Here is a 138,183-nt window from a genome sequence, read left to right on the forward strand (position 1 = left end):
CTTTGCACACAGAGATTTCTTCAGATTCTCTGAATCTTTTGATGATATTATGTGCTGTAGATGATGGGATATTCAATTTCTTTCTTGTTGTGCATTAAGGATCATTTTTCTGAAATTGTTCCACAATTTTTAGATAGTTTTTTGCAGAAAATTTGAACCTCCACCCATCTTTTACTTCTTAGAGACTTTGCTTTTCCAAAATTCTCCTTTTATATTCAGTCATGATATTGACCTATTGCCAATTAACCTAATTAGTTGCAAAATGCTCCTCCAGCTGTTTTTCATTAGTGCTACTTACTTCTCCAACCTTTTGCTGCTCCGTCCCTAATATGTCAGTGTAAGCATCTGATTTGTTGTTTATGTTTTATTGTGGATTGAATATGGGTTGATGACATTTTCAAATCATTTGCACTCTGGTTTTACTTACATTTTACATACTGCCCCAACTTTTTTGCATGTGGAGTTATAGTTGCGGTAACAGGAACTGTAGTGTTACTATGGGCATCGATATGTTTAAATCTCCACAATGATCATGACAGTGAGCTTGTGTTTAACCACAGACGGTGTACTTTAACCACCCTGATGTCACCCTTTGGTTTGCTGACTACTTCTTTTCAGCTCTCTGGTGTGGTATTTAGTTGCTGATGGTGGTTTATGCTGGCCAAAATGTTTTTTTTTTTGGTCAGAGAGGGGCACTGTGAGGTGAGGGTGGATTGCCAAACTGAACACTGAAGCAGCCTTTTTACATGGTTAACTCATTAGTTAGTGAAAGAACAAGTTACCAGGAATGATGACGTGTAGGGACTCATGACTGGAGGATTTTTAGCCAAAGAATCAACAGCCACAGGGTAATAGAATTTACCAGAATCCCAACTTTCTGTGGAGAAAAGTAAACAAAGACCAAAACTCCGGGTTGCTACAAATAAGAGGGCTGCACTGGGAGAGGGATACCACAGGAACCGACTGAGATCACAGGGGAAGGCATGGTTTTAACATTTCAGGGGACTGGAGCGAGGGGGACATGGTCCCAAAAACCTTATTTCATTAAAATCGAATGTGAACAAACTTTTCATTCACGAATGTGAGAGTTTATGCAACAACTATGGAAAATAACTTCATCACTACAAAGGACACATACTTGGCCCATCCTCAGGAGACGATACACCTGGCTGTTCTCCCTGATCAAAGTCAGCTCTCTTTAAAGATGAAGCACTGCATCCTGGACAGATTGAACAAGAAAATTCAGGAGATGTGTCACTTTGGTTTAGGGAAATTTACTGAGACATGAGGGTTTAAATGTTGCTGTTATTAGTCAATTATAGTCACCAGTGCTGCATATATATATATATATATATATATATATAATCCATTTCTTTCTTTCTGGATTTTTGTACTGTCTTAAACCATGTTTGGATACCGGTCTGCTTTTATTTTGAAAGAAAATAAGGAAACAGGTAAATTGAAGATAATCTTGAAGAGAACAGAATTCTCCAGCGCCACTTGCAGGTTAGAGAACAACTTTATTAGACTGACTTGTTTTGGCATGTGGCCTCCATCAGGGTGACCCTGAATCCTGAACTCCTCCACTTCAGGTAGGATCTCATTCCCAACCTGGAAAGGGCATTCCACCCTTTTCCGACTGAGGACCATGGCCTCAGATTTGGAGGGATAAAAAAACAGCCTTTCTAAAATTTCCCACGGTACAGATTCTTCATGAACAAGACATACCACTTCTAAATAAAGCAAATAGATAATGGGAACTGCTGTGCCCACAAAACTCACGAAAAAGCAGCTTAAATGATAAGTATCAGGACAAAATACATTTTCTGTGCACATAGTCTAAGGCTACGTTCACACTGCACTTAACAGTGACCTGAATCTGATTTTTTTGCACACGTGACTTGTATGTGACTGGACAGTGTAAAACCTGCAAGTCACACTGAATCTGACCTTTTGGAATCAGATTCAGGTCACTTTCTTGTGTAGTTCTAAATCAGATATGTATCTGATCTCTTGGAAGTTGAATGTGGTGTGAACAGGCAAACAAATAAATCAGATCTGAGAAAAGACCAGAATTGAGCATTAAGGCTGTAGCCTAAGTATGAATTTCAGCCTTAATTGGGGGGGGGTTACAACCTTAAGTCCATAATACTGACCACATGGAGGGGACAGATTGTGTATTTAGTTTTGTGCGTCTGTGTGTGAAAGGACAGCGCCTTTATCAAGCCTTCCTACGTCCACCAGGAAGATGTGATAGTCTGCTGCAGCAGCAGTTTAACAGAAGGCCAGATAACAGACAGTCTGTTAACCATCAGGCTGGCAGATGAGTGGCAGAGGCAGGAAAAGCTCATTCCTTCCCATCTCAGTGACGCACTGCAATCAGGAGTGTATCTGCAGGTCACACAAAGAAGCTCAGGAATGAAGGACGGTTGTGTGGAGTGAGGGTTCAGGTGACGACTGGAACAGTTAGTGAGTCTGTTCAGGAGCCAGTGTAAGTCACTGTGAGCACTGTGGGAAATGATCCCACCAGCTTCTTCATGACAGCTCTGGCTGTGGCGGTTTCTGCAAGGGAAGCCAAGGCTGTGCCAATTTTTTTAGAATCATGTTGTCATTTAAATAATACATCATGTTTGTAGTTGGTATCTCACATGTGGCCCTTGAGCAGCCAGTTGCTCACCCCTCAGACCTGCTCACAGATTTGGCTGTGCCCCTGACAAACCCAGTGAATGGGTCCTCCCCAGGTGTGATTTATTAATGAAATCAATGTGTGTGTGTGTTGGATCAGTAGCATTGGTGCTAATGTCCTGGCTAACAGTTACTTAACTTGGGAGCTGAAAAGTGTCAAACTTTTGTAGGGTTCTAAAATTCAAATTATTAAATTGTGCCACTTTTTACCCCTTTTAACCGCTTTCCCCCACCCATTCTTGCCACTATTATTTGCCACTTTTGATCAATTTTATACCATTTTCCCACTTTTTCCACCCATTATTGCAGATGTAAACATATTTCTGCCTCTTTTAACCCATTTTTGCCACTTTCTAATCCAATTTCACCACCTTTTCCACCAATATCTGCCACTTTTAAACCCTTTCCACCACTTTTCTGCCTAATATTGCCTCTGTTGATTTTTGCAACTATTAACCCCTTTTCAACAGTCTTTGCTCATTTTTGCCAACTTTAACCACATTTCACTTTTTATCATGCCCATTTTTACCACTTCAAACCCTTGTTCACCATGTTTGTCCTGCTGTTTTTATTCCCACTTTCAACCCATTTTGCTCCTTTTGTCTATTTCTTTGCTATTTTCTTTTCTTTACCCATGCTTGCCACTTCAAAGCCATTTCCACTTCAATCAAAATTCCATTTCACCACCTTTTCCACCTATTTTTTGCTACTTTTAACACGTTTTAATTCAGTTTTAAGAAAATGGGTTTTCAGTTTTAAGAAGGCTACTTACTACGGCATAAATAAATAAGACACTTTTTTGCTTTGATAAGTGTAGTCATGACAAACTGTGACTAGTCTGAACTTTGTCTGGGCAATTGTAGCCCAGGTAGTCAGGGCAGTCATTTAAAAAAACAAAAAACAAAAACAAAAACAACAAACAAACAAAAAATCCCAAACAAACAAACAAACAAACAAACAAACAAACAAATGTACTTTCTTTTAAACAATAAAAAATGCTTTCAAATTCTTTTTACAAAAAAGCTACCATATATATTTTCTTATGAAAAAGAACCGTTTTTAATGCTAAAAGTCATCATAGAATTATCATGAATATTTGTATTTTTTAATAAAAACAGTTTTTAAAAGAAGATGAAAGCATTGTAACATTTTTAGGATATATACCTTAACTCCTGCAGTCACCTGCAGCGCCCCCTACTGGCATGACTTTAGAAAACAAACTCCTGTGCTTATGAATAGTATGAGCAGATGCTGAAAGGGGGACTTGAAAAAGAGACTTTAAATAACATAAATCTATTAATGAAAGCTAAAGATGAACACAGACAGTGCTGTGGTTTCATGAAGAGAAGAACGGGTGGAATTCGTCGCCTTCGAGGAGCAGTTTTCCTTTAATGAGCAGCCTGCATGTTGATGTCCTGGTGAGTTAGCTACTTGCTAAAATAGCATTTCAGCACTGCTAATTTGTTAGCATTTCAATGACTGTAGCTTAGATGTTTGATAAGACATGTTTAGCAGTTGGTGGCTGTAATTACACATCTCAATTTCCAAAAAAGTTGGGGCACTGTTTAAAATGTAGATAGAAACAGAAAGCAATGATTTGCAAATATCAATCAACCCATATGTTATTCACAGTTTAAAAAAACATATCAGATGTTGAAACTGAGACATTTTACCATCACATGAAAAAATTAGCTTATTTTGAATTTGAAGGCAGCAAAATATCTAAAATATAGGGACAGGGCAAAAAGTCTGGAATAGTATGTGGTATTAATAACAACAGCTGGAGGAGCTTTATACTATAAATATAAGTGTGTTAACTGACAATAGGTCAGTAACATGACTTGATATAAAATGAGCATTTTAGAGAGGCAGAGTCTCTTTAAGAAGTACAGGTGGGCAGAGATTCACCAGTATGCAAAAAATGTGTCTTAAAATTGTGGAACAATTTCAGAAAAATGTTCCTCAGCATAAAATTGGGAGGATTTTGAATATCCCACCATCTACAGTGCATTATTTCATCAGCAGGTTCAGACTATCTGCAGAAAGGGACAAGGCTGAAGGTCAATATTGAATTTTTATGACCTTCAAGCCCTCAGGGGCCACTGCATTGTTTCCTAATGGAAATCTCTGCATGGGTTCAGGAACACTTCCAGAAATCATTGCTCGTCAACACAGTTGGCTGTGCTGTCCACAGATGTAAGTTAAAGCTGGATCAGGCGAGGAGGAAGCCATATGCACATAAAGCACTTTGGTCAGCTCATGCTGTTTTTAAATGTGCTATATAAATAAATTTGACTTGACTTGATATGTGAACACGAGCCAGAAATGCGGTGGCCTTCTCTGGACCAAAGCTCATTTGAAATGGACTGAGGCAAAATGGAAAACTGTTCTGTGGTCAGACCTCTTAAAGTATGGGGTTGCATTAGTGCCTGTGGCGTAGGCAGCTCACACATCTGAAAGGCACTATCAATGCTGAAAAGTAAGGATGTTTTAGAGCAACATATGCTCACATCCAGACGCCTCTTTTAGGTAAGGCCTTGTATATTTCAGCAAGACAGTGCCAAACCACATACTGTGTGGCTTCTCAGTAGAAGAGTCTGGGTGCTGAACTGGTCTACCTGCAGTTTAGACCTTTCGCCAATAGAAAATATTGGGTGCATGATAAAGGAAATCAATCTAGAAGAGAAGGCCCAGGACTGCTGAGCAGCTAAAATCCTACATCAGACAAGAATGGGACAGCATTCATCCCCAAAAACTTCAGGAACTGGTCTCCTTACTTCCCAGATGTTTACAGACTGTTGTTAAAAGAGGAGATATCACACAATGGTAAACAAGGCTCTGTCCATACTTATTTTTTTTACATGTGTTGCTGTCATCAAATTTCAAATGAGCTAATATTTATGATGGTAAAATGTCTCAGTTTCAACATCTGATATGTTTTTGTCCTATTATGGATAAAATATGGTTTTATAAGCTTTGCAAATCATTGCATTCTGGGTTTTCTTTAAATATAATGTACATAGCGCCCCAACTTTTTTGTAATGTGGTTTGCATTTACTGTTGTTTCTCAGTTGGATCTCTCAAAAGTTTTCCCCATGCCACTGTAAGTTTGTAGCTTGGTAGGTGGATTTACCATGTCTAATATGTACAAAAAATCTTTACCTTTCAGTCTGCCTTGTTGCACTCTGTTATCAGGAGAAAGCCTTTATAAAACTGGATTACTGATCTCGTCAGTTTTGAGGAGGTGCTCGTTAATATGAACAGTCTGGCTGATGCCTTGTGAAAAGATAAACCGTTTCAGTGATTAGAAGTAAAAGTACACAGAGCACTTCAGCAAGCACAACAGGGTGGTATTTGTTTGTTGAGTGGACTTGAATAATTATTTTGTACTCTAGTTTCCTCTTAAGCTACTCAAATATTTCTGAAGATTCGGCTCAGTATGTTTTGTCCTTGATCATTAAGGCCTCACACCTCATTGCATTTCAATTTCAGTTAGACAGCTGTAGTCTGATAGATATATCCTGTTATATTCAACAAGATCACTCAGTGTATATGTCAAAAGAAATGGTCAATGGAGCTTGGACAGCAGCCTGCAGAACTCCACCATTTACAAGGCAAATAAACAAATGAAGAGTATCTACCCTAGAGCACCCACCCAAACAAAATAGCACTTCCACAAGGAAGAGGCTAAAGGACAGTGTTTACAAAATCCTCATTAAGGAAGTTGTGAGATAAAACACGCTCATGTGCATCACACAACGTTGAAGGCACGCACACAAACACACACACAAGCAAAGAGACCATAAGCATTGAGCAATGCAGAGCCCACCATATCATAGATAAGGGCTGGACAGCAGAGAGCAGAGCACAGAGGGAGACTGACCAACCAAAGGACACAACAGAGATGACTCGGGTGGACAAAGCCAAGCCTCGGCCACCCTGTGAGCGGAACTGCAGTGCAATCGCAGAGGACATCAAAAGGTGTGCATGAGAATAAAAGCTGTGAGATTTGGAGATCATCAGGAATAAACACTCCAGGAGAAGGCTCACATCAGTCCCTGCAAGGGTCAACAACCCTGTTGTCTTCATACAGGGAGCCAGAACTTTTACCACTGCAGATAAACTTATGACTGTTTTTGTTGACTCTTAGATTCAAGGATCCCAAAAACTTTGTCCCTCCACTGGTCCATCTAATTCACAAACAACCCCAAGGGGCATAAAATAGAAAACTGTAGATTGTTTTTTTCTCATGGCGAGGGTTTGGGTCTCTCAACTGGGAACCATCTGCAGCTCCAAGACTTTGCTCCTTCTGTTTTCCACACTGCTGCTGCAGGGGCCTCTCTGTGGACAAAGTAGCCCGATTACCAACACCCATCAGAGGCATCGTCCCGCTCCGGGGCTGGGTGACGGGCATGGAGGGGTCGTGGATCCATCGATGCTGGAGCAAGACAGCAACATGAACATGCAGAGCCTGCTGGAGAGCTTGAAGGAACAGTTCCTTCGGACTTTCAACCTGTCTGGTGTTGGTCCTCCTCCCTTACCAGCTGGAAGCAACCGAGAGGAGCCCCCGGAGTACATGATGGAGCTCTATAACCGTTTTGCTAATGACCACACTGCAATGCCCGCTGCCAACATAGTCCGCAGCTTTAAAAATGAAGGTAAGCCATCTTCCATGAGAGACAATTACTTTTGTTTACATTGCTGCATTTTACTTAAAAAAAAAAAAAGGTTTTCATGACCTTTGGTTTAATTTGTACTTTCCTCATCAGCCTTTGGGCTGCAAGGCAAATCTACTTTTAAGGCTATATTCATATCAAAATTACTCAAAACTCAAACCATAGCAAGTGGATTTATCGATTTCAAGTCAAAAATACTTAATGACTCAAATTTTAATCCAAATTCACCGTCCTTGTCCAAATAAAGTTCTAATTTCAAGAATTATCAAGCAAAAAACAAATTATAAATTGTTTTTGATAAGCAACTACTACTGTGCACATAAAAAGTATTCAGCCCCTTGGATGTTTTTACATATTATTGATTTCATTAATCAACCATGGTCAATATAATTTTGCTTTTTTGACCAAAAAAAACCCCTCTTTTATGAAAAAATGAAAACAAACTTATGCAGAGTAATGTTTTGTATAACAATATATAATGTAAAATAAGTGACTGCATAAATATTCACCCCTTCCAGTCAGTATTTAGTAGATGCACCTTTGGCTGCAATCACAGCACTGAGTCCGTGTGAATAGGTCTGAGTCAGGCTTGCACATCTGGACACTGAAATTTTACTCCATTTCTCTTTGCAAAACCACTCAATCTCTCTCTGGTTGCACAGGGGTTGGGCATGAACAGCCCTTTTCAAGTCCGACCACAAATTCTCTGTTGGTTTGGGGTCTAGGCTTTGACTCAGCCACTCAATAACATATCTTGTTGTCTTTAATCCATTTCTGTGTGGCTTTCGCTTTATACTTTGGGTCATTGTCACGCTAGAAAAATGGATTGTCTCCCACATGCCTTTTGGCAAACTTTTGTCCAGATTTGATTTGCGTTTTCTTCAATAGTGGCTTATCCTTGAAAGCTTTGCCTGGTGAAGAATGCTGGCAACAGTTGTTGTAAGCAAAGTCTCTCTCATTTCAGCTGCTGAAGCTTGTAACTCTTTCAGAGTAATCATAGGTGTCTTGGTTGCCTCTCTCACAAGACTACTTTTTGCATGGTCACTCAGTTTGCAAAGATTTACAGATGTGCCATGGTCCTTCCATTTCTTGATGATGGATTCAGCTGAACTCTGGGGGATGTTCAGTGCCTTTGATTTTTTTTTGTATCCATCCTCTGACTTAAACTATTCAATAGCCTTTTCTCTGGTTGGAGTGTTCTTTTGTCTTCATGGTGTAATGGTAGCCAGGGGTATTGATCAACCAGTGACTGGACCTTCCAGACACCTGTGTCTGGAAGGTCCAGTCACTGGTTACACATTCACTGCGCTCATGTGATGCCCATTTCACTAAATGTGAGACTACTAGCACCAAATAGCTGGACCTCTGTTGAATTAGATCAATCACTTTAAAGGTGTTGAATATTTATACAATCATCACAGCACTAAAAAAAACAGACCTCATTTAATTGGAATCATTGCTGGAAGTGAATGCTATGTGTTTTTTGTCTTGTGATTGTTCTTCTTGTAATGCGTTCTCATACTTGTGTGTACAGAATCTGTGAAAATGAATTTCCCAGAAAGGACAGTGAACTAACTAACCAACTTATTTCACATAGCATAATTTTGTTTGATTGACATTAATTTGCAGAGATCTATTTTTACTTTGAAATTAGAGATGTTTTTGGTATTTTTTTCTTAAAAAGCCAAATTATATTGATCATAACTATTTTATGAAATTAATAAAAGGGTAAAACATCGAAGGGGGTGAGTACTTTTATAGGCACCGTAAATAAGTTTGTGTACCTCAACTGAAGAAACTCTGCTTATAAAAAATGTTGCTTGTTTCATACATTAAAGGCCCTATTTTTGACTTGAAATTAGACAAATCCAAGTAATATTTAAGTTGGTAGAGCAGGCACTCCTTGTACAATGGTCATGGGCTTCAGCTATTTTGTGTACTCTCTCTCTCCCTCTCTTTTCTCTCCATAACTGCTCTCTCTAAAAAATGACTAAAGGGTCCCCCAAAATCTTAAAGAAAAAAAAGCAGATTAATATACGGCTTGATATAGATTCAGATAAAGGTTTCCTAAGGTTAAAAAGCAGGACTGAAACCTTAAAAATCCATTTTAAGACTAAAACATCTAAAGTAGGTCAACTCTGACCATGCATTTCTCTTTCCTAGACTCATCTCCCAGTGTTGTGGGTGCTGAAGGAGCCAGACGTCACCCACTCCTCTTCAATGTGTCAGTGCCCCATCATGAACGAATCACAGCAGCCGAGCTTCGCCTCTACACCCTTGTCCAGACAGACCGCCACCTCTACGAAGGGGTCGACCGTAAGGTCACTATTTACGAGCTGGAATCCCATGACGGAGATGAAAATGACACTGATGAGAACCCTGTACGGGGCGATGCATTTGCAGGTGGAGAGCGGATCGAATTGGTAGAGTTGGCCTCACGGCAGGTCTATGGCACGGATAATGGCTGGGAGGCTTTTGACCTCACGGCTGCTGTTCAGCGCTGGCGTAAGTCTGACCAAGGAACCACGCACAGGTTGGAAGTGCACATTGCTAGCATGGCCACAGAAAATAATGAAGGTGTGACGAACGACAACAAAGAGAAGAATCCACCTGAAGGAGACATGAAGATTGACACCAGCCCTGATGAAAAGCACAAACCTCTTCTGATTGTTTTCTCTGATGACCAAAGCAGTGATCACCGTGATGACAAGCGTGAGCTGAATGAGATGATAGACCATGAAACCTCAAACATGGTTCTAGAGAATGACTTGGGGATGGGCCTGAATGAGCTGTGGGGGGAGCTTGGTGGGGACAAGGACAACACGGATGAAGACTCTGAGCCTGATGAAGAAGACCTCATCCAAATGCGCTCCAATCTTATCTATGACACAGCATCCCGCATTCGTCGGAATGCAAAAGGAAACCACTGCAAGAAACAATCCTTGTACGTGGAGTTCAAAGATATCGGATGGGACAGTTGGATTCTGGCACCCACCGGTTATGATGCGTTCGAGTGCAGTGGCGTTTGCTCCTTCCCACTGACTAAGCACGTCACACCCACCAAGCACGCCATTGTCCAGACTCTGATCAATATCAACAGTCCTCAGAAGGCAGCAAGAGCTTGTTGTGTTCCCACCAAACTGGACCCCATTTCCTTGCTGTACCTGGATGACACAGGTGTGGTTACCTACAAGTACAAGTTTGAAGGCATGGTGGTGGCCGAGTGTGGCTGCAGATAGTCCACGATTTAAGAATGTTTCACTCTTTGTGAAGTCTTACATTTGGAGGAAAGACTTACAAAAACCTGGACTAGGAGTTTAGCCCAAACTGTTTTCAACAGAGGAATAATGATTGGATCCATGCGAGGGTTCCTGAGCAAGACTGGAAGTCCCCATGAACTACACATGGAACCATGTGCTAGATGATGAGTGGACAAAGAAATGCTTTAACAGCAGAACAGGAACAAGTACTTCATGTTACATGGATATCATCATTCAGACAGTGAAGAGACAATGTTTTAGTAAAACAGCAATGTGACTAATGACGCCAGGGTATGTCCTCATGCCTTCAAGGATAATAAGACACAAGAGTTCCCCAGGGACCTTACCAAGCACATCGTACAGCGTGTGCAGCCTGGTGGGAACCAGTGGGCCAGTCGCCCCCCCTCCCTCTACTTCCCCCTGACATCTGTCTTCCTCTCCACTTATCTCTGGCCTCCCCACTTGATGCAAACATTAATCAGCACTTCATGTGTCCTGGCGCAGTGACATGACCTCTCTGAGGCAACCTGACAAGACATGAACTCTCCTGCAGCCTCCTGATACGTAGGCGCTGTTTAGGGCTCCTGGTGGCAGGGTTATCAATCTAAACTCTGTTTCCCACTTCGCATGCCTCTTTTCCACTCCCCCGAGCAACAGTGATAGCAAGGTGTGGGGGGTTGAGAAGCATGTGCATGCCAGCACTCAGGCTGAGCGAACTGGATGCCCTCCCAGGGTCTTTGGGGTGGTGGAATGGAGGAGCTGGGGCAACCCTTTACAATAAGTAAACTAAAATACATAATACGGTCCAGTTACTAGGTAAAGAATGATTAGCTAACTGCTATTTGGGAAATGAATGAGCAACTGTCCGTTAAACTACACTTTAACTGGTGAAGTTGCCAGGTAAAAATGAGTAAAAACACTGCTAGGTAATCAGGAAACAAATGAGGAATCAACTTTACCATTAGTTAACATGTAGATATGAGTAAGTCCTTTAATTGGTTAACTATAAATAAGTAATAGATGATGAGAGTTGGATAAGTTATTAGTAGGGCTTGTCAAAAATTAGAATTTTTAAATGCAATTAATCACAGCATTTCTATGGTTAATTGCAATTAACTGCACCCTTTTTTAAGTGCATTTGAAAATTTAACTGTTTTGCATTTCATTGCATTTTGGATGTCAAATAATAATTTTTTAAATTTGCAATTAATCTCAGAATTTTTTAGGTTAATCACGATTAGTTGCAGCCTTATATCGCATTTTTAAAATTTCACTCTTCTGCATTTTATTTTGCATTTTGGTCCACAAAGCTCATCTTTTATTTGCAATTTATCCCAGAATTTCTGTGGTTAATCACGACTAATTGCACCCTTTTTTAAATCACATTTCAAAATTCCAACATTTTGCACTTTATTTTACATTTTGGCTGTCAAGTGCTAACTCTCTAATTTTGCAAATCATTTCAGAATTTATGAGGCAAAACAAGATTAATCCACAATTTTTATTTAGCAAATAGTAAGAATCTAGCTAAAGATAAGTAATAGATGATGACAGTTTGATAAGATACTCAAAATTTTGTCTTGTTACTAGTAGGGCTGTAAAATTTTTTTAATTTCGATTAATCTCAGCATTTCTGTGGTCAATTGTGACTAACCGCACCCTTTTTAGTGTATTTTAAAATTCAATTATTTTCCATTTGATTTTTAATTCCGCTTTAAAACATTAAAACTTTTTCATTGAAGATTAATGACATTAATTGCGATTAACTACTACCCCTTTTTTGTGTACTAATTATTTTTAATCACAATTAATCTGATGCTTTAGTCCCTCTCAGCACACTACAGTTAAGTCTCATCATTGTCTACCTGCAGCTACAGCGATGTAGCTACATTCCCTCCTTGGAAGCTGGATGTCAGGATGTTGAGTAGAGTGTGTTCCATTTGCTATGAGCAAAACTGGGCGTACCGGGGGTTGGTCTGACTTTCCAAGTTGGAATTACCAGTTAAGGGCGCATCTTTGATAACATCAACTTGGAATTCCCAGATTAAAAAGAATGCGCCAGTAAAATAAGTCCACCACTGCTCTGTCATGTTTAATTTTACTTTAAAAAAAATTCAGACACCTCAGTAAACAATTCAAAAGTCATCTGAACCTTCTCTAACTTTTTACTGTCCCTGTATTTCCTTAACAATCCATAACAAGTTCCTTTTTCTGTGATTAAGTTCATGTCGTAAAATTCAGTCTGTTTATTAAAGCAGGTATTTATACAAACAGGAAATCAATTACCCTTAGTTTAAAAGAGTAGAAAAATGCAAAATGACTCAAGAACAATTATTAATGCAAAAGAGTAGAATCTTAAAATGCAATTAAACATTGTGATTAATCACAGTTAACTTCAGATTAATCACGATTAAAAATCTTAATCTCTTGACAGCCTTAGTTTTAATCTTTGGTAACACAGAAATACTCTAACGTGTTAGTTTCATTACTAGGTAACAGAAACACAACAAGTTTTCTCATTATGTAACACAGTAATTTAATGAGTCAGTTTCAGAAGTAACCAACACTGATCGTGATTACTGCAATCAATCTTGACAGCTCTAGTTATTAGAGGACGAATGTGGTCTTAACTGCTAGTTAACCATTAATAACATACTGTAATGGGTGGATAGATGCTTGATAGTTACTCACTGCTGAAACATTATGTAATGATTACTTATTTATTAGTTACTTAATGTGTGTCCGCTGTTGTGGCACTACATACTTTACCTAATTATGACCGTTAAAGTGTTCATTCATTTCCCAGTAACTTTGCCAGTTTTTTGTACTTTATTGTGAAATGTTACCCAACTTGGACAGAAAAATTGGCACAGGAGTTTTCCCACATCCTCATTAAACCGACCTTTCAGTACTCAGTAAAACCCCACAATATGCTAGTAATACATCACCACCTCCTCAGTTGAGTCATCAGCTGTTGAGTTTATTGGGGTATAAAATGACTTTTAGTTATTATCTGAAGGTCAAATCAAAGAAAGGTAAAAAGGACATCTTGTTACTTTCCTTTTGTTGATATGTAGGGGAATACAGAAAACATTTCCTTTGGTTAAAGCCTGTTGATACCTCTGCTGCTTATTTCAAATAAAAGACTATTTATTGTTCTAATTTATTCTTTTTTACAACAGATAACTATGTTTGTAAATTTGTAAGTTACTCAGTGTAAAGCAGTTTTGAGCAAATGTATGTTGTTGGGAAGCGACAAAAAAACTTCTGAATAATCACTCAGTGAATCTTAAATGGAAAATCCTCTTGATTGTAAACCAGTAAGCCATCATTTGTTTTGCAAGTTATCACAGTATGTTATTTGAAGTCTCATTTGGATTTTGTGTCAAATGATTGTAAAACTTCTGACTGTACACCATGTATCGTTCTCGAGTTATCACTCAGAGCATCGTGGTCCGTCAACTTTGTGTTCAATCATTGGAGGAAGAAGCTGCCTGACCATTGATAAAATTCATTGTTGACTTTTAGATAATTTAGTGGGACAGTATCAGCTGACAGGTCAAAGTTCATGCATTTTAAACAAACAAAGAACCATGGGAAACGGTGTGGAAGGCCCACTAATGAACAAAAAGGATAGTCATTCTGATAGACAGCAGAAGCAGACATCTGTGATGGAAAAGCTGTCTGTGAAGAGAAAATGAGAACAAAACCAAACACAGATTTGGAGCCCAGTATCTCTCTCTGTTCTCACAAATTTACTACAAATGTTGTGAATAATGAAAATATTGTGTTGCTCTTGTTCTTCTCCTGTACCAACGCACACCACAGATGTAAATAAAGATTTTTTGTTGGATCTCGGTTGTAAAGACTCACTTATTTTGATCATCCAGAGAAGATTGATGCTTAACATAATTAGAAAAACATCTTGCAAAAATTAGATGTGAAAACTTAAACACTCTAGTTTTAGTACTCTTAATTAGTACTCATGCCTGTTGTGGGGATGGAGTCTTGTCAGAGCTGTGGTATTGCAAGGCATTTAATGGAAATTTATTGGGTTTATTTATTACAATAATGCATTTGGTATAAAGCTGTTTTAACGGAGCAAGGTCACTGATAGCTTCACAAACTATTATTAAAACAGCAATGATAAAATTATAAGATGAACAAACTACAATATTACATCCAAATTAAATGTGGTCAAAGGTCAATTTGAAAAGCTGTCTTAAGAAGCTTTTAGAAGCATGAGTACAAACTGCATTGCAGTTTTGCTGAGGAAGAGAATCACAAAGCTTCAGGGCCCAAAGCCCGATCACCTTTAGTTCTCAATACGACACAAGGGACCGCATGTAGACCCCTGGGTAGAAAACCTGAGAGGTCTGCTGGGACTGTAGGTGCCTGGTCATGCAGGGCTTTAAAAAAAGAAAACAAGGATTAAAAAATTAATTCATATTTGGAGCGCAGATGGCCTATTGGTTGGGTTGCACCCCATACACGGACGGCCTGGCCTGCAGCTCTTTCACTGCATGTCATTCCCCATGCTCTAGTCCCTGTTTCTGTTTCTATTGTTGTCCTTTATCTACAATAAAGGCAAAAATCAACATGAAAGCACACTGAACTACAAGCCCAGATAGGTTGCAGTGATGTTTGTCCTTCTAGAACTTTGTCCCATCTCCACGCAGAATCTCTGGAGCTCAGTCAGAGTGGCCATCAGGTTCTTGGTAACCTCTCGTACTAAGGCCCTTCTCCCCAGATTGCATAGTTTGGTCCAACGCCCAGCTCTTGGAAGAGTCCTGGTTGTGCTAAACTTCTTCCATTTGAGAAATGTAAAGACCACTGTACTCTTGGGAACCCTTAGTGGAGGATACTTTTTCGTAGCCTTCCCCAGATCTGTGCCTTGCAACAATCCTGTCTCTGAGTTGTGCAGCTCCTTTGACTTCATGGCTTGGTTTTTGCTCTGATATGCATTGTCAGCTGTGAGGCCTTCTATAGCAGTGTTTTCTAACCATATTTCCTTGGAGCACCCCTTACATGAACCTAAGAAAAGCATACCCCCCAGGACCAAAGACACACTGCTGCTAAAAATCAACATAGACTTTTATTTTATTTTTATGTTTTTTTAAAGAGGCTTACTCATGCTTTTCTTATCAAAAGACATTTTTATAAACTACTAAATAACTGCTTTATCATGGTTTTAGCCAATATTTGCAAATCTAATTTTGGTGGCCTCAGAGCAGACAAAGCCTTGTGCCACAGCTAAGATCTTTGGTGCCCCCCTGGGGGGTCCTGGACTCCAGGTTGGGAACCAATGTTCTATGGAGGTGTTTGCCTTTCCAAATCATGTCCAGTCAATTTACCTGGCCACAGTCTGACTCCAAGGTGTAAATGTACCTTGCTTTATTGAAATTCACTTTGTCCTTTCAAAACGTTCTTGAGAAGATTGCCAGCGTCCAGCCCGAGACTATCTTTATAACAACACAGTAGAGTTTTCACACATGCACAGAATTTTCCTAACATTTGTGGGTATTGTGTATGATACACAGGCATGCATTAGAATCTCTTACCCTGCTTGAGAGACTACAGAGCTCAACTTAGCATTCATTTAATGAAAGGCCATACAGGTAGAGAACCAACATGTCGATCAAAAAGCATTCCTGATCAAAAATTACTCCAAGTATTTTTTGGATCTGATATCACAGTGGGTGAAAGGGATATTTATTTGTTTAGAAGCAATGAGGACAAGCTTTGTTTAGTCAGGATTTAACTGAAGAGAGTTGTCACTCATCCAGTCCCTAATGGGGGACTGATGAGCAAAATTATAAGTCCGCACATGTGTCCTTTATTCTCAGTGCAGTTGTTGCTTAACTAGCCTAGCTCATCACACTGAGAGGACCTGTGAAACGTCAGGCAGGCCAGCTGTCATGATTGAAAGGGATCAGCATTTTTCAAAGAGTTTCAGGAAATGTTACAAGAAACACCAGGCCATGAATATGCTGCATTTTGCACAGACTACAAGTGCCATTAGTACTCGTCCATGGTGGAAATGGCAGCCAAACTAGCCATAATAAACTAGCAAACAAAAACGGTGGGTACAGCCTGAAATAAGTGCAAGCTACAGTGACATCCAACTTAGTACAAAAACAAAAATCAATACAATCCTGGAATTAGGTGATACATTACATGTTCAAATAAAGTTTTGATTAATCTTGGGAGGCATGTTTCATCTGCTGTTTGACTTTCAGTTGTGTTAAAGGTGTGCTCATGACAAATCTAAGGGTACCATGAGCTTAAATGAGAAAATTAGAGTGTCATTACTTAAAGATTTAAACATTTGGTCACCCTCACAGAGACTTCTCATAAGCATTTAAACAGTCGCAGCATGTTGTAACTGTCTAAAAAGTTCTGGAGGCCCCTGATAGTGATGCTGTCTGTTTAAACTTCCTCAAAAAGCCTCTTTGGCAGCAGCCCACTAATGACAAGTGTAGTGAGATGTTTCAGAAAACAAACTAGAGCTGGCTGACCTCTCATGTAAGATGAGAGCAGAGGTCATCTATAAATGGCTACAGACCAGAGGTCAAGAATCTCAGCCTGTTACAGTGACAACAGCGCCTCAGCTCTGTAGCACTCACTAATTGAATATTTACAGAACGGTGGAGGAAGTCTGAATCTGGCCTTTGTCAGTGAACGGCAGACTTTCAGGGAATAAGATGAAATGGGAAGTGTTCATTAGCTCTGATAAGGACTAGCAGCTTTCACATGGCTCCCTTTGTTGAAAGAATTCATGTTATTATGAAGGAGCTTGCAGCCCACCTAACTGCAAGTAAACAGTCCCAGCATGTCCTGAGATATCAAAGTTGACATCCTGAGGTGCACCCGTGCCTGATTTCTTGACGTCAGCTGCAGAGGAGCTGAATGTGTGTCACGCTGTGAACGTGTGTTTTGGTGTGTCATCCAAAGCGTGTCTCGCCCTGAGGCTGACGTGGGTCCATAATAGCGCCTGATTGTTTCCGTTTTGGGTCACGTGTTTATCAGTCAATCTCTTTGAAAACAACCACCCAGTACTCATCTCTCACTCTGTTTTTCCAATTTCCCATGAAAAACACAATTTTTCCAAACTGTTATTTTATTACTGTGAATAAAAGTGCCTAAAAACATTCATTCACCTTTAAAGTGCCTCTATATTTGACTCTGGTGTTGCGAAATTTCAAAAAGCCCATTTAAAGAGCCAATAATGAAAGACAGATGTTTGGAGAAGTTCACAAGCTCATGCAAGCCAAGTAATATAACATTCAGACTAGTTTCTCAGCAAATTAGCTCAATCAAAGTCCAGACAAAGAACTGCTAAACCATCAAATATCCTACGGTAAAATAACTTATTTATGTTATGGCTATTCTTGTTAAATTCAGGCTCAAAACAGCACTTATGCTTGCCTGCATAAACCTGATATTCCTATAGAATTACTGCATATGGCACCCTATGATGAATCATTAAGTGTTAGGAAACTAATATCTGTGTGATGAAGTGTAGGAAGTTTGAGCAACCTCAAGCCCTTAATTTTGCAACATTCATGTGAAAAGAGCATGAGTGCCAGCCGAAGTACCAACAGATCCTGTGTCACAAACCACCCTGTGAAAGATAATGAGTTCAAATACAGTGTTGTATGGGTGCACAGGATTAGAATTGTATTGCTGATGATGCAATGCAAAAGGTAGGAACTGAAAACAACAGAAAGCTTTCTCATCCCTGCAGACATGTGGTTTTGATTATTCAGTCAGGTCCTTGTGGACCTTGCATGTGGAAAACGTAGACAGCTGAGGCCCACGGCAAACACATCACTAACCACAGCAGCTCAGCACAGTTTGTCAAAGAAAGACCATTTGGGAAGAAATGGTGACTCAGTTCAAAGTTTTATAATCACACGGATGTGGCCAAATATGGCCAAATATAAAACTAGCAGGTAGACTATTTCCTCATTATAATAACAGTTCTTGGCTATATATTTCATACCGTCAGAAAGACTGTTGATTTCTTTTTTTAAATGGTGCCACATTTGTAAGCAACATGCATTAGTGGGAAAGTAGCAGAGCTGAGTATGTGGGTTGTGCTCATGCAAAATTTGCCAGATCTTCTCTGCTAATGCCAAACAGCTGATTCTGCTGTTGTGACTGACTCTTGTTTTGATCTTCTGGTACCCTCATGTGCTGACTATCAGGGCCCTGATGATTGCATTTGACTGATATGGATCGGGCAACTTCAAGCTGGTGTTTTGCAAAACCAGGTTGTGGTATTATTTGGAGTGGGCCCTAATACCTTCTCCAAACTGAAGGCCAGATTCCATATAACAGTGGATATCAGAGACAGGCGGTGAGGTGGGCATCCCAAGAAGACGACACCCCAAGAAGAGCATTTCCTCACCCTGTCAGCACTTAGGAACTGTAGGATGTCCTCTACAGATTTGCAGTCAAGGTCTGCAGGATGTTGTGGCCGATGACTCTCTGCCCAGACAATGTGGAACAGACTGCATACAGTCAATCTCTGGTCTCAAAGGGCTGCCAGGAGGCCTGCCATGGTAGCCTTTCACCATCAGGCCTGTTTGCACTGGTGTCAGCAACATGAGCACTGGAACCTTAACATGTGGGGGAACGTTATCTTCAACGATGAGTCCAGATCCTGCCTTCAGCAGTTGGATTGTAGGGTCAAAGTGTGGAGAAGACATAAGAATTCGCCTGCTATACTAGCAGTGCTTAGATGTGCCCAAAATGTAGTATGCAGTATGCACACAAATGCAAAAGTTGCAGTATGCCAAAAATACCTGGATGACGTACTGATTCGGGAAAATTTCACAGTATGCATCGGACCAGTCTGCTTTGCCTACTGTTACCTACAATGCAAAGCGCCAGGTCAGAGTTCGTAATGGCGGAGAGTGGCAAAACTTTCACCAGAGCGGCTGATGGTTACAAATGGAAGTGCCATTACTTTTTATCTTTACCTTTTTAATATGTACTATAGTACAATAAGTTGAAATAAGTTGTAATTAAAGCTGCAAGCAGCGGTAATGGGCCCTCGCAACCCGTTGCATGTCGAGGTGTTACGCGAAAGTGGATACGTAGCAACCGTTGCATGCCAGCAACAAGGTGCACTGCACCCATGGGTTATGTGACCTTTGCAACACTCACTCTGTCACAGAAACAGAGGGTGATACCTGTCATTAATTACCAGAGCTTGCCATTATTTTGACAGTAAAACTAATGGGAGGGAGGCATGCCTCCTAAAAATTTTGAATGCAGCTCCAAATTATGTACAAATCACTGTATTGTCATTTTCACAGCTCCTCTTTCTGCTCTGCTTGGCTCAGCCACTGTTTCTCTATCTCTCTCTCTCCTGCATGCTTGCAGCCTCACTCCCTCTCCCTTGTGTGCACGCTCACTCCACAGGAGAAAAATGACAGAGTGGCTAAAAGCATTAACTGAATGTTCCAATAATTGGTGATGAAGATTGACCAGAGGAGCAAATAGAGAGCTCAAGATGTATAGAAGTTTGTTTCATCATTTTCGTCAGTGTTTTAATATCTATTTATATCTCCTCTCAAGCATGAAAATGGCCTTCAGCAGCAAAGATTATTACTCATGGAGATGTGCAACTCTAGTATGAAAATGGTCTTCAGCAGCAAAGATCAACACTCATGGAGATGTGCAACTCAAGATGTGAAAACCATAGATATCTATAGTAATGGCTAGATGTCTTCCGGTGGAGTTTCTGACGTCATCACCAGCGGCCATCTTAACACAGGCGTGCTCTCTGGCGGAATCTGTAGTACCTGAGGGAAGGTGAGTGATCTGCACAAATGTAAATACTCTTATCTCGCTGAAATCTTGACAGATTTACAAACGGTTTGGTTTCTTACAAACGTTATTAATGTGGCTACAATTCTGGATATTTGAACATGTTAAAATTGCAGCTTTTCTCTTCAAAAAATGACTTAATCATGCACCATAGTTGTGTAAGGCTGAGACCACCAGATTTAACTTGTTAAAAAAGTTTGTTAAAGACATATTACATTATAATTCCTACAGGAAATTGCTGAGTGAAGATGCCAGACTTTCGTGCAGCCTACGGATGCTCTAATCGCTGTGGTGTTGAAACCAGAGCACGTGGGATCACCTTTCACCTGTAAGATTTTACAATACTATGACTATATTTAGGATAACCGTTAGTTACTTAGTGGAAGTATGTACAATACAGGTCCTGTTACAACGGACCAGCGGGGCAGACATAATAGTATTGCAAAATTGTTGTTGACACAAGGCATTTTAGAATATGTTTGTTTACACAATCACTGAATGTTTCTTTTGGACACCTTTTTGTAACAATTTTAATGTGGTTATTCTTAAAGTACATACAAACATACATACAATTTCTCCAAAAATATGATATATATATATCATGCAATAAATATTATTTATTATTATTGATTTCACTATGTTTTTTGGGTCATTTCTTATCTCTGTCCTCCATGTGTATACCTCCACAGTAGTCTAGCTCTCTCTAAAGGGAGGGGGGGGGGGGGGGTTTCGACATGCAGCATTTCTTGATGTATATTTGTAAAGGGAAATCTTGTACCTATTTTTTATTGCAAATAAATGTCTCATTTATAAAATATTACTAATATAATACAACATTTTGAATTATTACTTGTTTAAACTAAACATGTAATAGTTCAAATTATTTCATCATATTAGTAATATTCCTATTATAAAAGTATACATATATCTCATGTTGCCATTCTGTATGCTGAGTTCTAGTAGCTCATTTATTGATTTGACATAAATACCTTGTGTGTGTGTGTATATTCATTGCACCTATCTGAAGTCCAATAGGGAAATAAGTAGGTGATCCCAAACTTTTGACCGGAAGTGCAACATAATTATCCATAAGTGCAGTGTTACAACTACACCTCTGACGTTTATAACAAACCAAACCGTTTGAAAATCGGTAGAAAATTGAGCAAGTTATGGATATTTTAAAAGTAAATGCATCACTACTACACAATGTTATGGGTGAGCGAGCTGACTGTGGCAAGATGGCCGCCAGTGCGGACATGCGACTCCATTGGCCGGCAGCGCGGACGAGACATCTAGCCATTACTATATATATCTATGGTGAAAACGGTCTTCAGCAGCAAAGATCATCACTCATGGAGATGTGCAACTCAAGATGTGAAAATGGTCCTCAGCAGCAAAGATCATCACTTATGGAAATGTGCAACTCAAGATGTGAAAACGGTCCTCAGCAGCAAAGATTATCACTCATGGAGATGTGCAACTCAAAATGTGAAAATGGTCCTCAGCAGCAAAGGTCATCACTTATGGAGATGTGCAACTCAAGATGTGAAAACGGTCCTCAGCAGCAAAGATTATCACTCATGGAGATGTGCAACTCAAAATGTGAAAATGGTCCTCAGCAGCAAAGATAATCACTCATGGAGAAGTGCAACTCAAGATGTGAAAACGGTGTCCAGCAGCAAAGATTGTTGATCGTAGAGATGGTCTACTCCCAATGTGAAGTCTCAGAGAAAGTGCAGCCAGACTGAGTCTGTGTGTTAGCTCAGTTGGACAGGCAACTCCCCTGGAATCATGAGGTTGTTGGTTCAAATCTTTTATGTATTTTTGAAGCTGCTGGTGTAAATTGCTGACTCAGGAGTAAAGAGGACTGCCATAGAGTTGGAAGGTTGTGGGTTTGATTCTTGGTGCATTTTTAAATCCAGTCACCAAAAGCAGAGATCAGATCCCCTGAGAAACATGAACAGGTGTGTGTCTCAGTGGATTAGTGGAAAAGCCAACTGACTGTGAATCAGGAGTTCACAGGTTCAAATCTTACCATGGGTTCATCTATTTTAAAAGTCTGATTCCACATATAGACTTCAGGAGACCTGGACAGGAGTTGGCCTTTCAAATCTAACCAATGTCTTTAAGTTTTCAAGATTTGAGTCCAAATAAAGAGGGAAAAGCCCCTCTGAGGCTCTGCTGCATGTCTGGCTCCGTAGCCTAAAGAGATAGTGGACTGCCTCAGAGTCTGGAGGTTCCAGGTTCGACTCCCATCTTGGTCTCAGTGAATTTTAAAGCCACATCCTGAACAAAGAGGATAAATGCGCCAGGAGAAGAGATGGTAGTGTGAAAGGTATGGCGGCGGTGGCACAGAGGACTGGACTAGACCAGTTCTGCAGGGGATGCTGGGGTTCAAACCCCACTGTGGCCGGTACCTGGATCAAGGCATGCCTGATGGAGAAGGGGGGACGCGGCACGGCGCCCCCCTGGGGAGCCGTCAGAGATGTAAGTAGGGGGTTATGCAACAAAAACGCAGACACAGCTGGAGTTTTACAGGATGGAGTCTTTATTTTCATGCATGGATGATCACCGAGCCCCTCATGGGGACTTCATCTCCTCTGCTGTAGAAACAGGAAATACTTACCACGCTCTCCTCCAGGGTCAGGGTACCAAAGTATCATTTATTTTGAAAAGGCATTTGATCATATGGAAATCAAAAAAACAGCCAACTTCACTCGTTTTTCGATTTGTGTCCAGAATCGAAAAAACGAGTGAAGTTGTCCGTTTTCTTGATTTCCGTACGTTCAAATGCCTTTTCAAAATAAATGATACTTTGGTACCCTGACCCTCCAGGTCCTCTCTGGTCTGCTCCCTCTGCTCATTCAGCAGCCTGCAAACAAAAAACACATTAACTCTCATTCAACATAAATAAACGTACGGATGAGTCCTTTACTCACATGAGTTTCTGCAGCTTGGCGTCCTTTTACTGCTCTTCAGTCTTCAGTTTGTCGTAGTCTGACATCAGCCTCTCCTGCTCCAGCAGCAGACCCTGCTTCAGACTGAGAGGAGACGCTCGCTAAGCTCTGATTGGGTGCTTTTTAACGGCAGAGTAACTGTCTGGAGAAATGTCAACAAACCACATCAACATATATATTAATTTTGTTCATCAGGTTTCTGGAAATTTCTCCAAACAGTTATTTTGCTTCAAAAATGGTACAAGGCAGAACATTTCTGAAATGATAGAACTTTACATCAGTGGATCCTAACCTTTTTTCTTTGGGGTCCCTCTACTCTAAACACTCTAAAGCCCCCCAGGACAATCTCTGAGAAATTAAACATCATTTTTAATTGTTTTATTGACAAAATCCCAGCATAACAGGCCTACATAAACGAGTTCTTCATAAATATCTGCGTATAAAGATATCCAGAAGCCCCCACCCTCTGGAACACTCTTCCTGCAGACATCTGTAGCGCTCCATCTCTGGACATTTTCAAAAAACGTCTCAAGCACCACCTGTTCACCACAGCATACAGTCTTCACTAAACCAGCCCTTACATTCATCCTTCCCCTCACATAGTTTGTCCTTGTCTATGTGTTCTTGTAAAGCATCCTTGGGTTTCTTGAAAGGCGCTATATAAATTCAAGATATTATTATTGTTATTGAACTATCCATTATTAAAAAGGCATTCAGAGCCACGATAAGAATACAAAAATGAGAAGGTTCAGTCAATTTTTAAGTAAAATCTCAAAAATTTCTAATATAACAAGTCATAAATTTACCAGAAAAAGAAAACTGGAAATTTATGTCAACTAAAAGGTAGATTTTTTTGTCATTATAAAATCCAAAAGAGCCGTGGAAACAGAAAATGACAAGAGAAGAAGCTGTTTTCCTTCTATAAGTCCTACAGTTCATCGCCTAATCAGGAGATTTTTCTTAGTAGGATTGATCAGTGAGGAAATGATGCAAGAATGATCACATTATCATTATTCCCCAGACTCTGAAGTGACATTTCTGTTCACTGTTTTCAGTTTGGATCCTTGTGAATTCACTAGTTTAGAATGTTACAAACTTGAAATTTTAAAGTGCATGATGTAATAATTTAGGACTTTTGACCTAGAAAATTCTGAGTTCAGGTTCTTGAAAAAATACAACTTTATAATCTCAAAAATGTATTTTTAAATATCACCTTTTTCCAAGAAAGGTACAGATCCTCTTTATTTTGTTGGACCTTTTAGAGGGCTCTAATACTTCCCCTTACATTACATTTTCAATCATGACTCTATAAAAAAAAGTTCATTATAGGCGCCCCCCCTAGGGGTGCCCGGACCCCAGGTAGGGAACCTTCACATGACAACAATGTTACAGGTGTGTGTACACTTTTAGAGCCAGTGTAAAGCCAGACTACAGTCGTATGCAGCTAAAAGTTCCTTGCTCAGTAAAGAGGAGTGGTACGAGATTTTACATCCTTCCTCATGACGATCACACACAGTAGACAGTTGTAATGACTGTCACTACTTTGGTTTGAAAAAACAATAAAAAACAAACTTTATTATTATTTGAGCCAGCATAAAGTGGTTCAGTGAGAACCAATCACATCTGTGAAAATATCCTAGATCTACAAAACATCAAACATGAATAGGTTTGTTGATTTTTCTACTGCTTCATTTGTCTCTGTGGACTTGAAGCCAAAATTTTAGGCCTGGTTTAGACAGTTTTAGACTAAATTCCTGAAACCGTTATTAGTCTAAATGAGTAAAACTCGTGTGGCTGCATTGGGATGGTTTGTGGCTCTTTTATGCCTTCATTACAAATATTTTTCCCCAGAAAACCTTAAAAAACTTTCACCTCAGGAATGATCCATGTCCAGTCACATTAATCACTTTGTTCCCACTCGTATACAGGAGGCTTCAACTGTCAACCTTTATTTTTTTTCTACGTTTTTTTTTTTCATTCTAATTCTTCTCCCTTTTTTCCTTTTTTTGACACTTTAAATCCATTTTTGCTGCTTTTAGCCCATTTGTGCCACTTCTTCTTGCCAGTTTTGTAGCTTTTGGCACTATCATCCTGCTTTTTGCTATTTGCGATTCTTTCCCCTTCTTGGCAATTTTTTGGCCATTTTTCTCTCAATTTAAGCTGCTTTTTGACATTAAATGACCCTTTTATCTTTTTGTCACTCTTTGCAGCATTTTTGCCCATTTAGTCACTTTTCACCAATAGTTTACCACATTTTTGCCACTTTTTAAATATTTAACTCAATTTTCACCATTTTTACCACATTGTTGTCGCTTTTTACAATTTCAGTCACTTTTCACATAAATTTTTAGCCCATTTTGCCACTTTTTGCCCCTTTCAGTCACATTTCACCATTATTTTGCCGCTTTCTGACCATTTTTGTCATCTGTAACTCCTTTTTTATGTCGCTCCTCACCCATTTCTTGCCACTTAAATCCAATTTTGCACCTTTTCACAAAATTTTTTTGCTGCTTTTTGACCTTTTGATTCACTTCTCACTGTTTTTTTTTTCTTTTTTACATTTTTGCTGCTTTCTGACCGTTTCAGTCACTTTTCATTAATTTTTACTACATTTTATGGCTATCTGACCATTTTTATCATCTGTAACTCCTTTTTTTAATGTCACTTCTCACCCATTTTTGCCACTTTACACCTGTTTTTTTGCCATCTCATTCAAATTTTGCACCTTTCCACCTTTTTTTTGCTGCTTTTGGTAATTTTAATCACTATTCATTCATTTTTACCATATTTCTGCATCTTTTTGCCCATTTTAGTTACCATCCACTATTTTTTAACCAAATTTTTTCAGCTTTTTGCCATTTTATTCACTTTTCACTATTTTTTACCACATTTTTGCAGGTTTTTGACCATTTTAGTCACTTTTCATTCATTTTTACCACATTTTTGCTACTTTTTGCCCATTTCAGTCACTTGTTACTACTTTTTCACCACATTTTTGCCACTTCTGACTATTTTTTATCATCCATAACTCCTTTTTTATATCACTTTCCCCCCATTTTTGCTACTTGTCTCCTAGTTTTTGCCGTTTAATGCCTATTTTTCACCATTTCACCAATTCCGTTTCTGCTTTTTGGCCATTTTAGTCACTTTTCACTATTTTTAGAACATTTTTTGCTGCTTTCTGACCATTTTTGTTATCTGTAACTCCTTTTTTGACACTTTTCACCAAGTTTTTGCCATTTTATTCCAACTTTGAACCTTTATACCATTTTTTTCTGCTTTTTGACCATTTATGCCTCTTTTAATCCATTTTTTCCATTGTTCACCACTTTAAATGTGGCTATTGCAAAGGTATTTTTCAACAATTTGGCTCTTTGGTTGCGCAGTTTCCAGTAAAACTTGTCTAAATAATTAGTATACTTATTTCACTGCAGACTTTGAATAAAATATCTCATGCCATATGTTTCTTCTTATGTCTGTGCTCTCTAACATCTTTAAAAATGTAGTTGGATTTAAAACAGTCAGACTTACTCTGTGAGCTTATCCAGCATCCTCTGCTCATGTTTGATCTGGTCTCTCAGTCAGCTCAGCTGTTTGTAGTGTGCCTCTCCGTGGTTCTCCAGCTGCTCCTCCAGAGTTTTCTGTGCCACACAGACACAAAAACATCCAGCTATTTCACATTTCTGTAACAGAGATTCTCAGTGATGTGTTTCCTCCTCACCTTTATGTCCCCGTCCCCATCATGTCTGCTGATGTCATCCTTCTCCTTCTCCTCTCCTGACATCTTGTGTGTTTTCTCTGATAAAAAACAAAGAGGAAAATTCCATCAAGTTAACCTGTTTTTACTTGGGCTGAGATGTTTTAATGGTTAATATAAATGTGTGAACCATGAGCCTGCAGCTTAGCGAGCTCCGCAGTCAGAGCGTCCTGGCTCTCCTCCAGCTGTCTCTTCTTCTGCTCCATGTTCAGTATGTAGTCCGTCAGAGACTTGATCTTGGCCTGGTGCTGCACAGACCACACAAAAATGTGCTGTTTGTTTGTGCTGCTCACTTCCTGCCAACGTTTATATGTTCCCATTTTTGAAATATCTATTTATTTTGTGGTTGACTGTCACTAGGAAGCAACCAGACTTCATCTGTCCACACAAACATTTGTGTGTCAGCCATGTTTGTCTGTTGACACCACCAGGAGGAAGGAAAGGTGTGCATGCGTGTGTTTCATTGTCAGTCACACTGCCATCTACTGGCCTGGCATGCATACTAGAGCAGTTTCAGGCACATTAGTGGATCTGATTGACATTCAAACACCAAACCTTAAAAAAAAAAAAAAAAAAAAAAAAAGAAGAAGAAGAAAAGGGATTCTGTTCTCAGAGGATAGTTTTTGTGTAAAAATGGCTGTAGTAATAATCGTGCTAAATGTGCTGCTTTTTGACCACAGAAATAAAAATGGCAGACTTCCTGTTTGTTTTATGGCATGGGTCCGAAGGCTTTTTTGCAGAACTTAAAATGGTGTATAAGCTCAAGAATTTTAAAAATCCTCAGATAATCCTGCTGCAGGGGCTGAATTTTCAAATTACTGTAGGGGGCGTTACTGAGCCAAAAAGCCATGCCCAACAACAATCATCCTATCAATCATCTTGTTTTGCTACTGGGTGTTTTTTCTGCCAAGTTTCATGGCTTTACAAGTTTTGTAAGCACTAGATAATTCTACTTCCTGTTACATGACGAATGAAAAATTGTCACATCATTTTAGGTAAGTACTCTTGACCTTCAAGTTTGAGTAATATCAACCTTGAGGGATGTGCCTGGGCTAATTTTGCAGGATTTGGCCAATCTTGTAATAAATGGAATTTTTTTTAGTGAGCACCAGCCACTTTTATCACATGATAACTGTCTTAGGTCTTAGGTCCCGGATAACTTTGGACCTGAGACATCTCTTCTTGCTCTACACCAAAGATCAAGTAGTTTGGATGAACGCCCCTAGACAAGTTTGTTTAAATACGAACCCTAAAATATGCCTCGTTTTACCAAAAAATTCAAAATGGACAACTTCCTGTTTGACTTCCGATATGGGTCCAAGAGGATTTTTTTTGCGCCCTGACATGACACATCTGCCCACACATGCTCAAAATCCTAGGTTAAACCAGCTGGGGGGGCTGAATTTTTTAAAATGTTCTAGGGGCGCCATTGAGCCAATAGGCCACGCCCACCTACATAATGAATATCAATCATCTCAGCATGCTGAATAGATTTTTTTTGGCAAGTTTCATTGCTCTAGATGTCTTACAACCATTTGAAAAACCTACTTCCTGTTTCATGGCAAACAAAAAAGTCGCCATGGCCATGCCCTTTAACGTAGACGTTTGACCATTGTATATGTGTAAGGCCAACTCCTTGGGAACTGCCTGAGTGAATTTCAGAATGATTTGTCCAACCATGTAGGTACTGCAATGTGACATTCAGGAGTAGTGACTTTCTGTTGCCAGAGGGTGGCGCTGCACAATTTTTCAAAATTTCAAGTATGGATGTGTTCTCACCTGGACTGCTATCAAGCACATGAACTCTGGCTCAGATATGGCCTTATATACTAGAGTTATGGCTGTTTAAACATTTTTGGTGAGACAAAATGGCAACTCTTGACTTTATCGCCCCGCCGAGGCCATGCCCTCTGACGAAAAGTCAATTTTCTTTTTCACAAAGCTAAATCCACTTCTTCAGTCCATCCTGACACAAATTAGAAGTGAATATCTTGGATAGTTTTAAACTGTAGCTTGCACCATAAACCTTGACATTTTCTGTCACCACTAGGTGGCCCTTTGATCTGTAGGAAATATGACCATATGAACGGATGCAGGCCATGACGTCAATATTTCTGAGCAATATGAGTCCAATCAGACAATGCACAGCTGAGTTATAAACTACTTCCTGTTTACCAGAGACATATGCAAATTTGAGGGCTCACCATGGCCACACCTTTCAACTAATGAGAAAACCCCGAATAACATTTCATCATCCATGTCTCATGTAGCTCTGTGCCGAAGTACAAGTTGATCGGATGAAATCCTTCAGCGGAGTTAATCCAGATATGACCCCTGGAAAAGGCCAAAAACAGCCCCTTTTTTTGCATATTTATTCAAAATGGCGGATTTCCTGTCGGAGATAGAGTGTAAGTCCAAGAGGCTTTTTTGTAGATCTCCCCAAGCCGAACTTACACATAAAATTTAATGAATCTATGACAAAGTCAAAGGAGAGGGCTTTAACTTTGAAAATTGTTAGGGGGCGCTATTTTTGCTATTCTGAATTTTCATGTTGGAGACCCCAGAAATATCAAAATTTTCATGAGACCGGATGTATGTGCAAAGTTTCCCCCAAATTCAGAAATGTTAAGGGTCTCAAAAGTCCATGCAATGACAGCAAATGCGTAAATAAAATAATCCAAGCAATTGCAATTAGGTCCTCGCACCACTCGGTGCTTGGGCCCTAATAAGGTCACTGTTGTTTTTGTTTTGCCATTACGGCTCATAACGGCCAGAAAGGTGCTGTCAAGTGTGTCCTTTCACTGCACTACACATGCTAAGCTAAAAACAATGGCTATAAAAATCCTGAAAAATCAAATAGAGACACTTCCCAGATTTTTTCTGTACGTAAATGGATGGAAACACTGTAGGGTCATTTGCAATTGACGTATGTGATATGACGTACTTCTGTACTTCTGATACCAGAAACCAGCTTAACCAGGCCAAGCATACTACACAATAACATCCGACTGGCAGTCATACTGCATACTACTGTTGAACGCAGTATGCAGTGCGCAATACATACCGCACACTGCGTTTGGCAGGAGTATGCAGTAGGCCAATTCGAAAACGGCCATTGAGAATGCTATGCTGATTGCTGCACCAATAGAGTAACATCTTTAGGTGGAGGCAGTGTGATGGTGTGGGGCGGCATCTCCCTCACTGGAAAAGCAAGGCTTGTCATCACTGGAGACAATCTCAATGCAGAGAGATATTGAGATGAGATTCTGCAACCAGTGGCAGTCCCATATCTCCACAGTCTGGGACCGAACTCTTTCCCCCAAGATGACAACGCTCGCCCCACAGAGCGAGGTTTATCAAAGACTACCTACAGAATTTGGGAGTGGAGAGGATGGAATGGCTTGCCAGCAGTCCTGACCTCAACCCCATTGAACACCTGTGGGATCAGCTTGGGCGTGCTGTTTGTGCCACAGTGACCGACACAACCACTGAGGCTCCTGTTTGTTAAATGAATAATGCACTTAAATCATCTGATCCATCAAACAACACCAAACAAGAATCAATGGCAGAATAAGCTGTTTGGCATTGGCAGAGATGCTTTGGCATATTTTCATGGGTGCAGCCCACATACTCAGCTCTGCTGCTCATCCCATAAATGCATGTTCCTTACAAATGTGGCAACATTAAAGAAAGACATATAAAGGCTTTCCAGATTTATTACCAAGAGTCATTGTTACAACACATAAATAATTTACCAAATACTAATTTCCTTACTTTTTGTGCTAGGTTTAACAAGTCTTTACAAAATGCTCAAGAAAGTACTGTTCAATATTCAAAAGAACTTTAGCTTAAGGAAGAATTTAAGTTTAAATATTTACTCTTCATTACATTCATCTTTGTTTAAAATATTTGACTATATATATTTGACTAATATTTTTGCACTTAGCTTTGGAACTAAGAAAAAAACATTATAATCAAATCATTTGGGATATATATTTACCTGCTCTCCTGCCAAGATGTGTGATGGATAAGTCTGTCATGTTTGAAGTCAGCATCCACTTTAGTTTAGAGTAGCACAGGACTTCCTAAACATTGTCATGCCTGGTGCCCCAGAAAGCATTCGCCTCTAGAGGCCACCCTTCCTCTTTAAATATTGAATTCTGGGCTTTTGGCCTTTATTTTTGATAGGAGATCTGAAGAAGGCAAGACATATGGGGAGAGAGAGTGGGGGAAGACATGCACCAGATCAGTGATTCCCAAGCTGTGGGCCGCGGCCCGCCAGGTATTGCAAGTGGGCCGCCATCATTTCTATCAAAATAAAAATATACGGAACAATGTTTTAAATGTTAAAACCCAATTATGTTTAAAAGCATATTAAAAAATCCTAGTTTTATTGTTTTCAAATAAGGGGAGCAATGATTTGCCTTTTAACTTGTCAATGAAAGTCCATAGTGTAAAAATCCATAATTGACTCCATAGACCTCAACTAAAATGACTTTGAGAGAATCTGGGTTGGTGTGGCCTGCTGTTTTGTAGTGTTGTGCCATAGGGTAGTTGGGGATTTGTACCCTTATGAGCCTTATAGGAGCTCTGTGCTGTGTGATGTTTGTATGTTTTTATATGTTGTGGTGACCTTTTGTCATGTGATTGTGTCACATGATACCTTTTTTGTACTTAAACACATGTTTTTTATCTGCTCATTATGTCCTGATGAAGTGAAGAGTTTTTAGTGTTTTTAAGGAGCATATCCTGTCATATGAAGACTTAACTCATCTAGCCTCAGTTTCCTGTTCTTAGCCGGCAGGAGTGACACCCTGTGTGGTCCTCTGGTGCTGCACCCCATCTGCTTCAAGGTTTGACGTGTTGTGCTCTCTTTTTCAAACCACAGATTTCCTTTGGCCATTTGTCAGCTCAAACCAGTCTGGTCATTCTCCTCTGACCTCTGCCATCAACAACACATTTTGTCCCAGTGAACTCTGCTGACTGAACTTTGTCTTTTTCAGATGATTCTCTGTAAAGCATTGAGATGATCATGCATGAGAGTCCCAGCAGAGCAGTAGTTTCTGAACTACCCAGATCAGCCTGTCAGGCACCGACAACCATGAAATATTCATTGTCCATTAAATCTCCTTTATCCCCCATTTGGACTTCAGCAGAGTGTCTTGATTATGTTTATTTATATTTGTTGCTGCCATGTGATTGCACAAATTACAGCCAGGGGGGAATCAATCAATAGTGAATGATTTTGTATTGCACAGTTTCTAAAATTAAGAAATATGCATCGTCTGCTATGGAGGTGGACTTAACCATTCGGTAAAATCATGGTGTGACTGCCTTCTCAATCATGTAGTAGTCGTAAAGTCAGTACAGATCCTGGTAATTCTGGTACCAGATGAAGGTAAGCGTCCAACAAACAAAACTAGCAACTTCATTTAGTTATCTTATTTCCTATGTGAAATGTGCCTTTGGTTTTCTTTTTGTCATGTCTGACAGAGGTGGTTTATTTAAGAGAGATAAAAAGGGGTTTAATAGTGTAAAAAAAATGGGTTTAAAGTGGCAAAAATGGGTGAAAAGTGACACAAAAAAAAAAACAAAAATGGGAAAAACGGCAGAAAAATGCTTGAAAAAATACAAATAAGGGGCAAAAATGGGTAATATTGGTGAAAAAGGCTTTAAAAGGGTGGAGAAACGGGGAAATGGATTTAAAAGTGTCAAAGGGGTTAAAAGTGGCAAAAATGGGTGAAAAGTGGTAAAAAAGATGGGTAATAAAGATACAAAAAGGAGCACAATGGGTGGGAGAAATGTTGAAAATGGGTTAAAAAGCAGCAAAAATGGGAAAAAGTGATAAAAATGGTTAATAAAAATACAAAAAAGGGGAAAAAGTGGGTGTAAAAGGGTGAAAAAGATTAAAGATAGGAAAAATAGGTAATAAAGATACAAAAAAGAGGCTAAATAGGTGGTAGACTTTGTGAAAAGAGGTTAAACAGCAGCAAAAATGGAAAATAAAGATACAAAAATGGGTAATTAAAAAAAGGGGAAAAAATGGGTGGAAAATGGTGAAAAGGGGTTAAAAAGTGACAGAAATTGGTAAAAATACAAAAAGGGCCAAAAGTTGGTGTAAAAGGGTGAAGAGGGTTAGAGAGAGGCAAAAAATGGAGAAAGCGGGAAAATAGTTTTGGAAACACAGAAAAAAGGGGCAAAAATAGGTGAATGGTAAAATGATTAAAAATGGCAAAAACTGGTGAAGAAAATGGTGCAACAGGTTATAGTAGGTAGGGAAATGGTGAAAAGGGGGTTAAAAAGTGACAATTTGGATTAAAGTGACAAATATGGGTTAAAAAAATCCAAAAAGGGGCACCATGGATGGAAATTGTTCAAAGGGGTTGAAATTCAACAAAACTGGTAAAAAATTACAAAAAAGGGGTAAGCATGGGTTGAAATGGTGTAAAAGGTTGAAGAGAGACAAAAATAGGTTAAAAGTAACAAAAATGGGAAAAATCGGTTTGGAAAATACAATAAAGGGCAAAAACTGGTAAAAAAAAAAAAAGAGTGCAATGTGGTTAAGCATGAGGAGAAATGGTGAAAGGGGGTTAAAAAGTGGCAATATAGGTTAAAAGTGACAAAAGTTGGTTATAAAATACAACAAAGGCACAATGGGTGGGAAAAAAATGGAAAATGGTTCTGGGTCTCTCAGGGGCCCAGCCAACTCTGTATGAATGTGTCACTGTCAGGACTCAAAGTAGCTTAAGATTGTTTCTTTTTTGCATTTTAAATGGTCGGCACAGTCATAAACAACACAAAACTTTAGTATCTGATACCACTCTTCTATGAAAACTCACTTCCTGCTCCTCATCTGGAGATCTCTGCTGTGACCTGACCTCATCTGCAAAGAGCCTGTAAGCAGTTGAACAGGTACACCTAATATTCTGTAGGTGTATGTTGTAACGGCAAATATAAAAAAAGACACAAAACTTCATAATATATTTCAGTGTTTTATTTACATTTACAATCTTGTCATGGCTTCATTGTAAACAATCTTTTACAATTTTTCTTAATAATCGACAGTAAAAGTATTCCTCTCTTATCTTCCGTAACTATTACATCCAGTTTGTAGCATTAGTCTGACTTCCTGCAGTGAAGTTTATGTACACAGACGGACTAGATTTTAATGCCCAGGGGGTTTTCTGTTTGTAGATCTGACGAGTCATGTTCAGTCTACTTATAAAATTTCCCAGTTGAAGAGGAGGTAGGTTGCTTGTTTTCTGTGATGAAGTAACTTTCTGACATATTAATCTGACTAACAGTGACTGACTGAAAACAACCAGAGGAATGTGAGTTTTGACTTAAAGGACTGGCTCAAAGAAAACAACAGATTGTAGTGTGCAGTGATAAAAACCTCACAAAATGCATGTCTTAAAATGCCATGTCACTAATGATGTTATTAGGTGATTATTATTACTATTCTCCCTCTCTTTGTTCCAAGTTTCTCTAACTGCCATATCACATCAGATCTGAAGCAAAGGGAGTATGGTCTGTTTCTTCAGAAGTGAAGAAAGTTGCTTGTTCAGTCTTTGGCGCTAAACTAAGTGGAGCTGTGACAGGAAAAAGTATTTTTCCAAAACCTTGATGTATTTCTTTAATGTGCTTGTTAGGAAGCCTGGCAGGAGCAAATAAGCTGTCTGCATATAGAAATATTCACATACAGTAAAACTTAAAATAAAAATCCATAACGATTTAATGTCCAGTCTCTTTTACAAGCCTGGTGTAACAACATGTTTCTACAAAAATGCAGGTCTCCATATGGAGTTGGAGTAGAATCAGTATGTGGACCACAATGAGGAAGAAAAAGAGAAGTTCAAATTTCAGCGAGTGACAGGAAGGACAGGGACAACAATACTGCTCTACAGAGGAAATTAAATGTTAAAGATATGATATGAAACATTCTGGTCCATCTCTTGTGAAATTTGGTTATATCCCTCAAACCATTTGAAACATTTTGATGAGTTTCCACAGTTCCTGATCCAGGACAGTGCCTATTAGTCATTATCAGTACTCTTTCTGGTGTGAATGACTCAGTCTTTCCATCTTCAATGTGCTCTAGTTTTGATTTAAAATAGTTTAAAGCCTGTCTCGTGTTCTGAATAAAAGATAATTTCGTACACCAACGTACATTACACCCTGGGCTATTGATTGCAGTTTGACTGTATTGGTGACCTTAAGCATTGTACACACTACAAGATAGTGTAGTTTTGGCCTGATATCTTCCCTTTGACCAAAGTCAGCAAAGAGCTGATTATCTGATGGTTCTAAAGTTTATCTTGCCAAATTTTTCTGTGGTGTAATCAGAAGTAAAGAAGGAATTTACCCTCCCTGGCATGCATGTAAGATGATTGGAGCTGCTCTGATTTAAAATCAGAAATATTATGAATATTTACAGTCAGAAATCCTGTTGTGTGAAGGAACATTAAGGACAGCCATGTACTCACTAGAGATAACTATGTGGAATGGAGCCATAACTAATCAGGAAGTGAGCTGACCGAAGGAGGAAGCACGACAAACACAGCCATGGTGACAGTAATGAAGGACCAGCTTGTTAATGTGTGGCAGCAGCATGAGTGTTCATACATGTCCTGTAAACATGTTGTATAAACATGTCCTGGGCTGGGTGGGTTAGAGGGTTGGGCAGAGTGGGTTTGGGTCATATTTCCATTAATCTTCTTTTAATCTGTTTGTAAAGCACTTTGTGCTGCAATGTCTGACTGATTAATTGATAAAACACATGACAATTGAACTGACAAGGAGAGAAGTTGCTACAGTGATGGATGTAGCAGGAGGCTAACAGCTAGCCACACTCAGCTGTTTTACTCTGAAGATTTTGAGTTTTGACAGTGGAGAATCTGGTTGTTGGTTAATAAGAGCCTGTGTCATAGCCAGCTTTTTTGGCGCTGGCAGCGCCTTCAACCACATTTTCAGAGTGCTTCTCACCTGTGTTTATTGTTGTTACATGACAACAACTGAATCCCAATTTCCTTTGTGGAATCTGTGACGTTTAAAGATAGCTCTCTGTGCTAAATGTTGCCGTATTTCAAGGAAATATCACACAGAGGACATGCAGACAATGCAAAGGAATCCTGTCCTGACACAGGTAGCAGCTGCAGACCTGAAAACTACCCTGGAAAAAAAGATGAAGAAAGACAAGAGAGTGAGATTGTTTTCTCTTCTGCTATTGTCAGAAGTCACACCTCTTCTTGATTTTGATTGGCAAGTGAGGGAGAGGTGAAATTGACAAAAGACACTGTTGTAGTTTAAATGTCTAATTTCACTTTAATCTCCAATTTCCACATACAGGGAACGCGCTGTGAAACACTGGTGATTTGTACTGCGGAGCACAGTGCTCCCTCTCTTGTCTATCGGAGCATTTCCACAGCCATCACTCCAGACCGGCAGTGGCGCGTGCCTGGACTGACACTTCGCTCCGCTTCGTTCGAGATACACTGCAGGTCTATTTTCAGCGCCAGCCGCTGCCAAACTGCATCAACACCCATCGATCAGAAAGCTCCAGAAGAGGAAGTCACATGCATAGAATATCTGGTTCTTTCAAAATACAACACAATGCATGGACTCCCAATCGTAAATCATCACTATATCAACATTACGTCTCATCCTGCAGCTAGAGCAAAGGGTCACAGAGAGGTCAGTGGGTCACAGAGCTACAATGGCGCCATTGATGAGGAAAAGTTAACTTTTGGGTTAAGAATTTTACATAAAACCACAGATCCTTTAAGCAAACATTAACCTTTTAACTTCTAAATGTACTCACCCAATGGCGAAAGCAATAATATCATGGACTTATACTGGAAAGGATGATAAATTAACCCCAAATGGTAAAATAGTCTGTTGTTGACATACTGTTCCTGCTTCCAGTGAGCGAGGTCGTTGCCTTTGGTCGGACCGAACCCGCGGCGTTTTGGTGCATGGCGCAGTCATCCTATGTTGAAACTGTGGGTAAGAAGTTGCAGAAAGCTCTGTGGACAAGTCAGAAGTAAACACATCTGGTGTGGGTCTGTAGTTTACACTGTTGCTCTGACTTTAAAAGACATGCTGAGTACTGACTGTTCTGCTTTCTTGTAAACTAATATTATAACTTGACAGAAGCTCTTTATTTTCTTTCAAAATAAAGCAGTTTTTTTTCCCCAAAAAGGAAGTATTTTAGCTTCAGACAGCACAAACCTGAATTTGGTTGCTTACATGGAGACACAGCTAAACTTAAGTAGTAAAAATGATGCGGCATTAAGGGAGGACCATTGGACTTAGGTGAGTCATTTTGTACATGCACTCCCAAAATTTCAAAAGTGTATATAACAGTATGTATCAGTGCGAAACACTTCTGTTTTTAACAGAATAAACACATCTTAGTTATCTCTCACCTTAACTGATGGTTTCAGACCACACTGGTACTTTTTCAAATAATAAATCTTAAGTAAAAATCATAAAAAACATCTCTTTGACTTCATCTGATTCCCAAATGAAAAAAAAACTGATCAGAGTTGCTTCACATAAAATTAAAACTGTGATTAATAGCAATTAACTTTCACAAATCAGTGACTGATCAAGATTTAACCATTTAACCATCTGATGGTCCTAAAAAGCATTTAGTTGTCACAAATCTGAAACTGTCCCGTTACTGTAGACCTCAGAGCGTTGCAGTAGTTGGTTTGCTCTAGATAGTATAACCACATCTGCCCATGTTTGAAAACAACCTAAATGAGTATAATGGCATAATGATATCTTTTCTGAAACAATTCAAACATAGCTGCACACAGTTCTATCACTCTGGACTCTAGTTCAGTGCTGATGACCTGTATGTGCCAAAGAGGTGGTCCCAGTGGGTGAAGTAGGGGGCGTAGTTCCCACTATGAAGAGTATGGTGTGATTGGTGGTAGGGGGCTCCTCCCAGACAGGGCAGCAGTCTGTGCAGAGACCATGGCAGGTCGTAGCCGCAGTGGTCCTCCACCGCCAGCCAGCTGTTGATGAGATGGAAGAAGGCTTCGCTCAGAGGGTGGCAGCCCAGCACCCAGGCGCTGCTCAGGGCCAGCAGCAGCAGAGACAGAAGCTCAGCAGAGCTGGTGTCCTGCGCTGCCAGGGCGAAAGGTATACGGTGCTGGTGGTGCAGCTGGTGGATGTTTCTGTACAGCCAAGGAACTCTGATGAGAAACAGACAACAATCTGTATCCGTTTATACTGTTCACGTCATGGAAAACCACCTTACATTTCTCTTAATGACCAGAGTGGGTCTAATGCAGTCTTAAAAGTTAAAACCAAAGTTAATTCTAACTCCTACTACCAATAGTACTGCAGTTCTACTGCTGTTATGAACAAAGGACAACTACAGTAATAAAGTTTGATAATACTGGAAGATAAATGCCAGGATTGGTGATGTCAGAAGTTTTTCTTTTCCCTCATGCGCTCCTGAAACCTTTCCTGGACAGATCTCCTGATCTCCCTGAGTTATTTATTCACTCACAACTTCAACATATTTAGTGAAGCTACATGTATGGGCCGGGAGATACAGAGCACAAATCCCAATTCAACATTTTTTAACTGATAAACAGTATTCAATATATCTTTAGATCTTTTTCTGCAGAGAAGAGCAAATGGTTGCCAAGATAGCAGGATCATAAAACTGTCTGATTCTATTAAAAATCAAACAACAATGGTGTTTGATACCAAAGAAACCAAAATGTAAGTATATCCAAGTTAAATCCAATGTTGGGCAGTGTTTCTATTTCAGTTATCAAAAATTGCAGACCATCCCTGAATAAATCCTCATTTTGAATTTAAAGATGGCGTTCCTTGGTACGGATATTCCTGCTCTTACTGAATCCATTACTCATGATATAAAATGGACTTGGTAAATGGATCTGAGCTTGTCTCACGTTTTTCTAGTCATCTGACTACTCAATGCACTTCATGATATACTTGCCAATATTGTGTCTGGATTACGGGATGGAGATGAGGGGAAAGGGCTGCGGAGGGAGGGATGGGGTAGGGTGGAGTGATGTATTTTTTCTTTTTTTTGAGTGTAAAGCACTTTGTGCTACATTGTTTTGTATGAAAAGTGCTATACAAATAAAGATTGAATTATCTAAATTGCACACATTTTTTGAACAAAGATTGTCAAAATGTTGTAAACTCTTCTATACCATCTGTTTCAAAATTATAGACTCTCGGATATTAAAATGATAGATGGTATCAAACGGTACAGAAACTTAATGATCTCCAGTCATATTTTTAACCAACAGAGAAAGAGGGTGCAGTGTCTAAATTGTACAAATCTGTTGGCAGCACCTTGAAAAGTGGGCAGAACTGGCTTGGAAAAAATGCTTCTGGATGTTATGCAATAGTGGTTGTTTAGGACAGAGGTTCTTAACAGGTCAGGTATCAGTACACATCTCTGCCTTGTTAAGAGAAATTGAAGCTTGGACCCTATAATGAAACAAAACATGAGAAGAAAGCTTCTGGTAGCAAAAGCTATAGACTTTTGCTACCAGAAGCACTGGTTTGGGAGTTATATTTTTGTTGCCATTGTATCAAACAAGATAGCAAATAATTTGTTTTCTAATCATTTTAAACGTAACAACAGAATAATAATTCTAATACAAATGTTTTAAATAATCAGAATAAAAACAATTACGTCTCAGTGGAAAGAGCAACAAGCAAGCAGGAATACAATAGCCGTGTCCCAAATTGTTTATTTCAGCAGTCCTCGGTCTTCTGTTGAACTGGAAGTAGTTTCTGACCCACCATCCTTAAAGGGATACTTTAACATTTTGGCAAATTTCATAATAATCCCTATAGTCTTAGTGATAGGTTCATCACCTTTAGTTGTCCATGCAAGCTATTTTTCGATTGGCGCTGCTGAGTTCGGAGCTTCGGTGCCAACTCCATGGAGACAGATGGTATTTTTGGCTTTCCCTTATCAAACTCATCAAATACACAATCCAACATCTCCAAAACACTCTTGTGGAAAAGTTGTGAGTTGCACATTCACCACGCTATGAAATAATTATGGAATGATACAAGACAGAGATGTTTAAAGTTAAATGCAAAGCCAGAACTACACTCCAGACATGGCAGCTGCACTGTGTCACTCCGCACAGTGGTTTACTTGGAAAGTAGTTCCGAGTATTTGCTTCATGTGTTGTAATGTTACATATATATGTTTTTATTTCATAGCGTGGTGAATGTGCAGGTCACAACTTGTCCACGAGAGCATTTTGGAGTTGTTGGATTTTGTATTTGATGAGTTTGATGAGGGAAAGCCAAAAATACCATCTGTCTCCATTGAGCTGGCACAGCCGCTCTGAACTCAGCAGCGCCGATCTAAAAATAGCTTGCACGGACGACTAAAGGTAACAAACCTTTTACAAAGACTATAGGAATTATGGCAATGGGCACATTTGCCAAAATGTTGAAGTATCCCTTTAAGAACCTTAGCTGATCTGAAGACCAAGGACTGAAAACTGAGATTTGAAGACAGATGAGCAGAGAAACATGAGAGCAGGCTTCCCAGAACTCTTTTTACTGAAAGACACGCCCCTTTATTTGATATCACTCTCTGATTGGACGCTGCTACACAGTGGATGTCTATGAAACTTCACAACACCATCAGAGCCAAATAAAAGAGAAGAAAGAGAGCTTATGAACAACAAACTAACACAACTAACTCTAAAAAAAATATAAACATCAGAATTTTTAAAAGAGCCAATAACTGATGGAGTGGGATTTAAAAAGAAATGAAATAAATATAAAAGAATGAATTACTAAGGAGTTTAAAATTTGATTTATTTTCTGATTCACCATCAAACATAAAACGTGTTTGAGCTCATAAAAACTGTAATCAGAAATAAGTATTTCAATTTGTAGTCAGTTATTTTCTGCTTATTAAAGCCTGTCTTTCATTAAGAAACAAGTTTTAAATCCATCTTGGGGTCAATAAAGTTTATTTTAGCGTGGTTGTTAATGAGCATCAGGTTTGATCGTTAGCCTTGGCATTGAATAATTAGGCTAATAAATAACTTTATGATAAAACATTTGCTGGCAGAGAGAGTCTGCGTGTTTTTAATGAACTGCAGGTTTCTCTTTATGTTCACATGTTTGTGATCCCACACTGAGACCAAACACTGTAAATGTGGATATTTGATGAGAATAAATACAGTACAAATGTAGGCAGACACAATCAGCTGTTTATGCCTCCTGACAGCTGATTGATGATCAGCCTGCACCGCCATCATAAACTGACGCTGCAGAGAGAAGGGCGTCTCATCGGTCTTTAGTCTTCAGACCTACGCTCAGATTCCTTTAGCCTCTTCATGAGTCTCTGGTGGGACGGACTAAGACTCAAGAAAAAGACTCAAGCCATAAAACAGATGAGGTGAGATGCAGCCTCTGAATTACTTTTATTACTTCACAGGAAAGGAAGTAAAGTCATACACTGGTGTCCTCATATCGATATCATCACCTCTGCTCACTTGCTTCCAAAGAATTTTCCTCAGTATCTCCTGCTTTGTTCAGATATAAGCTCACGCTGACTTCACATGGAAAGTTTGAAAGAATGTATGGAAGGTTGGGGGAAACAGCCACCTGTCTGCATTCACACATGCAGCGCACCAACACATTTTGGAAATGTTTTGTGCATGTGTGAAAACACCAACAGTGGTTTTGAAGCTATAATCTCTGGCTGGATACTGACAGTCTTTTCAAAATAAACATTTCAACGTGCTAGCACCAATGCTACTGATCCAACACACATGCATTGATATCGTCAATAAATCCCTACTGGGAGGGCCCGTTCTGTGGGCAGGCCTGGTTACCGTACTTGTCATAAAGTTGTAGTAATAACATGTAGTTGAACAAATAGTGCAGTGTGCCTGGCCTCATCATTTGAGAACCACTGAGTTATATTACACTTCATTTTTACCAAGTTTGTTCCACAAAATGCCACTAGGCTCAATCTTACACACTGCACCTTTAAACCAGAATTGGGGCCACAACGCCACATGGATGAAGGAGTGAGTTCTGCATTAAGGGTGTGAGCTTAAGTGATTAAAATGCAACTGATGGCAGAAAATAATCATGGTCCTTCACAATTAAAAAGGATAAACATAAACAAGATGCAGCAACAGTCTTCTGCATCTCCCAGTAGCAGTTCCCACTTCATGACACAGTGATGATATAACATCCCCCATTTCCAAGGCGATGATAACAAGTCACATCTACCACCATGTCTCTGTTACGACAGCCATCATGACAAGACACATCCTGTTACAATTACAAAAATGAGAAACTTCTGACTTTACTAACTCTCACCAGTATAAGAGGCAATAATACTCTACAGGCTACAGAGTACCTCTTGCATAAGAGCAGTCATTTTTTTTATTAATATTGACATCTCATTGCAAAACTTCTACATATTTTAGCTGTTAAACAAAGCATCAAATTACTGCACATCACATGTTCCTGTTTTAGAGGTCTATGCAACGAGGGAATCATAAATTAAACCTATTGTTGTGTTTTAATTGTTTTCCGTTCTATTGATGTAGGAGAGAAATAAGGATTGGTTTGGTTAGGACACTGGTAGGATATTTCACTGGATTCACTCAGGTGTGTCGGCCAGAACACCACTTAAAGCCAGAATATTCCAGAGTAGACAATAATGAGCGTTGAGATTAGATTATGGATGTTTACTTCCTTTCCATCACAGTAACATATACAATCTGCCAGCGATCATGCAGTACAACTTTGCTGTGGGTTTTCTGTGGCTTAGCTGTGGTTTAGCTGTTGTTTAGCTGTGGTTTCTATAAGGACAGAGCATAACACAGAACTATATGTAAGTATGCATCATCTTACGGCAACAGAAATAATATAGAGTAAATAAGGAAGCTATCTCAAGCTTTAAACATAAAGTCACATCATGTTAGCTGAGGAAACTATTAATAAACATGCCTGTGCTGCAATGTTGACTAATTAGCAGGGAGCTAACATCTAAACACAAACTTTACTACACTTTACAGAACTATGTTAGCGAACATAGAATGAACACAACATAGCTCTCATTATCACATTTATCACAGCACATCAGTACTCACTCCTCTCATTCACGCACAGCGAACCTCTGATAGAGTCAATCCACAGCACACTGACCGCATGGCACTCTGCACTACACTGCTTATTTTCCTGATATTATTTGCTGGTAGCCAGCAGGGGGAGCTCTTTCCTCAATAACCCTGCTATACCGAGGAAACTTAACAGCTATCTAACGATGAATGGAACAGCAGAACTAATAACTTTAAAGTAACTTTGGGGCCTTTTCTACAGCCGCCCCAAATGTATATAATACATTTGCTCATCACTAAAGGTCACAAAGTTCTATTGTTTGGCTGCAGGTGGAGGTGTAGCATTGTCCTCATCCTTTCCAGAAGGAAGCGCAGGTAGAACCACCAGTCTGGACACTGGCCGGGTGTAGATCCTCTCCTTCACTCTCACATCAGCTGACCTAATGTGTCCATCAGGGCTGGAATGAGTCTTCACCACCTTTCCAATTGGCCAGAGAGCCCTAGGGAGATGTGGGTCAGTGATCATTACCACACAGTCCTGTGTAATGTCAACTTGTGAAGCCTGCCACTTCTGCCGAACTTGTAGACTTGGGACATATAGCCGAATGAAACGGGCCCAGAAGTGGTCTGCCAAAACTTGGGAGTGTTTCCAACGGCGGCGACTCAAGAACTCACTCTCAGGGTAAACAACTTGAGGCAGTGAACCATCAGGCCGCCCCATCAGAAGAACATTTGGTGTCACTGGGTCAGGGTCACTAGCATCTGAAGACACATAACCTAAGGGCTTACTGTTGAGGATTCCTTCTACTTCAGTGAGCACGGTGGAAAGTACTTCTTCGGGAACAGGTTGAGCACCTACTGTGGCATAGAGTGCACTCTTTACAGAGCGTATCTCCCTCTCCCATACCCCGCCGAAGTGGGGAGCAGCGGGGGGGTTAAAATGGAAGGAGATCTTCTGTGGAGCAAGGAGCTGCTGTAAGTCAGGTGCCAACCTCTGGAAGGTCTCATTAAGCTCTCTCTCTCCCCCCTTGAAATTTGTCCCTTGATCAGAGAACAGCTCCGCTGGCGTCCCTCGTCGGGCGATGAATCTGCGGAGAGCCATCAGGAAGGCATCCGTATCAATAGCTGATAGGAGGTCCAGGTGCACTGCCCTGGTGGTAAGACACTTAAATAAGATCCCCCATCTCTTCTCCAAGCGTCTTCCCACTTTGACCTCAAACGGTCCGAAGCAGTCCATCCCCGTCGAATGAAAGGCAGGTTTAAACAAGCGCAGACGGGCCTCGGGCAAGTCAGCCATCTTTGGTACCTTGGGTTTAGCTTTCCAACGTTTACAGTCAGCACAGCTCATCTGGTAACGCCTGACAGCTTCCCGTCCTCTCAGGATCCAATAGGAGCGACGAAGCTCCGCGAACACACGCTCTGGGCCTGGGTGCTGAAGGCGGTTGTCGAAGTCCTGGATCAGGAGCCTAGTCACTGGATGGCCTGAGTCCAAGATAATGGGATGCAGAGCTGTCAGTTCTAGATCTCCAGCTCGTCGGAGTCGTCCGCCTACACGGATAAGACCTCCAGCCTCGTCCAGCTCTGGAGACAGGGTGAGGAGTCGGCTGCTCCTGGAGACTGGCTTACCTGCCTTTAGGAGGTTGTACTCTGGCTGAAAGGTATCCATCTGAGCTCTTTGAAGGATCAACCTCTCAGCTTGGCGATAGTCGTCTGCAGTAAGTTGATCATTAGGACCATTAGCCGCCCCATGCAACTCCTGTGCAGTTGCTCCTAGGAGCTTCCTCCATGAGTCATACTGGTTCAGATCTGAAGAAGGAGGATTCGATATGGTAGCAGTGACTCCACAGAAGATTGACTTTCGCAGCTCCGAGGCATCTTCTGCTTGATCAACAGCAGAGATTTGTGGCCATTGATCTGGACTGAGTAGGAGAAAGGGGGGTCCGTGACTCCATCGGTTTGGCTCTGCAAGCTCCTTCAAAGTCTTTCCACGTGTCACATCATCAGCAGGGTTCCTTGTGGAATCGACATATCTCCAGGTGTGCTTATCGGTCAACTCTTGTATCTCTGCCACGCGGGTGCCAACGAAGACCTTAAACCGACAGGACTCCGATTGCAGCCAGGTCAGCACCGTTGTGGAGTCAGACCACAGGACTATCTGGTCAATGTTGATGGTGAGCTCTTTCTCCAGCACCTGCGAGAGCTGTGCACCAGTAAGTGCAGCACATAACTCTAACCGAGGCATGGACTGAAGTCGCTTGGGGGAGACTCTGGAGCGAGCCAACAGGAATGATAGATGCACCTCACCGTGTCTGTCCATGGTCCGCAAATATGCCACGGAGCCATATGCCTCTTCAGAGGCATCACAGAAGATGTGCACCTCTCTGTGAAGACCAGAAACATCCACCTCCTTTGAAAGGAATGGGCGAGGCAGGGTGATTCGAGGGAGGACTTGTAGTTCTTCCTCCCAAGCCTTCCACTGCTGCAGGAGTTCTTGAGGAAGAAGTGGATCATCCCATCCTCTGTGTTTGTCCCACAGGTGCCTGACAAGTACCTTAGCTCGAGTGGTGTATGGTAGGATGAACCCCAAGGGGTCATATTGACTCGCCAGCACTTTATATATGTTGCATCGTGGGCTCACCATACTCAACATGGCGATGCTTGTAGCCAAGGATGTCATCATGAAAAAGCCAGCTTAACCCTAGAGTGGATTCTGGGGCATCGGTCTTGTCATGGGCCATCCACAGCTCAACACTGGCAGAGCGAGCTTCGTCAGGTAGGTGGCTTATAACATCTGGCTCATTGCTGGCCCACTGACGCAGCTCAAAGCCTGCAGAGGCAAGAAGGGCTCTGAGCCTGTCGACCAGATGCCTCGCTTCAGCAATGGTGGGGACACTCTGGAGACAATTATCCACATAGAAACATTTCTCTACCGAAATCCTCACATCTTCACCTGGCTGGGTGTTATTTGTGACATGGCGCTGCAGGGCAAATGTAGCAGCAGGGGCTACACGTTGTTCCAAACGGCAGCACCTGCCACTCATACACTGCAGGGGGCTCTCCTCTATCGGCATCTCGCCAAACAAACCTGAGCAAGGAGCGATCTTCTGGGAGGAGTCGAACTTGGTGAAACATACCTCTGATGTCTCCACTGACTGCGACAGCATGCTCTCTGAAGCGCAGCAAAACTCCAAGAAGCGTGGCTCCCAATGTTGGTCCAGGAAGCAGGTAATCGCTCAAGTTGTGCCCTTGATACTGATAGGAACAATTAAATACCAGTCTGTTCTTGCCGTTATGACTCACCAGATGATGTGGGATATACCACGCTTCACGACCTTCTTCAGCAGGTGCTTCAGGGCCACACTTGATCACAGAGCCAGCCTTGATCAGTTTCTCCATCTCCACTTTGTAGGCTACAGATTTGGTAGGGTCCTTGGCCAGACGCCTTTCCACACTGCGTAAAGTGGGCATTACTGCTTCTGGAGTAGCTTGAAGCACTGGCATGGTCTTACGGCGGAGCAGAGGGGTGGCGTAACGCTGTATGCCGTCGACTTCCACTCTGACGGTCTTAGCCTCGAGGATAGTGAGGGCCTCTGTGTCCTGCTTTGAACGAGTAACTAGCTTCTCGCTTCTAAATGGAACTGTATCGACCAACCACAGCTTCTCAACATGCTTCATGAGCTCACTTACTTGGGGTGCTACTGTAGTCAGTAGACACTGTGGTGGATGGGAGAGGTGGCAGACTACACTTGCTGGTCCCTGTAGTGTCCAGCCCAGTCTGGTGTGAATGGCTGCAGGTCCTCCTGGAGGACCCAACCTGACTGGTTCAATAGGGGTGACCAAGTGGGGTGGTCACTCCCAATGAGCAGCATGGGCCTGATGTTGGTGAAGGTGCGTATAGGAGACCGACCAGATGCTTATAATTCTTCCTAAGTTGCTCCATGGGGTAGGTATGGCTCGCTAGCCCAATACGTGCAGTGGTGAATGCACCTGTGATGCAGAACTTGGTCTTTGGCTTGAAGGGTGAGGAGATTGAGAATGACACCGACGCTCCACGAAGGGTCTGTACATCCTGTCTGATGGTTCGCAGGGGTAGATCCTCTTGGATGCCTTGCACACCTAACTGCTCTGCAGCGCCTGGCAACAACATTGTTCTTTCTGAACCATCGTCCAATATGGCGTAGGTGTTGATGGTTCTGTTACCGTGGTGAATGCGGATTTTAACCACCTTTAGAAGGACCCGACTGCCTTCTGTGGGCCTATCAAGGTACAGTACCTCTGTCGTGGCTCCTGCTCCACGGCTCCCCAGTGTTGGTGTTGATGATGACTCCTTAGGTGGCCTCACATTGACATCATGCAGCACCTGGAGGTGTTTCCCTTGACAGAGGTTACATGGCCTTTTCAGGTTACACTGGGCTGCCTGGTGACCCCTTGCACAACGCCAGCACCTCTTGTTAGCCTTTATCCATTCTGTCAGCTGATCCTTTGTGAGCATGGATACTGCAGTACACTGACTGAGGTGGTGTTCCTCATTGTTACAATATGCACAATATGGCTTGCTCTTATTTCCTCTGTAGTGGGAACGTGGCTCGAGAACCTCAGGTTTCTTGTCTGCATCCTTTGAGCCATGAAGGACTGTGGTTTGGCGCTTTGATTGTCGTCCCTCAGGTCGGAAACCCTGTTTCTCTCTGGCCCTCTTACAGCTAACTGCCCCTCTGAGTCCTGGCACCATGACTCATATTTTAGCCACTCTGAAAGGTCAGTTAAGGTGTGGGTTCGCACACCCTGAGACAACAGGCAGCGGCGGAATTCTGCTCTCTGCTCTGGTGGGAGCTTACTCAATAGACGGGCGACATGTGAGCCACATTGTAGCTCTACTTCTCCATCAGAGCCTAGCGTCCTAAGGACTCCCACAAGGGACTGTATCTGAAGTGCAAACCTTTCAAATGCAGCAACATCTCCTCTTCTGACATCCGGTGCATCCATCACAGCTGCAATCCGCTTAAGTGCTATCTGATGCGGTTGGCCAAATTTGTCACTGAGGGCAGCCATGGTGTCTGAGAAGGGTGTTGGTGAATTAAGGTATGCATCTGCTATCAATCTGGCCTCTTCTAATTGTAGGTGATCAACCAACACTTGGTATTTAAACAGCTCGGATGCTTCCTGAGGTAAGAGGTTCTCTAAAGAGATCTTGAGCCGTGCAAACTCACTTGGGTCCCGGCTGGAGAAGTTGCGGATGGTGGGGCGTGGACCATGGTAACTTAGCTCTGAGGTGATAGGGTGAGTGCTCTGAAGAAACCTCTGAGCTGGAGGCTGTGTCCATGCCATACCAGGTTGCTGCTGGGGGGCTACTGATTGATAGCCAGGCTCATTCTTGTGGCCACCATAAGCTGCAGTACGCTTTGGCTCAGTAGGAGGGAAGCTGTGTGATGGTGGCCGAGGCTGGACAGGCCTAAACCAGGCAGGTGAGGGGCGGCCAGTCTCAGCCTGTGGCTTTGCAGAAGGGAGGGCATCATGTGTGAAGTGTTGAACTCTTGGCTGGCTGACTCGTGGTTTAACAGTTGAAGGTAGCCCTATCTCTTCCCTTGGATGTGGAAACTCATCCCTTCTCTGATTAGGATGGTGTAATATTGGTGGGTCCCCAGGCTGCCATTCCTCCTCTACTGGGTCTGGCCATGGAGGTGGGGCAGGCCAGTCATCCATTTCCTCACTATCAGGTTCACTTTCAACTAGGGGTGAGGGCTGCGTCACTCCTTGCTCTAATTTGGGGATATTCGGTGAATATGGACTCTGTAGGTTCCGGACAGCATCCACAAGTTGCCTCATATCTTCTCTCAGGGCTCTAAGCTCAACCATGCCCGATGACATGCGCTGCTGAGTCTGTTGTAGGAGCTGCCTCTCATAACGAATGTCCTCCAGCTCTGATCTGTTATCCTCATGTGGAGGTCGGTGGTGCAATGCTGCAGGCTGGGTGGTGGAATGGTCCTTTAACTGCTGCCTTAACTCCCTCTCTGATGGCCACTGGTGGGCTAGCTGATTTCCACAACTGTGCTCCTGGCTCATAGTACTGTAGTCAAGGAGCATCTCTTGGGGGTCAGCATCCCATCTCAGCAGGGGACTATGCGTGGGAGATGGTAGTGAGGTGAGGGAGGTCATCCTGGCCTTACCCTCCTGGTCAGCAGCACTCCTATGTCTCTGGATGATGTGGTCTTGATAATCCACCTCATAATCTGCATAACGTGCAGGGGGACGAATGTTTCGTCTGGGACGTGCACCAAGGGTCTCATACTCTGAAAATGGTTCCATCTCTGACGTAAACCCAGTGTATCCGGCTCGAAGGACCATTTAATGTAGGAGAGAAATAAGGATTGGTTTGGTTAGGACACTGGTAGGATATTTCACTGGATTCACTCAGGTGTGTCGGCCAGAACACCACTTAAAGCCAGAATATTCCAGAGTAGACAATAATGAGCGTTGAGATTAGATTATGGATGTTTACTTCCTTTCCATCACAGTAACATATACAATCTGCCAGCGATCATGCAGTACAACTTTGCTGTGGGTTTTCTGTGGCTTAGCTGTGGTTTAGCTGTTGTTTAGCTGTGGTTTCTATAAGGACAGAGCATAACACAGAACTATATGTAAGTATGCATCATCTTACGGCAACAGAAATAATATAGAGTAAATAAGGAAGCTATCTCAAGCTTTAAACATAAAGTCACATCATGTTAGCTGAGGAAACTATTAATAAACATGCCTGTGCTGCAATGTTGACTAATTAGCAGGGAGCTAACATCTAAACACAAACTTTACTACACTTTACAGAACTATGTTAGCGAACATAGAATGAACACAACATAGCTCTCATTATCACATTTATCACAGCACATCAGTACTCACTCCTCTCATTCACGCACAGCGAACCTCTGATAGAGTCAATCCACAGCACACTGACCGCATGGCACTCTGCACTACACTGCTTATTTTCCTGATATTATTTGCTGGTAGCCAGCAGGGGGAGCTCTTTCCTCAATAACCCTGCTATACCGAGGAAACTTAACAGCTATCTAACGATGAATGGAACAGCAGAACTAATAACTTTAAAGTAACTTTGGGGCCTTTTCTACAATTGACATGAATTAAAACTTTTCTCAGCCAGGTGGAAAACATTAGACCACACAGCTCATCACATCAGCTCATCTGTTCCTCATGAGCTGCACGTTTGTGGTAAACAACAATGGTATGAGAAAATAGTCCAGACCACAGGCTGATGAAACATCTAATTATTTTCCCAATGATTTGTTACAAGTTATGATTTATCAAAGTGTTCATGAGCCTGAGTTAATTATTAACAACTTTAACCGTCAGTGTAAAATTTGTTAATAATGTCAAATAATCAGCATGAAAATGTGCCATACTACTCTTCCCCAACACTAAAATACACTTTATGGACACTTTAACTGACCTGTTAATTATTGAATTCAGGTGTTTCAATCAGACCCATTTCCACAGGTGTGTAAAGAGGAGCACCTAGTCATGCAGTCTCTATTTGCAAACATTTGTGATAAAAAAATGCTCAGTGACTTCAAGCGCCGTACTGTGATGGATGTCACCTTTCCAATAAGACAGTTTAATGAAATGTTATCCCCCCTTCTGGAAATCCCACAGTCAACTGTAAGTGATATTGTAAGAAAGTGGAAGCGTTTAGGAACAACAGAAGGTCAGCCACAAAGCAGAAGAGTTGCAACATTCCACTGTTATTAATGTAAGCATGAAAACTGGGGGTTGAGAACTTCATGGAGTGGGTTTCCAGCAGAGCAGCTCACAACACCAAGTGCAATGCCAAGCATCAGATAGAATGTCGTGAAGAACACGGACACTGGAGTGATGAATCAGCTTTCTCTATTTGGCAGTCAGATGGGCAAGTCTGGGTTTGGCGGATGCCAGGAGAATGTTACCTGTCCAGCTGCATTGTGCCAACTTTGAAGTTTGAAGGAGGAGATTTAGGGGCTGTTCATCACGGTTTGGGCTAGGCCCTTTATCTCCAGTGAAGGCCAATCCTAATGCTTCAGCATACCGAGACATTTTAGACAATGCTGTTTCCAACTTTGTGGCAACAGTTTTAAAGGTCGAGTATGTAACATTCAATGAGAACCGTGTAGAACCAACTTTACTCCCCCTCCCTTCCTGTTCTTCTCCGTGTTTGGGCTCCGTAGCTCCGCCCCTCTTCTCACATACCTCCTCACAAACGTGCACGTCCGCTGAATCGAATACTGACAGTGGCAAAGCTCTCGTGGAGTGATTTTGCTCCACTTTTCCACTGAAATCAATGGCCGAATCACAGGTTAGAAAACACTTCATCTCAGCATGAACAAATTCTACATAGGACTGTACTCTGCTGGTAACTCCGCCATCAACTTCTCACTGAGCTGAGGCGGAAATGCACCTACTACAGCGCCCAATAGGAACACTCCCTCCGTCCTGAGCCGTGATTGGTTGCGAGTACTAGCCTCCTCACTGGCTGGAGCATCGTCCCTTGCTGGTTTTCCTCAAGTGAGAGTGCAGTGTGAGGAGGCGTTGCAGAAGTGTGTTATTCTTTAAGATGGCTTCAATAACAAGACCCTGATGGGTTGGGTCGTTTTTGTGGGCATACGACACTAAAAATAGTTTGCTTACTGCAGCTTTTAGGAAGGCCCTTTTTCTATTACAGCATGACTGTGCCAGAGTGCACAAAGCAAGGACTATAAAGACATGGTTTGATGAGTTCAGTGTGGAGGAACTTGACTGGCCCTCACAGATCCCTGACTTCAACCACATCAAGCACCTTTGGGATTCACTGGAACAGAGATGACATGACCTCAAAAATGCTCTACAGAATGAATGGGAACAAATTCCCACATGAACACTCCAAAATCTTGTGGAAAGCCTTCCAAAAGGGGGGTCAACTCCATAATAAAGTACATGTATTTGAATACAATGCCATTACAGTCCCTGTTGGTGTAATGGTCAGGTGGCCAAATACTTTTGTCCATATAGTATCTCAAATAATACCTCAAAAAATTCAGCTAATGGAGCAGATGTATGTATCCTGCTGGATGGTGTAAAATATTTAATTGTAATGCTCAAAATCTGAAAGATAAGTAACCATCATAGAAAGTTTGTACATTTGGTGAAGTATTGAACATTATTTTGCACTTTAAAGCTCCAGTACCAGAATAAATGCACTGGTGTTCTTTCAACAACTAAACTTAAAATGAACTTGAGTGATAGGGAAAATTAAATTAATATTTCATGAAATGATATGAAGCGCCATCAGCTCACATTTCATCTAAGCACATGCACTCTTCATTATGTTTCTATTTCTGAGTAGAGTAAGTGGTCTTTCAAACTTCTTTCAGGGTAATATGAGTCCATGGGTTATAAATAATAGAAGAGATCTCAACTTAGAACATCATAAGTACATCACCCATGGCTAAGTCAAGGTGAATCAAATCAGTGGTGTGAATGGCTCAAATAACATGGGGGTAAATGGGGTGAGATGAGCCTCCTTGTTTCCAGGCAACTCTGCTCATTTCTTGTCATGTGACCACACATTTAGGCTGCATCCTCCATTTCTATCATGGTACAAAAATCTCTTTTTTTGGTCATCAAACCATTCACTTTTTTTGGTTGTCAGAATACATTTTCAGCTATGGCTGTTTCATTCAAGCAAAGGTATCTAGGTCTAAAGTTGTGTTTGATGTGAAGAATGTGCTGAAGAAGCTTCCTAAACCTCAAAAGTTAGAGAAATTGTAACAAAGGGGTAGCTGAACTGCTGAGTAGTTGTTTTCACTGAACATTGGTCTAAAAGGTCAAACTGTTTTCTTGCTCTCACAAGTTCAAAACTTTGAAACAGTTTAACAAAAGTAATATTATACTACTTGAGATGGTTTGAAGATTTTTAAGACACCAAAAATGACCCTCTCTGTTACCATCTAATGCATTATTCAGAGAGTAAAATGGACCCGTGCTGCATAGATTTAATAGGTTTTCAAGAGATGAAATGACTAGAATTGAGCCTGCAACTCTTGCTGATGAGTGCTGTTCCTCTAAATGTACAAACCACTTCCTGCTGAAGTACTCAGGCTTGGTTGTGTTCACGTCTTTTACACAACATGCCGACGTACACATGAATCATGCCTGAGACCTCCTCTTCAAGCAGACTTAGGAATGGAACCAAACTGGCATCCAGTGTAGGCTACTCAGTTCCGGCCTGGGTCCCTAATGTTAACCTGACACACTGCTTCATTTATCCTTTATATGGATATATTTCACATTCATCTGGGAAACTTCCCATACAAAGTGTTTGGGATGAGCAGAACTTCTCCTAAAATTCCCAGTGGGTGACTGGACAAACATTCTGTCTGTCAAATTCATCGTGGGCCAATCAGAGTAACAAGACAAAATGAGGTTGTACACACGCACAGCTCTTCTGCCATGGTGTATGAACAGTGAAACAGGATGTGGATAAAACTGGTCAACTGGGAAGAGCAAAATTGTCTTCTCTGAAAAGCAGCTCTTGGCTCTATGCTCTGGTTTTAATAAGGAAATGTGGAAAAATCTGATAAAAATGCTGCTTTTCCAGCTAATCACTTCACTAGCAATGTTTATACAGACCACTTGTAATCAGAATAAATGCCTGATCTGAATAAAAATGCTTAAAACAAACACTTCATTTGGAATAAAATCCTCTGATTTGGCTCATTCGGAAAAGAAATTTCATTCTGAGCAAAAGGGGTGGTTTATACCGATAGTTGTTCGGACCAGCGTCCAAAAAAAACACTCAATCTGATCATCTCTCCCTGTTTGGGGGTGATTTTTGTCTCACTGTGCATGTCTGTCCCACAGATGGAGCAGAAAGAAAGATGGGGGGAACAAAACAAAACTGGTCTGTTGCCATAATGACATTTTTTTTCTTTAAACTTTAAAAGAGGTCAGACATGTTGATCAAATAGTATAAGGTACAGGCAAGAACAATCCAGGAGTTAAAGCCAGTTTATTTAAAACAAGGTAAAGAAGAATTTCTTCTTCTACAGCAAATTTCTGGTGGATTTGACTGGTGGGACGATGTTGAGCATGTCAGAACAGTTGTATTCAGATCAAATATGATACATGAACATGCATATCTCAATCAGATCATATCTTTTAGCGTCCATGTGAACAGAGAAAATTAAATCTCCAATTAGAATAGATTCAATCAGATTGTAAAAAAATGCTAATGGAACCGCGGCTAGTGGTAGCAGCCATTGTATACACCGTCTTACAGTACAATTTAACACCACCCGAAACAATCACAAACCCATGCAGAAGAGCTTTCATCATGAAAATATTTTGGTGTGGCTCTTTAGTTTTGATAAAGAAATGCAGTCCAATTGTGATAAAACTGCTGCTATAACATGACTTCATCTCAGCTTATTGCTATAGCAGTGTCAGTCATTAGTAACAGCTTCCAGTACAGTTTAACTGTGCCTATAGCTACTGCCTCATTTACTCAAATGACAGTGCATATCAAAGCTTTGCAAGATGGATTTGTCTGATGACAGACATGGAATGTGGCAAATCCATCTGATTTGCAGGGTTACTCTAATGTTTAGCCGTCCCAAAATAGTGCTGTACAATTACTCTAATTGCAATCTCAATTGCGACTGCGACACTAGATTGTGCATTGTTATGTAATCACATAAAAGGATGCAATTAATTTTGTATCAAGTATTATTTGAAAGGTTTGCAAAAATGCCTGCAGAAAGGCCTTACAATAATGCCAATGCATTGGCACTTTTTAAATATTGTTAGTTTCCAACAGAGCAAAACATTTTTGGAAAATCTGAAGTTATTTTCAAAGCATTACTGTAAAAACTTCAGGTTTTGTGTTTTTTAGCACTACTGTTAAAATTATTGTTCACATATTAAGAGAAAAAAGATGATTAATTAAATCTCAACCTTTACATGGTAGGTTTTACATAGTATCAGGTAGCTTTAAAATACACAACATTTTTTAGATGAAGGTAAATATATTTTTCTCAAATGAGATTTTTAAATTGATTTAGTGTTTTTCCCCAATTTAGCTTTAAATGGTACTTTAAAACCTGAAAACCAGGATGGTCCATTTACCCCCAGGTTTATTGTACCCTGGCTTGGATCAAACTACCCCAGCAGTAACACTATGTTTATCTGAGATCATGTTTTATAGATGTATTCTCATGTTTTTTAGCCTTGACATCAGATTCAAGACTGGTTATATTTATTGGACCTCTGTCTCATTTTACCTTGAATGGAGAGCCACATGAGTAATACAGGATCATCTTACTCCACTTTCCCTTTCATACATTTGACATGTGATAGGTGCACGCTGCTCACCTGTGCATGGAGAGATGCCAGAAGAAGAAAAGCGTGTCAAACAGCAGAAAACATGCAAGGACCTCCACAAAGAGCTGCCAGCAGGATGGAGCCAGCTCCGGCACGGTGGGGCTCCTGAGGGTCTGAAACACAGCTGTGGCAGGGAGGATGACAGTCAGGTATCTGTACAGGACCCTCCAAAAACAGTCCACCCACTGACGGAGAGATGGAGGAGGACCCGAGCCTGCAGCGATCCTCCACGAGCAGACCAGCTCACTGATGCTGCCCAGCATGTCCAAAGCAAGGAAAGGTGTGCAGAGGATTACATGGATGAAGAAGGCGCAGGATGCAGGCATGTAGAAGTAGAGGTAAGGAGAGAGCAGGATCCCTTCCTGGGCTGCTCTCACATACTCCCATGTCTCCTGCAGAAAAGGCTCCCATGCCTCTCCGTGACCTGTGGAGGGTTCATTCATCCCCGCTGTCGCTTCTTCTTAGCAACCTCTTACATCACCAGTTCCTCAAAAACAACCACACAGATGCAGCAGTTTCCCCCTTTTATGCTTTAATCCGTATTAGAAAACTCCAGAGAGATTTATGTGGGAGGAAACCTTCCAGAAACTGAAAGAAAAGACAGCTTTGGCATTTCCTCGGTTGCTGCCTCACGTCTTCCAGGAGTCGAGTCAGACTGCTGAAGAATGTTTCCCTCAGTCCTAGGGGAGGAGGAGGGGCAGTCATCCACAGAAGGTTACAACACTTTCTGAAGTGTCTATGTCTCCTGTTTCATCTGTGTTGAAGGGTTTTGTTACTGCATAGGTGAAGCAGTCTGGCTCTGTGACGCTCTTTGACTACAAACATGATGTTGTGGAAACACAGGGGATTCCTGAAGAAAGCTGACACATTAGGAGACCATTTCCTCTTTTTATCTATTACTCACCTCTGATTAGATCATATGTCTCAGTGCATGTGCCTACTTAGATTTAGATCAGATTTCCCTCAGTTATTTCAGAGAAAAGAAGGCAAGACAGAACAGGACCAGAACCAATGAGGAATGGCTTCAGGAGAAAACCAACATGTAAATGCTTGGGCATCTTGTTGCTTTTTCCGATCAACATATCGATAAAATGAAAGAAGCACTGCAAATATATGCTGCTTCTCATTTAAGTACTGGTGCAGAAAAGTCAATCAAAACTATGATCTACAGTCACTGAAGGCTGAAGAACCAAACAGACGGAGTGTGCACCAAGCCCCCCACTCACACTGAGTTTAATGGCTCGACATATTTGAATAAATTGTGCTTGCGTGTGGGCTGGAATGTCATGGAAGGCAGATCCAGCAAAATTAATCCCCTCTCCCTTACAGAAGGATCAGTGATGGTGTGAAAACTCTGAAAACAGGACTTCATAATGGTTTAAAACCAGACGTGGCTAACTGGCTGCCCAGAGGCCACCAAAGACTTCATGAATTTTAAACAAAAAACAAGAAAAGCCAACAAAGTGGAATTCCAAGGAAGAACTGGGTTGTGATAACATGACCTGACTCACCAGATACCTAACTACTTATTGGAAGTGTTTGGGAAGGGAAACAAAAACTTCAGAGGGTTAGTTTCAAACAATATTCTGTCATTCTTTACGGGCCAATCAGAGTGACAAAGCAAAGTCGCAAAAGGCATGCACAGCTCCAGAGTGAACTCGCCAAAGTAGCCGCTATGGTTCCTAACTATTAAGGAAGCCAGCTGGTTGAACATAAGCATGCTAAAGCCAGTCAGGAAAGGAGTGGAAACATCTTTTCCACAAATCAAAGTTATTTTTCACTCTTCCTTTCGATGAAGAAATGTGTCCCATTTCTGATAAAACTGCCACTGCAGCTGCATCCCAGCTAAATGCTCCAACAGCAGCCATTGTATATACCTGCTTACTGTACAACTAAACTGCACCCGTCCCTATAATTTATGCAGAAGGAGGACGTGAGAAGAGCAAAAACATCTCTTTGGTGTTCAGAGTTTGCTTTTGTAGTGTCTGATAGTCTGATAAAACTGCCAAGCAATTTACTGGCAGCAGCCATTACTACCAGCTTGCTGTACACTGTAAAACTTAACAATTTGAAAAAGACAACATAAACATTTTAAAGTTGTGGAAATACATTTTTGAGTAATCAGTACTTGTACATTAGGTTGGGTTAAACTTGACTTCTATAATTCAAACTGCACTGTGGAAACTTTCCTGCACTTAAAAACTCAGTTTATATACACTTTTTGCCATCCAAGGGCTAGTAACCCTCACTGCAATGTGCAGTACAGGGCAATCCCCACCCAATGACAGAGGGCACTACCCACTCAGTGCTTTATGACCCTTTAAATGCTATTTGACCCCTCCTATCAAATCTTGCCCAATCAAGCTCTTGTTCAACTTAATTGTGTCATGTCTGCTTTGCTAAAGGAGGTAGCAACAGTAAGAATTCCAAATCTCATCATACATTGATTAAATAAGTGACTGCATGTATATTAATCTATCATTAGGGTTAGGGTCATGGGTTAGGTGGATCAACAAAATGGGCCTAAAGTAACATTATAGGGCAAGATTTATTTGGATAGGTCAAATCGCTTTGGGTGGGCAATGACCAGTGTTGGGTATTGCCCACATTGAGCTTCACATTGGTAACTGCCCCTATTGCACACTGCAGAGAGGAGCTTCTCCCCAAGGTTAGCCAACTTAGGTGATTACAATTGACCCTAAGTGAAAGATGCACATTGAATCAGGAAATGCTCTTCCATGATGTTCAGTAGACCATCCACAGTGTATTATAGTTGCCCTCAGACTTCTCTCTCTAAGTCAGTGACTTCACTTGAGATGCAAAGTGTCTGATGCCAAAGGCATTCTGGGAAAACTCTGCCGATAAAAGTATGGTTGTCAAATAATTTGAGTTTATTTACATAAAACACTCAGAATGACTGGGTGCTGTTTACTTAGAACTAAATCTGTGTTCAATCAACGTAGACAGATGTAGCTATTTTGGATTTTTAAGTTAACAACACATTTTTTAACAAGCTTCAACTGATTGGTCTTACATTTTACAACTTTACCCCACATGTAGCTACAGCCTTGTCCTCCTCAAATGATGCTGATTGGTCAGGTCTTTTTCACACCTGGCACAGATGTTTCAGATTGGAGCTTTTCAAGATGGATCTGCCTGATGACAGACATGGAATCTGGCCAATCCAAGGTTCGCAAGGTTAGTGAAAACAAAACCACGGGATAAAGTCTAAAATAATCAGGTTCAGGGCTGTCAAAAACATTTTTTAAAGATTATTCTCTGGGCTTTTTACCTTTATTTGATCAGCTGAAGAGAGATAACAAATATGGAATAGAGAAAGTGGGGCAAGACATGCACCAAACATGCCCTAGGACCTGGGATCGATCCTGTGACCAGTGCATTGAGGACTGACTGGGTGCCCACGAATACATTTTTAAAATCAAATTTAATCTCATTATATCTATAGTTAATTGCAATAAATCACTCATTTTCTCACTTTAAATTGATTTTTTTCCGTTTTTGCATTTGTACTGTTTTAAACTCAGGGTATTTGGGTACAGGCCTGCTTTTATTTTGAAAGAAATTAAGTAACACTGTGTAGAAGATTGTGACATGAACTTAACTTTGTAAAAAGGAACTTGTTATGGATGGACAAGGAAATAAGGAAATGAGAACTGAAATGAGAAATTGAGCAGTGGTGGACTTATTTTGCATCACTGTGGCTGCAGGGAGACGCTGCAGTGGCTGAACAAAAGTGTGCTGAAAGAGACAATCACATGCAATTAATGCCGATAGGAAAATTACTGTACTAAATGTGGACCTTCATTACATTGTGATTAATACATTAATGCTGGCAGCACTCATAGAGCATGCAATGTTGATTATTGGTGTTTTTTCTTGGCAAGAAATTAAACGATATCCTTAAATCTCCAATAGACACAGGTGGCATCAAGGAGAACACTCAGAAAACATGACATGTTTAGTGCTGAGGGGGAAAACAAATCATAACCCCAATGATGAAGAACTGTTGAGCAGCATTCTACACTACCAATACACTTAGAAAATCAATTTTGAAGTTTTGTAATGTACTTCAGTGATGCACAGGATCTATCAGTGAACACTGTGGCTAATGTGTTTTCCTCCTTCAGTCTGCTGTTCTCAGGAGCATTAGCCCGCCCAACACTGCTTTCAGGTCAGGTTTTATCACTGTGTTGGGAAACATGAGTTGAAGACGCTTGGATGAACTATATCTCACCACATATTTTCCTTTTTTTTAGTAATACACTGATTACTTGACTGAGAACTACACACAGCCATAAAATTGTGCAATTTAGGTGTTAAATTAGTTAACGTTACTCGATGAAATGCAAAAAGCATTGGTTCTTAATCTGATGCCTGGACCTCTCTAGGAGGGTGGCCAAAGACTGAAGGGCTGAGGCACAAGGCTTTGTCTGCTCTGAACAAATTTGCAAAGGTTTCATTATAGGGTGTTGTGTGTTAAACATTGAGAAAAAAATGAATTTAATCCATTACAGAATAAAGCGGTAACATAACAAATGTAGAAAAGTGAATTGCTGTGAATGCTCCCTGCATGCACTGTATATTTTTTTAATCTGAGCATTCAGACAAAAGGGGCCGGTGAAAATGTAACATCACTTTGATACAACGGCCTCATAATGACTGCAGAATGTGGTTCGCCATTTTCATCAGAGAGCAATAGCGACAGTAAGTAGACGACGATTTTAGAATGAGCATGTTTCTGAATGAGATTTTATTGGATTTTAAAGTGAAATAAATGTCAGTTCAAAATGTTTGACATTCAATATTTATTTATATTTTATGTAATCAGTGACAAAATTTATTTAAGGCTGTTAAAATGAGTCATCTATTTTTTGCAACTACAATTTTGTTTAATGTCATAAAGTAGAATGGAAATGTAACATAGGAGAGCAACCCCTGGATTCTTTTTGGCCTAGGAGGAGTTAGGGATGTCATGTTAATTTTTCCATCAGCCATGTTTCTAAAGACCACGGAAAAAAGGATGCAAGGTGTTCTGATAATGACAGCGTGTTAGTGTGTTTGCTGACAGGTTCAGTGTTTCACTTTTTACCCGTTTCTTAATTCATATAAAATATTCATGGCATGTAAGGTGATGTTGAAATATAGTCATTAATCTTAAGCTAAAAAATAAACATATTTTTGAGCTTGTGAAAAGTTGCCATCATGTGATTGTAATAAGGTAATGAGGAGATAAATGTGGTGAGAACTTCAAATTTGTTACGATAGAATAAAGCAGGCATTAGGATATGAAGCAGTTAAAAGTATACAGTCCCGTCAACCTCAGCATGTAGAGGCAACTCAGAGCTGATTAATGGCTACTATCAATTTACCTGACATGCCAGATGGATGTGTTTCACACATCCATCTGGGAAAGCTTCAATAGGAAATGTTTGAGAAAAGGCAGAGGATTTGAAAAAAAAAAAACTCAGAGTGTAATTGGATGAACGTTCAGTCACGTTCACGGGCCAGTCAGAACAACAAAACACGTCACGTAGCCGTGATGGGGTGCACGTGCAGAGCTTACGATAAATAACGTGAACCCTGGCGACTACAGACATGTCAGTACACGACTTTTGTCGTTCTTGAAAAGAAAACAACTCACTGCTGTTCTTTGTTCTTCTTTTAATAAGGAATGTCATCAAGTTCTGATAAAACTGCCGCTTTAGCATCATCCACGCTAATCTCTTCTGCCATAATTGCACCGGCCTCTTGTTGCTGCTTGTTTAGCTTGTTTAGCTCGACGCTGATTAGTCCTGTCACTTTCTAACCGGGCCCAAATGGTTCAGATGGGAGCTTTGCAAATGGATCAGACAGTGAAAAACATGGAGTTGGGCGTATCCATCTGCTTTGCACGGTTAAATATCAATAGTGTGAACAAAAATTAGATAAAGTAACTAACAGACTTTTGGTGTTTTGATTCATGGTCAGTATTGAAGTTTAATAATATGTATTGTATTTAATGTATTTTGTTGTAAATGTTTAAGAAGACATGTTGAAAATGTGGAAAACTGAATTAAATGTGTTTTTTCTTTTCCTTCTTGAGAACAAAAGAATGGCTTCACAGTCCTGTTTCCCCACCAGCCCTGATCCAGGAGTTTTTATGATGTAGTCAAGAAATATACACACTACTCTAAATTTTCATGGTTTCATTTCACCTTTAAATTTCAATAAATGTATTAATGATTTCATGGTTATTCAGTGGGACCTGAGATGTGTGATTAAATCATTTAACCATGTGAACATACATAGACATAAATACTAAACAAAGACAATAACTGTGATTCAACCAAATCTATTAATATATGAATATATAAACAAGGAGCAGTGAAAATATTAAGGTTTAAATTTATAGCTGTTGAAAGTTTTAAATGTCTGTTGAATTTCTCAGCAGTTCTCATATTTGAATATTTACATGTGTTGATACACATGGTTATCTAGTGTTTGCACTATGAATGCCAAGATGGTGAGATTCTCCGTGGAGCCCTTTCCAAAGGGCTTGTGAGATTACTGTGAGGGGCATGGCCCTCAGGGTGCCCCTCTAGAGATGCTTCAGGGCCAGAGCAGGACAATACATTTGAAAAAGAAGTGGAGAAACTTAGGGGAAACTGTCCAAGGCCAAAGACTGGAGGAAGTATTTAAAGGTAAGTGCTTCTGTTGAGTAATTTAAAGGTTGTCCATGTATCACTGCTCTGGACAGCATTATTAAATGATAAATGTAAAAAAGATTCTTAAAGTTCTCTAATTTTCATGTCTTAATTAACTTTTCTGTTCAGGCGTCATGAAAGAGGACAAAGCTGCCAAGTAGTTGTCCAGAGTGAGGCGGCTGGGAAAAAAGATGAATTTTGTTTGAATAAATACATGTTTTTCAGTAGGGCTGCATGGCAGCATAGGGGTTAGTGCTGTTTCCTCGCAGCAAGAAGGTCCCTGGTTCGCTTCCTGGTCAGGGCCTTTCACCGGGAGTTTGCATGTTCTCACCGTGCATGCGTGGGTTCTCTCTGGCTTCTCCAGCTTCCTCCCACCACCAAAAACCTGCTCATTAGGTTAATTAGTGACTCTAAATTGGCCGTAGGTGTGAATGTGAGCGTGCCTGGTTGTCTGTCTCTATCTGTCAGCCCTGCAATTGACTGGCGACCAGTCCAGGGTGTACCCCGCGTCACACCCAATGACAGCTGGGATAGGTTCCAGCCCCCTGCGGCTCCTAACAGGATAAGTGGTATAGAAAATGGATGGATGTCCTTTAATTTTATCCTCAGTGTTTCTATCTTTTTTGTTTTTATGTTCAACTCATGTTTGAATAATAAAATAAAGCCTTGCTTGGGTTAATGCAGAAATTTTTAAAATTAAGAAAGAAAGGGATTTTGCATTGAAAATGGCCACTGGGGCTTAATTGTCACATGACAAATATCGTTTGCCATGTTGAAAAACAAGGTCGTAAGGGTGCTGAGTAAAGCTTGGGTGGATTCCACTGTAATTAGTCAGGCGAAGGGTAACTCTAAGGGAGTTTTCTGTGTCTTTTTGTCTGAACTTTATGACTTTACAGTTTGATCCAGACCACCGAAACAAAATGAGCCAGAGGACAGGAGAACAGCGCCACCTGAAGAAGCAGAGCAGCAGGAGCAACACTGTGAGCGGTGCTTCCACTAATCAAACTCACCTTCTCTCCAGAGTCTGCACTGCCATGGCTTGTAGGATAGCAAACTTCCTCTTTCCTGAGTAGGATGAGGCACGAAAATGCAAATAGTTAAATCATGAGTAAACTGTAAGTAACCACAGTTTGTAAAAAGCTGAGCTCAGTTTCACTGGACACACCCAGGCCTGATTACCCTCAGATTTGTTGAATCAGAAAAACACTTAAATAGAACCTTGTATAAAGTATCGGCTCAGTACCAGCCTGAATTTTACTTGGGATTGGAAAGGTAATCAGTGGTATCGCACATCATTAATAACCATTACCCTGACCCTAAACAGGAGAGCAATCAGATTTTATTTAAAAAGTTTGAGCTCAGATTTCAGTTCTGAGGCAGACAGCATTTCTGAAGAACAGTCTACAACCACACTGTGTTGATATTTTACAGTCGAGTCTGTTTTAATAGATCACATACTTTGTGTGGGAAGTGGCGTATGCCAACTTTAGGCCCTGTTTTGCGCATACACAAGTTACAATGTTACAATTTAATTTTGCAGACGCTTTTATCCAGGACGATTTATATCTGGGACAGGTTTTCCTGGCATTAAGGACCTTGCCCAAGGGCCCACACTGGACACTTGTGCTTTGACTGGGATTTGAACCACGATCTCCCATACCCCAGTCAACAATCTAAACCACCGAGTTATCCAGCCACCTTAAGTGAGACCCCCGGTTACTGGCTTTATCTGATTTTCTTATAATAAAGAACTGGATTACTAAAATGCTCATCACTTCATGTAGGAGTTTTTGTCTCTTTGGCCCTCAGGGAATTAAAAAATGGCCTAAAACTCTACTCAGCTCACCAAGGAGTCTAAATAGCAGTAAGACTAAGCTTACACTGTACACAGGCTGTCTGGGGGAAAAATAACAATTATATTATTACAGCAATTAAGTGTAATTTTCAGAGAAAGCTTGTTTAAATGACACTGGTGTTTGTGTTAGTGAAATGAACAGCTGCCTCTTGTTGTCTGTCCTAACACTTTGGGGCTCTATGCCTGTAAAAGCATCCTGAGGACCAGCCAAAAAAGGGATGTGACATGTTATGTAACACTTGGGACCAAGTCAATTGATTGTATAAGCAGCATTCTCCGAGCACTGAGAAATTAGAGACTAAACTCTGAATCTCTCCTCTTCAGGGTGTTCTTGAGCAATGATTATCAGAAAACTGTTATCAGTAACAGTGTACATTATATTTTTTACTCCAGGATAATAACACATAACACTAGAGATGTAACGGTATTGTTAATATCAGGGTGACAGAAATGTCTCAATGTCTTTGAGGACATGTGATGTTTCAGGGCTTGATCTATCAGCATGAAAATGGTGGATGGTACAAGTGGTGAAGGAGAACTGAGTCACAAAGTTTTTGAGATGGTGGAGACTCAAGTGACTTTTAAATCTGACGTGCTGGAAGCATTTTGGTTTGCCAGTCTCCAGAAATGAGAAAGGAGAAATGGTGAAGGACAAAAAAACCAACATCACTGCCAGACTGTGGTGACATAACCTTGCAGAGCAGATGGATACACCCACTTCTGTGTTTCTCACTGGTGAATCCATCTCGCAAAGCTCCCGTCTGAACCGTTTGGGCTAGGTTAGAAAGTGACAGGACCAATCAGCGTCAAGGGGCAGTACTTGCGGGTGCGATGGAGTCCTGACAGAAGCAAGCAGCAACAAGAGGCCAGTGCAATTATGGCGGAAGAGATTAGTGTGGATGCTGTGAAAGCACCAGTTTTAACAGAACTTGACGACATTTCTTCTTTGAAAGAAGAACAAAGAACAGCAATGAGTTGTTTTCAAAAGCGACAAAAGTCATGTACTGACATGTCTACAGTCGCCATGGTTCGCGGCGTTATGTGGTTCTCTATGGAGTTTACTCCTTTGGTAGGGGTGCAGCTCGGTGGCGGCTACTTTAGGTGTTCTGTTGCTCTGATTGACTCGTAAAGATGTGACAGAACGTTCATCCAATCACCCTCTGATTTTTTTTTTGTTTTTTTTTCCAGAGGCTCTGCCTGTTCCCAATTGCTGTCTATGGAAGGTTTACCAGATGGATGTGTGAAACAAATTCATCTGGCGTGCCAGGTTAGCGGCGACACACTTGATGTGGAAAAGAAGTAACATCAGGAGCCACTTGGTAAATTATGAACCTGGAAAGATGCATAAAGATACGAGGAGCAGAATCCAGCCAGACAAGAAGTGTTCACAATCCCACTTACCAACTGTGCAGGGATATATCACCAAAGACCTACGGCATTAATCAGTGGTGGACAACGAAGGTTTTAGGTTAGTAAACATGCTGGAGCCAAAGTTCAGGTTTATATTTTTATGCTTAATGCACACCTACGACACCTTTTTGCACATAGTGTAATATTTAAAGAGCATTGTTGCTAATAGATACTCATGGCCGTTCCCACATAAAGTTCATCTGAGACACTGTATGTCTCAGAATGGAAGTACTCCAAGAACTTTTGAAATTAAAACAATCACTGATTAATTACAAAACATTTAAGAAAGCTGAATAAACAGTCTGCTTACAGAAAAAAAACATCCTCCATAAAACCACTCTAATGCAGCTAACATAGCTTACATAGGTCAATTAGCTGCATAAGCTATGTAAATAACAGTGCTATGTAGCTAACGCAGCCAAAGCTAAGATCACAACGAATCTACTTAGCAATGTTATCTACGAAGCTAAGTTAGCTTTGCTTTATTTGCTAAACTGACATTGCTATAGCTAACATAGCTACATTGGCTTATTTAGCTACCACAGCTATGTCAACGGTAGCTAAAGCTATTGAAACTAAGCTCACAAAGCAGCTACATAAGCTATGTTATCTATGTAGCTGAGTTACCTTTAGCTATGTTTGCTAAAGCTAACATTGGTAAAGCTAACTTAGCTATATTGGCTGAATGTAGTAATGTTATTTTCCAGCTTAAGCAACTGTGAATGCTAATTTCAGGCAAATGAAATGATGTATTCAGGTCATTCAGAAATGTATTTACTTCCATTAATTTTAACTTATTAACTCAAATTTAAATTTACTTCAATTTAAAAACTTCAATTATATTAAAATGTTTGTGCAAGCAGATAAAAATAAAATAGATAAAAACAAAAAATTCGAGCATAAACTGAAAATAAAACTAAAATATCTGCAATGTAAAAAAATGCCCCATTTATTTTGTAAAAATTCAGACAGAGTAAATTTGAGAATTTAAGAAACACAAGTCATCAGTGATTTTCATTCTATCTTTTTATGTTTCTACAATTTGGTCTTTATACATTTTGTAGTATTTACATTTGGTTTCAGAGTACTTTTTGTTATATTTTCTTGCAATTTTGAAATTGACTTGGAGGCCACATTGAGTGAGAAGGATGGCCTAGTTTAAATAATATGCACAAGTGGAGCTTCTGAGATTTGAAGAAAGAGACAGGGAAGCACTTAGAGAGGAATGGGGGCAAGACATTTCAGTACTCATTTGGTATCGATAGTTTGTTAAAGTAACTGATATCAAATGAGTACTGAAAGTTTTGATATATCAATACTTTAGTATCAATACTCCCACCACTAGTCAGCTGCTAGACTGGCCTTAGTTTTTTTCATGCAAATAAAGTCTTTTGTATTATCTATCTTGCTCATATGTCCTTTGTGTTGAACTGTTTTGTAGAAAATGGTTGATATTTCTTGAAGCAAGTACACTGTTTTTAAGTCAACATCCTAATGTTAGTTGATGTGGCACACTGTTGGTGCTTTAGGGTAGGTCAGTGGCAAGGCATTTAGCTAAGAGTGCACGTCAGTGTGATATCCTTTCAATTTTCCCAGGAAAAGCATGACTTTTCTCTCAAATACGCCGTGCTTCACATGCTTTCTGAAAAAGTAGAAGAGTGAGGGTTTTTCCTGTTATTCACACTAGGCTGCCAACTATTAAAAGAAATTTATAGGTTTAAAATCTTTCTCTGTGTCTTGTGGTGTGTTAATGAAGTTATCAGATTTGTATTCATGAGAAACATCCTATACATGACATTACATGTGATGAAATGATGAAATAATGTCACAAACACTTTTGATTTCTCAAAGAATAACCATCAGTAATTTATTGTCGAATGACAACATCTTGATTGCACATTCACAATTTAAATCAGTGCAAAAACACATTTGACTTTAAGTTCAAGTTTTCATCAGCCAGCAAACATCTGGAGGTCAATTGGAGGTAAAACTTTACCAACCTTCAAAACAACAAGGAACGATGCCAATAAGACGTCATTTACTCATTGCCTGGAATGCTGAACAAAGGTTGTGCTGTCTTCTCGCAAATTTAGATTCAGATTATAATAAAGATGCTTTTACCTAGGCACCATGTTGACTCAGCCAATAACGAAACCAAAGGACCAAAGCCTAAACATGCCTGCATGTTATAAATTCCCATACAAGTAAGTAGTTCTTTGAAAAACACATGGGTTATTTGCCAAACCCTTCATCTAGTGCCAAATCCTTGATAAACCACGTCATATCTGTCAACAGTTAAACAAAGAGGGCTTCAGTCTTCAGAGAAAGGACACAAAGTAATCCATTAGATGACACGGTTCTGGTCCCTGTTCAGGATTTGTGGTGCCCAAAATCAACAAAGACTAAAGACAAATTTGATGGATTCTAGTGGTTAATGTTTTTCTAGTTCCTCAAAGAGCTTGATAACAAATGTCTGCGATTGTTTTAACTGGAATGGTTCTCCTCCAGGGAAACAGGACGTGTTGACAACGGCTCTAAGGCAACTCATGCTGTAAAGATTCTTACAGGACACAAACATGGTTACATTACTAGAAATTGCAGTAAATGGTCAATTTTTAAACACTGAATTCACACGTCTATTGTCTGCTTGAAAACACTGTGTTCAGTGATTTTCCCTACAAAACCTTTACTAGGGTACTGCTGAACAAAAGCAATGATGTAAATCCGATACCATCTGTTTCAACATAGTCTATGTGCTAAATATACAGTGTGAAACACTCAGTGCTACATACATATACAGCAAAAATTATACTATTTGATATATGATTTCAGTTTATAATAAACATGTCCAAAGGCTGAAATGTTACAAAAATATATAAATAAACCAATGGAGTGGTAACGTCTGAGCAGCCAGCAGCGACCACAAAGCACATTCATCATCCTTTTGTTTTGTTAGTGCTGACATTTCCTGTCAGAGTCCGTGTTTTTCCAAGCAGTTGAGAGTAATAGATCACAGCCTGAGAGTGACAAAATATTTGGTCCTTTTCAGTAGAATATCATCTTTATAATATTTCTCTTAAACTTGGTCAAGTCGTCGTCAGAGCTGCCCTGGACTGGAATGTACAAGATGTCAATGAAAATAACAACAAGATATCCTAAAATTAAACATTTAAAAACATTTCTGTCTTTTCCTGGGATGCAACTTCTCTTTTAAAAACATTCACTTGGTTGTTGCAGACAGATGACTGCTCACTAAACCCACTCTAAAGAAAATGTTGTGCATTGGGCTAAAGAAATTATTGGAAGAAATTTGAGAAACTTTGCATGGCATGGATTCAACTTTGTTGCTGTATGCAGCATTTTCTAGCATGTACAGTACATGTACCTACAGTAGTAAGCTAGCTCGTCCTAATGCAAACAGTTAAGCTCAATGCCAACTAGATACCATAATGTTAAGATTGTAAATCATCCTGGTATAAGCTGCAGTCTGTTTTTAAAATCTCCAAAGGGGAAAAAGGTTTGAATCGTCCTCTTGCATGAAGATTTCCATTTCTTTTGACAACTTGCAGTTTCTGTGCAGCTTAAGGCCCACTTATGCTCTACATTTGAAATGCATACAGATACGGACAAACCTTTCTGTTTGTTCTCTGCATTTATTTTGTCTGCTTTTCATCTGTTCTCCTGAAGCTCATGAGTGCGGACACCACCAACCATGGGGGCGGAACTTAAGCGAGTTATCTGAGGAAATATCAATGAATAATGCCTGAGTTGTTAGCAAATACAACTATATTAATGGTGTTCGCTAATCTGGGTACAAAACTACAAGAGAACTGCTGGGCAGAGGATGGACCATTCTTTCTTCAGTCTATGGGAGCAGCTTCAAAGTTGCTCTGCAAGAGACAGCAACATCTAGTGGATTCATTTTTCAATGTCCACTCCAACATAACAGACACACTTCAGTATGAGGGCAAGGACGGTTATAAAGTTTAAAATGCATGGCTCTATATTCATATGTGTGTAGAACATAAATGAACCTTTAGTCGCTCTTTTACCACCTGCTTATGCCGTAAAGAGTTTGCACACCTACTAGCTATAATACGGTGATTGAGCTTTCAGCCTGCAGTGATATTGTAAAAGACTTGTAAGCCTCCACTTGTCCCCTATTGTCTTTAGTAAGGAGTATTATCAGCAAAACCAACACGCCACACAGTTGACTGACTAAACAGTATACTTCCTGGTTTCTTTACATCCATGTTTATGACCTCACAAGGGGGTAAAGTGACACCATTCCGAGCTGTGAAGCTGATTTGACCACTTGTAATAGAGAATGAATGGGGATGAATTTTCAGTCACATTAGGTCCTTGTGCATGCACTTGCAGTAATGTTTCCTGTCCCAGCAGTTTGTACTGGTATACAAAAGCTGTAGTCAACTTTTTATATGAAAATGCTCCTTATATATCAGATAACGGTACTTCACTTGTATTGACATTATAAAAAAAAAGCCTGTTTGTGGTAAAAATATAAATTGTGGAATTTCTACCCACTTAGTGAAGGACAGTTCGTGGAGGATCAGTCATCTAAGCAAACTTCCCTTAGGCTGGCCACACACTAGATGATTTTCAAATCTTTAATGGTTTAAACATCCTGGAAGACCACAGACATGAGGACAAATCTGAATGATTTTTCATGTTATAATCCTGTGTGGCTGTTACCACAGACACCAGGCAACCTGCCAACGACTGTGATGTGTGCAGTTAATTGGTAAAACAGTTAAATTAGTTTATCAAATTAGCTGGCGCGGGATTTAAGAGTCAGTTAAAATAATTACCTATCATTTTTAAAAACATGGGCTTGAAATCCCAGTCTGTAATTCTCTTTTAAACTGTAATGAACATCCCGCCACTAGAGGCGGCTGTACCTTCAGTTCATGTCACTGCCTTCCTGTCTGGCACTTCACTGGATGTAAATATGAGAAGCTCAGGGGTGGCTTAGCGGTTAGCGTGTAGCAGGAACAGCGCGGTATGAGTTTTTTTAAAGTAGTAGAGGTTGAACTCATCTGTAACTACTCACCCGAAGTGAAAAGAAGCCAAATATCAAAGCTCTAAATAATCTGCAAAGAGGAACGAAGGCTGGCGACGCTAGCTTTCATTGTTAGCCACGCTGTAGAGAGGATATCAGGCAAACGTCACACCTCCGACATAATGACTCTGTGAGGAATTTGACTGTTTTCTAGGGTTTTTCTTCCTTTACATTAGTTGGTTAAATGAAATTTAAATTAGCGTTTAGTTGAATAAGTAAATAAACGCTTAGGAACATCCTTACCAACGACCTTGCGTGATCACGTGACTTCAGAAGAAAAATAAACATGTATGTCTGCCGACATCCTCTTGCTGTCCCTCCACAATACACTGTCCTAGCATGTGTTATGGATGTGGAAAAAAATCACAAAACAAGGAAAAGAATCAGGATGAAATCCTTGCTGAAATTAACATAGCCTACAGTTGTGTTTATGTTTGTGTGTGGTGAAAGTACGTTTGACCAGGCAGGTGATGCTAACTCAAACATGTTTGATATTAACAATTCAGGGTCTGGGATGCTATGATGTGATTCTGAACAGTAAAATAATCGTGTTGACACCACACACATGGATTATTCATAGAAATAATTGTTTGTGATGAGGTTCTACTTTGGATATACACCCACCACGATCATCGGGGAAGACAAATCAGGCTTAAAATCCTGAAGTTTGTGGCCAGCCTTAATCCACTTCAAAAAATCTTATTTTAAAAATATGCAGACTACTTTTGAAACTACAAGTGTATTTTATTAAGCACCCAAAGAAGCAAATACTAAACTCAATAACCGACTCTAACTTTTATTTTTCATACTCTTGAAGCATCTGATTCTGCTAGCTCTGCCTTAAGGCCTTTGCAGACTGAGTCCTTTTTTTTTTTTTTTTAAATTTTCCATATGAAAAACAAAAGCGAGCTCATGCTTGCACACAAACACCAAAAAATTGTCCCTTGTTTCTTTTTTGCTTTTTTTGCATCATTCCAAGTCAAATAAAGGGTTATGAATGATTCCAACAGCATCTGATGCTCCCTTCCTGCTTGCTCGCTCACCCCCTTCTCTCCCCTCTCTCTCTCTCTCTGCTTTGCACTGAAACCAAACTTTTATCACTCAGGTTTTCCCGTGTATAATGTGGATATCAACGATGGTACAAAATCAATGCCTTCCCAGCCAGAGTTTGTACTCAAAGGCACATAACAGGAACTGAAAATAAAAAGTTGATCTCCATCTCTGACTTCAGCTGGTGCTGTATGAACATCTCTGTCAGGATGGATGGATCCAGTGAGTTTTTAAAGGGGTCAAAGAGCCACAGACTCATCTTCTCTCTTGTTTCTCGCAGTACAAAATGATTTGCCACATTCTACGAATTTTCTTAGTTTATACAATTAGGATGCAACAGAAAATAACAGACTCAGTGTGCAAACTCTTTGGCAGTGCAGGTAGTAAACAATGTAGCTTCTTTGCATCCGAGGTTTCAACATAAATCATGGATATTATGAGAATGCAAATGTTAGACTTTGTTGTGCTTCAGACAAACTGAAATAAATTGTTAAAATTTCATCCATTAATGTATCCAAGTGCAGATTTCAGAAGTCTTTGAAAGATTTAAACAAACAAGTCAGGCTGAAATGTTAAAATGCATCTGCTGGCATTGTTAGCCATTCTCATAGGCTGTGAGCTGAGAAATCTGCATTCACATAGCAAAAGTTATGGGCCTACAGCGTGGAAAAACATCATTTTGATAATCTGCCTTTCATTTTTGTACAGGGGATTTTTGTCATGCAAGAAAAAAATCTGGATGCAAAGCAACAGCTGCTAACAGGATTAGCAGATCATTGTGATAACAAGGACAGCGCAGTTAAAACAACCATATTTGGGTTGTGTTAACTTTATATCTACAAGCTTAACTCAGATGAATAATCAGTCATTCCCCCACCACTGAACATGGTTAGAATGCATTTTTGTCTCCTAATGTGTCCACAGATTCTAAAATCACTGCTTCATATGCTCAGTGAAAACACATACAAACAGCTAGAGATAGATTAATGATCCTTGATGTTGTTTCTGAATGTGCTTGGCTCTCTTCAATGAAAAACCATATGTGCTGACGTAAGACAGCCAGATCTGTAAAATGATTGTTTTGGCTAATTACCAGTTTTGGAAGGAGCTTGTTACACAACCGCAGATGAAGACGTTTCTTTCATTCGTTTTTTCTATCTTACTTACAAAGAAAAGAAGACAGTTGAAGCATAGGATACCTTGCAGAAAACTCAAGTTGTCCGTGTTCAAGTAGAAGAGTTTGGCTGATTCTGAGATTGTTGAGAAATATGGGTCCAGGTTGGCAGAGCTTCTGGCCAGAGTGAGAACCGTTTCCCAGCCAGCCTTTGGCCAGGCTCTTTCCCTTAAACAGAAAGTCCCTCGGGTGTCCTTTGGGTCCACTACTTTCTTTGCTAATCAAGGTCCAAGATCTGCTCACCAACTATGTCCATGGCTGCAGAGGCCTTGATAGAGCTCCCTGCAGACCCAGAGTCCACAAACATGTGGGGAATGTCGTTCCCAAAGTATATTTTGCTGTTTGCAGCAATGGCCTTGTACTTCATCAGCTGCAGGTACTCTGGGGTTAACTTCAGCTGCAGGAGGGACAACAGAACATAAATGAGAAATACCAGTCACGGCTTTCTGTCCCTTTTTTGTCATGACTGAGCTGGGATGTGCATTTGTGCCGTATTTTTACCTTGTTGGCCTCAGCAGTTCTCTGTGATGTATAAAACTCTGCGTCTGCCTTGGCTTTCTGTCGGGCCAGGAAAGCTTTGTCTGTGAAGCAGAGGCAAACACTGTCAGTATCAACAGCAGGAGGAAGGTAAGAAGAAGAAAATGAATTCGCTTCACTGCTGGGAAAGTAGCAAGCTGCTATAAATAAAGACTTGTAGAAAAATGACTCCCATATAAACAGCTGGATTCCAGACACAATGAGTAAACCAGTACTCAAACATGTTTAGAAGAAGCATGTGGGGTTGTAATCAGCACAGCTGCAGAAAACCACTGCAATCAACCCACAGTCATACTACAAAGTTCTTTCAAATCTCAGGAGTTTATTGCTATTTATTGTTAGTTATCTGATTACAGCATATTTGTTTGTCTTGTAAGAAAAACTTTAGACGTCATTGCTGAAAACAAGAAAGGGCCAGGTTACACAGTACTAGACCGATCAAATCAGCTCAGTTCAACAGCATGCAGTACTCAGCCATAGACAGCTGGGTACATGTTTAATCATCAATAAATGGCATCATGTTTTTTAAAATTCATTTTTACATGGATGTCAATTTGGAACTGTAACCTTCATTAAAACAATTTCTTTCATCACCATTTTCAAAGCAAGAGCAGAGTACTGCCTGTATTTTCAGGCAGGTTATTGGAGATAATCCAATAAACTGCCAAAATGCCCCAATGCTTTTATTGTAAAGTGCTGCTAAACGTGAAATTTTATACTTTTGGTGCTTTACTAAACAATGGCAATGACTGGCAGTACAGCAAAATGTTTCTATAATTTTTGATTTGAAGTTAACTGGTAATCTTTTTTGGATGTTATGCCTTGGAAATGCCAGTAATATATTTTTTAGGACAAAAGTCTTCAGTTATTTTTCAAGTAAGTTAATTACTATGACAATATTTTAAAATGATGACCCATCCTAAGTCCAGAGGTCTAATGTTTAAGTTTTTGCATTAAGCAGTAGACTGGTTGGATATGACTAGCAAGCCTCAAAATAAGGTGCTAAAAGCTAAAGTGTGCCATAAATCACACTTGAGGGACTAGATTTCATCTGCAATAAAGGAAAAACTTCTAACAAAACTTGTGCAAAAACAAGCACCCACCCATGCAGTCTCTATTAGCAAACATTTGTGATATAAAATGGATCATTCTGAAGAGCTCAGTGACTTGAAGTGTGGTAGTGATGGATGCCAGATTTGCAGTAAGCTGGTTTGTGAAATTTCACCCATGAAGTATACTCCACAGTCAACTGTAAGTTATATTATTAGAAAGTGGAAGTGTTTAGAAACGACAGCAACTCAGCCATGGAGCAGCAAACCCTGTAAAATCATAGCGTGGGGTCAACAACCGCTAAGGTACATGGTGCATAAACGTCTCAATGCTCTGCTGATTTCATAGATGAAAAGTTCTTAACTTCCACTGGCATTAATGTTGACACAAAAACTGTGCAGCAGAAGCTTCCAGGAATGGGTTTCCATGGCTGAACTGCTGCATATCAATGCCAATGACATATGGAGTGGTGTAAAGCAAGGCAAGGCAAGTTTATTTGTATAGCACATTTCAGCAACAAGGCAATTCAAAGTGTCTGTGTAAAGCACACAGACACTGGACTGTCGAGCAGTGGAAACATGTTCTGTGGAGTGAACAATCACTCCTCTCTGTAATGCGATCAGAGGGTGGATGCCAGGAGAACATCTGAACATTGGGCTGTTTATCAGGGTTTGGGCTAGGCCCTTTACCTCCAGTGAAGGCCAATCTTAATGCTTCAGCATACCAAGACATTTTGGACAATGCTATGCTTCCAACTGAGGCAAAAGTTTGGGGAAGACCCTTTATTCCCTCAACATGATTGCTCCAGTGCACATGGAAGGACTATAAAGACAAGGTTTGAGGAGTTTGGTGTGGAAGAACTTCACTGGCCTGCACAGAACCCTGACCTCAACCTCTTTGAGCACCTTTGGGATGAACTAGAACAAAGTTCACATGGCAGGTCTTGTTGTCTAACATCAGAGGCTGACATCATAAAAGCTATGTAGAATGAAGCTGCAAAGGGGGACAAACTCCATATTAAAGTACATGCATTTAAATACAATGTCATTACATTCTCTGTCGGTGTAATGGTCAGGTGGCTTAATACTTTTGTCCATATAGTGTATGTTATACTCTGAGAAACAATACAAGCATTATGAAAATCAATGACCATCATCGTTGGCATACTGTAGCCTTCTGAACACGCATACCACAGCTTAATAACTTAAAAGTCAAAGCAGACAGTAAGAGAAACTATTTCAGGTGAATCAGGACTGAGACTTAAAGAGGGTGGTACGTAGGGTTTCAATTACCCTGTTCAATTACTCCCTGCCTTGTTGGCATCAGTATGATCATATTTTGCATTTTCAATGAGGACACATTTAAAATCCCAAACTTTGACTTCATCTAAAGTATGTTTGTATTGGTGTGAGGTACTGGTTCTTTTCTCAAGACCAGGAACCAATGACTCCACTTCCACTGCAGGTTACAAACCTTCAATTTCAGAGATCTTCTTCTCGGTTTCCTTCTCCATGACTTTCTGTCCGAACTTTATCTCTGCCACTTGTGCCACTTTCTCTGCCTCTATAGAACAACAAAAAAGGATATTTAAAGTTGACATTGTGCTTCTTCTTGAACAGTATACTGTAATTATGGTTGTTTTGTTGCTCCTCACCAATCACAGCTTTAATCCTTTCAGTCTCTGCCTCTTTCTCCACAACCTTCTGTGTCTGTTGAGAGATGAGTAGCTTCGTCTTCTCGCTCTCCCTGCAAACACAAACTTCTACATCAAACTCTGGCCTCACAAGATTCCTGGTTTTAATTAAATGTGAGCATTCACTTCAGTTTTAGACAGAATACAACTTAAGAGACAGTAATAAGCAGGCTGTGAGGAGCTAATACTTTTTACAACTACAGTAAAAACTTAAAAAGCCCTTTTAAATGTACTATACAACTTTTCTTTTTTTAAAGTAGGGATTTCTGTACATTTTGGTCTCTGTTACTTTATTTCATTATTATTTCAAACACTGCTTAAACACATTTTCACTTCCTTTTGTTCCTTCTCTCTCATCATCGTAAAGGTTATCAATCGGATTTTAAATCCAGCTCACTCAAGTATGATTGAATGTGAAAATGTTTGGATTTTTTTTGACGGAATGTTGCTTATTTTCAGAGCGCCAGTTATCAGTAATGCCTGCACTTTCAAGCCTATCTCAACAGCAGCGAATCCCTCTCTTTCTCTATTTTTCTTTCTCATCATCAACCCCTTCCATTGCTCTCTCTCTCTCTGTTCATCATTAGTAAATGTCTGTCTGAATGGAGTGCATTAGGCGTGTTGTGCAATCCCACAATAATGGTGTGCAGATCACTAATTCAACAATTGTGCTGCCATCATGGAACATTAATGTACAGACTCTTCCTAGATTATGTTTTTTGAGAATTCACATAAGGTTTATCGCTTTTGATTTGGAAACATCAGCCGAGAAGGACTTGTGTTTTGTTTTATTGTCTACTCCAGCTCTGACACTGATGGCAGCATGGATGCCTGGACACTTGCATGCCCATGCAGCAACAGAAGAGGAGAATGAGAAGAGGACATAGTGCTCACCTTTTAACTTTATATTCATATTTATGCATATATTCATATGTTTCTTTGGCCAGGCCATGTGCAGACAGGTACATACAAGGGATGAGCAAGCATGATAAAAGCATAAAGTTAAATATCAGTATTGGCAGATATAAAAATTCTACAGGTGGGAATCTATAGGCACCTCATGATTCAATTACAATTCATAGGGATATGATTCGAGTCTTAATCGATTATTGATGCATTTCAATGCACTTTTTTAACATTTCTGTTATTCTCACTGTGTCAAACCTAATAAAAACATTACATTTGTGTTTTGAAAAAAAAAAAGGGATAAATTAAATTTCTACTATCCTCTAATGGAAGATGTGTGTAAACTGGAAATTTACAATTGCACTGAAGCAAAGGTAACAGCATCCTTTCCTTGTAACATTTTAGAAGTTACAAACATAAAAATGCACTTTTTCACAGATGAACAACCAGTTATCTAAATCTTGCTATTACGTGCTGCATGTCAGAGTTCGACCTTTCTGTTCCTGTTATTCCACAGAATTAAATATTTGAATTATTATTGATTATTAGACATTTATAAATCAATTCAGAATCTTCCACCTCTACATCGTGATGCATCTAAGAATTTTTTTCTCCCACCTCTAGAAAATTCAAGCTAAATTTAAAGCCAATACATCATCCGTACTCTATTTATATCATACACCATCTTCTTTAAAGCTAGAGAACCATGTAGAATCAACTCTCTCCCCCTCCCTTCCTGTTCTTCTCCGTATTTGGGCTCCACCCCTCTTCTCACATACCTTCTCGCGAATGTGCACGTCCGCTGAATCGAATACTGACAGTGGCAAAGCTCTCGTGGAGTGATTTTGCTCCGCTTTTCCACTGAAATCAATGGCCGAATCACAGGCAAAAAAAAACACTTCATCTCAGCATGAACAAATTCTTTATAGGACTGAACATCGCTGGTAACTGCCATTGTATCAAATTCTCACTGAGCTGAGAGGCGCAAGCGCACCTACTATAGTGCCCAATAGGAACACTTCCTCCGTCCAGAGCCGTGATTGGCTGTGAGTACTAGCCACCTCACTGGCTGGAGCATCGTCCCTTGTTGGTTTTCCTCAAGTGAGAGTGCAGTGCGAGGAGGCGTTGCAGAAGTGTATTATTCTTTTAGACGGCTTCAATAAAAAGACCCTGACGGGTTGTGTTGTTTTTGTGGGCATACGACACTAAAAATAAATCACTTACTGCAGCTTTAAATATCTGCCAAATACACAACTGAGCCATCAGTTACAGGTGGTTACCAAGGGTGCCACACACTCAAGGAGGCCCACTATGAGCCCTGAACATTTTCAAAGAATCCCCAAATGTAGAACAACTATCAGACTGTCTACTTCTCTGCTCAGCTATACTCAGCCTCTAGCTGCGTTTCCAATACCCTTAGAAATGTGCAAAGTCTAAATAGGGCAATAAAAAAACTGGTAATGGAAACACCTGAATTACGAAAAACCTCTCAAATATGACTATAAACTTTTTACGCTCTCATGATGAGGTGTTTCAGACATTTCAATATAGAAATATAATGCAAAAGTGTAATGGAAACACTTTTCCACATGTACACGTCACAGAATGTAACATACGGTGTCATGTGACCAGTTCACTTCGAGACAACATGGCGCGGTACATGTGGACAGAATAGATGAGACTTTTCTTAACATCATGCTTATACCCTTATACATAGCTTTGCCATAAATACGGACTTGGTCTTTTGTTCAAAATTATCAAGGCAGCCGCAGTAGATGTGATCATAACGGAAACAACAAGCAACAGGTTTTGAATGTCCAGCTTCTTTGCAGCAGAGTCACGCAAGATGAGATTTCACGAGAATTGCAAGGTTCATGCCCAAAACTCCCTTTAATTGAAACACATTCAAATTGCAATTTTACTTAGTCGCAATGGCAATGTAAGAAATATTACTTTTATTTTGCAAAAAAACTGTAATGGAAAGTCAGATACTCTCTGCACTGGAGCCACTAGGTGTTTTTTACATTAACCAAAGGTATGTAATACATATCAGTATCTGCTAAAATGAGTTTGGAAATATCAGCATATTGGATCTCCCTAAAAATACTTGGAAGAAAAAGGCACCTTCTCTGCACAGGGCAGGAGTGCTTAGGCTCCTTTTGTCAATGTGTGCACAGATGCCTGACATTAGTCAGGGTGGAGGATTTGTTAAGGCAGCTGCCTTAACTATAGATGCAGCAGGAAACACTACACTGCATATTGTATAAATCAGCAATAATCTGACTGATCCTTTAAAAATAACACAAATGCCAACATGAAGGATTCTAGTTCATGGCATAGTTAGAAACTAGTCTCCTGTTTGAACTGAATTAAGAAAATGCTCTGAATGCTGCACCATCCTAGCATGCTCTCTGGTGGTGCTCAGGCCTTCATGTATTTGAATACGTGTAGACATAGAGTCGTCTGCTATGTGCACGTAAGCTTTCTAATTTCATTTTTAAAATCAGGTCTTCCTGGACCAGGCTCAAGAGCACTGCCATCTAAATCAGGGGTTCCCAAACTTTTCAGCCTGTGACCCCCATAAAAACGGCGCCAGAGATCGGACACCCTCATCTTCCCTTGAGGGGGTTAAAGCACACTGCACAAAGCATCATGTTCAAAATCTGCATTTTAGGTAGTTTTTTATAACTGTCACTTGCATTTAAGCACACATATTACTTAATAACTTACATTTTGATTTTACTCATTCAAACTCATTTTAACAATATATTTTTTAAATAATTTATTAGATGTTTGATTTTAAATCACATGGACTTTCTCTTTGTTTTATGGAAAGCATCCCACCAACCCCCCCAACCCCCACTTTGGGAACCACTGGTCTAAATTATGATTTGTTGAGTTGAAGAGACGAGCAGTTTTGTGCTGAGGTAATAGATCTGCCTGTGCATGAAGTGACAGCAGGCGAGGGGACAATCAACCAAGAGTGGGTCTCATGGCATCTGCACCATCACCAACTCAGTTTTACTCAGTAAAGCTGAAACACCTATATTAACCTGAGCAGGAGTAACAGTCCACTCTGCATTTTTTAGTGCATCTGAAAAACTGAATGATGTGACTTTTTAATACAACAAAATGGTGCACCACTCACTTTAGAACATGATTTCATTAGTCAGCAGAAAAATTACTTTCTGCTGCTGTAAATCAGTGCAGGAGCTTTAAAAGCCTATTCATTTTTTTTACAAACTGCTTTGTTGAGTTTAACATTTTTTTTATGAGCAAAAAAAAAAACTAAGTTCAAGATTGATATGAATGAATTTCATTACTTCAGAATGATTTCGATAATTTATTCAGTATACTGAGGTCACCATCAGGCAGGAAGGAGGACTGACACAATCCCAGTCATGTTCTGTGTGTCTTTACATATTACCATGCAAAAATAATCTGTTAAAAACATAAAGTCCACATCTTTAGGATGGATGTAGTGAGTAAGCATGACCTAGGGCATTGGTTCTCAACCTGGGGTCTGGCCAAAGATCTTGGGGTGCACAAGGCTTTGTCTGCTCTGTGGCTGCCATGATTAGATGTGCAAATATTGACAAAAACCATGATATAGCAGTTATTAAGTAATACAAATATTTTTTTGATAAGAAAAGTATGCATAGGCCTTTTTATCAGTGAAACAATTAAAATCTATGTATATTTTTGGCGGCAGCGTGTCATTTTTTCTTCTCTTTTGGGCCCTTGGGGGGCTCCCCTTTCCTTAGGCACATGTAGGGGGGCTCCCCTTTTCTTAGGGGGCTCCAAGAAAAAATGGTTGGGAAACACTGGCCTATGGTACTGTGCAGTTGGGTAGTAAGGTTGCAAAGAAACCCTAGTTGTGCTGTGGATGTCCCAAGTGCCTGAAAACCACAGGTGGTCTCTATGTGTATGACCAGGGGTGTGAAGGCCCAGGGAAAAGGGACGCAGTTGAGCTTGGCCTTTGCTGCAGAGTAACACATGACATACGTCACCTTGACGCTTGCTGCCCCGCCCTTTCCAGGCGGCCCAGGCTGTGGCACATGCGACCCTCTGATGAATCCTTAGCACCTTATATGCATTAAACTTCTGCACATGATAGTGCTCGCTTTTAACTTATGCATATGCAGGCTGGCTGTCATGTGTCTTCTCATCAGTGTAGCATGTTGGCTGTGCAAGTCCAAAGACATGTGATTGCATGAGCTGGGGACCGAACCCCCATCCTACCAGTTAAGCAAAAACTGACTCTACAACCCCATGTCACTAAATAAATTGAAGACAGAGGTGGTGTTGGGGTGTTAATTTTTTTAAAGGCCAGTATTGACTTGAAAGCCTGTTTTAAATTGTAATTTTACAAAATTCAGCTTCTGAACCCTTTAACATCATGGGCTGAAATGCTCTGTCTGCACACTTGATCCTGGATTTGTAATTTCAAGGAAGTCACCGAATTATAGATGGCATTTCTACTAAAAGAAGCATAAAAAAATCAGGAGGTTTACACAGTTCATATTTTAGATCAATTTGAACTGAAACAATAAAACTGCTAAATTAAATGAAAACTCTCATTTCTGTTCAGATCCTGGGCTCATGTCAAGCTCCGGACCACCACTGAGTATGGTCTGGTATGCAGCATCAGAGCCCAGACCATTTCACAGGCTGTAAAACTCTACCTAAAACATGAACCACTTCGAAAAAAGCTGAAGCAAAAGCATGCTCATTAGAAGTCTTAGTGTCCTCACCAATTAAAGTTGTGTTTTCCAACATCTCCATTCATTGCAGTGAGTAGACCTTGATGCTGTTCTGAAATATCTAATGTTGTTTGACAGGACATGGAGTCATATAAATATAATTTTATCAAGGGAAACATGACATCCGCTGGTATTTCCAGACTGCTTGTGTTGCTGCCTAATGCCTTTCATTTCCAGTGAATGATGTAACTGCCTCTCTTGATCTCAGCCCCTACCATGAGTAAATGTTTCTGTAACCCACAGGAATGACTCTAGACAATGTAGAAAAGTGGGAAACAACTCTTTAAAAGGGAGCACTGTTCTTCCCCTTCCCTCAATACTGTACAAAAGGTAAAGGACCGCCCCCCCCCAAAACACAAAAAATAAGAAATGGTTTGACAGAAGTGCTAATTTTGTAAGATTTTTAAATTTGAGAAATGGCTGTAAACACCACTAATCACACAATCTTAAAAGCTTTAATTTTGGCCCAGCTGGTTAAAAAAGGGGGACATTGGCTGCTGGACTAGACTTAGGTTTCGGGTGGTTTTTCTGTTCCTGAATAATAAATTAAGTTCTAGCACATCCACTCTTGATGCTGTTCTGAAATATCAAATGATGTTTGACAGGACATGGTGTCATATAAATATAATTTATCAAGGGAAACTTGACATCCGCTGTTATTTCCAGACTGCTTGTGTTGCTGCCTAATGCCTTTCATTTCCAGTGAATGATGTAACTGCCTCTCTTGATCTCAGCCCCTACCATGAGTAAATGTTTCCGTAACCCGCAGGAATGACTCTAGACAATGTAGAAAAGTGGGAAACAACTCTTTAAAAGGGAGCACTGTTCTTCCCCTTCCCTCAATACTGTACAAAAGGTAAAGGACCCCCCCCCCCAAACACAAAAAATAAGAAATGGTTTGTCAAAAGTGCTAATTTTGTAAGATTTTTAAATTTGAGAAATGGCTGTAAACACCACTAATCGCACGATCTGAACAGCTTTAATTTTGGCCCAGCTGGTTAAAAAAGGGGGACCTTGGCTGCTGGACTAGACTTAGGTTTCGGGTGGTTTTTCTGTTCCTGAATAATAAATTAAGGTCTAGCACATCCTTGACCCTCACTTTAAATCTTAAGTTTACTCTCCTTGCTAAGGTTCTGTGATGAACCACATTGTGTTGATTTACAGAATGACATGACACAGCACAGTCCTCCTTTACTTACAAGACTTGGCAGAAGAGAGAGTTGGATGAACATCACATTAATCCGTTTGGGAGGGAAAACAAACACAACACAGGCTGTAGGGGTCAGGGAACATTCTTTGTTGGGCACGGGAAAAAGAAGAAAACTCACATGAGCTCGTAGTTTCTTCGAATGCTCTCTGGGATGTTGGGTTTTGTGACACGGACTGCCTGCAGATCAGCAAAAAAAGAAGAAAGAAAGAAACAAGCCGCTATAAATAAGGCAGATAAAGATTGTGGCAGAGTTTTCACCACCACAGGAGCTGTCAGAAGGGTAGAGGCAGGAGGAAGGAGTCCTGGCTCAAACACAGACAGTCCTGTTCAAAAACACTGTACTGCTACATTATTTGTTTCTCAAAAAGAAGCACTGTTGTTATTTTAGCCATCCCTAGAGACTTACAGGAAACACAAGGCCAAAGTATTAAAGCCAAATGGAGCATTGAAAATGAAGTACGTTTATGTGTGTAGATGTAGATAGGGTGGAAAGGCACTCAGACTCCTTTTAAATTTGGCTGTAATCTTAAAAAAACTCCCCTTGTGTGGTAATGATAAATGTTCCAGGAGATAAGTTTTATAGAGAATAATAATGTCAATATGCCAGCTGTAAAACTGACTATGTATTCAGTGTTTTAATGGGTGAAATACTGAAACTGAAATACCTTAATAAGGAATGCAGCCCAGGTTTGGCTTTTAATGTGCTTTATTGGTTTAAAAAGTATCTTTGGTATAAAACATCACAAAAAAGCTACCAATATCTAGTCATTCACATTTATCTAAATTCGTAAACTGTCTCTTACAGCACATTTAATTTTTCACAAGAATGCTATTTCTACAGAAATTGCACTGTGAATGCTGTGTGCTGCATAAGCTGGTAACATTGTAATTATACACATCACATACAAGTAAGTAATCTTTGAAAGATGTTGAATATGTTGTGCAAAAGCTGTTGCTAATCTGCTAAACTGCACCCAAAAATGGTTGAAAAATCTTAGAAATGTTTGAAGATGTAAAAACATGAGGGGAAACAACTTTTAATACTTTAAATGTGTAGTTTAACTGTATGTAGTGTGGACTACTATAGATACTTTTAACATGTTAATTTAACTCTATTGAGTTAAATGTACACTTTCAATTTTTGCTGTATTTTACTTTATTGTACAGGTGTGACTTCACCTAAACAACCTGGGTAAAGATCCATTCCCTTTTTCTTCTTACCAATAAGGAAAGGCGTTTTACTGTAAAACTTCTTGGTATTGACTCAGTACTTTAAGTAAATTTTAAATCTGATACTTTTACTTTCAACTGGGTTGGTTTAAAGATCAGTACTTTTACTGAAGTAAGTTTTAACCAAAGTAACGGTACTTTAATTGATTACAATACTTAGCTATTTTTTCCACCTCTGCCCTTTTGCCATTGTGGATTAATATCAGTTAACAGAAGTTTTCAGCTGTTAGTCTGTTCAGACCTGATGTGTCACAAGGGGAAACACTGACAAAAACTTGATTTAGAAAAATGCTTTTCAATGATTGGCTGCAGGAGTTCAAAAAGTCATGTAAAAATATTTTGCTTGGCTTGGATGAAGTCTCTAGTAGTAAAAATAAATCTCATGTCTCTGTGAGGCAACCAAACACTGACACAACTTCATTTACAAGCAAACTAGCTTGAGTGTGGGGTTTAGAGTGGACCTTCAACACTATAGACAGTTGGTGGAGTAATGAATTATCTTTTTGTTGGTTTATACTTTGGACTTCTTTTTGCTTCTTGAAAACTAACGTATAAAAGCAACATTTCACTTAAGGTTGAGATGTTAAACAGAATATCACAAAGGAGCTATTCAGTTCATTGCAAGTTGAGATCTGGGAGGGACCAACTTGAACTGGAGCAGTGAAATAATTATATCAAACCCACACATTTGGCGGTATATTGTCTTGGTGCTATATTAAATCAAATATGGGATTTCAATATTTCTAAAATCAATCAATTAATTATTTCTTATTTGATAAATTGCAAATTCATAATCCATGTTATATTGAGACACTTCCCAAAGGAGACAGGTCTAAACTGTTACCTTTATTAAGATTATTAATATTAACATAAATCCACAATGAACACAGTGAATCATCATATTTGTTTTTATTATATTTCCCACTGTGTTAACACAGCCCTGACAACACAACTTTGCCACCACTAGTTTAGGCCCAACTGAACCAGAGACTGACTGGATCTCAGGTTCTGAACTTGACTTACTTTATTACCACTGCAAGGGGTCTGGAGGTCTTACTGTACCTGTATGATGAGTCCAGGTGCCATGGCAGTTAGATCCTCCTGTAGGGTCAGCTTCAGGTTTTCATCGATTTGGTCTGTATGGGTAAGAAACAAGATTTTTTTTCATTTAATGATTTTGATGCAATTATTGTAGGGTCTTACATGACGTCTTCAGGTTTCTCTACAGTCAGTTTCTACGCCTTTTTTTCCTAAACCACCAGTACATTGATAGTTGCACCACATAATAACAGCTTTAAATGCAAGATGCCATCAGCAGTGGCAGACTGCAGTATTTACTTCTTAAGGGGTTGGTCTGTTGTGATCTTATAATGGTTGTAGAAACAGCAGAGCATTCAGCAGAGCTACTAGTATATCTTCTGAATTAGAAGAGGGGACCTACTAAGAAGTATTCCCCAAAGGTTTTCAAAATCTTTAATACTTTATATCTTTATGATCCCGCATGCATACAATACAACCACCTGATGTTTTTAATGTAAGGGGATCAGAGGAGAGGATGCTGTATTACACAAATACAATGTATGGACCTGGAGCCACAGCGCTCATTTTCCCACAAAACAATGTAGCCCAGAGTTTTTAATACTCAGTGCCCTCAGTGATCTGTTTCTTTAATGTCACTGTGATCAAAGCACTCTCAGATAAAAACCACTTTTAAAACAGAGCTGCACTCATGAATGTCACTTCCCCCTCACTGACCAATAAAAGATCAAAAAGGGGTGGGTCTTAATGTGCCAGCTTTCTTAACAAAGAATGGCTGAAGAGAACCTGATCCAACTCATCTTCTCAGGGGTTAGGGGAGGTTTTTTAGGTCTATAGCTGTTATTTTGCCAGGACAGGATTCCTTTCCTCTTCATTGTTTTTGTGTTTTCTTGATATTTTCTTGAAAAACAGAAAACCTGGTGCCTGCTGAGCTATTTAAAATTGATCTTATGAATACTACCATGGAAAGCAGAAGTAAACTTTTGTAACTTGGAAACAATAAGCTGGTGAGAAGTTGGTAGTTTTAGGGATCTTTTTTGTTGCCTTACTAACAAAATGTCAGTGCTGGGGTACTCAGATTGCTTTCAAAAAGTAAAGTTACCAGTAAAGTCTAGAATTCATTAATCCATTAGTTTGTTACTTACTTTCCTATGTCCCTTTTCTTTTGTAATGAACATATGGCATTTGCACTGACGCTCTCCTACTTGTTGGCATGCTGCGTACCTGAAGAAGATCAACTTATGGGGCTTTTTCATTACATTAAGCAGCTCGGCTCTGCTCGGTTTGACTGAGCACGGCAGCCCAGTGCAGCAAGGATTTGCTTTTTCACCACAACCGAGCTACAGGCTTGAAGGTTTGAGCTCTCATCGATCCCATATTTTTGGGTTGGGCCATGAGAACTGTCAGCTTTACTAGTGCCAGTTAACAAATTAATATGACTCATTAGTTGTTACATAGGAAAGACTGACTCTACCATGGGCTAAATGTTTTAAAGGCACCGTAATCCTGGTCCATCCTGATCTAACTTGTCAGTGTGAGAACTCAGGCCATGCATGACTTATTGGACCTTAGTATGAGCTCATAAATTAACGTTTCAGTCACACAGTGAATGCCGAGATTAAACCACTGCAGTCAGTCTGAGCAGAGGCCGGGAAAAAACATATCCTCCCCTGAAAATGAAAATATGTCATCATAGACTGCATTTACATTGACTTGAGTATCCCCGGTACTGTCAGGTTTTTTGAGTATCCCCGTTTGTCTTTGTGCATGTATACGTCTTCAGAAACCGGGATATTACCGTATCCCGGTTTTGCTACCTGGAGAACTCCAAAAGAAAACAGGATACTGTGCCATATAAACGCAGGATCCAGTTTTCTGGCTGCTCTAGACTAACTGCGCAGGCGCGACTTTGATTTAACTTCATTTAACTTCAGATAGTTAGTTAGTTGGTTTGTTGTCCCTTCTGGGAAATTCATTTTCACAGATTCTGTACATACAGGTGTGAGAACGCCTTACAAGAGGGAACTGTCACAAGACACACACACACACACACACCCACACACACACACCCACACAGAAAAAAAAAAAAAAATACCCATAACATTCACTTCCAGCAATGATTACAAATAAATGAGGACAGTCAGATACTGTAAATACTGCATCTGTGTGGCGGAGGAACAGCTGATTTGCTCTGCCCAGACAGAGTGACAGCTGAGTGGCTGTGTCTGCAGTGGATCTGTCTGTGAACTGACAGAAATTTTGTGTCAAACGCCCTCATATTTAGATAAAACGGGAACAAAATAGTTTAATTATCAGCCATGAATGAAACATGCGCATAGTTTACTGTGGTGACCGAAAATGTCAGCTCATGCCATGAGTTACAGGGAATTAGAGCTCTGTGAGATAAAGATGGAAAGATGGCACTCGGTAAGCATCCTGCACAGTTTGTCAACGCTTCCCAGTCCTGAACTTTAGAAACGATGACTCTTTCGGTGTACTTTTCAAAGTGAGAGCATAACCTTTTTCAGGGCCCACTTTGAGCTGCCTCGGTTTTAACAGACTTTTATTTTGAAGTCGTTTACAGGACAGTTATTTAGTGAAGTTAGTCAACTGCAAGTTGCTTCGCTCTTTCTTGGCGTCTCTGCCAAAATTTGGTGGTGTTTAATAATAATAATAATTCTAATCACCTAATAGTGAAATTAATTTGAAATATCAAACTATATGAAGCTTATTTGAGATCTCTCTTTCACTCCTTGCCATCCTCGTAGTCTCTTTTCTGCAGATGCTTTATTATCTGTAAGCAAACGTTCTTAATATAAACAAGATTACTTTTTTTCTCACGTTGTTGGAATGAGGTGGATACCATTTCTGCAGCGTGATGTTGACATTTAACTGTGTTAAACCCAAAATAACAGTGATCTAATTTTTCTCAAATTTCAAACTTACCTCATCTAGTGTTGTAAAATAACATCACAACTATCTGCGCAGATATGATTCAATGATCAGAAACCGGGATACTAGTTTTTCTCATTTATACAGGTATATGAATAACTGGGTTTCTCTGTGCACATGTAAACACAGTATCCAGAATATGATAAAAACTGGGATATAACTCACAACCGGGATACTCAAGTCCATGTAAACGCAGTCACTGAGGAGATATCAGAAGCAGAAGGGGGGAAATCCCTCCTGGCAAACTGCACCGCTTTGACCAGTGTTCATTTTGGCAGCTATTTCTAATTTTAGTTTTAGTCTTTCAATGAAATGCATTTTAGTTTAAGTCTTAATTTAGTAATTTCTACCTTTTTCAGTTTTAGTCTAGTTTTAGTTGACAAAAACTCAAAACATTTTAGTCTAGTTTTACTCCATAAAAAGTTCTCACGTGTTAGTCTTTACTTTTAGTCCAAGCATTTATTTTCTTGCCTAAATTTGGTACCAAATCATGGTAGTGTGCTCTCTGTACCCTGCCAAACCTGGGTCCCTGCTTTCTACAGCTGAGAGGCAAAAGAGCTACAGATGCATTGCATTTTGACAGATTTACCCACAATGGAGAAATATCACAGATTTTGAATGTCCGACGAAAACTAAATTACATTTTAGTCTAGTTTTTGTCAAACTAAGTTTTGTCAGTTTTAGTCATCACAAAACTATTTTGATTGTTTTAGTCTAGTTTTTGTCATGGAAAAAAAGGCTGTAGTAGAAGAGTTTTAGTCATCGAAATTAACACTGGCTTTGACCCTTTTGGGCCCTGCTCCAGAGCAGGACCATGTTTGGCGGGGCTCAGCACAGCCTGGCATGGCCAAACTGGTGACTGAAAAGCAAATCAGCACGGCTTGGTTTGGTTTGGCTTGGCCTGACATGGCCAAAAGTCAATAGTGGAAAAGCCCCACTCGTGCGTCAGTGGGCAAGTGTTTCTAGCTGTTTTTTAATCATTAGATGACAGAGAGAACTGCATTTACTTTGTGTTGTATTGTTTTCCTTGGAACAGCTTTACCCGAATGACTAATGTATTCCTCTACCCAGCAGTCATATTGTTAGCATACTAATGATATGTACAAGGTCTATAAACCAGACTGTGTAAAGTAGTGGAGTCAGCTTCTAAAGGCAGATCAACAGTCAGCTAAGTGCTGTCGTCTAGATAACATCATTGGCACTAAAGGTTTCTTAAATTTTCATAAGTACTGTAATGTGATACAGATCCCAGGATGTATGGCAGTAATGAAACCATTTACTTCTAAAGGCTGTAACCCTGTAACATAATGAGTCACATCCCAAATGCCTTATCATGATACTGGAGCTATGTTTGTCTAATGTGGATTATGTTTTTGGAGGTAGTAACATAAACAAGATAGAGCACACTTTAGCAAAATAAACACAAAGGGCACTTACACTTGATCGGTATGTACAAAAGTTACTGAGTGATACTGCACTGGCCACCCAATTAAAAAAAGCTATAAAACAGGATATTTTTGATCCCTAATATGTAGGCTGACTCCATGCTGTTAATGCAGATGTAGCATTAAAGATGCTTTAAGGAGATGTTTATGATGTGTAAGTTAGTTAACATCCATGCTGAAGCCATCTGACTCACCAAACAAGCCGATGTAGACCTCTTGCAGTGAGTGAACACTGCAGAACTGGTTGAGCTCATGGTGAACTTTGTTAAATATCAAAGCTTTGTCATAGTCTGCTGTGAAGTTCCTCACTATGTCATACACTGGAGAAAGACAAACAGAAAACACACATATTTGGCCACAAAAGAGCATCTCATGCGTCAGTTAGTGCTGCTTTATCATCAGATGTGGAAGAAAATGAACAGGGAGGTTCGGACAAACACACTGCTTGATGATTTTGGCCAGTGAGTTACCTGCTGTTGGAACGAGGTAGTTCACCACTTCTATGCGGTCGAAGTAGATCATCACTCCTCCACTGAAAGACAAACAACCACAAAAACAATGACTATGACAAAGAGGGGGTGGACTTTCAGTCTGTTAGGTGTTGGCGATTCAGAAGTTCTGATGAAATGTTGTGAAATACTTGAGCAGAACTGTTACTTGGAAGTGGGTGTAGCAGTGAAATAGTCTGAGACCACATCTGAAACCACTTAGGCGAGTAACGAAAGTAGACCTACCTTGTGCCGCATGGTACATTCTTCACCTCATCCGTCTGTAGTGTCGTCTGAGAGACAGAATCATATTCATGTTTAATTCCATTTTTCATTGACAGCAATACAGAAAACATGGCCCTGACATCATTATAACAACATTAGGCATACAGTGAAAGGATAGAGTAAGACAACAGAGAATTAATCAGTTCATTCATTATGTTTAAATCAGAGGACCTGAACCTGACTACAGTAGTAGGGGAGACCAGGTATGGTTGTAACACTTTTTGCTTCAGCATCTTTAACTCACTGAATTTTTGAGTTAGAATTCTCCAACTTTAATACAAAGTACCCACATTTGTTTACTACAAGTGGCACCAATTCAAATCTCTGCAAGAATATCACAGACCTCATGAGGTGATGTCAAATACATGGTGATCCTTTGTTACAACCTCCCCCACTACCGGGGTAGGTTGTAACACATGCTGGGGTAAGTTGTAACAGTTAGACAAAAAAGCAAAAACTGAGGCCACACTAGGGCTGGTTCTGGGCGTAGATGATATAGGCATTTGCCTAGGGCGCCACGCTGAGGGGGATGCTATTATGAGCCCAGAACATTTTGAATAGTTCCACCAGTGTAACAAATCATCAACTCCTGCATTCCTGTAACCTCTGTACCCCTCGTTTGTGAAACCATCCAGCCCAAATAAACTGGTTCAAAAAACCAAACGAGTCTCATTAGCAAGTGTCTTCAAGTGCTCTCACTGTAGGGGGGGTGAATTTTTTTGTACTACAATCATTTGAATTATATTTAGGATAAACCTCACTTTACGCTGATTGGCGCATCTCATTTGACTGACAGATAGTTTGACAGGCAGAGGCTCAATATGGAAGCCCCCACAGATTGGCTTCAAGAGCCGTTTGAGTCTGCCTATTGTAAGCAGACAGCTGACGTCACACAGGGTTTGTCCAATTCTTTCTGCAGTCTAGGGTCCAGCCTTGTCCCGCCGCTCTCTGTCTCTCTCTCCACAAACGCCCCCGGCCCACACACACTGGAAGCCCAGCAAAACATTGAGAGAAAACAAGTTTGCTTTGTCCTCGTTCACACTGCACTCAATGGGCAGGGCGTTGAGATAGAGCCCTGCGTTGGACAGCCAACACCCTACATGCCCATTCCTCCTGATTTAGTAATTTAGTGCAGTGATTTGCAGTATCTGCTTAGTGTTACATGGCAGATCCCATGTGCCTTCGTGACTGGTGACCTCGTCAGATGCTTTTTTTAAAAACATCTGCAGGCACACCTCTGTCAGTCTTTCTTTTCCATTACCTAGGCATTCTGTAACATTGTTAAAATCAAGAATGTGTTCTTAGTTGTATGTAAGGGGATGGTTGTAACACTTTTTAAAGATGTGTTACAACCCACCCCATCCCTGTCAGCCATTGTTTAGCTAGCTGTATTAGCATAGTAGTTTGACATTAGCAGGGGAAAAATGCATCACATTTTTCCTGAGAAACTACAATTTGTTCTAATATAAGTCACATGGTTTTATCTGCAATAGTATAAGTACTAAACAAAATATAGTCTTGGTCAAAAAATTTACTTTCTTACCTGAAAATCAGTTTTTTCTCTATAGAATCTGCATGCACCTGTTTCCAGCCTTGACAATCACCATGTGTAATCGGGGAGGAAGTGGGTAAATACTGAAATGATCATATGACTCCTATCTTATCCCTAATTGGTGGAATTGGTGGTGTTACAACTCTCCCCATCTTACAACCATACCCAGTCTACCCTACATACAGTTACAGAGGATGCTGGAAAGTATCACCTCATGTTATAAAACAACCCTAAGAACTTGATAAACAGACTGCTCAGCAAAAGTTATGTTAAACTTGGTGGCTATACCCACACGTAGAGTTTTCTCTTGGCATCTCTTGGCGTAGTGCCTGTTTTATTACCTTTTTCTGCATAGACAGCAGGGGTGAAAATCACTTGTGGCCCCAGGATACAACATTATCACAATACTTGGGTCACCATTCAATGTTATTGTGATTTAAACATTTTGCAATACAGTGAGTACTGCAACACCATATATTGCGATATACGCCATTTTTCAACCGTTTGGCTGATTAAGCATTAGTCTTGTCCTCAAGTTTGACGTATTTCTGTAGTATTTTATTTCCATGGAGCACGGCTACACTACTGCTGAACTTCTCATATTTACATTCAGTGAAGTGCCATGGGGTAGCTCAGACAGGAAGGCAACTGAAATGACAGCGGCCTCTAGTGGTGGGAAGTTCATTACAGTTTAAAAGAGCGTTGTTGACCGCGATTTCAAGCCTGTGTTTATAAAAAAATAAAATAAAATAAAATAAAAAAAGAGAGAAAAAAGATAGGTAATTAGTAGGGCTGTTAACATTAACGCGCTAACGCTTGTGATTAATCTTGAAACTTTGACGCGTTAAAAAAAATAATGCATTTTAATCATATGACTAAGTTTGAACACAACTTCCTCCCATGGTCCTCCAGCCCAGATATTTACGTGCCTGGGGGTGAAGAGGTGACAGGCAGGTCAAACACAGCCAGCAGTGATGAGTGAGAAGACCACCTTTGAGCAAAGCACATCCTTGCTAATGTTAGCAAAGACGCTGACAACAACATGGGATCAAGCCATGGTCATACCAATCTCTTCAGCTGCTTCAGGACAGATTTCTTCTTCAGCTGCTCAGATAAATTCTTAAAAGTGCTCCAAAACTTCTAAGTCCTGTTTGTTAACAATATTAATCCAGTATACATGTGTGGTGGAATCGGCAAAATTGCAGTTAATTAGCAAACTTGACAAGCTGAAAGATGGAAAATATGATGCTTTCAGGTAAAATCAGTAAATTAGACGACTGTATTCTATATGTTATGAGATGTTCAAATGCCACAAAAATGGGAAATTTAGTTTTTGATGAGAAACTTCAATGAATACAGTGTGAATATGTGTTTATATTTGAGGGATATACAATAGATGTCGCAGACTGAATCAGAGCTTTTCAACCCAAGCACTACTCAGCTAAGACCATCTGTAGTTTAAATGTTTGCCCTTATTTTGTCTTCCCACCAAACTATAGAAAGTATCGATAGTGGTATTGATAAGGCCTCAGATCAGCACTTTCAATGTGCTGTACATAGAATTAAAAGAATTAAAATAAAACTCTTGACAATAACAACCTTTAAAAATCCATAAACATAAAAATACACTTAAACTATAAAAAAAATGCTGTGATTAATCATGATTAATCACAGTATAGAGATGTGATTAACTTGATAAATTTTTAAATCAAGTTATAGCACTAGTAATTAGTTAAACAGACTCATTAATCTTGTGCCGGCTAATTTGAGAAACGAATTTAACCGTGCACCTCCCTTGATAGTCCTAAATAACACTAGAACCCGCACCCAACCGTGACCCCAAATACGAGGAAAGAACCAAACCGTTTCCCCTAACTGTTACACCCCCTGTACTGTTAATACTAATATAATGCTTAATTTAATGCAAGAGACTTTTACCCATTTCAACTTTTTCAAATAAGCTCTCAGATAGAAGTTTGGAGTCCTCCTAATTTCAGGGTGTTTGAATGACATATCAAAGTACTTACCTGAACAGACTTGTAGGTGGTGATGAATGGAAGCATAAGATGGAAACCAGGGCTGCTGGTGGAGGTCAGGAGGGCCCCTCCCCTGCACAAATTTGATCATTATATGTAAGGCTGGTTTTAGAACACATTCAAAGCATTAAGTGTATATTGATGAATGGTTAAATTGATAAAGTTTTTTGGTTTAAACTGAAATAATGAGGTTCAAAGAGGTCTTTGCTAGCAGGACTCAGATGCTTTAATCATAGTTTCTTAACTTCTGATAACATGACCAGACATCCTTTTTAGTCCCACATGCTCAGATAATACCTCTATAGGGGTAAAAGATAAAACATGTTCACAGACTAATATTTTTACTCGATTATTATTGCATCTTTACTAGCAGATTCTTACCAGTGAACTATAACACAGCCTTTTATTGGGACAGTTTTTAGTTTAAGAGCTTCATTGAAGCAGGTATGTATTCATGACTTAATCTTGTCGGTTGTAAAAACTGAGGTATTTACTGCGTGTCTCTGCGGGTGATTACACTAAAAAAACTTAGCACCTGAAACATTACAAACGCTCAGAACCACTACTGCAATCTTACACCCTGGTATTTATAGTGTTTAACACACAAGTTGCTTATGGAAAACACTTTTAAGGCAGATGCACTTTCTTTATAGCCTCCCATACTTATGCAATAAAGCACTTTAACAATTATGTCTCATGCACCAACATAAACACAACAGTGTGTTGCTTTCTTACCTGTAGTAAACTCCGGTGTGTCCTTCATCGATCTTGTGCACCGAGGCTAAGAGCGCTGCTCCTCCAAGAGCAGCTATTATTGAGAATATAGTTCCCCACTGTGCCATCCTGGCAGAGAAACAATGACACAACAGTAAGTAAATAAGGATCAGAATTTCTCTGTTTTTAAACAATATTCTGCTTCACTTACAGTCAGCTACTCTCAATTCCAATTGCTAATAAACGCTGTCTATCCATCAAGTCAGCATAATCAACACTTAGCCACCAGCTTGTGTACTTCTAGTCACAAGTTGTGGTTGGCTTCTTCCTCGCTGCTTTATCTCCTCTCAGCTCAGGCTTAACCAGGCATCAGCTGAGACTCTGTGACCTTGTTACACTTAAAGAGGATTTGGGCTACACTACAAACACTCTACTGGATGTGACAATATTTTCCAACACTACTTAATCTTACAGTACAGTCCACACCAGCATCTACAAAATGTCATATATATTCATTTTAACCAACTAAAGCTGTCAGTGTTGGTTTGAACGCTGCTCAGCTTTGGCTAGTGGGATTAAAAAACAATCAATTGACCCTGCAGACTGAACAATGATCTGCTCTAGCACTGTGTCCATTTTCTTTATTTTAAAAATAGTTCATAAATATTTTAAACTTGTTTTGGGTGTTATGTGACTTTTCTTTAAGTTAGGTCTAGTCTGCAGCTTTATATTTTGATACTGGTTGTGCTTTTTGGAAAGCAGTTTTTAATTTTAATGTAATTATACCAAGATTCAGGTAGATCAAGTCATCCATTTCATGTTATAAGTTATAAGAAAAATACAGGTATATTTGCATCACACAGTAACAGAAAAAAGGGAAGCACATGCTAAATGCAATAAGACACGGCTCATAACTACTAAAACAGTAATTATTGTACAAAGATGAATGTGATGGGAATTTGGCCTAGGCAATATCGACCAATATCTCCATACGTATAAGCTGAATGGCAAGTCATGATTTAAGTGTTGCACAATTTGGTTATAATTGTGAATGCAGTTATACTAGACAATATCGCTATTACTATATAATAAAATAATTCTATTATAAGTCTACTTGCTTGGTTATCAAGGAAATTGCAGAGAATAATAATAATTTGGAAGTGAATATTGATCAACTGGAAGCATGTAAATATGAAGTAGCATAAAAAACAAAGCCTTAAGTTTTTACAGGACTTCTTTCATAATAATTTAATATTTTTTTAAAAGAAGTACTTTCACGAAATGCAAGTGGCACTTCTGTAAACATAAAGGTCTGTCTGAAGGCATTTTTTTAAACATTTAAATTATCATTAATCTACACTCACTACCCTATCATGACAAAGAGAAACAGAATTTTATTTATTTATTTATTTATTTTTACAAATGTATAAAAACTAAAAACTGTAATATCACAATGACCCAAGTATTCAGGCCCTTTGCATCAAAACTTGAAATTTAGCTCAGGCTCCTCCCATTTCTCCCAATCTTTGCTGACATGTTTCTACACCTGTAGTAAATTAAACTGATGGAGGATTTGGAAAGGAACCATCCTAAGCTGTAAGGCCTTCTATACATGAGTGTGCCTTTCCAAATCAAACCAAGCCAATTTATTTAAGCACAGTTGGGAACAATCATAGTGAAGACACATCTCAGCAATGGTCCAGAGAAACGGGAGGAACCTAAGCTAAATTTCAAGTGTTTGTGCAAATGGTCTGGATACTCATGACAGTGCGATATTTCTGTTATATTTTTATTGTTAATAAATTTGACTGATAAATTCTACTGAGCGTAGATTAATGAGAAGCTGTAGCATCAGGCTGCAACATAGCAAAATTTTAAAAAGTAAAGGGAGTTTACTTTCTAAATGCACTATTCAAAGATACAATTTCTCAGTACCGAATAACAAAAAACCCCAAAACAGTCTTAGGCCGTTTCTACATAGGCCAAAGGGCTAGTTGTCACATATGCACTTGCTGAAATCCAGCTGCACAATTAAATGTCAACGTGTAAATGAAAAAAATGACAAAAATGTAAACAACCACTTTATATAAATGTATAAATAGATATGCTCATTATACATCATTAAATGAATAATAGATTATTTTGGATCATGTTGTGGTCAAAACGCATAATGATGTTTGTAGTTCTTAAATAATCTTTTCTCTTTGTATTTGGCCACTCATCTATTCATTTTTTATTAACTTCAGTATAAACTGTTTTTAAATAAATGGCATCCTACCTGTAAATGATGTCCTACCCTAAATTTTGTTTTAAAAAGCACAAACACATCTCAAAACTCCCCAGCCCTACAGGAATCATGGTCATTTTAGTAGACTGTATAAAACTTCTGTTAACGGAAACAACGCCAGTTTAATCAAAGTTTACACTTGATGTAGAAATGTTCACATATCTTAAACTTTGACGTAAACAGTGACGTTTTCACAGGCAATAATAACATGGTTGGACGTGCAGAATTGACGAGGAGATTCTAAAGCTTTGTATGCAGACAGAAGTCGCCAAACTAAGACTTTAACTGACGCAAAATATCCAAACATTAAAGCAAGGCTGGTAACTGAGCTGTGGAGCTAACTGCTGCTGCACAATTAAAGTGACGATGTTACAGCCACAAAGAAGCAGCTTTTCTGACAATAATAACTGATTTGAGGACATAATTGTTCGGCTATAGGAATCAACTAAGCAACACTTCACTGACAGCGCCAAGAATCAACACACGGCCAACTGAGTCTAACCTCTGCTAACGTCACAAGTTAGCATAACAATCTCAGCCCGTTTCATGTGATTGAGACCCGCTACATTCATTTTACACATACCCTGAGAATCCCTATGTATCTGTATGAATCTATGCAAAGACGTGTCTTTCTGCTAAGCAGGTCTTACCTGTAATTTCATCAGAAAGGACACCTACAACAAATAAAAAGCAGGCACTTAGGGCACCTGCTACCATGTTTCATTTCTTCTTCTTTGTACCAAACTTACTGACCGGTCTCTATGTTGTTGCATCAGCGCCTATCAGTGGGCGGTCAATTAACTGCAGCTTCCAGAGAATTTCCCACAGCGAGCCACTGCACTAGGTTATACAGTCATGGACGAAATTTTGATTTCAGAGGTGGGGGGGACACAACTGGTTTGAGTACGGGGGGTATGGTCAATAGACCTCATTTACATAAAATTATACCTAATTTTTGAGTAAAAATAAGCTATAATAAGCTATAATAAGATATAAAAATAAGATTATCATCACTCTAACATTTGTCACAATGATCAATCTCATGACTAACATATCTTTATTCTTTCAACCTCACCTGTGAGCCTCCTGTATCTCCTCCTCTACCTCCTCCAGTCTCTCCTCCTCTACCTCCTCCTGTATCTCCTCCTCTACTTCCTCCATCTCCTCCAGCCTCTCTTGCTCTACCTCCTCCTGTATCTTCTTCTGGATTTCTATTATCTGTCACCTGACAAAAAAATTTTGATGGATGACATATGAACAGTGGGACAATTTGGGATGCAACAATCATTGATTTTGATGGTATAGTCTGAAGAAAAAACTCAGTTTCTCAATTATTATGTCTAATTTATTCACAAACAATATGGATGTATAAAATCACATTTATAATCCAAGGTTTTATTTTATTTTTCCCACAAACTTTCATTGTTAGTGTTTTTAAACAGTGGCTGCCTTTCGAAACACAAATAATACATGAAAAAAAAAATTAAAATCTGTATCTCTTTGGCTTTAAATATACGCTTTTTTAAAATCTCTGTGTTGTTGAGGCTCTACAGTAATAATAATAATAATAATAATAATAATAATAATAATAATATTTTATTTGTCAGCTCTTTCAATAAAACTCAAAGACACTTTACAAGAATAAAACAATTACATAATATGAACATATAAATTGCAATACATAAGTTTATCATAAAGTTAAATAATAGAATATTAAAAAAGAAATCAAGTAATACTATTACTACTACTACTACTACTACTACTACTACTAATAGTAATAGGAGGGGAGAGAGCCTGAGTTTCTGATGGATGAGGGGAAGGAGTTTGTGGTGTAATGTGTTCCTCTGAGTAACTTACACTTTCACTTCTAAAGAAGTCTCTTATATCCAGTTTTCTTTTTTTCGACATCTTGCCACCTGGCTGCGCCTAATTAGCAAACACACATTCACATGCACTCACACACACAGACACACATTCAATGTTAATGTAAACGAAACCTCTGATATCAAAATCCGTCTAGCTGACGTGACCCAGACAGAACAAATGCCCAACATGTTAACAACTTACAGTGGCAGATGAACGTGGACTCATGGACAACTAGCTAAACACCGGTGCGCTCATGTGCTATAGTCCAGGCGCTGTTTACAACCAGATGGAGTGACAGCAGGGACGGCCAATCACACGTTAGCAAGAAACGGCAAAGCCAATCGATGAGCTTGTGGGCCAGTGGGCGGTCTAAAGAGAAACATGCTTAAGCTTGAGCAGCCGTTTTCCGCTTGGTCCTAGTGCTCAACCTGTCTCCATTTAATATAGCGTAATATTGTTTTTGGATGGTAAAAACTGCAGGGGACCAAAACTGCCTTTTTAAAAAGTGCAGGGGACATGTCCGTCCCCCCCCCCCCAAATTACGTCCCTGTATACAGTGGACATACTTTTTAGTTCTCAGAGTTAATTATATTTGGATATGTACGAGTTTAAATAGTCTTTCAACAGCATCTGCCTGATGACCAAAATATGTCAATGTTTTATTGTTTTTACCTTGAGTTTAGTCATCTTAATATCAAATTGCTTAACCCTGTGGCATGTGGGAACAAGAAAGTGTTGTTATTTAGAAACAAGAAAAATGTGGCTGACAGTAAACTGATGCTGGGAAAGTTACTCAACTTATTCCGTCTGTCTTTTCTCAGTGGAGTGATCCATTTCACATGGGAACACCACAGTACTAACCTGACAGGCCAGATGGATGTGTTTCACACATCCATCTGGAAAACCTTTGATATAGAGCTTTTGGGAAAGGGCAGAGCCTTTGAAAAAAAAAAAACTTTGAGGGTGATTGGATGAACGTTCTGTCTGTAACATCTTTACGGGCCAATCAGAGCAACAAAACACGACGACCTCGCCGCTACCGTTGGCGCATGCGTAGCTACTGAGGAATAAACTCCATATAGAACTGCATAACACGAACCATGGCGACTATAGACATGTCAGTTCATGACTTTTGTCGTTTTTGAAAATAAAATAACTCAGTGCTGTTCTTTGTTCTTTTAACAAAGAAATGTTATCAAGTTCTGATAAAACTGACACTTTAGCAGCATTCACGCTAATGTCTTCATAACAGCACTGGCCTCTTGTTGCTGCTTGTTTACGTCATGACTCTGCTGTGCCTGAAAGTACTGCCCCTCATCGCTGATTGGTCCTGTCACTTTCTAACTGGGCCCAAATGGTTCAGATGGGAGCTTTGCAAAATTCGCCAGTGAGAAACAAGGAAATGGGTGTATCCATCTGCTTTACAAGGTTACCACATTACACCATTTGAGTATTGTACTTTATTTTCAGCTGAAATTTGATAGCAATATTACAAATTGTATTTTATTTTATTTGCCTGTTATTTTAGCAGGGAGGAGCCTGAGGTCTCTTTTCCCGGGATGCCCTGCAGTTATACAGAAACGGAACAAATGAAAACAGTAGACAGCATAACAATGTATATTACACACATACTCATAAAAATACATTCATATTCACAATACATGTTCATTTCACTGTCACATCATTTTAAAACAGTCACCACCACTGTACTTGAGTAGTTTGGACACTAGCTCTTTAAAAAAAGAACATCTTATGAAATAAGAGAGGACAGCTTAGCTGTCAACTGGAAATTGTTCCACATAAAAGATGCAGCAATAGAGAAAGCACTAATCAAGCCTCCATTAAGACCTTAACCGTGGTCTTTTTAACATAATCTGGTTTTGAGATCTGGTTGCATGGGTTGAAATGTTGATATACAGGAGTGAAGTCATGCTAGGAGGGAGTTTACCAACCTAGAGAGCTCTACATGTCACAATGATGAGTACAAAATCTATCAGTGATGAATCACAGAGGAAACAATCTACATCTACATTATCAAATGTTGACAATGCAGCATGTATAAAAGAGATTTTGTTTATGAGGGGTTCAACATGAGTTTAAGGGGGATAAGAGCTTGTTTAACTCTCAGCACAACTCATCAGCCTTACTATCTCCTCTGGCATCATTCCTGTGGTCAGGAAGACTGCCTGTGTCCGTCTACTCCACTGGTTCCCAAACTTTTCCTGTAAGGCCCCCGTTTGGTGGATGAAAATATTCTCAAAATCTTGCTTCCCCATTTATACAAGAAAAGGAATAGTAGAAGAGGGGTGTTATTTACAGCCCTACAGCCAGAACAACACTGAAACTTTTGGATGCAGTTTACCATTCAGTTCTGAGATTTATGACTGGGGATAGCTATGGGACTCATCATTGTCGTCTACCTAAATAATGATCCTGCAGCTTTGGCAATATGAAGAGACCAACATATCTATTTATAAATCACTAATAAAAACTGTCCATGAGAGGCCAGGATTGTGAAGGTCAATTGCGGATTGTGAATTTAGGCCTTACCTAAGAGCCTAACAAGGTCGACATTTAAACATAAACTGTCAACCTCATTTTCACCATTAGTAAAATAGTAAAAAATATAAATAACACTGATAATAAATCATTCTGAGATGAAAAAAAATAAAAATGCTTAGTTTAAGGTTCAAAGTCTGAGATAAAGTCAAACTTAAGACAAAAGGTCAAAACATGAAATTAAGGGCAAACTAATGTTTTTAAATGGCAAATAAATGAGATAGAAAGTCAAAATCACAAGTTTAAAAGGTAAAAATATGACTTAGAATTTTTGATATGAAATGAAAAATTCAAAACATTAAAAAAAGTTCAAAATCATAAGTTTAAGTCAAAATTGTAAGATGCAAAATTGAAAATATGAAATGACGACATTCATTTCTTTTCCCACCTTCCTGACTTTTTATCTAACTTATTTTACCCTTTACTTTTTTTTTTTTTAGATTTTTATAATTTGAAAATGATGTTTTAAATCATCAAGGTAAAATTTACACATTTATACTGGAGGCAATCTGCAGACCTCATACTGGTGGGCCAGTTATAACAGAAAGAGCGTATGCTCTTGTGGGCCGGATACAACTGTACCACGGGCCTGATTAGGCCCCCGGGCCTTGACTTTGAGATGTGTGGCCTAAAGGTTCCCAAGATTAGCACAGAGCTAAAAGATCTGCTTTTAGTTATTATTATGCACCAAACTCCTGGACTTTGCTTCAGAAACATTCGACATGAAACGTATTCATGGGCTGAACCACTGAGAGCTTGATGGCCTAGTAGGAGGATTTAAAGGTGATTCTTGCACAGGGAGCCAATGGACTGTTCTGAGGTTCAGGGTGATATGGTCAAATCTCCTTGTGCATCTTAGAACTCTGGTAGCTGCATTTTGAATAAACTACAGTCTACTTAGTGATTGTTCTGGTAGTCTAGCATATAGTACAGTAATCTAACCTGGTGGAGCAAAATGCATGGATTAATTTTTCTGCATCATTTTGGGTGATGAATGATCAGAGTTTGATTTCTAGATATAAGGGTTTCCAAAGTTGAAATCTGAGTCCAAAATAATGCCAAGATTTTTGGCGTGCTCACTTTATTTCAAATCCACATGCAGTGAAGTTGTGTTCTTCGATTTTTAGGGCCAACGGTTAATATTTCAGTTTTGTCTGGGTTCCGTTTTTGGAAACATTTTGGCATCCAACTGTTGATATCCTGCATGCACTCTAAAAGTTCAGAAGTATAAATGTAAAGCTGTGTGTCATCAGCATATGAGTGGTAGGATAAAAGATGTTACCAACAGAAGCATCATACTTTCTTTTCTGTTTGTAGGATGAAAACCACTTAAGGACTGAACCAGAAAAACCAAAAGAAGTATGGGGTCTGTGGACAAGAATTTCATGATTCATTGCAATAATTTTTTAGATGTTTTTTGCCCAAGCTACACCTGAGACAAAGTCAAAATCTTAAGGCTCACCAGCTTCATATTCATGCAAAATCCCCTCTTTAACCTGTCTTACAGTACCTTTAATTGATTGATACTTTTGGTAAAAATGGAGAGACATCTGGCTGCAGACCATTATAGTGGGGCATTTTAGGCTCATCTGTTGCAGAACCCTATAATGAGGCAACCTTGACCATGGGGTGGGAAGCGATTTACTAACCCTTGGTCGATTTTCCCTTTGTTTGTGTTGTATTTAATTTAAATCTATCTGGTAGGTTATCAGTAAATTTTCGTTTTTATTCATAAAATTCAGCTGTTGTGCTGCTGTGTCATTCAGTTCTTCATTCTGCTTCTGGCTTGGGTAATGTACGTCACATCCCTGTGGTTGAGGTTGCCCCACCATAGAGGTCTGCAGCCAGATCCTCTTGAGGAATGATGCATGATTGTTTAAACTGACATTGCACACCTACACATGCCTTACTACACCATTTTGGAGCAACTGATGTACACAAACACAAGCTAAAATCTTCATTTTGCAGCTATGTTTTAGCCATGTAAGCCTTGTCCACACTTGGTGATTAAAACAATATACTGCAGCAAATCTAATCTTTTTGTACCTGTTATGTGTTGTTTTTTGCACAAAATTATATAATATGTGAGCATATGAAACAAAGGCACAGTTGGAAATACCACAGACAAATTTTAGTTTTTGGTGTTTTTTCTAGTTTTTGATATTTTGATACTTTATAATATTCATCCACCCATCCGTTTTTTTATACCGCTTATCCCGTTCGGGGTCACAGGGGGCCGGAGCCTATCCTAGGTGTGATTGGGCGAGAGGCAGGGTACACCCTGGACTAGGCGCCAGTCAATCACATATAGAGACAGACAACTAGTCATGCTCACACTCACACCTACGGCCAATTTAGAGTGATCAGTTAACCTCACGAGCTTTGGTGGTGGGAGGAAGCTGGAGTACTCAGAGAGAACCCACGTGTGCACGGGGAGAACATGCAAACTCTGTACAGAAAGGCCCTGACCGAGAAGCAAACCAGGGACCTTCTTGCTGTGAGGCAACAGCTCTAACCCCTATGCTGCCATGCCGCCCCCACTCTCTGATATTGTGAGATTTAAAACAATTTAGTCTCAGTCATTGATAGTATCAACAAATACAAGTGCAAACATGTAACAGTATCTGTAGTCGTTGTATAGTCACAGTAATCACTCATGGTTGTACAAATTCACACGGCACACCTAGACTTACTTCAAGGTAGTGGTGTCAAAGGCAGCTGTGAAATCAAACAGGAAAAAAGGTTGAAGTTTTGTAACTGTCACTCCTGGCCCTAAGGTCATTGATCACCTTTACAAGTTCTGTTTCTGTACTATGATTTGTTCTAATGCCAGACTGTATTATTATTTCTGGAACAACTCAGAATACATGGTAAATAAAAGGATAGATCCTTGTGATACTCTTTTGCTGATCTCCATAAAAGATGACCTGACACTACCTTTAACTATAGCTTGAGCTCTGTTTGTTAAATACTTGCTGAACCACTAACAGGCCATCTCAACAAAGTCAATAAAAATTAATTTACAATGATTCTAAAAGAGAATGGACTACAATGGACTACCACCAAGCTTGTTCATGTCTGTAGTCTGCTCACAAACAGAGGAATAAGCAGATGGCATTAACAACCACAGTGAACCGTTTTAACATCGAACATCTCAAGGAATCACTGCTCTCACTTTCAACAATGTCAAGAGTACAAAAACAAGATAACAGATTTTCTCTATAGATTCCATTACTGATTCCATCCTCTGAATTTTTTCCTTTGAGGGAAAAGTGAACTGTTTATGTTTTTACTGTTAACTTAAATTTGATTGAGTCTCTTTCTCTCTGAACAGTGAACAAGATTAACGCCACTGTCAGTGACAGTCAGCACACTTCAATTACTGGCTATAATAAACAATTCTCTCTTTTTTTTGGGTGCTCTCTTCAATTTCTGAAATTGAATTAGAATACAAGACTACTGCTCATTTTCTTTCACTGACTCCCTCTTGTGAGACTGTGTTTTTCAAGGCATTGATAAGGGAATTGTTAAGATTACTGTAAATGTAAATGATGTTGATGGATTGCACCGGTTGGTCTGGTTCTCAACTGGAACCAGTTCCTGATTCCCATTCCTAGTTTGAGGGATGTGAAGATACACTATATTGCCAAAAGTATTCACTTTCCTGCCTTGACTCGCATATGAACTTAAGTGACATCCTATTCTTAATCCATAGGGTTTAATATGATGCACTGATGTTGGACAAGAAGGCCTGGCTCGCAGTCTCCACTGTAGTTCATCCCAAAGGTGTTCTATCGGGTTGAGGTCAGGACTCTGACCTCTGTGTAGACCAATGAAGTTCATCCACACCAAACTCTCTCATCCATGTCTTTATGGACCTTGCTTTGTCCAAAATCTCTTGGTATGCTGAAGCACTCAGTCTCTTTTACTGGAACTAAGGGGCCAAGCCCAGCTCCTGAAAAACAACCCCACACCATAATCCCCCCTCCACCAAACTTTACACTTGGCACAATGCAGTCAGACAAGTACCATTCTCCTGGCAACCACAAAACCCAGACTCGTCCATCAGATTGCCAGCTGGCACTCCAGAGAATGCATCTCCACTGCTCTAGAGTCCAGTAGCGGTGCTTTACACCACTGCATCCGACCCTTTGCATTGCACTTGGTGATGTATGGCTTGGATGCAGCTACTCGGCCATGGAAACCCATTCCATGAAGCTCTCAACGCACGGTTCTTGAGCAAATCCGATGGCCACAGGAAGTCTGGAGGTCTGTAGTGATTGACTCTGCAGAGAGTTGGTGACCTCTGCACACTATGCACCTCAGCATCCGCTGACCCTGCTTCGTCATTTTACATGACCTATCACTTCGTGGCTGAGTTGCTGTTGTTCCCAATCGCTTCCACTTTGTTATAATACCACTGACAGTTGACTGTGGAACATTTAGGAGCGAGGAAATTTTACGACTGGACTTGTTGCACAGGTGGCATCCTATCACAGTACCACACTGGAATTCACTGAGCTCCTGAGAGCGACCCATTCTTTCACAAATGTTTGTAGAAACAGTCTGCATGCCAAGGTGCTTGATTTTATACACCTGTGGCCATGGAAGTGATTGGAACACCTGATTTCAAGTATTTGGATGGGTGAGTGAATACTTTTGGCAATATAGTGTAGCTCAGATGAAGTTTTAATCACCTGCTATAGTTGCTTTTAGCTCGACAGGGTACGGCCTCATATTGGCCTTGGGCCTCCACATTTCTAAAACAGCCTTGAAGAAAATAATGTTAAAAGTCCATGAAGGTGAAAAATTACATCACTTTGAAACATAGATTCATTTATTATTTTTGGTAAACATGTGCATTTGGTTTTTTACACTTTCCTCTGTAGGTTATACCTTTTTTTTCTCACTTCCTGCATGAATGTGAGTAGACGAGGAATGATGAATTTCAAGTTTGAGCAGCAGATGGCGACAGAGACCAGCTCACATCATCCTAAATGTTGAATTATCAAGAGTAAAGACTAAAGAGGGCTGCATTACCCCCCTGCCTCAATGTGCATGATTTGAAGATCCACTGCACTCACTGTTCTTATTTTAACTCTTCCCCCTCTTTTTGGGTGACATCATAATTAGCTGCCAGCAAAAGCAACAAACAGAAAGTTGGAGATTTAATAAAGGCATTGTGAAAATAATTACCAAGTCAGGAGAGAAATCAGTATAAAATCAAGATGTGTTTATTTTCTTCATCAGCAAAGAGCCAGTGGAGGTGACATCCAGCTAAAGGTCTTGACACCAAAATGGCTGCGGTGCTTTATTTTTAGACGTTAGCCTCTTGAGAAATTTACAAAGGACCAGAGCTAACCCCAAGGTGCTGCAGTGGCAGCTCTGTGCCGTGCATTTTAAACAGGGAGGGCGGGGTGGAGGGGGGAGAAAGGGAACAACAGAGCAAGGGAAAAGAAGTTTGTCAGAGTTCATTAAGTATCAAGGGAACATCGCTGGAACTGGCAGTGTAAGCCGCGCCGGGGCCCTAGTGCCATTAATCACGACTGACAAGAAACCAGGGGCCGAGGGAGGAGGTGGTGGAGGGGAGGGAGGGAAGGGAGGGCAGCTCTGCCAGAGACTCTGGTAGTGATTATAGAGCGGGGTCCAAGCAGCGCAGGCCAGGGGTGTTGAAGGTAAAATACACCACAGCCAAGACTATAAAGTTCAGGTACCTTCACACAGATCATACATCACAGAGAGACTGACACGACGTGGAGCTCCAGGCTCTGAAAACATGACAGGGGAAAGGCAGAGGGAGAGGAATGCTTTTGGTTTTAAAGAAAAGTGAAGTGCAGTGTAGCGGCTGGATCTCTCCCTTTGTGTATTTCACCCTCTCTCCCTCATTTATATGAGCTGAGCCTCTGGCTTAATAGCATGCAGAAGGAAGAGAGTGCAGCAGTAACAGAGTGTCGCCCATATATCTCTGTCGGCCTGCCTTATTTTCTCTCCTCACCCCCAGAAATGTGGAGCGAGCTCGCCACACTGCTGCCACCCTGGAAGAAGAAATAAATGGGAGAGAGAAAGCAAGGGGAGAAAAGAAAGGGGAGAGCTCGTGACTCGTGAAGATGGAGGCCTCTGTTAAGTGCTGTGCTTGAAAGCCCGTCCGGCCTCATTAGCTGTCAGTTGTAACAATACTGAGCTGGCAGCGAAGACTGCTCCCAGTCTCGGTGCCATAAATCACAGGCTGACAGGGCCCTGACAGGGCTGGGAACCAACACACATGCAAGACTCGCTAGCTTTCTGTCTCTCTGCTGTTCCCTTTTCTTTCTTTTCTCTCCTACTTTTTCCACTGCTCATTCTTTTTCTTTCTTTATTGTCCCTTCACGCTCTCATTTGTCTCCTTCTTTGTCAGGAGCACTGCCTGTCTTTCTTTTCTCTCTCTCTTTTATCTGTCTCTCTCTTTCACAGACACTTACAGCACGTCAGCAAACAGTCCAGGACACATGTGCTCACATGAACACACACTTGCATTTTGCGATATTTTTTTAAGCTGTCTGGTACGGTAAGTGTGTGTGACAGGCAGGTCTGGAAAAGCCTGTGATTCCTTGATGAATGAGCTGTCTTCACTGGCACAAGAACATGTGGCTTTAGCAGAAGTATATCGTTACAAACACAATAGTCCACTTGGTTTAGGAGGGCTAATTCCTGCTGTCTCATAGTTCTTGGCTGCAATCTAAGATCTGCAAAATGTCTTGTATTATCAACTCACTGGTGGTTTAATGAGTGACCCCTTTATATAACCGCATGTATATGATCGCCTTTAAACCTTTAGATGTCTGAGCTGGGCTGGTTAATGCTGGGGATCAGTCACATTTCTAACTTCTACCTTGCCTTGCAAAGCAAATTGATTCACCCGTTTCTGTGTGTCTCACTAGCAAATCCATCTTGCAAAGCTCCTGTCTAAACCGTTTGGGCCCGGTTAGAAAGTGACAGGACCAATCAGTGACGAGGGGCAGTATTTTGGGCGCCATAGAGTCTTGACATAAGCGAGCAGCAATAAGAGGCCTGTGCAATTATGGCGGAAGACTTTAGCATGGATGCTGCTAAAGCGCCAGTTTTATCAGAACTTGACATTTCTTTGTTAAAAGAAGAACAAAGAACAGCAGTGAGTTGTTTTCTTTTTAAAAACGTGTACTGACATGTCTACAGTTGCCATGGTTTGCGTTGTGCTGTTCTATATGGAGTTTATTCCTCGGTAGTGGCTACGACATCATGTGTTTTGTTGCTCTGATAGGCTCGTGAAGATGTGACCGACAGTACGTTCATCCAATCACCCTCCAAGGTTTTTTTCAAAGGCTCTGCCCTTTCCCAAACACTGTCTATGAGTGGTTTATTAGGTTAACTTCTACCAATAACCCTTGATTATGATTGATTGCCCCCTTGTCTTTTGAAACAGAGTTGCTGATGAAATCTTCCTTTAAAGGTCACATATTTTACCCTTTTGAGACAAGTTTATATTGGTCCCTTTGACCTCTCAGAGGTCCCCAAAACATGCCTGTGAAGTTTGTTGCTGAAAAGAACACCCCAGTATTGGCCTTTGCACGTCTAAAAATCCCTTTGTTTCAGTCCTGCTTAGAACAAGCTCTTTCTGTGTCTGTGGCTTTAAATGTTAATCAGCCGCCAGACTCCACCCCTGACTCCGCCCCTCCCAGGAAATGGATGTGGCATTCCTGTTCTTCCTCTCAGCAGAACAGGAGAGGAGGGCATAACTTTCTTCCAAGCGGGGAGAATCATCCAAACCAGGGGGCGGAGCTAACTCCCCACATGACATCATGAAGGGAAAATCTAAGAACGCCTTGTTGCAGCACATATTTTCTGATTCTTGGGGGGATTGTGTACAGGCCAGGAGAACATATTTTTGTTAGACAAAGCTTTAAAAAGTGTATTTTGCATAATATGTGACCTTTAAGAAATGGAACCACCCTTCAAGTTCCAAATGGTTTTAGGCAGGATTTACAGTGTGTAAAAAGTATTCGTCCCCTTGGATGTTCTCCCTTTAATTGATTTTGGTAAATATTGGGCTGCAATTAAAACACTGAGTCTGTATGAATAGGTCTCAATCAGACTTGCACATCTGAACACTGTAATTTTACTCCATTCTTCTTTGCAAAACTGCTCAAGTTCTGTCAGGTTGCATGGGATATCGAGCTTGAACAGCCCTTTTTAAATCCTCGGCTTTGATTTGGCCAGACCAGCACATTCACCTTGTTGTCTTTAACCATTTATGTGTAGCTTTGCTGTATGTTTCGGGTCGTTGTCTTGCTGGAAAAACAATCTTCTCCTAAGCCGTAGTTCTCTTGCAGACTGAATAAGATTGTCCTCCAGGATTATCCTTTCTTTTGCTGCATTCATTTTACCCTCTACCTTTATGAGCATCCCAGGCCGACTGCTGAGAAGCATTCCCACAGCATGATGCTGCCACCATCATGCTTCACAGTGGGGATGGTGTGTTTGTGGTGATGTGCGGTGTTTAGTCCGCCAAACATAACGTCTTGTCTGATGGCTAAAAAGCACCATTTTGATCTCATTAGATAAAAGAACTTTCTTGTGGTTTCCCAAATGCCTTTTGGTGACCACTAGTTTCTCTTTGCCACTCTCCCATAAAGCTTTGGCTGGTGAAGAACCTGGACAACAGTTGTATGCAGAGTCTCTCCCAGCTCAGCTGCTGAAACTTGTAACTCCTTCAGAGTAGTCATAGGTGTCTTGGTGGCCTCTCTCACTAGTCTCCTTCTTGCGCAGTCACTCAGTTTGTGAGGACGGCCTGATCTAGGCAGATTTACACATGGGCCATGTTTCTTTCATTTCTTAATGATGGATTTAACTGAACTGCAAAGGATGCTCAGTGTCTTGGAATTCTTTTGTGTCCATCCCCTGACCTATACTTTCAATAAGCTCTTCTTTTTAAGAACCCTGTTTGGAATGTTCTTTTGTCTTCATGGTGTAATGGTAGCCACGAATACTGGCATCAACACATCATCATCAGATCACTGCAAATAGAAGTTGATGTGTTGCAAGAGCAAATCATGTTCTTCCTCATATTTTGCTGCGTCAGTGATATAGATTAAAGCCAGCTGATGATTGGTCAATACACCTCAACCTACAAATTTCCTAAAACAGTGACCAGAATGCTGAACATGATGGTAATTAAAAACCATGTGTAGAGATTATACTTTTCTTTACATTTGTTTACATTTTCTGAGCAAACAATCAGTCATAAATATGATTGTTGAAATAATATGGCTGTGGCATTTAAGTGAAATTTTCTGCTCCTTTTTGTTCTGAACAATCATGTGACTGAAGAAAGTCATAAAGCAAAACGATCTTGGTGTTCCTGAGTCCAGTCAAAGTTTCAAAAACACTGATGCTGCACAGCCCCATATGATGAAGTTGTAGCAACACTTTCTTAATCTTTATGACATAAAAGCACACGTCATCTTCTTCAGATTTCTCTAAGCAGAAAAATCTTCCACGCTCTGTTAGCTCCTCAGAAGAGAAAAGAAAAAAGTTTTCCTGACACAGCAGTCGGTACAAAAAGCTGACCTCCACTTCAGGTCAGAGGAGAAATGTTACTGACGTCACATCGTGTTGCTACTGACATGCAAAACATCCGTGTGCAGCTTGAAATGTAAATGTGTCCGAGTATTTGCATGTCCAGGATGTTATGGTCTGTTTGTATCCATGAGGCCAAGCAGGAGCTGCTGCAGCCGTCTGCCGCCATCCATTATGATGACGCGTGATGATGTGTGTGACACGGTGGGCGAGGAAGGAAGTAGAAGAAAGCAGAACTGTGGGTCATTAATCACTGGTCGTTGACACATGAAAACACACAGTCACACACATCTACTTTTACACACACATGCAGCCATGATGCATGTTGCTGAGCTTGCAGCTGGATTAAATCCAATTTAACATGTACTCTCACTAAATGAATGTATACAGTGTGTACACACCACGCTCACAGCTGGGTTACATGCCTCAGACTTCTATCGACTCACTCTGACTCCTGAGCTGCGTACTTGTACCCGAATCAATCAGGACTCATCAGGATTTAGTGGATTTGGGGTCAGTTTGGGTTGGATTTTCTATGTAACTGCTCTCCCCTGAACAAGGCTGTGGTGGACCAATGTGGTGACAGTTTTAGCAATCTAACATCAGTGAAAATGTTGGCTCTCTTGTGGTTTCTTTCGTCTGGCTCTGGTATTAAAAACAAATAGTTGAAAACAGAATTTGGAAACATAGCTCAGCTCTTTCTCAGTTGGCTTTCACATCTCATAACATTCACTTTGGTATGTTACTGTACCAAAGAGCTACGCTTTTAAAAGTCTAAATAGGACAGAATGAGTTATGATGAGCATTGTGTCTTCCCTTGCATATTCCTATGCTGGTGGTAATTTGCAAGGGCATCCATAGCATGGCTTTGGTATAAAAAAAAATATTTTAAGATCTTTTTTTCTCGTAGAAGTTTTTGCTTTAGAAGTGATACATTGGCAAGACAAAAATTGTAAGAGAAACTGAAAATAAAAAGCCAGGTTTAAGTGGAAAAATATGAGAAATGTTTTAATATGCAGGTATACATAGCTTTAGGGAATAAGTTAATTTTTCCTTCGGGATATTCCCAACTCTTTTTTAGCACCACTTTGGTAGAATTGCCCATTGTGTTACATCACAGACCCTTAACTGTGTTTACAATAAAATAGACCCACTGTCCTCATATGAGGACATCATGAAAAAATTGTTGCTGAGACAGAGTGTTTATTCATTATGCTTATCAGGTCCTACTTAGCCCAAATAAGGTGGTAGTAAAAAATGCATAATAAGTAAAAGCATGGGTCACAGGCTATGGTTAACTGTATCAGCACTGATAATGAATACAACAGGCAAGAAGTTTGTCTCTGTCCAAGTTTCTTGTCAAAGATTCACAGCAAATTCCAGTGTGAAAAAATTGGGAGTTAAACAAAAAGAATGAAACAGTTAGATTTTCAGAGTACATTCACGCACATAGACTCCAGCTAGTGTTTAGTGATGCTCCTTTGCAGTGTTAAAAAAAGTATTTTATTCACACAGTGTTGAGAGCAGTGAATCAGCACCGTTCCTGAGTTCATTCCCAACAGCTTTACTGCCACGCCTACACTGCCACTTCAAATCTGGGGAGTGGAGTTTTCCCATCATGCATTGTGTGTTTTGATGTATTTTAGATGTTCTTAGATTTATTTATATGCGTTTAAATGTGTTCAGATGTTGCAGGTTGTGCATTTACTACTACTGGAATATATTTGCTCATGTTTCTGGTTGATTATTGTTGATTTTGATGTTAGAAACATCTGCACCATGAGTGGCACTGTCTATGGAGTTATACACTTGTCACACGTGGAATGAACTAGTCTCAAATTAAGGATGAAATGTTGTTTGTCTCTTTGCACCATTCTGACCAGAGCATATAATCTTAGCCACACTGATCATTAGGACTTGGCAGTTTATAGTGGCATAGTAGAGGTTCATCTAGTGGTGTTAAAAATCAAAGTTAAAATCAACTCCCAGAAAAGAGTTACTTTAACTCAGCTCTAGAGTTGTGATTTGTGATTTGTTTGCATTAAAACCTGAATTTTGAAATAAAGCTGGAGATTAATCTGATTGTTTTTTGGTTTTTACCCTTGAGAGTTTAACAGTGATGTTCTGTCATCATTTTACTATACATTTTTAAATCCCCTTTCTAACCCACCTCTCCTCCTCTTATTCAGCATCGTTTGTTATCATGACTGTTTTAGAGTTGAGGGTTTTTCTGCTCCTCAGAGTGTTGTTAAGTCCCAGAGGAGATCTCTACACAAAGTTACTCAACTGCTCTCTCCCTGCAGCGCTACATTAATCTTGTCCTGTTCTCTGAAATGTACCTTTAACATCATCCTCATGGGTGTCCACTTGCTTTTGATTTATGATATCATCTTTTAAGAACTTGTGAGAGAGAGTTTGTTTCCATTTTTTCTATTGATGATCAACTTTTACAGATCAGCCAAAACTTTGTAAGGTCACATTTTCAGTCTGTTTTGTTGTGCACAACTTTAGAGTGTTTTTTAATTGCCTTAAATGTTAAAGTTCCAACTTCTAAAGTTTTGTCTGTGTAATGAGGACTGGAGGTTTGGAGCAATAAGAACAGTACACTTTAGTATTGATGGGTTACTGTCAGTCAAAATGCACTAGATAACACTGCATGTTCTTGGGGTTGTCTGCCCATCCATACATCCAAACATGTGCATAGATTGATCTGACAGATTTTCCTCAAACGTATTCAGTTTTTGGAAATCGTAGGTCAAAAGTCAAGTTCACTGGGCTGTAATCAATCCTTGCTTGGAAATGCAACATCTGATGAATGCTTTGACGTTTTTCCTTCAAAAAATGTCCACTATGATCAGGACATTAACACCCACCAACCCTCCAAATATGGAAGAATTTCAGCAGTGATGGGTGCCATAGCGAATCCCACTATTCGCTTTGAATTCATTACTGTCACAACCTGCGGTTCACTTGCCAAACCAACATTCTCCACCTGCGTTGCGTTCCAGGTTACGAGAAATCTCACACACTGGAAGCATTCCTGGAGCACAGCAGGGCATTTGAGAGATGAGAGGGCACAAGATCATGCTTTTCCAACTGTTTGTATCAGTCTGCTCTTTGTGGATTAACATGGTATGGTATGCCAGTGCTAAAAAAAGGCCTGGTAAGTATCTGGACCTCTCAAAAAAAAAAAAAAAAAAAAAAAAAGGCACTGTGGTACCTCTGGGGCCCAAGGACCTCCTGATGACCTGCTGTTCGTGCCTCAGGATGAGACCTGGTGTTGATATAGTAATGACTTACTATCAGGAGCATATCAGCCATGCATTGTGATGTATTATAAAGTTGACCCAGTACTTTTTGCATTTTTCTGGCTTTTTGGATCAATATGCTCTACATGGATCGGCATGGTTAGACTGAGCACAGTCATTTCAGATAGTAGCTTTGTCAGATGGATCTGCCTGTTGACAAACATGGAATCTGGCCAATCGATGAATCTGCAATGTAATGGAGGTGGCTGAGTTGGAAGAGGGTTTCAGCCATTGCACTGAAACAACTGACTGAGGAATACAACAGCAGCAGGATGACTGGATGGAGAGAGGTCGTGGCAGAAAAGGACTGGTTTAAGATTTAATTGATGCCCATAGCAGCTAATAACCAGAGCAGGAAACAGAGTGAAGCAGAGCAGACTGGTGCTTCTGGGATGCACTGGAAACAGACCGAGGCACATGCAGTGGAATAAAATGATACGGGAAAATTGAAGGTAACTGTGTGGTAACTAAGTTTACAGTTTTTTTTAACAAATGACTGCAAAATGGCTTTCTTCTAATTTCCACGTCTTTCCCTCGTGCTTCTGTTACTTGATTTCTGGGTATTTTTTGTATTTACATATAAAATTGTGCCAAAAGGACAGCAAAAAAGATTTAATTTTGCACCAAATGTTTGCTGATTTCCTGATGAGATGTGTGGTGCTTCAATGATAAAAAAAAAAGAGAACAAAAAGAAGTAAGGTCACAGATGTTATGCAAGAGATTAAGAGTTCTTGTTTGCTAAAGTTGACAACCTAAAAGCTGCTTTTGACATACAAGGCAGGAAAGGAGATGAGATGAGCATTCTTGTATCTAGATTATCTTCATCATCCTATAAAGTGTTTATTGCCCTGTTAAAGAACTTTCTTGTCCTCTTCAGTGAGCTCTTCTCCACTTTAACAGCTGCTTCTCTAACTGTTGGCCAACCTTGTCTCCTCGGTTTCCTCCTGTGCTGCAAGCTGGCTGACGGCTGATTTGACTCCAGCTGAGCCACCTTGAGCCCCTCATACAGCTGCTGCTCCATCAGACAGGCTTGGAAATGTCATCACAGAAGTGAGGAGAGGTTGATCCTGCAGAAAGAAAGGAAGGCTGGGGCTCCTTAAGCATTGGACTCTTCTGCTGCCTCATTATTAAGGGTTAATCTTTCCTCCACTGGTGTCCACCTTCTTCACTTGGCCAAATATTTTCCCCTTTTCCACCAAAACAATTCTAGGGCTGTTGCTGGGCTGCAGGTAGAGCAGGCTCACAGTTGGTTGAATCCAAAAATCATTAGGGAATTGCTTTGCTTTTCCACAGGCTGGAGCTGTCCAAGGAGACACATCATTACGTCACTGTAAACAGCTCTGTGTCTCCATTTTCCCAGCAACACTAGCACCCATAGATCCCTACAACTTTTTTTTTGATACTTCATACAGCCAAGAGCCAGCTCATCTCCGCCTTAGATCACTGCTGCTCTGCTTTAACATCCAAGCTTGCACAGCCGATGGATTGGTCTGATTCCATGTCTGTCATCAGACAGATCCATCTGACAAAGCTCTGCTCTCTGCTGGCACATCATCCATGGTTTCCAGAAAGAATTTCCAATTTTGAATCATTTGACCACAGAACAGTTTTCCATTATGCCTCAGTCCATTTAAAACTAACTTTGGCCCAAAGAAGACAGTGACGTTTCTGGATTGTGTTCTTTTCATAAATCGGTGCTATTGGTGACTCCTTACATCTGTCACTGGGTTTTACAGATTTTTGACTGAAAAAAGTGTCAAAAGATGCTATCATCATTCAGTTCAAATTGTTTGAAAAATGCAGCATTTTTTTCTCCCTTCCCTGAATAGTGGCAAGTTTGGAGATACGTTATGGCCAATGGCAGCGTTTCGTAGGAGGTACAGTGAACTGTGTTGGTAGTCAATGATTTCTAGAAGTGTTCTGAGCCCAGCACAGAATCAGGCCTGTTTTCAATGCAGTGCAGCCTGAGGACCCAAAGATCATAAGCATCCAATATCGACCTTTAGCATTGTCCATTACACAGAGATTTCTTCAGATTCTCTGAAACTTTTGAGGATATTATGGACTGTGGATGGTGGATGATTTAAAGTCCTGCAATTTTATCTTAGGTAGCCTTTTTTTCTGAAATTGCCCCACAAATTTTTGATGCAGTTTTTGCAGATTAAGGAACCTCTCAACGTAACTTCTTAGCGACTCTGCCTCTCTAAGAGGCCCTTTTTATACCCATTCATGCTACTGCCGTGTTTCCAATTCATCTAATTTTAATCAGGAGAGACTTAATATAGTTAAAAAATGATTTATTTCATAAGTTTGGAAATGTTTGAAATTATGAAATGTCTTTGCCGGATAGACTCCATCATGATGGATGGCAGGATAGGATGGCAGGATAGGATACCCCCTAGACACTGGAGGTGGTGATGGTGGAAGGAGTAGAATAAGATGAACAAGAACTTCTGAGGAGCTGGACCCAGACACCGATGAGATGACTTGGAAGTAGCAATGAAGGGATGCGGGATGCACGGAGGAGCTGGACCTAGACACCAATAAGATGTAATGGAGGTAGCAGGGGTGGAGGAGTGTTTCAGTTGTCACACTGAAACTTTTGTTGCCCTGTCCCTACTTTTATGAGATGTGTTGCTACCATCAAATTCAAAATGAGTTAATTGTTTTCATGAAATGGTCAAACGTCTCAACATGTAAAATGCTGTTTTTTTTCTACTGAGAATTAAAGAATGTACACATCTGGTTTGGTGGTAAAGGGGCAGCAGAGATCACTGCCTCTTCTGCGTGTTTGAGTTTGATTATGTTCATGTATGTCTATGAGTGCAGGCATGAGTGAGCTCGGGTCTGTTCAGGCCAAACGCTGCTGCAGTGTACATACAGTGTGGTTTGTGAGCTGAGCTGTGGGGGTGTGGGAAAACGATCACAGTGGACTTCAGAGGAAATAGAGGAAGAATGAGGAAATTGCAGACAGATAGAGCTAATGGTTGTGCTGAGGGAAGAGGTTGTAGGGCCAACAGCTGCTATCCATCCATCTGGATGAGCCTGGAGAGCCGACTGGAGCGCTCCACGGTGACGTATTCACCTACTGGAGAAGACAGCACAGTAACTTTCCACCAAGCAGGGTCAGTTAAGTATTTGCTATAAATCCATGCTCTCTGTTTAAAAAGCCCTCCAAGGTCCAGTTTATCAAATGGAGATAGGATGAACCTTCAGTGATGGCTGCAGAGAATCTGGGCTGGTGAAATATTAAGAGGCAGAAAGATTCAGAAAATAGACAAGACAAGATCACATGGGCTTTGGTAAATGTGCACACTATCAGTGTGGTCTGGTGGAGGGAATATCCTTCTTCCTATTTACACGATCCAAAAACTATATTTACACAGTTTCTACACTGATCAAGATTTGTTAGTGAAAACTACATCATCATACAAACCAGGGAAATTAAATACACTAGAATATTATTTTTGAAGTGTTGCAATCTGGTGCTAATTGTTCTCCATTTCTGTGAGATCATCATTCGGACAAACAGTGTAGGAGCTCCTGTTTCATGCTGTACAGGAAATATTTGTTGATGCAGTTTTAGGTTCTTTTTGTGGGCTCTGTGGTTCTTAGGTTCTCTGATCTCCCCAAGGCATAAAAATGAGTTTCCAATTACAAATGCAATTATAGATTATTAAAAAAAACACATATTAAAAGAATTTTAAGACATCCACAAACTAAAAAGACCAATGTTAAGAATCTGACTGGGGTCTAAACCAGCTTTAAAGTAAATAAGGTGGTGCCCCACCTCCTTTAACAAAACACGATTGTCCTTATTATCATGCAAACACTGATATGGAGCTAATGAAATAAGCTATATAATTGATCACATTTTCTGAGGCCATGTCTTCAGATTGTCCTCGCTGTCCTTAGAATTCAGAGGGACAATCAAATCATCTTGGTTGAGGTGCAATGGGTGGCATTCATCCATTTTAATCTCTAAATCGCTCTAATCATCACGATTATTCTCATATGAAGGCAGAAGCATATTTGGCACATTAATGTTTCAGATCATCAAACAAATTTTAATATTAGAAAAAGATAACTGGAGTAAAATAAAATGTTAAATGATGATTTCATTTACCAAATGGAAACCTCCCTGGACCTATGTGGAAAGGTAACAGCCCCCTAAACCTAATGACTGGTTGTGCCATCCTTGGCGGCAACAACTGCAAAGAAAAAGTGTTTGCAATAACTGTCTGGCAATAAGTCTTTCACATCAGTGTGGAGGGTTTATAATGGAGGGTTTTTGAGCATGAACGGCTTGGTTAAGGTCATGCAACCCAAACTTTGACAAGGCCACTCCAAAACCTTTTTATTTTTTTTAAAGCCATTCAGAGGTGGACTTGCTGGTGTGTTTCAGATTTTTGTCCTGCTGCATAACCCAAGTGCTCTTGAAATCAATGGTTTGAATTTATGGTTCTGTAACTCCTCCATACAGGGGGGAGGGGATTATCCTTAGCAAGGATAAACAAGGAAGGATCAAGGTAAGTGATTCTGGATCAAATGTCATAGGTTTTAGTTCTACGGTTCTCTAAGTGCACCTGTAACAAGGAACTAAAAAAGCTTCTCGACTTTCAGAGTTTCCAGTGCACTCGATTGTTAAGGAAACTGGTAATAGCCAGTTCTGCAAGGAGCAATATGACCTCCAGTCCACACAAAACACTAAAGACACTGATTTTTGTAGTTATACAACAAAATTTGTATTGCAGAATTTGTCTCCGAATTCTTAATGGCATAATCGTGTTCTCTATAAGGGAACTGTCCCTTCATAAACAAAAAACCAAATGTATACTCAAAAAAAAACCAAAAAAAAAAAAAAAAAAGAACAACCAGTAAGGTAAGCAAAACATTGGCTTCGCCACAGGTGGACTGTCATGGTGGAAGCATTGCCTGCTGGTGCCAACAGATGCACTGACAGTCTCACCCATGGTCTCACTGGACGACTGGAAGTCATGGCAGAGGGTGAATATTCCTCTATTCCTCCCAGCATTGTGAGTATTCTCACTACAATTCGTTGTCTTTCTCTCTGTTAAGCTCCGACTCGTCTCCTTGACCAGGTGTGCATTTTTCAAACTCTATAAACTCCAAAACTTTGAATAGAAACACACCCAAAATGCTGCTGAGATTGAAGTTACTCATGTCTGCCGTCTCCTGGTGTAAAGTGGTAACAGCACTGACCTCCGCCATTAGCCCTATCTCCCAATACTACAGAATCCTTTAAAAAATTCCTTAATCCAGATGGTGACTGTATCAGTCCCAAAATCTAATCAGTTCTTCCTTATGCCATTTCTGATATTTCCTGAAAATTTCATCAAAATTTTTGAGTTATGTTTTTAACAAACAAATGAACAAACCCACCCGATCACATAACCTCCTTGGCGGAGGTAATAAATGGCCCTTTGTTGCAAAAAAATTAAATTTGACCTCTTTAACTGTCTCAGGCTTTGATATTTGTCCTTCAAAAATGGTTTCCAGTTGTTTTGTAAGTACAAAGAAAATTGTCCTTTAATCCGATTAGTTACCCTTAAAGTAGATCGGATATACATATACTCTTTGTTCCTCAAAATGTGTTTCAGTTTTGGTTGTAGCTTTTTGGCTAAAAAAAATATTCTGAGATCTCAGAAAAAAATTCAAGTGAAAATAAAATTGGGAGCTCCTCAATGAGTTTCCATGTGATGTGCATCCTACCGCCCCTTGGAACGGCACAGTATGCAAAGAGCAGCATCTAGATGAAACGACAGCACCTCCTAGCCAGACAGCGGCTGAATCATCCCTCAAAAACAAACAAACAAACAAACAAACAAAAAAAACCTATACACAAGTGTGCAGAGCAATTATTTCACAGTTTGAAAGTCCTTATATTTTACTCTAGCTCAATGAGTAACTTGAACCAACAATAGTAAACATGTATGAAACAACTCCTTTGTCCTAGTTTTTTCCACAAGTCACTCAAATATAACACACATTTACATTTCAAATTGTTTTAAACGTCATTACTTAGCCTCTATCAGCTCTAACCACACCACTGAGAAGGATGATAGCATAGCAATGAGCTAAGCACGTAGCGGCTAGGCTGCAGTTACACAGAAAACACAGCAGCGGCTAAACTTTTTTAAACATGAAAAACAAATTCAACACTCTATTTTGTATACAGTTCCCTGGCTGGTTTTTACCTTTTTACCCTTTAAAATGAAATTACACATAGCATGCCTAACATGTTTGACTTTCAAATATGCATATAAGCTAGCTTAAGCAGCTAACTCACCAGGAAAACTAGCTTTACTGCCAGCTCCACTTTAGTGACTCTATCGTCTCTAAATCAAGCGTGAACTTATCAAAACAGTTTTCAAAGTCTAACTACAGTTTTTATCACACTTTTATCTTGAATTCAGGCTCTGTAATCATCCTGCAGTAAAGTTTCACTCTGCTCATGTTTCTCTCTCTCAGGAGTTGTTTGTGCAATGGTGCTTTCAAGGACGCTTGTAAATATGAGTCATGTTAGGGAACATCTGTAAATTTGTTATTCTTTTGTTTACAACTACAGGAAATGACCTGGGCTACAGTTCCATCAGTTACAGGAAATAGTCCTTGTCCTGAAGCAGCAAAGCAGCTCCAGACCAGCACACCACTACAACCATGTTTGACTGTTTGTATGATGTTCTTTTGATGAAAGGAGTTGCTGTTGCCTCACAGCATGAAGGTTCCTGGTTCCCTCTCCGGTCAGGGCCTTTCCCTGCAGAGTTTGCATGTTCTCCTCGTGCATGTGTGGGTTCCCTCCAGGTACTATGGCTTCATCCAACCACCAAAGGCATGCTCATTGCTAAAGTCTAAGAGACAGAAGTTATTGCATCCAACACTGATCAAGTGGCAACTGGACTTGGCTGGCCACTCCTGGGAAGGTTCCCTACTGTTCCAAGTTTTCTCCATTTGTGCATATTCGCTCTCATCATGATTATCTGGAGTCCCAAAGTCAATCCCAGGTGGATTTGGATGGCTTTTTTTTTCCTGTGATAAATTAAATCAGTATTGAAAAATGGCATTTTGTGTTTGCTTAAGTTTTATTTGTCATATATTAAAATTTATTTGACAATCTGAAACATTTAAGTATGAAAAAATGCCCCCCCCAAAAAAAAGAAATCAGGAACGGGGCAAATACTTTTTAAAGCAGTGTATAAAGTACGGGGGAGAGGACGAATGGGCAGAATTTTTATTGACTTCTTTCTTAGATTGTGTCTTTAAACTGATCCACAAAGTTTGAGTTCAGCTCATAAAATGTTTCTAACTATGAGTAAGGGTTTACAAAGGTCTTGCTTTAAAAGTTCACTTTAAAAAATCAAAAATAAACTGTAGTTCCTCATCAAATCAGCCATTATTCCCCAAACACACATTTTCACACATTCCTGACAACCTTTCCACATTAAGTCCTTCATGGTTCATGTCAGTGGTCGTGGACCGTCCATGAGTTCTCTGTGTTTAATTTAGCAGGACTGTGTCAGTGTCAGAGTGTGTGCTCACATTTACAGGTTTATATTAGCACAGGCCTTGCGGTTTGTTGAGTAAAGGTGAAAAAAACGTTTTTCCACGGGCAGTGCGTGATTATTTTTACTTTTTTGGAGAGCCCTTTTAGACGTCGAGAGACCCCTCCCTCACCTCCACAGTCCCTCCTCCACCTTCTCCTCCCCTAATAGTCAGCTACTCACGCCTATCATGGTGCTTCAGGGGGGAAAGAAGGAAAAATAGGGAGGGGATATGAGGGAGAGCCAGGGAGAGGGCGGGAAGGGAAACAGAGCTGATTATCCAAATACAGTCATTAAAGGGGAAATGTGTTTTTCAAGCTGTCAAGATGATTAATGGGCGAGAGCAAATCCTCACAAATGCTCTTGTTTAGTCTAACTGGCAGACACGATCCTGCCCATTGATTTATGGCAGGCCTGCTGTGTGAGACCATGGTGAGGTTACTGGGTGTGTGCGTTTATGTTTAACTTTGCGTGCGCACACATGTATGCATATGTGTAGAGGGTAGAAGTAGCGTGTTCGTCCACATGACCAGAGGAAGGAACAGAGGAGAGCAGTGAGAAAGCTCTCCTCATCAGCTTTCACCCTCTGCTTGGACAAATCAGCGACACAAACCAGAGAGGGTTAGCTCAACCCTTTTTTATTTTATGGCTCCATGATTGGACATCAACAACACGATCGATGATTCATCCAGAATAAATCAAAGAGCTGTCCAGAGGTACTTAGGCTTTCATTCGTCACTCACCGATATCCCTCCTCACAGATGAGATTGGAACAAAACAAGCAATATTTCTCTCATTGCTCAGCTGTAGCTGATGTTAGTCTGGCCTGTGTTGTAGATAAAATAACCAACTGGACCTTTTTATAAGAAGGGCAATCATCAGTAGATTTGATGAACATCGTGGTCTGATGACATGTTTTTAAAGGTTCCGTAAAGGAACAGTTAGATCATTTGGAAAATAAATAAACTTAGCCCAAAGTAAGGAAATTTGTGTTTGGTAGATTATTTCTTTGTTGTAACAATGCCTCATGGCAGTGAATCTTATACTGTTGGAAAGCCTGTTTGTTTCCATTTTAAATGGTGCCACATTGTAAGGAACATGCATTTGTGGGATGAGCAGCAGAGCTGATCATGTGGGTTGTGCCCATGAAAAATTGGCCAAATAACAAAGAAGTATTGTACTAAACACAAGTGTCCTTACTTTTTATGCTAGGTTATATTCATTCTTTTTCTGTGAGAAACATTGTGTGTTGACTAAGAATGTTTCTGTGAGCTGATAAGCCCAAAGATTTGCAACAAGACAAGTTGAAACACAACTGTCTGCAATGTTCTAAAAGCCAACCAGTTCACATTACTACAACTGAGGTAGACAATGCATCATTTTTATAGCAAAGACTCACAGTCACTTAACTAAAAGGGATTTAGTTCTGGAGTTACTTTGAAATAAGTCTGTCTCTACAAGATGGATGATATTGTATATTTATTGTTTTTTTTTCTAACCTAACACCCCAGATAGACTCTTTCATTTATCCATTGTGTAGTACATACACTGTACATACAATGGACAAAAATATTTGGCCACAGCTGTTCATTATTGAATTAAGATGTTTTAATCAGACACGTAGCCGCAGGTGAATAAAAATCAAGAACCTAGCCATGCAGTCTCCATATGCAAACATTGGTGGTTCAAAATGGGGCTTTCTGAAGAGCTCTGATGAATGCCACCTTTGCAATAAGATGGTTCTGAAATTTCATCCCTTGATATTTAACAGTGGAAGTTACGGGCAAATTCACACCAGAGACGGACAGAGAAGACAGAGTAAATTCTGTGATTTTTTTCATTGTTTATGTGGAAAACAATGACCAGTGGAAGGAGCTGGATTTCCCCATTTCGTCTTCTTGTACGTCGGCTTTCTTCTTGGTCACCATTTGATTGTGACGACAGGGCCCTAGCGGGCAGGTGTTGTAGGTGTTCAGATGGTTTAGTCCGTTTGACAAAGAGCAGTATGAATGCAAACCAAACCAAAGGAAAGTGCAACATTGTTGCAATTTCCGTTTCAAAACGGATCAAGCCCCCCGGGCTATCAGGTGTGAAAATGACCTTAAAGTGGTTTAAAGTGGAAGTGTTTAGGAACAACAGCAACTCAGCCACAATGCAGAAGACCACGTAAGATAACAGCAGAAAAAGTCACTAACGCTCTGCTGATTCCATATATTAAGAATTCTGAACTTTCACTTGCATAAATGTAAACACAAAATCTGTGCAGCAGGAGCTTCATGGAATGGGTTTCCATGGCCAAGCAGCTGCAGGCAAGCTTCACATCCCCAAGTCCAACGCCAAGTGTCAGATGGAGTGGTGAAAAGCCTGATTTATGCTTCTGCATTGCATCGATGGCATAGCTACGTGTAGCCCTCTGTGTCAACACGGACCCCTACGCCGTAGCCTGACCCGCACCTCCAAAAAATCCTAACTATGCGTCGCGGTGACGCGGACTGCAAGAGCTGTGATTGGTCCGTCCAAAACGTTATTTCTTCATCCATGTCCCTCAGTGGACGAACCAGTGTGGTAAATTCACCCGTTCTCAGCCTCGACTCGTTTAGTGGTCGTACAGACTACCTCCACAAACGTCTTCCCTGTCGCCTGCGCTTCAACATTTGCAACAAAAGAATTTGTTCGTCGATATCGATGAGCTCCAACCCCACACACACCCGCTCCACCTCGGTTACCATAACCAGAGGATAAACAAGGATTTGGGTGTGAAGCCACACACACACACACAGCCACACCCCCTAGCGACATGGTGGTGAATTACAGAGCGACGCGTTCCCTCGACGCAGAACTTCGAATAGTCAACGATGGCGTCACGTCGACAGTGTACCTATGCTGTCGGCGCTACGCAGAGGCATAAATCGGGCTTTAAGCACAAGGACACTGGACTGTGGAGCAGTGGAAACATGTTTTGTGGAGTGATAAATCACACTTCTCCGTTTGGCTGTGAGATGGCCAAACAGAGATGGTTTTGCGGATGCCGGGAGAATGTTGCCTGCTAGACTGCATTGTGCCTACTGAAGTTTGGTGTAGGAGGGATAGTAATAATGGTATGGGGCTATTTCTCAGGGTTTGACCTATGCCCCTTATCTCCAGTGAAGGCCAATCTTAAAGCTTCAGCATACCAAGACATTTTGGACAATGCTATGCTTCCGACTTTGTGGCTACAGTTTGGGAAAGGCCCTTTCTTTTCCAATATGACTGTTCCCCAGTGCACAAAGCAAGGTCTATAACGGCATCCTCTTATGAGTTGCACAGAGCTCTGACCTTAACCCATTTAGCACCTTTGGGATGAACTGGAATTGAGATTGCAAGTCAGGCCTCGCTGCCCAATAACAGTGCACGACCTCATAAATGTTCTACAGAATGAATGGGCACAGAAACACTCTAAAATCTTGTGGAAATCCTTTTAAAGGTGCAGTGTGTAATATTTAGCCTAGTAGCATTTAGCTGAACAAACTTGGTAAAATAAAGCAAAACATTTCTAAGACTGTCTATCTAAATAAGTGTTTAGTCATCTAAATTCAAAAATAGCTATTTTGAAAAAAAAAAAAAAAAAAACACTCAGAATAAACCTTTAATTCATACATAGGGAGGGTCCCCTCCATGGATGCTGCCATTTTGGATTTTTACATGTTTCCATGGTAACATAGAGGAAAAAAGGATAAATAAAGTTGTTGTATTGTATTGTATTGTATTTACATCACAGATACACATTAAATTCAACTGGTTACCACAGTTTCCAGCAGAGAAATGCAATCTAGAACCCACCTCTAGATGTTGATATTCAGTCTTACACACTGCACCTTTAAGAAGAGTGGAGGCTGTTATAGTTGTAAAAGGGAGGCCAATTCCATATTTAAGTGCATGTATTTAAATACAATGTCATTACAGTCCCTGTTGATGTTATGGTCAGGCATCCAGATACTTTTGTCCATATAGTGTATATCTTCTTCTTCTTCTTGAGACATATGAAGGGCATAAACAAGCTAATCGTTCCAAACAAAAATACATACACTTTTAATGAAAATGAACATTGTCCGTTGTTTATTCAACAGATTTCTGAGCTCCCCCTTCAGCCAGAGTCTAAATAATCATTGCTGCTGTTGTGTACGTTAAGACTACCCAGTTATTTTAGCTTTAATGCACAGTTAGACATGCTGAGAAACAGCGCTCACATGTTTATTCAGTAAACGCGTAATGTGTACGGATGAGTCCTTGTGTATACAGCCAGTGTGTGCAGGGCTGGGCTCCTGCATGGTGTTGACATGTGGTATAATGTATCTGTTTGAACAGTTGTGACTCAGCTATGTCTGAATACCACACAGCTGAGTGATGGTGGCACACGCACACACCACTCAGCTAGAAAACATCTCAACTGTGTGACAACCTCTAGGTTTTATATCCTTGGTTAGAAAATTATGCTACGTTGCTACATTTGTCATAAACACAACATTCTGTTTTCCAAGTATGATATGACTCTACATAACAAAAACTCAGAAAAACACCCCATCATGCTGAAAATTACTGTTTAAAGCAATTCACCATGATGTTTGCTCTGGTTTCTAAGTTAGATCCTGAGTTGCTTTACAATCCATCCATCTATTTATTTTCAGAAAGGTAAAATCTGCTTTAATGGGGCTGCAATAATCCTGTCAGAAAAGCTAAGCAGCTAATATTTAAGTGGGCATTAGCTGTGTATTCTGGCCAGCAGTGCGCTGGATAAGATGAGGGCAATCATCATAATTGCAACCTCTGAGTCTTGATGCCCATCCAAGGGAGACATAAAACAGTCATGAAGCCCGCGATGTTCTGAGTGTCTACATTATGACCACAGGCCGTCCCAAAGTGGAAGAAGAAACCGAGGTGTCAATCAGAGAGTGAATCACGACCATCACAGCTGCCCTTCTATCTCTGCCAAGGCACGTTCACAGGCCGGAGCTCGTGACATCTTCCCCGGCGATCTCCCAGTGCGGCAGCAAATAGAATCCAGCTGGACATCCAAGAGCTGTTAGCAGTGCATCTTACTGTAATTGAAACGTTCATTTCACCACTGCTGGTTAGGGAGGGTATGTCTATTAACAGGGCTCGCTCACACCACTGGAACTTTGGAAAGACCTGCAGCTCCGGGCAGCTTTCCATGTCGAGACCAACTGAGGTTTGCCAAGGTCAGGGCTGGCTGAAAATGAAATCAAAAGCACTATTTTTCCTTTTAAACCAGCAGCTGAGCTGACAGCCACACTTGGTTACCAATCAATTACTAATTCAACCCAAATTCCAAGAACTACTCAATTATTTACATTTAAGACACATTTTCAGGAACACCACAATGTGAGATAAAAAATAGAAAAAGATTTTTATATTTGAAATCCTTTGATGGGCACGAATGTATGAGATGTTTACTGTTAAACTTAACCGCTTTTATTTTCTGCAGTCTATAAAATGGGTCAGTCAAATGGTGCAGCCTTTATATGGGCTTCAACAGGCTTCAATAATACATGGCCTTTAATTATTTTGAAACAAAACTAATGGGCAGCAAAGATGGGAAAAACAAAACAAAACAAAAAAAGATATAAATTTACACCGGAAAATGTTTGACTGTGTACAAAATTAAGACAGCAATAAACACATCAAATTACAAAGCAGTAATGTCATCTTGCTTTTAGTGTTGCCACAAGGGTTGAGCATTACGTGGTAGCCCATTTGAGTTCCCAGATTACTTTTTTGTTATGAGGAGTAATCCATCATTAGTTGTTTTAATGAAATAAATATGTTACTTATAAAAATAAACCTCAAAGAATATGCACTGTTTCTGTTTCTCTCTCCTACCTGTTTCACATTGGCAAATAGCTGTGTGCCATTACAAAGCAATCTGTTGGAGTAATCAGATTCCTTTAAGTTATAAAGACTAATGCGATGAATTAAGCCATTCACTTAATTCATTATTACTTACTTTTTCATTTAAAGTAATATTATTGTATTAATTGAAAATATCTCTAAAGCCTTACTGTTTCTATTCTACCTGTTGCACATAGTCACAAGCCAGTAGATGGTAAGGTAGTCTTTATATAAAGTTTAAAGTCTAGCTGCTGTAACTGAATCAACAGTTTACAGCGTAATATTTCTGAGATATCAACAGGCTGTTCGAATCAGCGCTGACATGTTCTCAGGAGCTCTTGCACTGTGATTCTTGCTGAAGGTTTCATTAAAGAGTTGAAAATGGTATGTTGAACCACTAAGGCTAATCTATGAAGTAAACCACTCAGGACATTTATAATTTAAAAATGTAGCCTTATGGCTCATTTATGCTCTATCTACATGACATTAGATCAGAGCATTTTAAACATTGCTGCCCTCATACTTATATTTGTTTTGTTGAGGTGAACATCACAACTTAATTCCACTAAATGTCTCATAAGAACCTTATTAACTCTACGGTTACTGCTCCATCTATCCTCCACTCAGTTGTTTTGTTGTGGTCGTCTACCTTCATTAGGGATGCATGATATTTTCAGCAGCATATTGGTATCAGCAGATATAGGCTTAATGAGTGAAATATTGTATATGCAGATATGAAAATTTCTGCTAATATTTACAACCAATATTTTGGCGATATAAATCGGCCTATATGAACTGTAAATTTTGGCTGTATGAGCAACTAAGTTAGTGCCATTTTAGGCTGGACATAGCAGACCTACATAAGCTGAAGTCTTTCTCTTAATTTATATTCATTCTCTACTCTGCATTTTTTAAGGAGTAAAATTTGTTAATTTTTTCACCCATAAGCTTTAAGTTGTGTGTTTTTAAGACATGAATTTTAGGTTTAAACCACTTTTAAATATCGATAACGGCTAAAATAGATTTTTTACAAATATTGGATTATCAGATATTTGCAAAAATCCAGTATCTAGCATCCCTTAACATCATACATGTTTGCAATTTATAAGATTTCATACAAGGCAATACATTATCAGAAAGTTCAGTTAACTTCTGCCATTTTACCATCGAGTTCTTCCTTATGTTTAACTGCTCTGGCTGAACTGAGGCTACACTGCTCCACACTGCCCCCACTTTTGGCTGCAGTATTGCAGCGCTTGTTCTGTATCCATCAGCATGGAAAGTACAAACAAAATATGGATGAAATGGACACAGAGTACAGACAGCCATGTTTGTAATTGTACCCATTTTAAATGAATAGCATAAATAAACCTTAAGACCAATAACAACATTTTCAACGAAAACAGGTTAATTTTGCCACCTTTTAGTGGTTTGTTTACTTGGCTATGGTATTTTTGTAGCATGATAAATGAGGAGGTCTTTTTTTAGCAAACCACTGAAAATGGCCATTTCTGTCATCATGTAAGCTGATAAGTTCCTCAGAGAGCAATGCAGTGCATGACATTCTTGAACTAGCCTGACACAACAGATAGACTGTTTCATGTTTCCATTGTATGGATATACGTACAAAGCATTTGGGAAGGGCAGGACTTTTTAAATATTCATGGAAGGGGATTGGACCAACGTTGTGTCTGTCAAATTCATGATGGGCCAATCAGAGCAACAAGACAAAATAATGTAGTAGACATGCGCAGCTCAAATGCTAGCCTAAGCTATACCAGTTAGCGCTACTGTATGTATTTGTGGCCCCGAGCAGATATCTGTTATCAACATGTTGTCCTCTGACGATTAACTATTTGGAAAACATTGGATTGTTATCTTGTAAATGTCCAAATCTAAAACAGAGTCCAACAAAAAACACAAGGAAACATTTCATAATCATTTAGCATTTTGGACATGGTGAGTTTTGCAATCTGGATTAAACCTGATACTCTCAAAGCTTCTCCTGTGCAGCCAAACAGATAGCTGCAAACTTAATGTTCCTGTTATACATTGTGGTAAAGTGGTTGGCTCAGTTGTTAAACTACACACTGCATCTTTTACTCCATCCCTTTGATGTAAGTTTTGCAGATGAATAAAATCAAACAAGTTTACACTGTACAGAAAAGGGTGCTTAAGCTGCAATTGTAAAATGAACATTGCCACATCTGAAACTGTGGTGTGACATTCCTTCATCGAGCAGACAACCTGCTCAACAACCTGGAAGTCCTTAGTGCAACTGTTCTGGTTTTCCCAGTGAGCAGCATTACAGCATGGCTGACTGCAGATGTGAAGGAGAGGGGAGCTGTAGCAGGCATGTAAAGCAGTCAGTCACAGGGTTTATGCAGGGAAATAAAGCAGAAAGTGTGTGACAGGCCCTGATGAGCGATGTGTTCACGCCATCTGGGTTGCTTTAACACTGCGGTCACTGTTGGATGCCGAAGGCTCTGTATTGTGTCCTGATGTTAAACACAGGGGTGGTAGTCATGGAGCTGAGGTTAATGTTTTGTTCTGGAGACACAGAGTGAGTGAGTGAGTGGGAGAGAGCGAGAGAGCCTGAGTAGCCTCCCCCCTCTCTCTCTCTGTCCTAGCTGTCAGCAGGGATGGTGAGCCGGGCAGAGCTGGCGTCTAATTGAAGAGCAGCTCCACACCCTGTCGTCATTAATCACCAGGCCTGTCAGCCGGCTGCTCAGGACCTCACAGTGACACTCTGCACCGTCTCAGCACTGACGCACACAGGGGAAAATATTAGTCCCTCCATCACCACCACTATCCCTGCTGATATATACTACTGCTTCTTTGATTACTACTATTCCTAATGCAGAATCAGTGCTAAACCAGCACCGGCTTTTGGCATAGGGCTAGGTGATACAAGACCGAAAATAAGATCTTGATTTTTTTTTACTGTAAAGAAATGACATAGGGGTGTAGCACAGGGGGAAAAAGAGTACTGATTACCTGGGCCCACATCTGGGGGGCGGGGGGCTTGAGGAGCCTGCAATTTAAAGTGTGTTTTTATCTATTTTTTTCTTAGTAATTAGTGTCATTATTGATTCAAAAACAACAAAATAAATGGGTCAATAGACTGAAATTTGTATCACATAGAGTAAAATAAACACTGTGGGGCCTTAACTCCTCCCTTAAAAATGTCTCAATGGTATAGCCCAGTGCTGGGAAATGATGCAAGTAAATTCAATTTAACCATAGTAAAAATATTGCTCATAAATGGGGGAAATTATGCTTAAAAACATTAACATGCATATATATTTATAAAAACTGGTGCAACAGTCTCAGTATTTTAGACTTTGATATGATTCCAGTAAAAATTGAAGACTGTGGCAACAAAAATAGAAGTGCTAGATACTCATTATTGGATGATTTTCCTTTTCAGTAACCAATAATTGCAGACATCAAAATTTTCAATGCTCTTAAATACCATTTGATTCTAAATAATAATAATAATGTTTTAATGATTAGTAGTTAAAAAAAAATACGCAAAACCTCATTATTTTCACATTTTTAATCAAATGACAGGGAGCATGTCTGAGTTGCACAGATGCAATAGCAGTATACAGTGTTGTGCCGTGTTAGTTTTACACCAGATGTAACGGGACACACACCTTCCAAAGAGTTAACTTTTGTCTCATCAGTCCAAAGAATATTTTCCCAAAATTCTCTGGGATCATCAAGATGTTTTTAGCAAATATGTGCCTTTGTGTTCTTTTTAATCAGCAGTGGTTTTGGCCTTGGAATTCTCCCATGGATGCATTCTTGCCCAGTCTCTTTCTCATTATTGAATCATGAGCAGTTGGCAGCAAGAAAGATGCACTCTTGAGTTACAGTCATGGGCGAAAGTATTGGCACCCCTGGAATTTTTCCAGAAAATACATCATTTTGCCCAGAAATTGTTGCAATTACAAATTTTTTGGTATACACATGTATTATTTCCTTTATGTGCATTGGAACAACACAAAAAAGCAGAAGAAAAAAGCCAAAATTGGCATGATTTTACACAAACTCAAAAAATGGGCCAGACAAAATTGTTGGCACCTTCAACTTAATGTTTGGTTGCACACCCTTTGGAAAAAATAATCAAAACCAGTTGCTTCCTATAACCATCAACAAGCTTCTTACACCTCACAACTCGAATTCTTTTGCAAACTGCTCCAGGTCTCTCAGATTTGAAGGGTGCTTCTTGCAACAGCAATTTTGAGATCTCTTTATAGGTGTTCAATGAGATTTAGATCCAGACTCATTGATGGCCACTTCAGAACTCTCCAGCGTTTTGTCTCCAACCATTTCTTTGTGCTTTTTGAGGTATGTTTCAGGTCATTGTCCTGCTGGAACACCCATGACCTCTGACCCAAAATCTTTTGATCGTCTCCAGATTTCATGATTCCTTGCACACAGTCAAGGCACCCAGTGCCAGAGGCAGCAAAACAACCCTGAAACATCATTGAACCTCCACCATGTTTGACTGTAGGTACTGTGTTCTTTTCTTTGTAGGCCTCATTCTGTTTTCTGTAAACAGCAGGATGACGTGCGTTTCCAAAAAGCTCTACCTTAGTCTCATCTGTCCACAAAATGTTCTCCTAGAAGGATTGAGGCTTACTAAGGTACATTTTTGCAAACTCTAGTCTGGCTTTTTTATGTCTCTTTGTTAGCAGTGGGGTTCTCCTCGGTCTCCTGCCATAGCACTTCATCTCATTCAGATGATGGTGTATGGTCAGAGCTGACACTTTTGCACCCTGAGTCTGCAGGACAGCCTGAATTTGTGTGGAAGTTGACTGAGGATGTTTATCCACCATTCCAACTATCCTGTGTTGAATTCTTTTGTCAAATTTTCTCTTCCATCCACGTCCAGGGAGATTAGTCACAGTTCCATGGGTTATAAACTTCTTGATTATATTACGCACAGTGGACAAAGGAATTTCAAGATCTCTGGAGATGGTCTTGTAACCTTGAGATTGTTCATATTTTTCTGCTTCTTAAGTCCTCAGACAGTTCTTGGCTCATCTTTCTCTTCTCCATGCTTGGTGTGACACACACAGACACACAACACAAAGGTTGAGTCAAATTTTAGACATTCTAACTGGCTTCAGGTGTGATTTCTAGATTGCCAGCACCTGTTACTGCCACAGGTGAGTTTAAATGAGCATCACATGCTTGAAATAAAACGATTTACCCACCGTTTTAAAAGGGTGCCAATAATTTTGTCCAGCCTATTTTTGAGTTTTGTGTAAAATTATGTCAATTTTGGCTTTTTTCTTCAGTTTTTTTGTGTTGTTCCAATGCACATAAATGAAATAAACATGTGTATACCAAAAACATTTGTAATTGCAACAACTGCTGGGAGATATGGTGTATTTTCTGGAAAAATGCCAGAGGTGCCAATACTTTCGTCCATGACTACGACTAAAGACCAAAGACCAAGACCAAGACCAAAAAAATCAATCTTAAAAACCCATGACAAGGTTGAACAGTTATAGAGCGTTCTCTATTTAATTTAAGTTTTCTTAAAAAAAAAAAAAAAATGACGGATAAAACAAGGTGTCTCTTTCAGACACAACATGCAAAAATCTCAAATCTTAACAAATTTGTTCAACTAACTTCTTGTAAAAAAAAAAAAATCCTTGTATGTATTTAAAAGACACTGACAAGTTCAGAATTATTTTAAATATCTGAGAAGGAGATGTTTATCTAGATGTGTCAGGTGGATGAGGCTTAAAATAAGTGTTCAGAGGAATTTCTGACTAGAAATAAGATGGACTGATGTCTGAGCTTTTGCAGGTGTAGCTATTGTTGTTTTAGCAAGTGCTTCTCCTTCTTATCACATTAATGCCGTCAAAGAATAGCAGATCAGTGCTGGTCTCAACTGATCTTGATAGAAATCCAAAGTCTGTCCAGTCCGAGACCGAGACAAGAGCGAGGCATTCAAAATGTGGTCTTGAGACCAGTCTCAAGACCGAGCCCATTCTCCAGTACTACAACACTATCTGGCAGTAATCTGGCCTGGGTGTGGCTTGGATGAACTGAACTCAGAAAAAAAAAAAAAAAAGTCACAGTTAAATCATAATTTAGAAGGGGTGGGGGATACCTTTTTACATAGGGCCAGGTAAGTTTAAATGGCTTGTCTCCCTAATAGATGACAACCACAGTCACTTGAAAACTGCATTTGGTATTTATTCAGGTTATATTTTATCTGTGACAAATATGCAAAAAATAAGAAATCAGGAAGGATTCCAAGATTTTACTTGATGTTGTCATTTAAGTTTGGTGTGAAATCCTGATCAATAACAGTTATTAATGCTTATCAACTGTTATTGATCATGAACCACTTTGTAGAATTAGGTGCTGGAATGACCGACTTTGTTGACTTGACTTTGTTCCTTCATAACAATCTGAGAAGTTAAACCAATGTTGTCTTGTGTTTACAGAGGGATGATGGAGAGTTACTGTTTAAATCCTCCGTCCTTAGCTGGTGTGTTGGGACCCAGCAGTGTTTGTGAAGCCATTGTCAGTAGGTCATAGATGTGTGCTAGGTTATAAAGTGTCAAAACAGCTATGATGTGCTTTTATTTTGATGTTTTATTTATAATGTATTATATATATGTACTGTATCTCAGACTGTCCCATTTTTAACTTACACACCTTTGGTTGTGATTAAAAAAATGTAAGAAATTGGTTTTCGTTTACATAAAAAAGGTGTTTTCATCCTCCAGTACAAGGTACAGGCCAGTAGAAGAGAGAGTAGTTATCATCTGTACCAGTCTCTCATTGCTGATAGTAATGTAAGGAAAAGGAGCATAAACTTAGACCAAGACATTTATAGCTGCTCTATCTAACCTCACACTAAACATGGAGTTTTTGCACATTACAGAAAAAAACACTTAAAGCTGTTGAAAAAGAAAAGGGGAGTTCACTGTTCAATACAATGATTTGAGCTAACTTAAGAAAATGTGGAAACTCGTCGCCTCAGGAATAACAAGTAAACTAAACTTAACTTTTGTGAGTTCAAATAAAATAATTGCACTGCAGTAACGCTAACTTTATATTTCTGAGTATTAAATACTGATACTAAGTTTATTATATTAAGTTTGCTATGCTGGTTTAAAATTAATCATTTGAAGTGTTCATAACTTGAGTGTCGAATATTCATTTAAGTTTTCAGTACTTAAGTACTTAAATCATGTAGTATGCCATACTTCTGACTCCATTATTTTAGTGCACTGTAAGCCCTGATAAGTTCATAGAACTGAGAATATTATAGGTAACAGATCACCTTTGAAATTGAAGTAGTGCTCACTGAGTATTATTTCTTTCAGACATTTAAAGTTCCCATTCCATCTAAGGTAGGCTCACTGGAGAAAATCATAATGCAGCAACGGCTGTTAGTGACCCACTGAGCTTGTAGCTGATGTCTCATCACACTCAACATTATCACTGCCCTCTTTAACTGAGTTGGTAGCTTCATCCATGGTGCAAAAGATTTAAATGCCCAAAAGCATTCTGGGAAAACTCTGTAAATAAGGGGATGATTGTCAAACAATTTGAGTCTACTGACAAGAAATACTCAAATTGTATAAGTACTGTTAACTTAGAGATGAAATAGCTGTTTTGGATTTTAAAGTTAGTAAAACTCAATTTTTGAACCATCTTTAACTGTTTGGTCTTTCAGACAAGGTTTTTATTTCTATTTTGTTTTCACTTCCTGTGATTGATTTCAGTTTAGTTCTTATCGTTTCGACTGCTGGTTTGTTAATCTGGTTTAGTTTTTATTTTGCAAAAATACTTTTGTGTAGTTTTTATTAGTGTTAGTGTTAGTTTTAGTGTTTTTACAGATAAATGTGGCTGAGTGTTATACCTTTTTAAAAACATTTTAAAACAGGCTGCTCTTCCCTTATCATTTATTTACTTAATGATGATGTTTGAATACATGTTGCAACTCCAGACATAAAACTACCCCTGTCTGAAGTCTTAACCAATCAGATCAGGCAATTTTACACTCCCCAGACTTGTGTGTAGGGGCCAGTCAGTAAGGTTGTGTCAAAGACTAACACTAAAGATATTTTGTCTCCATTTTTATTTTATTTTATTTTAGTTAGTTTTGTAAGCGCACTACACAGTTTTAGTTAGTTTTTGTGTATTTGGTAAAGCTTAGTTTTTATTTAGTTTCAGTTAACTAAAAGGATTTTTGCATTTTAGTTTGGTAATTTAGTTAGTTTCAGTTAACTATGATAACCTTGCTTACAGAGTAAAAATGTTGAAAAAAGCTCTGTTTCAATCAGAACAGGTCATTGCTTCTGGAAAAAAATGGATAAAAGGCAGTGTAATGGAAAGCCCAACTGAATAGAATGCTTGAAATTATTCTAATAAATAGACAACAAAAAAATAAATGGTTTGACTAAAATGTTTCATATTAGCAAACAATTTAAAGACTAAAACTAGACACAATGAACCAAACAGAAGCTGAAATCCATCTTCATGTGTGTGACCCTCTGTGGACAAAGGACTGGCGGAGACATGCTTCCACACAGACGCAGCCTCACACGGGCGACATAAATGGAGAGAGTGGGTGTTGACTCAGCTGTGAGAGTGTGTGGGGGAAGAAGATAGATGGGGGAGATTGATGAGTGCCGGGATAGGGAGAATAGTGAGGCATTTGATGAACGAGTGTAAACTGGCAACAGTGGAATTAATTCCACCTCCCCGACAAGATTGAAAGTTCTCCCCTCTGTTTGACCTCCAGTGTGAATCATCCTCACATTCAAGCCAATGTAATCAGCTCTTTATCTGCAGCATCCTCAGATCTTCATTTATACATGTCCAAAGTCAGACAGCTCTGGAGATGAGGATGTTTGACCGATTTCATCTGCACTTCACGTACATAACTTTAGGGGGCAACACAATCCAGAGTATCTCTGGAGAGACTCACTGAAATGTTGCACCTAAAAACATATGAAATGCCACAATAATGTCTAAAAATCCTTGATCTATTTAGTCCATTCTATTTTATAAACCCCTTCCAAAAAGAGGCAGTACAGAAGTGAGATGCTCTTCTCCAAAGACGTGCTTGGCTCTAGTTTATAAAGAAGAAAAATAAGAGCAGTGTCCCACAGAGCTACCCAGAGCAGTGATCAGGGCGCCGTGACCTTGCTGGTGTGGCGGGGCTGGATGTGGTTTGGGAGGGTCATCCATTTTGTTAATGGTCCTGTCAAGTGACACCTGTGCTCGCCTTTCCCATGTCTGGTGTGCTAATGAACCGCAAGAGTAGAGGAGTCTGGGAGTCGGGGTCAATAGCTGCCTCGGAGACTACAGCCTCTTCACTTTGTGCCACCTACACCCTGTCAGCTAAATAGAGTGGAGACACAGAGACATTACCAGAGCAGAGACGCTCTAATGGCAGCCGTGCCGCTTTAAGATAAACTGACTCCTTCTCTTTGAATTAGCATCTAACAGCCCTGAGTGAGCCCGAGAACGCTGACTTCGGTTAAACCACAGCGCAGCAGAAAGCGGCAAGAGAAAATAGCTCTGCACATCAGGACTGAGGCCTCCATGTTTGTGGTTCCTGCAAGAGATCCCGCTCTCCTCAGGGGATGTGTCAGGACTTTGATGAATATTTCTCTATTAACTGCCTCCCATTGTCAGCTCTGGCCTTTGTGTTGCAGGCCAATCCGTCAGAGCGTTAGGAGATCCTGGATGGACACCTCCCTCAGGTCATTATTGAAGTCCCAGTGACCCAGCGGCCACTCTGCACAGCCATCCACTCTGCTGAGGAGGCGCTTTTCAAGCCTCACAAACACGAATCAGCAATTAAAAGCTGCACTCACAACAACAAAAGCAATGTGTGTGATGGAGAGAGAGGAGAGATGGAAGTCCTCAGAGACCAGCTAACAGGGCTAATGTGACCTGGCCTGCCCTCTCTGGGACAGTCCTGTCAACTGATATGAGCCATGAAATATTACACATCGCCACATAGAGCGTGGCTGTAAGAGCGGCAGTGATAGATGGGTCTAGAGTGATGAAGCCAGATTATTTACACTCTGATACATGTGACAAAAAAGCAACATAATGCTAGTATGTGAAGTAACTGATGTTGGGGAAACATTTTACAAGGAATGTGATGTGTTAGTTTTGCAATAAATTACTTTTTAATTGAAGTAGTATCAGTTTCTACAGAAAAAGCACTTTTGTCCCCACAAAGAAAAGATCCCCAACATA

The 138,183-nt window shown here is 40.0% G+C and overlaps 4 protein-coding genes across 5 annotated transcripts; 1 reads left to right on the forward strand and 3 right to left on the reverse strand.

The window, feature by feature from the left end:
- The first annotated feature begins 6,597 nt into the window (after positions 1 to 6,597).
- On the forward strand, positions 6,598 to 11,417 carry bmp10 (bone morphogenetic protein 10). Its single transcript, XM_041788160.1, has 2 exons — positions 6,598 to 7,343; positions 9,525 to 11,417. The coding sequence occupies exons 1-2, from the start codon at positions 6,935 to 6,937 to the stop codon at positions 10,598 to 10,600; spliced, it is 1,485 nt and encodes a 494-aa protein (XP_041644094.1). The 5' UTR covers positions 6,598 to 6,934; the 3' UTR covers positions 10,601 to 11,417.
- A 12,096-nt stretch (positions 11,418 to 23,513) lies between these two features.
- Positions 23,514 to 27,553, reverse strand: LOC121509244 (kinesin heavy chain-like). Its single transcript, XM_041786467.1, has 4 exons — positions 27,306 to 27,553; positions 27,140 to 27,216; positions 26,950 to 27,059; positions 23,514 to 23,560 (listed from the first exon to the last, which is right to left on the reverse strand). The coding sequence occupies exons 1-3, from the start codon at positions 27,493 to 27,495 to the stop codon at positions 27,000 to 27,002; spliced, it is 327 nt and encodes a 108-aa protein (XP_041642401.1). The 5' UTR covers positions 27,496 to 27,553; the 3' UTR covers positions 23,514 to 23,560; positions 26,950 to 26,999.
- A 9,381-nt stretch (positions 27,554 to 36,934) lies between these two features.
- On the reverse strand, positions 36,935 to 56,414 carry ch25hl3 (cholesterol 25-hydroxylase like 3). The gene is made up of 2 exons (XM_041787274.1): positions 55,684 to 56,414; positions 36,935 to 38,379 (listed from the first exon to the last, which is right to left on the reverse strand). Exons 1-2 carry the CDS (start codon positions 56,133 to 56,135, stop codon positions 38,016 to 38,018), a joined length of 816 nt encoding a protein of 271 aa, XP_041643208.1. The 5' UTR covers positions 56,136 to 56,414; the 3' UTR covers positions 36,935 to 38,015.
- A 7,030-nt stretch (positions 56,415 to 63,444) lies between these two features.
- Positions 63,445 to 97,885, reverse strand: erlin2 (ER lipid raft associated 2). Of its 2 annotated transcripts, XR_005991887.1 has the most exons (13): positions 97,802 to 97,885; positions 94,886 to 94,993; positions 94,142 to 94,223; positions 90,524 to 90,570; positions 90,260 to 90,321; positions 89,984 to 90,109; positions 85,417 to 85,490; positions 83,243 to 83,301; positions 76,207 to 76,298; positions 76,026 to 76,115; positions 73,467 to 73,546; positions 72,991 to 73,362; positions 63,445 to 63,461 (listed from the first exon to the last, which is right to left on the reverse strand). XR_005991887.1 is itself a non-coding variant. In XM_041787097.1 (12 exons), exons 2-12 carry the CDS (start codon positions 94,990 to 94,992, stop codon positions 73,183 to 73,185), a joined length of 999 nt encoding a protein of 332 aa, XP_041643031.1. In that variant the 5' UTR covers position 94,993; positions 97,802 to 97,885; the 3' UTR covers positions 67,504 to 73,182. The 2 variants fall into 2 exon arrangements, 1 of the variants encoding a protein (XP_041643031.1); XM_041787097.1 differs by lacking the exon at positions 63,445 to 63,461 and having other exon boundaries at positions 67,504 to 73,362.
- Between the last annotated feature and the right edge of the window lie 40,298 nt (positions 97,886 to 138,183).

This window comes from Cheilinus undulatus, linkage group 5 (assembly GCF_018320785.1).
Source record: "Cheilinus undulatus linkage group 5, ASM1832078v1, whole genome shotgun sequence".
In the NCBI taxonomy this organism is placed as follows: domain Eukaryota; kingdom Metazoa; phylum Chordata; class Actinopteri; order Labriformes; family Labridae; genus Cheilinus; species Cheilinus undulatus.

Coding starts and splice junctions, on each gene's coding strand:
- bmp10 (XM_041788160.1), top strand. CDS start 6,935: ATGGCGAGGGTTTGGGTCTCTCAACTGGGAACCATCTGCAGCTCCAAG. Junction 7,344..9,524: donor CCGCAGCTTTAAAAATGAAG/GTAAGCCATCTT, acceptor TCTCTTTCCTAG/ACTCATCTCCCAGTGTTGTG.
- LOC121509244 (XM_041786467.1), bottom strand. CDS start 27,495: ATGGGAACATATAAACGTTGGCAGGAAGTGAGCAGCACAAACAAACAG. Junction 27,217..27,305: donor CGCTAAGCTGCAGGCTCATG/GTTCACACATTT, acceptor GTTTTTTATCAG/AGAAAACACACAAGATGTCA. Junction 27,060..27,139: donor ATGGGGACGGGGACATAAAG/GTGAGGAGGAAA, acceptor TGTGTGGCACAG/AAAACTCTGGAGGAGCAGCT.
- ch25hl3 (XM_041787274.1), bottom strand. CDS start 56,135: ATGAATGAACCCTCCACAGGTCACGGAGAGGCATGGGAGCCTTTTCTG. Junction 38,380..55,683: donor TGGCATCTCTCCATGCACAG/GTGAGCAGCGTG, acceptor GTTTCTCATCAG/AGTTCCTTGGCTGTACAGAA.
- erlin2 (XM_041787097.1), bottom strand. CDS start 94,992: ATGGCACAGTGGGGAACTATATTCTCAATAATAGCTGCTCTTGGAGGA. Junction 94,224..94,885: donor CACACCGGAGTTTACTACAG/GTAAGAAAGCAA, acceptor AAATTTGTGCAG/GGGAGGGGCCCTCCTGACCT. Junction 83,302..85,416: donor CACCTGGACTCATCATACAG/GTACAGTAAGAC, acceptor GCTGATCTGCAG/GCAGTCCGTGTCACAAAACC.